The sequence below is a fragment of the Acipenser ruthenus genome, chromosome 21 (genome assembly GCF_902713425.1).
Source record: "Acipenser ruthenus chromosome 21, fAciRut3.2 maternal haplotype, whole genome shotgun sequence".
NCBI lineage: Eukaryota > Metazoa > Chordata > Actinopteri > Acipenseriformes > Acipenseridae > Acipenser > Acipenser ruthenus.
Genome location: NC_081209.1, coordinates 3,587,111 through 3,711,702, shown reverse-complemented (window position 1 = coordinate 3,711,702; position 124,592 = coordinate 3,587,111). Strand labels below are relative to the sequence as shown.

The 124,592-nt window shown below is 38.7% G+C and overlaps 5 protein-coding genes across 16 annotated transcripts; 3 read left to right on the top strand and 2 right to left on the bottom strand.

Moving 5' to 3' along the window:
• Window positions 1–2,949: 2,949 nt before the first annotated feature.
• Window positions 2,950–20,041, top strand: LOC117427811 (apoptosis-inducing factor 3-like). 5 transcript variants are annotated; one of them, XM_034046126.3, is made up of 23 exons: window positions 2,950–3,469; window positions 4,306–4,346; window positions 6,511–6,634; window positions 6,776–6,959; window positions 9,904–10,114; window positions 10,625–10,734; window positions 11,206–11,315; window positions 11,499–11,543; window positions 11,883–11,979; window positions 12,471–12,583; window positions 12,738–12,824; window positions 13,023–13,114; window positions 13,368–13,498; window positions 13,680–13,795; window positions 15,009–15,080; window positions 15,631–15,694; window positions 15,937–16,013; window positions 16,487–16,604; window positions 16,742–16,840; window positions 17,352–17,427; window positions 18,221–18,325; window positions 18,639–18,659; window positions 18,903–20,041. In XM_034046126.3, the coding sequence occupies exons 4-23, from the start codon at window positions 6,929–6,931 to the stop codon at window positions 18,949–18,951; spliced, it is 1,824 nt and encodes a 607-aa protein (XP_033902017.2). In that variant the 5' UTR covers window positions 2,950–3,469; window positions 4,306–4,346; window positions 6,511–6,634; window positions 6,776–6,928; the 3' UTR covers window positions 18,952–20,041. The 5 variants fall into 5 exon arrangements, with proteins under 5 accessions (XP_033902017.2, XP_033902018.2, XP_033902019.2 ...); XM_034046127.3 differs by lacking the exon at window positions 4,306–4,346; XM_034046128.3 differs by lacking the exon at window positions 6,511–6,634.
• Window positions 20,042–20,672: 631 nt separating this feature from the next.
• Window positions 20,673–35,718, bottom strand: LOC131699027 (uncharacterized). 6 transcript variants are annotated; one of them, XM_058994356.1, is made up of 13 exons: window positions 35,560–35,702; window positions 32,914–33,025; window positions 31,698–31,791; window positions 30,652–30,701; window positions 30,049–30,103; window positions 25,747–25,887; window positions 25,061–25,221; window positions 24,850–24,948; window positions 23,995–24,140; window positions 23,256–23,427; window positions 22,629–22,741; window positions 22,407–22,494; window positions 20,673–22,156 (listed from the first exon to the last, which is right to left on the bottom strand). In XM_058994356.1, exons 1-13 carry the CDS (start codon window positions 35,589–35,591, stop codon window positions 22,100–22,102), a joined length of 1,320 nt encoding a protein of 439 aa, XP_058850339.1. In that variant the 5' UTR covers window positions 35,592–35,702; the 3' UTR covers window positions 20,673–22,099. The 6 variants fall into 6 exon arrangements, with proteins under 6 accessions (XP_058850339.1, XP_058850335.1, XP_058850336.1 ...); XM_058994352.1 differs by lacking the exon at window positions 35,560–35,702 and adding an exon at window positions 33,681–34,839; XM_058994353.1 differs by lacking the exon at window positions 35,560–35,702 and adding an exon at window positions 33,681–34,839 and having other exon boundaries at window positions 30,652–30,698.
• A 1,184-nt stretch (window positions 35,719–36,902) lies between these two features.
• Window positions 36,903–40,000, top strand: LOC131699026 (glutathione S-transferase theta-1-like). Its single transcript, XM_058994351.1, has 5 exons — window positions 36,903–37,101; window positions 37,860–37,947; window positions 38,283–38,433; window positions 38,661–38,837; window positions 39,255–40,000. Exons 1-5 carry the CDS (start codon window positions 36,975–36,977, stop codon window positions 39,393–39,395), a joined length of 684 nt encoding a protein of 227 aa, XP_058850334.1. The 5' UTR covers window positions 36,903–36,974; the 3' UTR covers window positions 39,396–40,000.
• On the bottom strand, window positions 39,977–47,438 carry LOC117428486 (serine/threonine-protein kinase Chk2-like). The gene is made up of 15 exons (XM_034047554.3): window positions 47,303–47,438; window positions 46,189–46,465; window positions 45,716–45,822; window positions 44,649–44,781; window positions 44,268–44,358; window positions 44,037–44,133; window positions 43,846–43,899; window positions 43,534–43,598; window positions 43,158–43,257; window positions 42,777–42,863; window positions 42,485–42,648; window positions 42,131–42,246; window positions 41,614–41,699; window positions 41,410–41,499; window positions 39,977–41,330 (listed from the first exon to the last, which is right to left on the bottom strand). The coding sequence occupies exons 2-15, from the start codon at window positions 46,448–46,450 to the stop codon at window positions 41,247–41,249; spliced, it is 1,536 nt and encodes a 511-aa protein (XP_033903445.3). The 5' UTR covers window positions 46,451–46,465; window positions 47,303–47,438; the 3' UTR covers window positions 39,977–41,246.
• Window positions 47,439–47,471: 33 nt separating this feature from the next.
• LOC117426421 (iron-sulfur cluster co-chaperone protein HscB-like) lies at window positions 47,472–94,601 on the top strand. 3 transcript variants are annotated; one of them, XM_058994349.1, is made up of 6 exons: window positions 47,472–48,225; window positions 49,018–49,114; window positions 49,670–49,759; window positions 49,908–50,052; window positions 50,398–50,445; window positions 94,426–94,601. In XM_058994349.1, the coding sequence occupies exons 1-6, from the start codon at window positions 47,804–47,806 to the stop codon at window positions 94,584–94,586; spliced, it is 963 nt and encodes a 320-aa protein (XP_058850332.1). In that variant the 5' UTR covers window positions 47,472–47,803; the 3' UTR covers window positions 94,587–94,601. The 3 variants fall into 3 exon arrangements, with proteins under 3 accessions (XP_058850332.1, XP_058850333.1, XP_033899847.3); XM_058994350.1 differs by lacking the exon at window positions 94,426–94,601 and adding an exon at window positions 59,572–60,279; XM_034043956.3 differs by lacking the exon at window positions 94,426–94,601 and adding an exon at window positions 51,243–52,153 and having other exon boundaries at window positions 47,478–48,225.
• Window positions 94,602–124,592: the final 29,991 nt, after the last annotated feature.

Below are 124,592 nucleotides of genomic sequence, written 5' to 3'. Positions count from 1 at the left end.
TTTTTTCTAAATTAGGAGTTACTGTAGCCAGAAGGAGTCTGCAGATCACTTTGCACACAAAGGTTGTTTTTTTGTTTTTTAATGAGAAAAAGAAAGATGGCGGCTGCATGCCCCACCACCTTCCCTGGTTGTGCTTGCTTAGAAGGACAGTCGTTTAATCTGTTTTCTTAAGGACATGTGTTGTTCTACAAGTATACAGTACAAGGGCAGGATCAGATTGTTGCAGATGCACATTAACTGTACCATTGTAAAACCCAATTGTAAAAGTAGTAAATGCTTGGTGTTCTGTTCTGTGTATTACTTTTCCCATACAGAAGAGCTGTAGTCAATACCATAAGGAAACCATTATAATACCAGCATTTGACACTGAAGAAATCCTATTAGAACTTGTAGATCACAGCATTACCAGCAATGGCAACACAATGGATAGCACACTGATAAGGTGCAATAGTACACTGATAAACTATCATGGATCTGCAATAGATTGCCAATGTGTATTGGTTTATACTATTGCAGTATCATTGGTATGTCTAAATACAGAAATGATACTGTAGCAGGGTCTCCAAAGGTGCTTGCTCGTGGAGAGCAGGGTGTCACACAATCAGGAGTTCGCTGGGTCGAATTCTGAGTTTGCCTAAACAGCAGAGTAGGCTTGTTCCCAGCATTTCCATGGAAAATGGCATGCTTACACTATCATACCTTAATCTTTGCCCTTACCCTGACTGACATCACTGACATTGTAAAATGTCAACCATTTACTTGATAACACTCCACTTCTTCAGATTGATCATTATAAGCTCTATGCATTGCAAAATAATTAAGTTCGGAAGATAAAGAAGGTTTAATGTTCAACTGGAAAAGATAAGAGGTGAGAGTTTGCACAGCTCTTTTGAGCAGATACCATTGCACAAGGGCTAGCAGATCATGCACGGTATTTAACAAAATAGACAACGCATGACAAAGGGGGGTGGGGGGATACTGAGTAAAGGAACACCATTTATCTAAGATATTCATTAGACATGCACTTCCAGTATGATCAATACAAACCAGTTCTCCCACTTCAGAGGGTTATTCCACATTCCTTTTGTCATCCAATATTCAGACTCACATAACCAGCTTCACAAAAACAATCCAAGTGATTTTAACCAGCCCCTGAACTCTAAAAAGCTGAACCTGCAAGTGCCGCTATATTAACTATATCTACATGATGTAATCTATCATGGATTTCTTAAAACTGTATCATGGGAAAAGATAAAGAACCAGAGTGTCTCAACTTTTCCTATTTATGTGTAAGTAGGCCATGACTAGATATTTGATTTTGCTTATGTTCTGTAGTAAATAAGATGCAATGCAGCACCAGCTATATTTAATGAAATAATTCTGTGATGTAATTACATTAAGGGTTAATAGGAAATCACCACCTGCATTAGTAAGCTTTGCAATGCCTCTGATGAGTTTTTGAACACACACACACACACACACACACAAGAAAAGTCCGTGCAAGCCTATTTCTGTCTTCTAGGGCACATGGTAGAGTTTCAGAGTCTCACCTCATGAAATGTTAAAAAATAATATTATTGTGTGTTTCAAAGAGCAATGTCCAGGAGAACAAATGTTCTCTCCTGTATTGTAAACAAGCGTGGAGATACTTATATCATGCTTCTTAATTCCCTCCAAGTCTGCTATGTAAGCTTCTCATTATAGAATATCCTGCAAGAATGTTTCAGGAGAAACAGTTTATTTTCAATTTGGAAATCATTAGGGGGGAAAACAAAATCCAGCCTCTTCAGAACTCCACAAACACAGTTTATCCTTCAACTCTTGCTGCTTGAAGACATGGAAGACATGTATCATTAGATACATTTTATGAGATATGTATTTGGCTGAATCTTGAATTTTTTTGGTTAAATCTAGGAAAAAATACGCGATTTACGTTAAATCCGAGAAAAAGAACACCAGCTTTTTTTTTTTACACGTGACGCCCCATGGAAGCCGCCATTTCGGCTCTGTTCACTGCAGTTTCACTGACACTAGCCACTCACATAATTTCTCCGGTCCTAGAGTGATCTCCAACGGCTCATTTGAAAGGTAAGAATTTGCACTAATTAGCTGTCAATTATTTATTTATTGAGTTGTCAATGATTTCCTATAATGGAGCAGTTGAGTAGTCTGCTTGTCCACAGCTCTACCACACCTTGCACCTACCCTGCAGCAGTATCTCCTCACTGGTCAACACCAGAGGGCTTTAATCCCATTGTTCAGTTTTACATATAGAACATAGCTTAGGGCTGCACTGAGATTGCATAAATTCAGCAAAACCAAAATAGCCTCATGGTGATAAGATCAATCTGTATCTGTATGTAAATTCCAGCTCGTTCTCATTTATAAACGGTTTGCTTACAGGAACAGCTGTTGGCTTATGCCATGTATCTTTACATTTTAAATGTGTTGTGTGCAATGTGTAATGTGCTGCTGCTCATGTGATCTCTAGGACACCTGTGTAATTTAAAAGCTATGCATGCTTAATTAGCTGCTTTTACATCGGTACTATTGGGGAAACCCTCTTATTTTAAAAAAAAGTAGCCATTAACACTAATATACCTTTTAATTAGGGCAGCTATATTATTTTTATACTATATTCCATATTTTCATATAGGATCCTAAAGATAATGTGGAGTAGACCATGAAAATAATCAATTTTTGTTACCCCTGATCAACAGAATAATAAGATCCAGACTTCATTAGATTTCAGTAGTGTTTATTTGGTTTGTACTTTGCTTCTGTGAATCCTTATCCAGTATGCAGAAGGAACTGTTGTGACCCACATTCCATTGTTTCTGTGATCCCTTGCGTTCACCTCCCAAGATCTGTGCTGTTTGGCAATCACTAGGCAGGTTCTGCTGCATTTTCATTCTGCAGCCCTCGACGATGTAAACCCCTTTAAGTGGCTCTACAATAAAGATTAGCTCCTGACCTGTGCTTTCTGTCTTCCACTGCAGAGCACTCCAGAGGAGTGCAATAAAACTCTTTACACTAGAGCAGGCACTCAGGCAGGCAGGCAGGCAGGGACATAGGCAATGTAACCACTGAATGTGTCTTTAAGGTGCTTAACTGACGAGTCAGCCTTTTGGTAGAGCTGGGCCTGACAGGAACTGAAAGGGGTGTTTTGTAAATTCTTGCTGTGTTTGCATCCTGAGCGACTTCATCAATACTGCATGCAGCTTAGAGCTGGCAAGGTTTCCTGCTGCAATCCTTGGGACTGAGCAGCCTGTGTGTGTGCGTGTGTGTGTGTGTGTGTGTGTGTGTGTGTGAGTGAGTGTGTGATCTACTGCTGCAACAAAGAAGGGGGGACACCTTGCAATAAACAAATAATTCCCAGGGAGGGCAGCATGTGTGCCTCTCCACCAGGACAAAACAAGCGCTGGAGAGATTAAGTGGATCCTGCAGCACCTTCTCTGTATTCGCCTAGGTAAGCAGTTTCTTATTTCTGTTCTACAGAGCATTCTCTCAATGAGCTGTTGAAATGATTCCTGAGTGGGGCTCTCTAGTCATGCCAGGTGAAGTGCAAAGGGCATGCTATTCAGCTGGTCAGATAGAATGACATGTATAGGGCTTTTATACTATAGCTTTCATACTGTATCACAGTTGCTTAGCTGTTTTTTTTTCTGCAAAATACATTGAGTTGGGTATTGAGTGTCTGTCCAGGGACCATATCTCCTGTCAGTAATGTATCAATACAGACATTAATGAATTAAAGTTATCGTATTTCAGTTCTTCCTATTATATTTATCTTTGACTATCACAGCAGCTACCAAGAGCTCTATACAGTTTAGAAGTCTGGTAGGAGGTCATGTTACTGATGCTGTAAAACGTTTTTTATAGTAAAAGCTTGGGGCAGTAACAAGGCTGCACCAATTGAATAGGTAATTTACTTGTAACCTACTTGTACAGTCAGACAGTTGTTTGTCTTGAGTAGATCTGGCTGGTCTGTTTAGGTCACTGAGATAGTCACAATCTTGGTTGCAATTGATAACATTCACACCAAGTTCTGCAGGGGGCTTTTTGTGACACAGATTTCAGTGTTTGGATACCGGACACAATGCCTTTGATACATTTAGATCTTAAATGGGGATGTCATTCATGTGAACTGCTTTATATAACATCTTGGGACGATTTCCAGGAGTTTAGTTTCACATAGTTAAGAATCCAGTGCTGGCAATCTGATGTAGGGATATTAAGTATATTAATTAAGCAGAAGAAGGATTGAGATTTTATCATACTTTTCTTCATCGTTTTTCTCAATAGTTCTAGCATAGCAGCATGCTGGACTGAGTACCAAAAGTCAGGTAGGAAATAAACTTTTGAAGCTTTCTGAATGTATTTATGCTTACTTATACTGGAGGGTAAGACTTTAAATTGGGCAAGGGCAGGTAGAGTTAATAAGTTACAATGGCAATGCAATGTGATAATGATATATACTTGTATGAACTATTAGTGTTACCATATGAAATATAAACTAATACTCATGGTAACCCATTGCAGAAGTTGTTCCAAATCCATTGTGTTGCCATCTGCTAATGGTTCTGCTAAGGTTTCTTTGGGAAATGCTAACAGTAATCCTAAGGTATTTTTCAGACTTGTCTGTAAGGCTGTCATCTGGTAACTTTATCTAGGAGTCAGCTTGTTCTTTATTACTCCTACCTGGATGCGATCCAAGCTTAAATGAGGTTGGAGGTTGACTAACTGTTGAAATGACACCAAGTGAGATGACACAAGTTCATCCATTAGTGTTGGGATTATCTGGGGCTTTCTAAAACATTTTAACGTGGCGAGATTGTGCAGGCCACAGTGCAGTATTCTACCATTTTTACCAAAGTGCTGTAGCTTTGTTCTGGGAGAAAGTTCCTAGGTGGAATTTATGAGGGCTTGGGTATGGAAGACTAGTGAACACACTACGACTGAAACCTGTATATCCTGCATCTACAGAAGCAGAAGTCTTTCTTGTTTCAACTTTACAAATGCCTTGCATCCTCTCTCTGGGCTACCCCTCCCCTGGAAAACCTAACTTATTTTCTTTTTGTTCTGCTGTCTGTGTGGTGAAGTACTGTAGTGTGGTAGAATTATCAACAAGTTTACAAAGGGTATGCTGGAAAAAAAAGACCAAACACTTTTTAAATTTCTAATGAAATAATCTCACTCTTCAACCTACCTGGGATGCTGAGTTTATTAATAACTGTAGTTTTACTATTTTGAACGGCTAACAAGGCATTCTAAATGCATGTGTTTTTCCTAGCTGTTTAATAGGAACAGGTTACTGACTGAAACTGTGTCTCAGCAAAGATTACTGAAATAGCATGGGCTCCGGACCATAGTTCCAAGCTGAGATTTGCGTCATACGTTGCTGTGTACCAAATCTGCTTAACCTACTTTAGAATAACAGCTATTCCAGCTAGCTAGAGCTCCTATAAGGCTGTTTATGTGGTCTCTTGTTAATTAAAAATGACCTCTACTGAACAAGCACAGGCTCAATACAATTTTGCCCATGAAATGATACTAAAAATAAGGATTCATTTGGAGCAATATCAGAATTTTAATATTTTTTTTTCAAACCTTCATTTGAAGGATAGAAAACCATTTAGTTGACTTTTGTATCCTTCATTTGAAGGATACAAAACCATTTAGGTGACTTAAGATCACTGACCATTCCTTGGCCTGTTAAATACTGTCAGCATTGTGTTACAGATTGGTTAATGCGTGTGTTCTGAATGTTGAGTACTTGCTAGAGGTTTCTTTTAGTTAAGTACATTGAGTACTATGGTCGAAGTTACAATTTGGACCAATTTACTTCTCTATCATTTCAGTTCTTAATCTTGTATCATAAGCTACTGTGTGACACCTTTTATTTGATCAACGCAGCTTTTAAACCTTCTCGGGTTTCTTCGACAGGAGCTGCCAGATTTAATCAATTGTGCAGGATACTTCTGGCAACTCTACAGGACACTGAATCAGTGCTTTTTGAAAAACCGGGACATTGTAGATTTGCTGTGTCACTGTGTGCAGACAGATTCCTGTCTCCAGTAAGGGTCAGTACAACAAGTAAAACACATTCAACTTTTGATCTGCTGTTGAAAAGTTTTAAAGACAGTATGCAACAATTTAGCAAAACATGTTTTATTTACTTTTAGTTCATCTGTCTGATAAAATAGTTACTTTGGGAATCTTGTTTGGCGTGAGCTTGTGTGACATTCTGCAGTAGGTGCAGTGGGGTGTCAGGTGATGTCCGGAGGGGTTTGGTTATATTAGGTTTCATCACACTTGTGTCAACACACTTTGTCATTTCAACACCTCCAACCTCATATAAGCTTGGCTGGCTTCAAGGTAGGAGGGTTCAGATCTTTGCTGTCAAAATATGAAGGTTTTTTGGTTCACCCTTCGGCAACCTACATAAGCTTTTCTTTCTTTCTTTCTTTCTTTCTTTCTTTCTTTCTTTCTTTCTTTCTTTCTTTCTAGAGGACCTTAAGCTTGCTGCCAGTGGTTAATATTGTTTGATTGGTTTTGAAAAACAATCATTTGGTTGGAGCCTGAGCACATGAGTGAGAAAGGAACAAGAGGGACCCATGACTTGAACCCCCTGGTAGTAACAAAAGCTATTAAACGAAACTGTTTCATTAGTTATGCATTTTTTATAAATGCATTTCCTTATTTTCTTAGGTCAATCCATAAACTTCTGCAGATACTATTCTTACCAGATATCTTTGTTTTTGTCTAATTGCAGGTAGAGCTGATGACCACGATGACAATCCCCGATCTACAGTTTTCAAGAAGAACCTGCAAGCATTGTGACTTTCCCTAACACCTGCTGCCCCACAATGAGTCTTTAGGGTCCTTGAGTCAATTGGCAGTTTCCTTGCATTACCCTTTTCCCATCATGGGAGGATGTTTCTCCAAACCCAAACCAGGTGACTAGTTCAAATCCTGAAATCCCTTGTTCCTTTGAAGTACAGGGCTGACATAAAGTCGCTTAGTGTTTATACACGTCACCACATGGCTTATCCAGCCGATGTACAGTGCTGGATTTTGGGACTTGCACAGAAGCCACAAGGAAACACAGTTGCTGTTGAAGCTCATATCATGTGGCAAATGAACTATTACATCACCCACTGTCAAACACGCAGCTTTATAGCTGCTCACAGTAATGCGCTATGTGATTTACACAAATGGGCTTTAACAGCACCCTATACGGGCAATGCTGTTCATTGCATCAATGTGTTTCCCATGGCTGCAGCACTCCCTGTCTGCTAGAGAAACCACAACATGTGTGGAGGCTGTGTGGTCAAGTGGTTAAAGAAAAGGGGCTTGTAACCAGGAGGTCCCCGGTTCAAATCCCACTGACTCACTGTGTGACCCTGAGCAGGTCACTTAACCTCCTTGTGCTCTGTATTTTGGGTGAGATGTTGTTGTAAGTGACTCTGTAGCTGATGAATAGTTCACACACCCTAGTCTCTGTAAGTCACCTTGAATAAAGGTGTCTGCTAAATAAACTAATACTATTCCACAAGTCAAACAAGCCACGTATTTGTTGCTGTGTTTTTTAGGGTAGCCGCTCTCTCATGAGGAATTTTAATTCTCTGAGTTGTACAATTCCAATAGGATTATACAGAAATATGAGTTTAGTTTAACAGCGCACAATGCATTACCTTTGTGTTGCCGCACACTGCAGGCTAATAACAGTGTATGGAACATACAGTGCCGTATACTAGAGTGAAGCTAAACAACAGTAATCTGTGTCAGAGCAATGAGAAGGGGAATGACCAGGCAGCCCTGCTGATAACCTGACTCAGTGTGGGAGTGTGGGCCTTTTACAGCGTTTCATTTTGAAAAGCAAATAGTTGCAAATTACATTTTTAGCGTTTCTTTTTTTTTTGTTTGTTTTTGGATTTTCATGGCTACCAGTAGCTACTAAAGTATTTTTTACAGCCCTTTTAAATGTTGATGCTACATAATATAATTAAAGTAATTAGGCTGTCACGTGACCCAATAATATGGCGATGTAGAGAGGCTTGTGAGATTCCGGTTCACCGGATCTCTAAACCCTGTGAAATAATCAATCTGGAAGCGAGGAAAGAACATACTGTGTTTAAGAACAACATGCCTCTGCTCTGTGTTGCTGTCTCTTTGTACTATGTGTTGTATCACATTTCTCCTCTTTATTCATGTCCTGGGTAATTGTGAGAAGCTTCATTCCCAAACTACTCGTATTGTTACTGGAAATCTCTAGTTTCCCTTCCAAGCGTCATGGCCTGAATAAAATTGTCTAAATGAAAAAAAACAAAAAAACATGGCTGAAAGAGATTTTTACGCTTCACTTCGACTTGTTTTTTTTTTTTTTTTTTAAATACATTTCAGGATGAATTACTAAAAAAAAAAAAAAAAAAATCCATCTGATTTATTTTATTGAAGATGCTACTTCTAGTCTTATCCACGGCTACACGTCAGACTGTTGTTTTTTTTTTTCATAATTAAGTTTGGAATTTAAAAGTATAAAGGGCCCACAGATGTAGTCTTAAATCATTAAGATCAAAAAACCCTGAACTCATAAACTCTCTGAAGGATTATTCTAAAGGTTTCCAAAGCTAGGAATTATTATTTAACAGCTTTAGTTTTGTTATAAGGAGGCTTTATTATTTCACACCACACAAGCGTTATTAAAAGATGCTTGCCAGCCCTTTGAAATACTTTCATTAGCATGACTAAAATGTTTACCGTAAGAGCACAGGAATAACTCATTCATTCCCACTGTGTCCTGACAGAGAAGGGCATAACATATCATTTTCTGGAATCAAAGCCTATTCTTGGCCCTAGGAACCTTATCCATCTGAGTTAAACATTTCCAAAGGTACTAGTAATAGTTTCATTTTGAAAAAAACTTAATTTAATTTATAGCAACAGTAAGCACCGATACTGATTTTGCGCTGCTCAAATCTGCTCAGGGGTGATGGCGCAGTGTAAGTTTTGTGGATGTTGACACTTGTATGGTATATCAGTGCAAGGTGCCTTCCACCTTCACATGTACTGTCTTAATGAAGACAAGCTCCTGGACCTACTAACTGGAGCGGTTCTTATTCAATTGAAGTAATGCTACAGGGCCAGCTATCTATCAGTGTCTCCATATCTTTAGCCCATGCGCTATATAGATCGCTTTGCAGCCGGTATAGAAAGAGCCTATAGAAAGTGCTCCAGAGCAACGGTGTCTAAGTTAAAAGGAAAAAGACAAAGCTGTTGCTTTTGAATGTACCATGTAACGGTTTCCATTGATTCCAATTAATTAAAGGATTGCGCAGCAGGCAGGAATTCCAGGCAGCTTGAGATTTGTTTGGTGGTCAGCACATTTTCCCAAGCGAGTAGATAAAGCTGGCTCTGAATAATGACTTGTAATAGATCAAAGAAATTAATTACGAACCCCCGTGTTTTAAACAAGATTACTGTGTCTCTTTAGAGTTCACAAAAAAAAAATCTATAGCTGTGCTTAAGATAGCATCCACTGACCACATTATATGTAATGCACCGTCCTTTAAAGTCCTAATTGATTAAATGTGATTTTAATGTAGTTTCTGATTACAAGGTTAGCAAATAAGGTGATTTGACACTGTGGTGTTATACTACAGTAGCTGGATTACAAATGTTGCTTGTAATAATTCAGACCATAACATGCTTAAAGAAAGGTAATAGATTCAATAACAAATGTCTTCAATGTTGAAATTAATTTGAATTCATATACTTGCACTGGATGATGTGGACTCCAGCTGTCCCCAGCTGTGTTTAATAGTTATGGATGGAAGACAATAATATGCAACGAGTCAACTCACTAAACCTGTGGTCCAACTTTCCTGTGGTCTTTCGCAGTTGAGGTGAAAATTGAAGTAGTGGTTCCTGAGAAAGAAAAGGAACGAGGCAAAATGTCACCCAATGGCATGGCGAGTCCCGTAGCGAACTGCAAGCCGAACGGGACCACGAAACACCTGTGCGATGAGTCCCTCACCCTGAGCGCCTATCAGAACCCCAGGGACTTCGTGGAGGCGGCTGTATGCCACGTGAGGGATCTGGAGAACGGACAGTAAGGGCAAAGTTTTAATACCTAAAAAGACAGCGCTGAACATACAACATATGTCAGTTTTAATTGGTTTTATCTGACAATTTTTAAAAGTCGCTACAAAATGTATTCCTGCGGTTAATCCTCAGTGGGGGTCTTGTCGTTATGGACTTCTAGTCCTGGTGTTGCCTATTTCATTTCTAGCAGGGACCAGTTTGTAAGCTTTATGTCTGCCTTGATTAAACAGGTCTGGGTCTGAAGCCTTTCCCACTAAGTCTAAGGGGGCCCATCATTAAGCTATTTAGTTAGTGTCTAGTTTGTACAATAAACCAAGTCTTGGCATTTCAGATTGTCCTGAGGTGTTAGTTTAGGCATGTAGTTAAATATAATAAAAAGATCCAAATGCGCCACAGCTTCATCTTAGCCGTAGCCTACCATTAAACGCCTCAAGGAAATAAATAATGGTAGCTGCCCGTCTGATTCCCAGGCTCAAATGAATCGTGTCGTTTTCTTTGTGTTTTTATTCACTTCAAGGATGCGGGAGGTGGAGGTGGGTGGAGGAAAGGCTCTCTTGATAAAGGAACATGGAGAGTATAGCGCCATCAGTCACAAGTGCCCCCACTATGGAGCACCACTAGTGAAAGGTGAGTGGAATTGAATGCTGTTGCACTGAATGGGTAATGTAGATATTTCAAAACTGAATTCATCTATCAGATGCTAATCACTAATATACTATAACAAACTGCAAAGAAATTGAATGCACATACATGATTTCAAGAGAGCTTGTGCTGCAATACATTATGTGTAGCTGGACTGATCTACAATCTGGTACACAGAATGGCCTCTAGTTCCAGACATCTAATAACATTTCTCATCACTACAAAATGTGGGCATTACAGGGTTATGTATATATACCCTTCTGAAAAATGATTATACAATCCTACAAGATTCCTAAAATAATGCGTAGTAATATACTGCAGTTTATAATTTGTATGATACTGTTCATATTAAGATTTTACATTTCCTATAATATAGCAAGATTAGGATTCCTAGGTTTGCACTAGGAATGATGCGGTCTGGGTTTCTGTAAGAGACAATGTTACCTCTGTTCTCAGGCGTGCTGTCAGGGGGGCGGGTTCGATGCCCCTGGCACGGGGCCTGCTTCAGCATTGCCACCGGAGATATAGAAGACTTTCCTGGTCTGGACAGTTTGGAAAAGTTTCAGGTGATGCTTGCTTTGCCACTGTCATAAACAATAGAAGTGAATTCACCGGTTCTTTCTCCTGTTGCCCACAAGTACCATTCTGAAGTTTTGATGTTTGGGCTTATAGTTGATGTTAATTGGGTGATGAGAGAGTGTACTCACAATCTGGACTATATTAATAGGTGTGTATTTGCTTCCTTTTAGGTTAGAGTAGAAAAAGACAAGGTGATCATCCGGGCAAACAAACAGGTAAAGTATACAGATTATACAATTGCAACGGTTTGATTGATGTACTTCTGTGAGAGCAATCTGCTTAGGTCTAGATCTAGGGCAAACTCACAACCCCCTTGCACTCCAGTCTTATATTCCATGTCTAATTCCAGGACCGTGCTGCCTACCACAGCTATACCTGGGGAGTAGGACTTGACCTCCAGGCTTCATTACACCTCTGCTGTATAAGCTGATGGTTAACTGCTGAAACCTTGCTCTTGTGTTAGCATTAGCGCAGGACAATTCATGCGTGAGGGACCATTTTTGTTAGTGTCATCTGAGAGTAATGTCACTAATCAGCCCTCTCCAATGTTTTAGGCCCTGCAGACACAAAAGAGGACGAGGATGATGTCGAAATGCACAGGGCTGAGCAACTACAGCGCTGGAGTCACCAGCGTGCTCATCATTGGTGCAGGTGAATCATTACCGTTGTCTCTCTGGGGTCACAAACTATGTTAGAAAGCACATTCCTTAGAGGTCTGAATTAGGTGCCATTATGGTTTTATTGCATACGCAGAATGAGGATTTTTATCTCTGTCTGATTTGCAGATGAGGTTTAAATCTATTTGCACAGCATGCGTCACAGCTGTCTCATTCTTAATTAACTAAGTCCCAGTCAAATCTGTCATAGCATGAAATTCTGTGGTGAGCAGCTTTATTCATAAAGAAACTTCAATCCAATGACAAACTAGGTATTTTCCCTTGGAAAAGGGAAAATATCTTCTACCCAGAAACTAATGGTTTGATTCAATATCTGTGGTGCAAAATTTGTTTAAATAGAATATAATAAACTCCTAATGTACCTACATGTCTTTATAGTTTCAAACCCCGTTCTCGCTGTTTTATTTGAATGATTTCATTGTCATTCACATGCTTTGCTGAGCTGTCATCATATTCCCTCGCTAGGTCCTGCTGGGCTGGTCTGTGCAGAGACTCTAAGACAGGAAGGTTTTGGCGACAGGATTGTAATGTGCACTGTGGACAAACACCAGCCGTACGACAGGCCTAAACTGAGTAAGGTTTGTACATGAACCCCGAAACAATGACCCAGACCTCTGGCACTGACAGGAAATGGACTCCCACTCTACCAGGTCATTCAATTGAGAACACTGTTGTTCTGGCAGGCTGCTCGTCCCTGATACACACAGTAATGCAGTATTTCCCTTTTTTCAGTCACTGGAGTCTACAGCAGAACAGATAACACTGCGCTCGAAAGAATTCTTCCAAAAGTACGATATAGAGCTTCTGAAAGAGAAAGAGGTGAGCGCCCTTAAGACTCACCCTGGGTTTGTCACAATTAATTTTGCATGCATTCCCTTGCATGCACTTTGCTTTAAAAGAAGCATGTAATAGATGCATGTGTATTTTTACCACGTCTTACTATATTGTGATTTACCGTTCACAATGGCTTTTCAGTGCTTTAGAACACTTTAAAACACACAAACATATTTGTTTTAGGTAGTGACTGTGGACATAAAGACAAAGACAGCAATCTTTAGAGATGGATTGAAGATGGTCTACAAAAATCTTCTTATTGCCACTGGAAGCAGGTCAGTTTTATTTTTTAATGTAAGTACCTAATTAAACAGACACACAGACTTGATGGAAATCACAAAATTGTCATTTCGAAGAGCCAAAACATCTACACATATTTCTTTTCAGCACTGCTAGTACTTCCATAGTAAAAGTAAAAGCCACTTTACCATGATTAACAGAAGGCCGAGGAAGTTAAGATTGACGTCAACCTGGCAGAACACTTTCATATATTCTGGACCGCTTACAACATGTTGTTTGATTTTGCAGTCCAAAGCTACTAAATTGCAAAGGAACAGATGTGGAAAATGTGTTTTACCTGAGAACACCAGAAGACGCCAACTGCATAGCCAAACTCGCCAACAACAAGAATGCGATTGTAGTGGGGGCGTCTTATGTAGGTGAGAATCGCTATCACCTTATGGGTATTATAGGGATGTTTTGCTTATTACCTTTCTTGGGTATCGTTTTCACTACCCATGTTGACATGCTCCATTGTCGTTCTTGTGCACATGGTGATTGAATTGGTTTTAAAAGGGTGGGATTTCAAACAGCCCCTCACTGTTACTGTTTGTTTCCCAGGCATGGAGGTCGCTGCCTACCTGGCTGAAAAGGCCCACTCTGTGTCAGTCGTGAGCCAGGAGGACATTCCCTTCCGCAAAGCCTTGGGAGAGAAAGTTGGAAGGGCCATCATGAAGGTAACTTTCACCTTCGTCACTCGCTCCTCAGGCAAGCACCTGTGAGCAGATGCTTCATATGTGGAGGTCCTCAGGGTTATCCCAAGTACAACTTTCTGAAGAACTAGTATTGAGATTACATTGCTTGCGTCAACTTAATATCAGGTTATATAATTTGCCCATTACTGATGTCGACCGTGCAAAATGCCCTTCCGTTAAAGGTTAGAAAAGCAGTCCATTTTTGTAGAACTTCTTATATTTCTTTATTGTATTTATAGCTGTTCTCTGTTGCCCCCTAGTGTTTTACCAGGCCAGCCCATGTGCTGAAGTGATTTTTCTTTAAGTCATATGTGGATTGGTATACTTCACTTTGGCATAAAGGTATCCAAAGATATTATTGCTGCCTTGTGACACACAACAGTATTGGATTCTTTCTGGGGTTGAGATATAATGTTGCATTGTCTTTAGGTGCAGAGTTCAGAGAATAGCTGATACAATCTCAAAGTTCATTAACCATAAATAGAATTGTCTTGAAATGCATGCATGTCATGTATGACTAGCTTTAAGGCTCTATTACCTGCTTACCTACAATCCACGGCTTGTCATCTGAATTACCGCTGAGTCATATTCAGTTACAATGGCAGCCATTCTCTAAACAGCTAGGAATCTGTGTTCATTTAGTGGTCCCCGTGTCATAGTGTCAACAGAGTGGGTGATGATGGGACTCTGCATTGGGCAATTGTTTCAATCCAGCCAGGGAGCAGACAGGTGGAGCCAGTCCTGGTGCACTAAGCCCAGCTCGGAAGGGTTTTGGTCTCTATTACAAAAAACACCATTCCAGTACAAAGCAAGTCCACTAGACCTCTCCCGTGCGTGGGGTGATTCTGAGTCTGTACTGGCTGTCACGTGTGCCTGTTATAGTGCACAGCGTACATGGGGGTTGGGAGATCCAAAGAGCCCGTTTGCAATCCTTGAACTTGGCAGTGACATAATCAATAAGTCTAATGCATCCTGTTTCCACTTACCAGACCGTGACAGCCTAGGTCCTCTCTATTTTCTAGCTCTAGTCTGGACCAGCGTTGGATAATTGGATACAAAAAAAAAACTAAACTGAAAATAGACTAAAGAGGGATGGAGATTTGTTCTTGTTGAAAAACAAAACCGGATTGTGAAATTATCCGTGGCTAGGGAAATCAAAAGTTGCTGACAAACTTGGCGTTTTTTCCCCCTCTAGATGTTTGACAACAACAGAATTAAGTTCTACATGCTGAATGAAGTATCGGAGTTTCGAGGCCAACAAGGAAAGGTACTGATTTGAGGAACGATGGAAACAGCTGGTGCATGGTTTTCACTACCACCCTTTTTAATTGCACAGATATCAAGACAGGGAAGCCCTTTGTGTGTTTGTGCTCCACTCCGATAATGGGATGAAAAAGATAAGCATCTCGCTGGAGTTTGGCCAGAGCACTGGGGTCAGCAGTCTCCATTCTTTTTATTAACAAGACCCACAGGATCATTACCATTTACAAAGCAGGCTGGACTTGGTGCTGTGCATTCCACAAAAGCAATGGGTTTGTTGGTGACCACTAGTAATAGTTGGGAATAGGCATCAGATTACAAGTAATGAATACATCTACTTTGACCAGTGTCTTGCTAGATGTAAGTGTATTTCTGGATGGGTTATTGCAATTACATTCACAAAAGCTTTGAACCAGGTTGATTAAAATGAGTTTAACGTTTCTATAACTCTACTGTACCGTTGATTGAGATATTAATAAAGGCAATGCTCTGTGTTCATTAGCACATCATTGCATATTAATAAACGTGTGCTTGTTTCTTGTTTCCCATCCTTACAGCTTAAAGAAGTCGTGTTGAACAGTGGAAAGGTTCTCAGGGCTGATGTCTGCATTATTGGCACAGGTAAGGGAACCTTAACAAGCGTGGGTGTGAGGAGACATGCAATTCAAATTACAGGTACACGGGGTTACATTGTTGTTGCCTTTATTACATGACAATTTGGGGATTGGGAATATGATAGTCAAGTTATGGAATTAGATACAGTATCATTCATTTACTGCATTTGAGTGTAGCTGAAAGCCTACAGTTTATTTAATGTATTTGTATTCTTCCAGGTTTACTAACCCATTTTTCAATTGTCGTAGGAGTAAGCCCGGCGACTTCCTTCTTAAAACACAGCGGCATTAACATGGATTCCAAAGGCTTCATCCCTGTGAGCAAGGTAAGGCTGTGCTTTCAGTTCAGAGACCCAGCACTGTGGAAAGCTAAGTAAGGGGTCAACTTCTGGAAACTATCACAAAAGGAGCAGCTCCCTACGAGTCTCATGTATGGGTTCATACTACATATTCTCCTTAATACAACAGCATAGTGCTATGCTCAAGAGGTAACTTCTTTCCCATGTAACAGATAGTGCTATGTGAGGTTCTATACTTCTCGATCCAGACTGCATTTAGGAAGAATGCTGACACTATGGGTGAGTCGAGGTAATGAAACAGAAGCAGCATTATCAGCTACCCATGCAATCGCAGAGGCAGTGGGGACTCTGAGGTAGCTGGTCGAGGTCCAGTCTCCCCAGCTAACACTTAGTTACAGAAACATTGGATATGTACAGTCGCATGCCTGCACGCCACCCCTGTTTTGCCTAAGAGCCCACGCTACAGTAGATGTATTAATTACCTGTAATCTGATTCCTAGACAATGCAGACCAATGTTCCTGGAGTGTTTGCTGCAGGAGACGTGGTCACTTTCCCTCTGGCCCTGCGCAGCAATAAGAAAGTGAATGTGCCTCATTGGCAGATGGCACACATGCACGGTGAGATCCTCTTACATGTGATACTCTTGTGGATCAGTTTGTACTTGATGCATTTCAGAGCTATCTACAATGACATTATTATTATTATTATTATTATTATTATTATTATTATTATTATTATTTTTTTTTTTTTTAAGGTCGGATAGCTGCTCTTAATATGCTTGGCCAGGCAACTGAAATAAATACTGTTCCTTATTTCTGGACTGCGATGTTTGGGAAAAGTATTCGATATGCAGGTATACCTTTCATTTCACATGATCGCACTCCGTGTACATATTTACTGCACCTCAGTGCCAGACTGCAGTAAATCATGATATCATTTTATAATACCGGTACAGCTTTACCTTTGGATAAATACATTACTGGGAATTGCTGTATTATTCAGTATATCCATGATTCAGCATTAACCTTCATAGGATTCTTGTATGGTAATGTTGAAATCTCATAACACTAAATTACTATGAAGGAGACCACAGGACAGATTTATTAAGGTCTTTGTGCCGGAGTGAAATTTTCACCGTTTGTGTGACAGGGTAATAAAACAGCTTGGAAAACAGGATTATTGCACAGGAAAAAAAAGCTTTTACTGCCATCTAGCTGAAAAACAGCAAAATAATACTAATGAAATATGGGAGAATGTGGGAGAGCGGTTCTCTACATTGGTGACAAACTGCCAGACAAGCTGGAGTGATCATTTATCTTATTGATTATCAATGACCTAATTATTATTTCCATGTATTCTCGCAGGTCACGGAGAAGGATTTGATTCTGTAATCATCCAAGGAGATTTAGACGAACTGAAGTTTGTAGCCTTCTACACAAAGTAAGTACATCTCTAGTGAGCAGTCATGTGTGCTAGTTCTTTGTATGCTATGCTCCTACGTGTGATTTAGAGTGTTTCTGCTACTCCCTTGATCACTGTGAAGTTTAAGTGTTATCTAGAAGTAGCAAATGCAGTTCTTACGCTGATAAAGGGTTTGCATTTTAAAATGTAAACATAGCAGTCACTGTACATCAAGGGAAGATCAGCTTTAGACTCAGCAGAGAGCAAATTCTTCATGGTGGGACAGTCGTGCATGCCTTGGTAGATGTGTTGCAGGGCTGTAACGCTTCATTACCCCTAGCAATTCCTGTTTTAATGAAAGCATTGCAAACACATTTGGTAGCTTTTTAGACATCGCCTTGAGCAGAAACTGCATGCAGCATGAGATAAGAATGTGCCTCCCCTCAGTGGAGTCTCTGAAGTACTTTCCGTTAGCTGATGTATGGGTAAGGTGACCATATGGCTCCGTGTTCAGCGGGACAGTTCAGGCTTTTCAACTCACAACCCAATGCATTCTGGTACGTTTTACCTGTCTCAGGTAACATTCTTCCCTTTAAGAGGAGCAGGACTACGCTCACCAGAATGCATTGGGTTGCGAGTTGAAAAGCCTGAACTGTCCCGCTGAACACGGAGCCATATGGTCACCTTACGTATGGGTATCTGATTTTGATTATGGAGAAAGCGTCCTATCAACATGAGCACATTTTAAAAGTGCTTGTATGTTACTGCACGTGATTTAATATAGCCGTGCTGAGCTGTGGTAACTTTTTCTGTCCTCTTGTTGATGTGGTAGGAGCGAGGAGGTGATTGCTGTTGCAAGTATGAACTACGACCCCATTGTGTCCAAGGTCGCGGAGGTTTTTGGATCTGGGAGGACGATTAGGAAGAGGGATGTTGAGTAAGTCGCCTTAAAAGAAGTTATGTTTACTGGAGCACAAACAAATAAATGCATTAGATATTAAATACTGTGTATTTTCCTTGAAGTTACTTGCGCTCAAGTAACAGAACAAGTAAGACACGCAATAATAACAGCTATTGAAAGAGGACAGGGCTTTTATTTATTAATTTAGGCAAACTCAATGGTCACGTGTGTTGACACCTGTGTGGTGCCATTGGTCTATTGCTGTTCTTTTTGTCTTACATTATTAATAAATTAAGTTTTTTCTCTAAATTCTTCTTGTTTTGTTTCCTGCTTTGCATTGGCAAAAAAGGATGTTTGTACGACATGGCAAGTATGTAAAACATATACCAGTTTTTTTTTCATCATCATAATAAATACGATATACTCTGATAAAGTAGATTTTGACTGTAGAAATTATGCAATGCTGTAATAAGTATAATTATTTTCTTATTTTGCAAGATTAATTCTTATTACAATTGAAAATGTTACTCGCTTCTGTTTCGATGACGCAAGCATGTGGAATTTGAATTTATTTTAAAGTGTCAGTCGTGAATCTTGGGCTGTGTTTCTATAGAACTGGGGACATGTCGTGGTTAATTGGAAAAGGCACGCAGCAGCTGTGAACCTCGAAGCACCCCGACATACGTGAAGACCTTCGAGGAGAGGAGGCAGCTCTCAGTCCACAAGGAAACTCCTCTGTAAGACGACACCCACTGTATGAGTTCTGTGAGACTGTGGCACTCTTAATCCAGGACATGTGTCTTGATGTGATCTTCAATCCCTCTTCCTAAACCCTGGGGCACTTCTGCCCTTCACCAGAAAAAAAGGTTGCTTTTTTTCACTTGAGAGGTCTGTCTGCAGCTAAATGTGCTGTACATACTGTATAAAGTGGTGTAAATTAACCAAAACTGGGCAGCTGCATGTGATTTAGCGGATCAGGGTTGTATTTGCACTGTTGAGTCTAAAAACAGTAGTGGATGCAATCACAGTGCTTGTGCATGCTGAATCTGTACGTTGTCTATAGGGGTCTTTTTAATATATCATATTGTACATATGTTTTATCTGCGCCGTCCTCACATTTAATTGTAAAAGTAATGAAGAATACAATATTGCCTGATAACCTACAGTTGCAGCTAAGCATTAATGGAGACAGGTGCTACAGGATAGCTTAGTTACTGTAACTAAACCAAAATGTTGAGCTATTCTTTACTGTGTTATGTTTTTCCTTGTATGTTCTTATTTGAGGCGCTTCAATTATAATTTCCCTTGGCCAAATTAACTGTACGTTATATTCGTAACATTACACTCATGGAAATCACTGTAATTCAGATCTGAACCACTGGAAAATGACTGTTGAAAAATGCTGCAAACGCATATGAACTTTTTTCATTATTATTATGTCAGAGCATGGATACTTGGGTGAAAAACCATTACATTGCCTGTTGTTCGGTTATACGTGCAAAGATATTGCACCCTTTGAATGAACACTAATAATGTTTGGAATCGACTCCAGCTGTAGACTTGCTAGTAGCAGGTTTGCCCTGGGCAGTTTCATTAACTATGATACTATTATTGCTGGGGTAAAAAAAAAAAAAAAAAAAAAAAAATTGGTAGGTTTGATTTCTCGAGGAAACTCTTTGTTACTAACTCAGGGAGCAGAAGGTTGAAGAGCCAAGTTATCATTGCAAAAATAAATGTGTTGGTTTTATTTTCCTACCAAAACATGTTTTTCTTATTTACATGTATACGTACACTTTGAAGTAAGAATATGAAGAAAAACACACACACACATTAAAGAATATCATAGCATATATATGGCTGCTTATTAACCTTTGGCCAGTAAAACTGGGTGCTATATGAATATGTGCGGACAGTCGAGACAGGACGCAATATCGAACATAAGCTGTTTACTAGAAACACAATCTTTGCAGAGCTTTACAGTAACATACATGTATAACCTCCTACTGCTGCAAGGGGAAAGCAGTCACAGCTGCCTTTGGGTATAACCTCCTACTGCTGCAAGGGGAAAGCAGTCACAGCTGCCTTTGTGTATAACCTCCTACTGCTGCAAGGGGAAAGCAGTCACAGCTGCCTTTGTGTATAACCTCCTACTGCTGCAAGGGGAAAGCAGTGACAGCTGCCTTTGTGTATAACCTCCTACTGCTGCAAGGGGAAAGCAGTCGCAGCTGCCACGGGGTATAACCTCCTACTGCTGCAAGGGGAAAGCAGTCACAGCTGCCTTTGGGTTAATAGAAAACAACCTGGCCTGCTTTCTGACTACAGAGAGGAAGCAGACAGCTAAATTAAGGACAGATTATGTAAAATAATCTTCAGAAACACCGAATTAAACAAAAAGGTTTATTAGTAAAGTCACATTGCTGAGATAATATAAAATCACACACTGACACGCGTTAGAGACATCTACCATTAAAACAGCCACTCTGATGCTTACTTTGCAAAGGCAGGAATGTTTTGTAATACAGACAAGTATCGGACACTAAGGGAAAATATTCAAATACAAAAAAAAAACATTTCATAAATAAGAGTTTAAATGCAAGGCTTAAAATGAGTTGCATTTTTTTGGATTCAAATATATAAAAATATGTACTGGTCAGAACATTCCTAGAATGACAAGTGCCACTGTGTACATATCATTATCACATCATAGCTTATTTAGTTTCATTAAGCAACAGGAACAAAATGTCATATAAAAAATATTATATATATATATATATACATAAGGTATTTTACTGGCACAGAAATTAAACACAGAAAAAAACTGAAAGGTATACATACAAAAATAATTTAAAATAATGTAACCCATCATCTGGTTTTAGATATGTGTTTCCTTATAGCTGGTTTATCTTTCAGAGAGTTGATCTTTGCGCTCTCCCAAAGTCAATCTAAACACATCATTAAAAAATCGTATCTTATATCTGCAAGTTTCATTTCCATGCAGAAGGGCCTTCTCTACCACACAATGGTAAGACTAAGGATGGCTGCTGCTGTGAAAAATCCAAACTGCAATAAAAGCAGCCCGGTGAATCCTACGGTATTTTTACCTTACTTTTCCCATGGTTACACTGGCATTTACCTTTACCCTGGTTTGCCATGTGTCTTACTGTGCTTTACTGCACCTCGCTGGTCTTTACAATGCTTACCTATGCTTTCACTATGCTTTACTATGGTAAACATTTATAAGACGAGACACAGGTGAATGGCAAACAAAAGCCTAAGATGATTTTTCATGTTCAGATCCCTGTTGGTCCCTTTATGAAAAAACAACTCACATTATAATGGCTTTACTCTTTGAAAAATAATTTCAGTAGCTAAAACACAATTCACTTAAGTAGCACCTATCAAAGTCAGTTATGTTATTGCTGTGAAGCTTGCAAGCTTTAACTTCAGTGTTATCAAAAAAAAAAATATTTCGCAGCTTGTCAATAAAAGAAAGATATTCGTGAAGCTGACAGCTGTCTTTAACAAATATCAAACTGAATTTATTCATAGAAAAGCATTCTTTAAAATTATTCACTACACTTGTCTGAACCTGCAGTCTTAATGCTCAGAGTTGTTGGCAGCATTTTAAAATCAATGTCCATACGGCTCATTACCTTATATTAGACAGCCACTGCACTGACCCCCTTAATAGAAGTAGAACCCCAACTGCACATGAGTTACTGCTTGTACAGTATGGGGCTATTGCTGGTTTACAGACGTTACATATCTCAAAGGAGAATTCCCATGGCTTTGGGTGTGACATTTATTTTTCTAGCCCAGATCGTACTCTGCTGCACACTGATGCAGATACTCTTCGTACAGCAGCTTCTGCAATAAAAAATAACACAGCAATATGTTTGTTACAACATGCCCCCTTTACAGTTTTAGTGTGTTTCTGGTAAGCAATTTTATTTTTATTTTTTCTAACAATGCATTTATTTCCTGTGCAAAATGTATGACAAGCAATATAAGTTATGGCAGTAGGTCAGTTGAGCTCCCAGTAATCGAGGCAGAAATTCCTTTGCAATGGTGCCATTACAAACAGTACAGCGGTGACATATAGAGCTCCTTACTGTACCTTCTTGTGTTTCACGGCATCCTGAATATAATCTTGGTATTGTGCAAGGCATCGCTTTTCCCTCTTTGTAAGGGTCTGGTAAGTCTTACTGTAGACAAGAGAAGAAAACAAAACAAAATCTAAGCTTGAGTGACGTGTTGATTGCAAGCAAAACACGTTTCTTTGTGTGTTTCCCGAAGCTGGGAATAATCTGTTCATGGTGGGGACCGGGTAGAGCCTTACCTTGCATGGTATTTTGCCAAAGATAAAAACAGGTAACAGGTGGCACCCAGAATAAGCAGGAGCCAGATCTGCCCGTCTTCTGGTATCCAGTCCCACAAAATCATTGTTAGACTCTGCCAGCAAAGAAACAAGCTTCTTAGTGCAGCTTACAACTCCCTGCTGTCCAAAAACATAACACCTATAATAGTTCTAGGGGTTAAACAGCATTACTATCATACTATATACTTTACAAAGATCCGAAATGTGTTTAAAACAGTTTTTGTTTAGCGTGCAAAGCCATTGTTTTAGGCAGGCAGATTTATAAATAAACATAATAAAAACGCAGGGGGTCGGTATTTGGTGCTAATAGAGTTTTGTTTAACGATAAACAGATGCTGTTGAGTGTTAATTAAAACCCCTGTCTGAATGGGCTGGCCAGGTATTTTGCAGTTAATTAAAACCCCTGTCTGAATGGGGCGGCCAGGTTTTTTGCAGTTAATTAAAACCCCTGTCTGAATGGGCTGGCCAGGTGTTTTGCAGTTAATTAAAACCCCTATCTGAATGGGACGGCCAGGTGTTTTGCATACCACCAGGATACAGTTACTGAAGTGTTACAGTGGAATTGCATATCCTTATATGTACACGTACAGTGCTCAAGTGCAGAAGGCTTGCCAGGCTCTTTCCCACAGCTCCCTCTACCTCGTCCCTGGAGAAACTGTTCAGCAGGAGACTAATCACGAGCAGCACAGGCAGCAGGATCCCCAGAGTGCCAAACAGGAGGAATTGCAAGTAAGAGCTTTTATTGCAGCCCACATACTCCCTGAGAGAAAGAGAGAAGCGCGACGGTCAACTGACATCCAGCACGAAAATGAATTTGAAACTCATGCGATGAACAGAGCGGATGTGAAGTTATGCAAGTATTTCTTCTGGATTGAGCTGACGCATCGTTGCTGTGTCCTGGTTGTGTTCCAAGTCTTCCCTCCGAGGGAGCCGCACAAGCAAGGATGCTCCTTAGAGCGGACACCCTCTTATTAGATGAAGCCCAGCTAGTAACCCCATGAAGGATACCCCTTGTGGGGCTGCAGAGGCTTACAGTACTGGAGTTGTAATTAAAAGCTCTGAATCATTCAAATTCCTTTGGAGTTAAACGTGCTGCCAATTATTTCCATAGCAACCACAGCAAAAGACTGGGATGGCTGCAGGGGAAACCTTTAAGAACATGAATCGCTCAACTGAAGTTACTTACAGTTTAAAAATACAAACATGCATCCCTGCCATCATTGCAACACTTTTCCTGCTCATTCTTTAATAACAACTGCAAGATGCTGAAAAAGACTGGGTTAACTCACTCCTGATGTGCAGTGTTCAAGGTTAAAGCCAGCAGTACCTGTCAAGTGTAATCTGATCGCTGATGGTTCTGCAGATCAGGTCGCAGTCCTTGTCCAGCTGGTTGAGTGTTTTCTGCACAGCCTGGCTAATGGTCTTCTCGATCGTCTTGCAAACCCCATCAATCTGGTTCACACACCGGCTGGGCTGAGGGGCAAACGTTATTCACAGCTGAGCAAAACTCACAGCACCTTTCCCAGCTGAAGCCATGCTGCGTAACTACATGTCGTCTCAAGCTATCAAACTCTTTAAAGTATAAAAGCCATCCCAGCTGCTGGGGTTAGTCTGAGCAAAAGCTGCTAAACTCATTGCGATCCCAGCATGTCAGAAACTTTTAAAATTAATAAAGATTAATTACAGGAGAAGAGTCCTAACTAAAGCCCTTTACCTAACAATGCTACTGGCTCACATTCCTTTATCACAAGTGGAAGATCAGGCCTAGTGGAATGAAATCTGCTGAATAATGCTACCTTAACATATTGAATTACATACCGCTTGGTAGTTTTCCATATACTTATCGAAAAACTGACAAAAATTGAATACATTTGGCATTTCGAAATCTAACATGAAATACTGTACTACTATTATGGCTTCCGATAGACACTTGCAGTATGATTTTGTAGTTTATGATTCTATGATGTTAAATAAAAGATCTAAATTATATACATATAGATTTTTTTTTTTTAAATGATGTCTCAAATTATGAATTATAGGTGCTGCAAAACATTTGGCCAGGGCTGTAGATATATTATTGATGGGACTCCTGTTGAAGATCTTGCTTGTTTTTACTCACTATCAATGTGTTTAGAACACACTGTAACCAAATACAATCACAGCCAGCTAGCCAGATACTTACCTTCTGTGGGTTGGGTATGTAGATCGTAGGCATCTCAAAACCACATTTGTTCAGGCCGGGTCTTCGACAAAGCTCTTGAACTATCTGCATCATTACTCTCTGAAATAATAAGAATAACAAACACAATTACAGCACAGCATAATGAAGTGTGCCCAAGGAGATTGTGACCGTCTCATTTAGAAGCAGCGAAGTCAGGTGACCGCGGTGCTACCTGTCTGTCAGTCTCCCGGCCCGCCTCGTCAGCCTTGCTGAGGTAGAAGAGGAGTCTGTCTCCACACGTCTCACTGAGCCGCTCCACAATGTCCAGAGTGCGCTTACATAGAGCCTGACCCATGGGGTCAAAGAAAACCAAGATGAGGTCAGCTTGCTCACCTGCACAAACAAACACAGGAGATCACTGGTCTATGAGAGCACCTGTCTGCGCACTGCTTCCATGAAGCAAAGTGTATCTTGAAGAGGTTCAATTCAATACCTACCTGTTCCTCAGATTTTACTTATACAGCAGCTATACAGGCTATCTATCTATCAGTCTATCTATCTATCTACTGCAGTTTTGACACACTGGTCACAGTTTATGTCATTGATTTTCACTTTGTGTGTTTTTTTTTAATATTGTTTTTGTGTATTCTATTTAATTGTTAACAATGCTTTTTCAAAAAGTAAAAGTATCTATCTATGGATATATGTTTTAATGGCATGATTTAATTTGTCGTCTTCTATTTCTGAGCCATTCTGGGCGAGTTTGAGTTGTATCCAGAATCACCTCTGCTTGCACTCATTAGCAGTCAAGGCTGTGTTGCACATCTGTGTATGTGTGTTACCAAGGCTGCCAGGGGACCGCCCTACTAATATTACCACACTAGTGCTTCTTTCTGAAAGAATATTAGTGAATCTTACCAAGCCAAGCTAAGGCACTGTTCACATCGAAGGGGTACTTCATATCACCGTCCACCAGCCCTGGGGTATCTATGAACGTCACCAGGCTGAACTTCTTCTGTCTGGAGGTGGAGATCTCAGTAGAGAGGTAGTCTGATACACCTACAAAATATATATGTGCTGCATGTATATATAAAACAGCTACAAACTGGGAAGGCTTGGAGAAGGAGTGAGGAGGGGTTTTGAATTTCTGAATCCACTCTGGTCATTTAAATATGTTTTTATAGTGTTGACCCTCTTCCCTGTCAAACTACCTGAATTTGCTAATGCATTGCCCTTTGTGACATTAACAAGAGGGGGGATCAACGGACACTGATGCTGTATCTCACAGTTCAATCAGGTTACCCTTATAAAGGTTTACCACTGTGATATTGCAGCTGTCCCCCATGCTTTTCCCATTGTTATACTATGCAGTCACCACAGTTTACCCTGGTTTGCCTTGTTTTTTAATATGCTTTACCATGCCTCTCTGGGCTTTACAAAGCTCACTGCACCTATGCTTTACCATGCTTTCACTGTGGGTTATTACTAGCTGTCATGCTTTTACTATGGGACACTTTTCTAAGGGTTATTTTACCATGGCTTGTTTTTTTAATATTCTTCAGCATACCTCTCTGGGCTTTACAATGCTTACCTGAGCTATCACTGAGCTTTATTAGTCATGTTTTTACTGTGGGACACATTTTTATAAGGGTAATCGGGTTCATATCCAGAAGAGGTTGCAATTGAAGTTGTGTGGTTTAAATAACAACAACAACGAAATACAGTCACAGTCAGCCTCGGCTCCTAAAACTATAGAAGCGAATGAACACTGTGGTCATGGTCACCCACAACAGCTCTTCAACTGGCAGCTTTACATGAGTAAAATAATAAAGATAGCCAGTGAAGAACGACTGTGGAGTAACTCTCCGTCATCTACACACACAGCCAGTTCTGCTCCAATTCAACCAAACTCTGGAAGCTTAAAATAATAGATAGCCAGTGAAGAAGGACTGTGGAGTAACTCTCCGTCATCTACACACACAGCCAGTTCTGCTCCAATTCAACCAAACTCTGGAAATTTCACACTGCAAAAACCAAAAGTGGTTTTTTGATCTGCTTTTATGCGAGACCTGGTACTGACAAGCTACATTTATTCCCAGGTTCATCTAAGTCAAGGGAGAAGACTCACAGGTGACACGAAGGAGTGCATTTAAATAAGTAGCATTATATAATGATTCTAATAATAACTAATGCGCCTGTCAGCTGAGACAAAATGGTTTAGTTTTAATCTGCAGATTTAGGGCAAGTGATGGAAATAATGAAACCAAGCCCAGTAACGTGCAAATGAAATGCGCCCTCAATAAAACTACTACACTCCTAAACTGAGGGACCTGATTCCATGTACCATAAGAGACAGAGCACATGTCAGTACTGCTTAAATAAATGAATTCAACTTTCTCGAAAAACATCCAGCTTCCAGGGATGAATTACATAAACATGTACGTACACACATACAGAAACACTGCTGCACTACTGTCTTTGAAAAGCTACTGAGATTTCAACGAGGTAACCTAGCAACACACATCACCTAACAGTGCAGCAAAGGCACCTATGTAGGTCAGGGCAGATTAATGGCATTCAAGTTGAACGTTTATTACTGCTTAACAGTCGAATACAAAGTTCACATTACCGTGTATTGTTCACTCACTGATTTGCAAGTCTTCCTGTTCAGCATTACACGACATGGATAGCAGTTATAAATACCGCCCAGTGTCGGAGCTGGCAATACAGGACCGGTTTTTCGAACTGGTGCAATACAATATGGAGGGTTGTTTGAATACACTCTTTAGGTAACACAATAGACTGATAAAACTATAAAAACAGAACTAGGATTAGGATTCGCAGGCAGTGAGGCTCACTTCAAGGTCAGCCCAAAATCATCCACAGAGACTTACAGCAATAACAGATTACAGGAAAACAATCAACTCATTGCCAACCAGCCCAAAAATATGGATGACGTCGATAACCAATTTAAACTGTGACCAATTCAATCACAGTACTCCCACTCTGAGGCTGATGCAAACACGAGTGTTATACAAGACTGTGAGGCAGTTTGAATTGGAGACTGTAGTGTACGTCTCTAGCCTTACACAGGGACCTGTGACAGATACCTGGGCTGGGACTCAATCAAATAAACTAGGTATAACCCTGTTTGCCTTTAAATAGCACGCACATGCAGGGCATAAAGTTTTGACAATGGTATTTCTCCGTCAGGGAATCAATGAGGTAAAACTCACCTCAAAATGCATTCACTGATAATGCATTTGGGAAAGTATGTTGCCTCACAATTATATACGCATTAGTGTAATGTTGTTGATTGAAGGTGGTGATGAAACACTGACACAGGACAAGGGACTTGTAAAAAAACAACAAAAAAAAAGATTTTCCACAGTTTTGAAAACCACAGACCGGATTATCGGCCCTCCTGCTCCCTATTGCAAAGCTGTCCCAGAGCAGACGTTATGTATGTTGTATCTCCAAGTGTGACATCAAGCACATGTCCAAACCTTGCCTTCATTAACGTGGACAGACACTATGTCAGTGTGGAGCTGAAGTCAACCAGGGCTCGGCGTCTGAGAAAGAGACACTGCGACCAAAACCACTGCATCGCGTTGGGAGACTTCCAGGACAGGATGACAGCAATGACTTAACCAAAGCCTTCAATATGGCATTGGCCATTGTCCACTGCTCTAGACACAATCAATGATTAATCTGCTGCATGCATCATAAACACAAAGGCCATGCATTAGAGTACATAACATATTGATCTGTTACAACAATATCTGGGGAACAAAGTTATTGCAAGATTCATCCACTGGGTTGATAGTTTTATCTCCTTGTTTTTTCAAGGCGTGATTTTATTGTACAGGACATTACAAAAAAGATTTCAGATGCACATTACAGTACATTCTCAGATAAAATCTTCTCATCGTAACTAATTACAAGTATTCCTATTTAAATAGAAAGCAATATGGGTCCTTGCTCCAATTTGTGTTTAAGTTACTGGTACAATTTCAGAGTGGGGTGAGGTAGGTGGGGTTTTCAATGAACTTCTATTGACTGCCACACATACTGCACTGGAGCTGTGTCAAAACCCATTAGTTCTCTTGAAACCTCATAACTAATACTACCTGACGTCAATCGCAGTCCACTGCTGTCAGTTCGCACTGAAAACTGAACTTGCAGAAAGGTTTAGGTTCTATTATAAGTATTTCTAAATGGCATGATGTCTTATTTTAAATGGAAACTTTTACAGGGAGAGCTGTGCACTTAATTCCTCTTTGCGCTCTTCTAATATTACCTGGGTCTGTCTCACTCCTGCAAAGAAGGATCCTTGACAACTTAAACATCCTAAAATAGAAACTGCTTTGTCATGGGAAAAAGGATGGATAGCTGGATAATCATTACAAACTTAGAAGCTGATTGTAGATACAGCATACAGGTTACGCTAATTATAAGAACAAATCAAGAGCAGGCACTGACATTACCGGTGACACACAAAAAAAAATGATTTAGGATGAATAGCATTAATTCTTGATTTAAAATGCAAAGAAACATAAACATTAACAATATACATCTGGTACTGATTACAAGGAAATCGAGTCTGTGGTATACATCACAAACCATCGTTTCACAGAATCCAAACCTTTTGCTCAGTAAGTAGGCAAGCAAAGTTGAATTAAAATGTTCACCATATTGAGGGATGTAAGCTGAGGGAACACTGTAGAAACCCAGTACGGGACACACCCATTATCGACATGCCCTTACTGGCCAACGCAAAATATATGAATCCACTTCTAACACGCCCTTTAAAACTAAAACACAGAATAAAAATGGGAATGAAATGTTCTGCTTTTAAAACAATCCTGGGAAAGAAAAAAAAGCAACACTGGTAAACCTTTTTTATACAAATTCAATTCAAATCATTTGAATGGCACCCATTTGCTAAACTCTTTTTGTTGTAAAAATGACAGCAGTTTTAAAAAATCATTAAGTGTGCTGAACACGAATGCTCATACAACTTTGAATATGCTATTGATAAAGTTGCTGTGTAAATGTTTTTTTTTTTAATGGAATAAAAGAATATATTAATGACATATTCCCAATATACATTTTGGAATTGAAAGATTTGGCAGCACGTATAATTTATTCATAAAGGCGTGCAAATTAAAAACATCTTATTCTTCGTTTTTATTTACAAATAAAAAAGAACGTTCCTACCTTCAAACTCCTGAAGTGTTCGGAAATGTGGGTACAGGTGGAGGGTTGCATTGCCCTATAAAAAAATAGGTGATTTTTCATTTGAACGGACCAGCAAGAGATCGTAGGCAGTCTGCTACAGACTGGGACTTCTCTCTGCTCCTTCGCATGACAGACCTGCCTCAGATCAACGTCGGGATTTTTAACAGTGGAGCTGAACTGAGCCGGCCAGTTAAGCAGTTCCTGTATATAGACGATAATCCTCCAGCACTGGTCATCTCTGTAATTACATGATTCATCTTCGTCTCCTTAACTGCTGTCTGAACACACTGCCTGATCTGCAGCACACAGCAGCCAACGCCTTATTCGTAGCTATACAGCTCCTCTAAAATATGATGCAAGCTAGCAACAGCCACTCAGAGAGTGTGCCATTATAATAGTTACAGTATATCACTCTTAGATGCAATAAATTTAAGTGTAGTTGGCAGAGCTGCTGGCTGCTGGGAAAGAAGCCTAAAGACAGCATACAATGACGAGGTTCACTTGGTATCAGAAGGTACCCAGGTTCCAGTAAATGATTAATTATATCTATTTATAAGCATGCCTCATGCTTTTTATTCTTACCGTAATCTGTCTCAACAGTCCCCCTAAGGCTAATTCACAGGAATGGACTGCTGCAAAAAAACACAGTTTTTGTATCTACTGTAGACAGAATCTATCAAGAAACATTAATATTATTTCCTGTGACTGAATGATGATACACTATTTTAAAAAAAGGTTTAGATGGAACCGTATCTCAGGTTAAAATGTTACCATCCATACTAATACTAATACTAATAATTACTACATTTCTGCATTTCAAACACCCATCAAAATTCAGGAATCAAGAAAACATTTAACAAATAGGAATCACCAAAATCCCCCCCCCCCATGTGTGTAAGAGAACTAGGTACACAGATGCTAGGCCAGTGATCAGGTTAACCCCGTTTCACTGTCAGATGAAGTCATTCAGCAGGGTTTAATCTAATGGCAAGGGTGTTGCAAGCAGAATGATTTAGTTTGGATTCTGAAGCGAGCAGAAAACACAGGGAGAGCTGCTGTAAAAGCATCACATGCTAAATGAAAACATGCAGATTTCAAAACCAATAACCCATGTCAGCTTTAAACTAACATATACGAGAACATTGTATATGCAAAGACGCGTATTTAAACACTGTAGAGTGTTGGGATGCACGGCAGAGCAACACATTTTGTTGCGATTATGAATAGGAGTATTGGATTTGAAGTAGGACATGTGTATTAATAACAGTACAGCACCGTTATCATTTGAGGACCTATATGATTTTGACAGTACTATAGAATACTGTGATAGCATTATATCTGTTCACTTTTAAGGTCTTATGTGTTTGTAACGCATGTCTTGAAAGAAGCCTTTGCTCCCAGATATGGGCCACAAAGTTTACATGATGTATCAGGGATGGAAAAAAAGACTCCTATTGCATAGCAATAACACCCATTCCAGGTTTTACTACAAGCTTAATTAGCCACAGTGTATAGGTAACAGGCTTGTGTGTCTCTCATTAAACTCATAGTAAAACCAGGAATGGATCAAACTGCTGTGCACTGGGAGTCTTATTTCCATCCCTGAGTCTATTGAAATAACTGCTTACTGTGAGTGATTCTCTTTTGCGTCCGCTTGTGATAAACGTGAATCCCTGAGTCTCGATCGCAACCCCTGTCTTCTGAATGTGCTCCTCCACATACCTGCAAAAACAATCACAGGAACAGCTGTGATGAGCACCACGTCCCCACTGGAACTTATTAGCAGAAACTACGCTTAGAATATCACTGAGAGAACAGCTCTCACGCTCCGAACGTCAATGACAAAGCATTCGAAAGGTTTAAACTGTATAGAAACATATTTAGCATGTTAATTGTTTGTCTGTTTTTTTTATTATTTTGATTTAATGACTTGTATTATGTTTAGAAGTGTTAGGTAGCTACCTCTAATCAAGCTGAGAGTTTACATTCTCTTGCAAAGAGTGTGCAATACGCCCACTGTGTGACTGCTGCAGTCCAAGGTCTTAAAGAGCAGGCGCTGATACAAGTCGCACCCAGCTCTGTGAGACGCAGTCCTCCACTACCGGAGTCAGCACTCTTCAACTGTGATAAACAACCAGGAGCTCAGGTTTCAGAGCCTGACTAACAATTACAGCAAAGCACTCCAAAAACACCTCAGGCTGTCCTACTGAATTAAACTGAGCTCTTTTCATCAAACCAGTTTTCTACCAGTTTTTTTGTGTATACATGTACTGCATTTAATGAAGTAGCACAAGTATAAGGTTCTGTATAATAATAATAATAATAATAATAATAATAATAATAATAATAGCACCCGCCTTCATCGTTAGTGGCATGGGTATGGTCTGCAAGATATTATTATGGGGTATCACAGACCATGTGTTCTATCCAAAGCCCCAAACATATTGTCCAGAGTCTAGATGAGTAAGTCTAGTTGAAGCAGTTTGGCTAGCAGTGACCCTGATACCAGGGATGGACTCCTAATACATAGCAGTTTCACCCATTCCAGGTTTTACTAGGAGCTTGATTAGCCACAGTGTACAGGTAACAATCCCAGGTGAGTCTTATTAAACTCACAGTAAAACCCAGAAATGGATCAAACTGCTATGCAATGGGAGTCTTATTTCTATGCCTGTGACACTGACATGGCAGAGAATGGCATGTCTCAATATGGGACTCACTGTCCATTCTTGCAAGATAAGATAAACACAATAGGAGTGAAGCTAAAATGTTGCAAATGCACAAGGAATTTAAAACAGGACACGACTTGCACAACAGAAAAGCAGCTGTAAGGGTTCTGGTTACCAGTTGATGAAGGAGCTCTTCCCTGCTGAATGGTTTCCCATTATCATCACGATGACCTTCTTGCGTGGAGGGACTAACCGAAGACCAAGGCTGCTTGCTATCTTTATCAGCCCTGGAAAATAAAGAAGATAAGATGCACGGGGGAGGGGGGTGACGAAGTTACAAAAATCACCAGGAAAGACTTCAATGTAAACTGACATAAATATGCAAGTGAAGGAAAAGCTGTGTTGAACTGTTTCTGACCCACAGCAAAGCTACTACTTAAAAGCAGATATAACAGCTTGGCAGGGCCTATGATTCCACCCACCCATTCCTTACATATCTGTCTTTGACGTTGATAAATGGCCTTGATGCACCTGCAGCTTATTTTGCTCCCTGGCACTGAATACAACTGCAGCTGATGAAGAATCAATGATACAGCTTTTCAGCCTCCACTAAAGTAGTGCAAAGACCAATATGCTTCACAAATGCTGCAAGGCTAAAACAGATATTTAATTGAAATGCCTTCAGTTAATGAAGCTCCTTGAAATGTCTTCACTTTGTCAGATCTCCGGTGTGGATTTCAAGTACAGATTTGGCAGAATCCAGCAGCACACCCCAACAGTTTACTCTGTGATGCATTTCAAACGCTCGTGCCTTCATCAGGGGCGTTCGTGGTCTTGTCTAACTCAGCTGGCACTCTGGGAGAACGTCATGATCTGTTATATTATGATCAGGCGCCGCACCGCTTTCTAAATCGCAATGAAATCCAGATTATTGAGCATTACCTTGTGTGCTGGGAGAAGGGGTCTGCTCTTACCTGAAAATGAGAAGCCGCTGATAAGCAGGGTTTATAAAAATGGTACTCAGCATTAACACTGATCACTTTGGCCATGAACCAGGTCCCAGAGATCATTTCTTCTGCTTCACCAAGGCTTTGAATATAAAATGAATTCACACACCAGCCTAAACAAATATAAAAGATCATCTCACCTCCTTGTATTCACTCTCAGGTGACGGAACGCCATTTCTGTTTATGCAGGAACCTTTCCACTTGTATTTCCTTCGCAAGTGTAATATCAGATTAGCGAGTCATTCGTGCACAAGGTGCATCACAGGGTTTAAGTCAATTAGGATCGATCTACAATTAACTAGAAATAACAAGGCAATCTGTGCCAATGTCGTGCTCTTTAATTCTCTCCCTGCTTTTTCTGCTGTCAAGCTTGAACAGTCTTAACCTGCTGGAGCACTTTACACCCTGAGGGTTTAACGATGTGCATGTTTTCTATAAATGCTCATTAAGAGAGACGCCTTGTTAAAAGCTAAACTCTTTAGATTCTAGAACGATCGCGGTACCACCACCTGCTCTACACAGTAACATATAAGACTCAGAGAGTGTTTCAAATAAAAAGACGCGCACTCTCAAAGTTAGTTAGCCTGGTGAAAAAAAAAAAAAAGTTTCAGTATTTGCTTCCTCTTGCAAAAATATAAAAAAGAAATAACATGCAGAAGGTCTGCAAACAGTGAAAACAACCCAAAGGGTTAATAAGTCGACAGTACCTGCACATGGGATTCATTTTTACACTTGCCTAAAATATATCTATTTCATGGTAACACTGTACATGAGTGGAGCTTATCATTTTCAACACAACATAATTCACTGCTCATCTCGATGTACGTACTGATGCAGTAAGATACCTTGTGTGTATCACTAAAACAAAGCCTTAACCCTGGGGTTGTAGTAACAGCGAGGGCAGAGTGATTCTGTGTCACAGCTCTCACCCAAGCAAGCGCGCCCCATCATTTACACAGGTTCATGTCATTTAATAGGACAGGCATTAGACATCACAGGAGGCAATGCAGTGCTGTTACAGTGGAAATGCAGTGGTGCTGTACTAAGGGGCAATGGCAGCCCAAAGGCATATGGCACCACAATAGTCATTTTTGGACAATTCTATGAATACCAATTAATTGCAGTGCAGTTAACATACATACCGGTTCACATTGTTCAGAATTAATCATGTTAATTTTTTGCATGCTACTAGTGTAGAAATACATTTAATGGCATGCATAACTGGTTAATGATACAGCGGATACATCAGAGCACCTACGTACAGTGTAACAGAGATAACAGACTACGGGATACTGCAGCAATATGCTGCACGTACAACACTGAATATCTAAATTGTGAATGAATGCAATGTTACAAATACCGATGTTTGCTGCTGTTGTTTTTTTTTAACTTGTAGATTCGTGTTAAAATGTATTACACCCGTTTGTTGTCAGAAACGTACAGTTACAACATCCTCTCTCTAAACTGGGTATTGGCTCTGAACGAAGCAGATACTTTAAAACTGCTATGAGGCTGAACCGAAAGTTCTGGAAGCTCGGGCTGGGACACAGTGTATTGCATTGCACCTGTCACCCGCAGGTTACACCAGTTATCCAGCCTTTCTATTTTGTCAGTATTTATACTATGGCTTGCGTTGTTTTACGCGATACTTCAGAGGACTGACCGTTTTCGGGTTACATGGTACACAAACTTCGCATCACAGTGGTGTATGTCTTTCCTGGACGTCATTAACTGCATTTGCACTCCGGTCCTCCTTCTTGGATTAGCCGTGGGAATGAATATCAATCCAGTTTGATATGTCATATAATATTTACCGTTCTCCGGGTCGGTGTAGAAGGCGTGACATTCTCTGAGGATCCGCTCGCTGGGCGAGGTGACAGCCGAATCTACTGAGTTAGTGACTGACCTGGGCTTCACTCTGCCGCCGGACATGATGCGAGGAAAAACGTGAAAGACAACGGCGTCACAGGGCAAGGGGACTGATAGGAAGTTACACAATAGCGCTAATCTTTGAAACGGTTTCGTTTCAGACAGTTAGAGTGACGGAGCTTGAGCGCCCCTCAGAGGGAAGCGCCTTACAATGTGTACTTGTAGAATTTTGAAATGCTGTATTGTACCGAGATGTCATTTTTCATTCGTCTTGCTTGTGAGATTTTTACTGCATGAACATTTTACATTACTTTTTTTTCTTCAGCAATAGACTAATAAAAAGCTTGGGTCTTAGTCATTTTGATTTTAGTCTATTTGGTGAAACACGTCACTGCTTGTCCTTGTTTTTGTTTATTGCACTAGGCTTACATCATGAGAGTTAATAAATATTTTCATCCAGATTTCTTGTAAAGCTGCTTGAAGCTGATAGTCTCCTGACTTGAGAACAGTGGGAATATTATTCAAGTTATAACGCACACGCACACACACACACACACTCACGCACACACAGATGCATTTAGTTTCAGACCAGTTCTGGATATTATTTCAATCAAATAAATAATAGCACACAATTGACATACAACTCAACACATTTTCTTAGGGTTTTAGATCAAGCAAATTAGCTCATGTATTTTATTTCAGACCAACTTCCTAAACCCGACAAGCTTATTATTGCCTTTAACGCGACATTAGCAGTAAAACATAGAACAGTTGTCTGACCTGAGTCAGTTATGTTACAAATGACATGTAAAAAAAAGGCAGGATACAGTCACGGTTAAAATCTAAATAACCTTTCATTGTATCTGAATTTATTAGTAATATGTTTAGGACTTGTTTACTACAGCAGTTTCAAATCCCCAATCATTTCCCAGTGGTAAGAATGCAAGCCTGTTGATCTGATTCCTTGCACTGTTATTTAGATTTACTAAACAGAACTGTTAAGCCTGCCAACCAGGTCCAAACCCCCCATCGCAGCAAAAAGGTGGAGTTAAAATGTAGGAACAGCGGAACAATGCAATATTGCTACAACACCAACATACACACACACACAACTTAAAATGAATAGTGAAGCAGGTTTGGATACATCTGATAGTGGTGGCGGGCAAGCAAAGAAACAGGTAAATTCAATTTTAAATGTTATTATTAAACTTCAGGTTAAGGCACCTGTGCTCGAGAAAAGGGGGCGGGGTCACAGTGTCCTGTAATACCATCGTGATCTCTGGTTTTGATTACGCGCACTGCAAGAAAGCAGGTCGAGCTGACAGCGTTTCTCAACACAATAAAAACTCGGGTTTAAATCATGGCTGCACGTAGAGAGCCCGTGGAGGTGTATTTAGATTTGCTCTCACAGCCTTGCAGAGCAGTTCACATTTTTTTGAAACAGAACAAAATCCCTTACACCTTGAAACCCGTGGCGATACGAAAAGGTGAGAGTGCGCATTACAACCAGACAGCAAGTGTCTGTAAACTATTACACTGTATGTGTTTGCGATGTATTCTATATATATATATATATATATATATATATATATATATATATATATATATATATAATCTCAAAATGTAACGGCACGAATTGTAGTTTAATTGGCAAGCTTTTAAGTTTACATACCAGAAAAGTGGCAATGTATCTGCTAGGTTATAGGAACCGACCGATCTCCTGTTTAACTGTTTTTGTTGTTGTTGTTTTAACCGTGTATATTTAAACAGAAGTTGAAAAAGTGTGATAAGAAAACAGACTCGGAATGAAAGTTGAACTTTACCATGCACACACAGTAATACAGTCAGAACACGCCTACTTCCAATTCCGATTGGATTGTTTTCAAAAACGTTTAAATTGACAGAATATACATTTCGATGTGTTGTGTTAATCGTGCAGTTCACTGTTTTCCGCAGATACTGAGCTGTCATAGGCCAGTCTGCGTAACTTACTCGTTTTATTATACATCCATGCTGTTCGTCAAACGCAGCCAGTTACATATTAACCTTTGTCCCCAATGACGCGGTGTCGAAACATAACCAGCAGACCAGTTCATAATATTGCATTATGAGTAGTACTAGCTTCACCACCTTGACATTTGCTTTGCTTATGCAGATGCTCTAAACAAGCTGAATATCAGATGACTTTGAGTTGTTTAATACAAATGTTAAATCTGCCTCTTGTGTCACACTATGTCCTATTCAGGTGATCAGAGGAGTCCAGAGTTTACCAAACTTAATCCCATGCAAAAGGTTCCAGTAATAGTAGACAATGGGTTTGTTCTAACTGAGAGGTAAGTGCTGTAAATGCATGTTATTTTTCAACCGGGTTCAAATAAAATTAGTTTTACATTTTTGTTGAATGCAGCAGTTTGATCCAATCCTGGTTTTACTGTGAGTTTAATAAGACACACCTGAGCTTAATACTTATATTCTCTGGCTAATCGAGCTTGTAGTAAAACCTGGAATGAGTAGAACTGCTATGCAATAGGAGTCTTATTTCCAGCTCTGATGTGTATTGTATTTTCAAGAAAAAAAAAAGTTGTTACGATAAGAATTTTGATCATTGTAAAAAAATGTTTCTCGGAATAGGGACTGCACGAATTGTAATGTAAAATTGTGATTGCAGTGATGCCATATTAAAATATTTGGCCACCAAATACAAAGTTCAGCAGCACTGGTACCCCCGTGAGCCTGAGCGACGAGCCCGGGTGGACGAGTACACAGCCTGGCACCACACGAACACGCGCCCACACGCAGCCAAGGTTTTCATCCTGGAGGTGAGTACATGCAGCCTGATCACTGAACAAGAGCGGGCATGGGAAAACATTTTGAAAACCTCACTTACATCTGTAAGACCAGCTGCTTTTTCAGTGCACTCCCATGGGCTTGCATCACCAGCCTTTGCATAGCACAGCGGGCTAGAATGGGTAAGGAGACTGGTGCATATTAAGGCAGGATCGAAGCTTTTAAAATTTGCTTTTCATTTTGCAATGCTTTATTTCAGGTTGTGATTCCCCGAATGACAGGCCAGGCCACGGAAGCAGTGAAGGTGGAGAGAGCGGTAACAGAACTAAACGGGACTTTGGACAAGTTGGAGTCGATGTTTTTAAAATCACAGCCCTTTCTGTGCGGAGATGACATCAGCCTGGCTGACCTGCTGGCTATATGTGAACTCATGCAGGTACACACTCGGACTCACGCTGACAGTTAGTGTTATTGAACATGGTCCTAGTTTTGCATTCAAATCAGTTCATTGCTCCCAAACCATGTGCTTTGTTTCCATCTGCCACTTGGAAGCGATTTGATTTCGGTCCTGTGCGTTTCCATTCACAGCACAGCGGTATCAGCGTGGTTTGTTGGCATATGGACTGAAGGCTTTTCGGACAGGCTGCCACGTGATACATGACGAGACATAAAAGGCTATACCTTGGGGACCAGTTGTCTGATATGCTGTTCAAAGCAATCTGAATGTAGACACATGTATTATGCTGTTTTTGCCTTGCTCTGGATGTGTCAAATCTTAAGCATTTCACAACTTTGTTCTAATACGTTTTTGCAGGTGTATTAAATGTGTTTTTTTCCCCTTTCCTGTATCCAGCCTCTTGCTGGAGGCCGCGATGTGCTGCAGGATCGTCCGAAGCTTCTTGCCTGGAGGAGTCGAGTGCAGTCGGCTCTGCAGGACTCGTTTGATGAAGCTCATGTGGTCCTTTACCGTCTCAGAGACAAAGCCAAACTGTGAATGCCTTGAATCTACAGAGTAGAAGGGGTGTTCCTACAATACATGTGACTGGCAATATCCCTCCTACAAACCCCAGCACCTTAAAATAGTTTCAATACTAGTGTATAATATGGACAAAAACACAAGGTCTGTCGCAAGACATTGTTTTTTGCACAGGAGGAAAAGCAGCAAGTCTTTCTTGGCTTAAAACAAACACATGCAAGCTACAGATCCTGTGTGCTTGCAGAGGGGACAGCCTACTGACCTTAGAAACATTGCACATCTTTTAATATTGTTTTATATAAAGAATACACATTACCCAGCACCCGATTGCAAGCTGTTTTTAACAACCAGTATTGTAGGGATGCAAAGGTAGATAGCTGTAACACCCCCCCCCCCCCCCCCAAGCACTACAGAAATGTATATGGAATTGTATTGTATAATTGTTATAAAACATCTCACAAAACTGTTAATTATTCAGTAAAAGTATTTCAAATCGATTTTGTGCTTTTTTCATTTATAATGAAAGCATGTCTTTTTATATTTGTTTCAGACTATCCATCTGTTGTATGCTTGCCCAGGAAATGATTATACAGAACACATTTTTCACCACCAAATACTTTATTTTAAAACCTTATATACAGTTTATTATCATTACAACAATCATGATCCAGACAAACATATACAGAACATCCCAACTGCTTGGGCTACTGGGGCAAACCAGTTTACAGAACCATAATTTGACATTTACAGAATTATTTTAGAAATCCATCAAATGTTTATGAATATAATTAGTGAAGTAATCATGTTTCTGAACTACCAATCTTAAATCTAGGAGTACTCTCATTGCAGTTAAAACATGAAGGTTATAGCGAGACCAGTTTGGCTGGTGACAGACAGCACTTAAAACACATGTTCTGGGATTTTTGTTTGAAAAAAAAACATCTTTAAAAAATCTCAAAACAAAACACCACTTTGCTAGTGAGATTACTGAATTTGCAGACCCGTTGACTGAAAATAAAAATAAAGTCTCTAATTGACAGCCTTTCAGTGTAGTGTGGTTTCTTTTCTCAATCCAGTTTTAGATGATGCTGTAACCCTGTCCGGATAATTAGAAACACTGCACAGGTTGCAAGCTAAATGTCCAACAAAGTCTCCCTTCTTCACATAAGATTTGAATTGTATTCCCTCCTATTACAATCATTTATTAACATGGATTCGTCCTCAGCCTGTACCAACCACAGAACTGGATTGTTTTATAATCTGACAGTAGGTCTGAGAGACGAGGGTAGTTTAGCACAGTAAATTAAACACATCCCAGGTTAATACTTGATTAACACAACCCCTTTTAAAAGATTCCTCAGATTGCTTTGGGAGTTCTAAGCAAACGGCTAGCGGTGCTTGATATTCACATAAACGTTCTTCAGCTGCTGAAGGGCAGGGGTAAATGTAAAGCAAATCAAACAGTTTTGGTAATCTAGATAATCACAGTCAAGTCGCATCCTCTTTAATTCCTTAAGGGAAATTGGAAAGGGCAAAGAAAGCCTGATCTCCAGGATGGCCTACACAACATCACTGTGCAGTTTTGATACAGAGGCCCCTGCCAGCAGTCTGCCTACCACCAGCCCTCTATCAGACCGGCTGTCTTGCCCATTGTAACTGAAACTGACAAGAGATGCAGGTTTTATATAGATTTGCATTCACATGTATGGGACGCATGTGATAACACATTGCGTTATCGGTGACCCTTGAAGAATTCTGTGTGTGCAAAAGGTCAAAATCACGAGGTCAGCAGCGTGACCTGGAATGGCTCTTCGTGTTATGGAAAGGGGGGGGGGCTTATTTCCATCCCATGATAAACAGTTTTAAAACTCAAGACGATTCACTCAGCTTCTGCTTGGCTTGCTGCCCATCGTCATCGTCATCGTCCCTTGGCCTCTTTCTGCTCGTAGAAGCCTTTTAAAAAAAGGAAAAAAATACATTAGGCTGTGCAGATTCGGAACAATGAACAGGATAAAAATGCAACAGTCCTTACTCCAGGCTGCGGCTGCTCCACTGCAGTTGGTGGCGGCATTAACGTCTCTGGATACATGAGAGTCTCGGCAGTCTCTCTCATCAGCTCATCCTAAACATATCGAGAAGGAACGGGATTCAACGTCAATGGGAGATTACTGGCTGCAAGACCCTGCCTAACCCAAACACACACTACCAAGGAAGGGGCATTGTTCAGAACTCTTACCTGCAGCCATGGGTGCTGCAAGGCCTGTTCGATCGTAAGTCTTTCCTTCGGATTCACAACAAGCAGTTTCTTTATAACATCCTTGGCTTATAACAAGAAAAGGAAAGTGTCAGAGTCACTGTCTTAAACTTTATATTTTGAATTACATTTTATCTGTTAGCATACACGTAATGATCTGTACTACCCACTGTATGAATAAACTTTAATATTGATGCACTGGGCATCAGCGGCAGATAACTGCCTGTGTAATACAGAGGCAATGCAGAGCTGGAAATAATACTCCTAAGGTATAGCAGTTTAACCCATTCCAGGTTTTAATACAAGCTTGACTAGCCCGAGTGTACTGGTATCAAGCTCAGGTGTGTTATTACATTAAAAATAAAACCAGGAATGGATCAAACCGCTATGCAATGGGTCCAATTTCTATCCCTGCAGTGGTCCACATACAGCAAGATCACGGTTTCTATAACGCATATAATGGCTACTGAACGCTGACCACTATCTTTGCTAGCCTTACCCAGGTCAGAAACATCCATCCAGGCTGAAGGAAGGAATTTGTAGTAGCCCCTGGTGATCTGATCCCGAATCGGTATCTTAGTGTCCTGAGAGTGGAATGGAGGATAGCCGCCTAGGCTAAAACAGAAAACGCTGCTTAATGCCTCTCCAGCCCGAGTTTATTCTTAGAACGAGGTGAACTTCAAAAACATCTGAGGTGTCAACAGAAAACAAAATGCCTGCAAAGACGACACGCATTGTGCCAGAGCGAGTCTCCACTGAAAGCAAGGGCTTAAATAAGCTCTCCTCAATATATAGTACATTTGACTAAAGTAATGAGATATTTACTTTAACTACATACACCAACCGGACTTACCAAACAAAAAGCAGGACCCCCAGACTCCAGCAGTCCACCGCCCGGCTGTAACCCACTGTCGTAGCGTCTGTGAAGACCTCAGGTGCGAGGTATGTAGGTGTGCCACACAACGACCTCATCAGAGAGCTTTCTTCTAAAATCTTGGACTGATTAAAATCCGTGATCTAAGGATTTAAGAAAGAATTTTGAAATAAAGCCGTCATTTATGATTATTATTTTGTTTTGTTGTTCAGACAAATAGTTAACCCATAAAATAAATAAATAATATATATAGTCTGTGTACCACACTTACCTTTATAAGGCAGCATTCTTCACTGGATGCTAGCAGTATATTTTCTGGTTTAAGATCTCTATGGATTATATCATTTTCATGGAGATACTAGATATAAAAAATTTAAAAAAAAAAGTTATAATAAATCAAGCACTTCTGTGTAAATAAAGCAACTACAACCAAACTAGTTTTTTTTTTTTTGATAGTGTGTCGGCAGACTTGAAAAATGAACGCCAAACAAGAAAGCCACAGTCTGCAGTATGAAGTTGCCATCTGAACGTGGTTTACGAGTTATGAGCAGTTGAAAAAGCAGCGTTGGTGGCAGAATTACAAACACATACAGGCTCTCCGCACAGGGATGCCTACATGAAAAGTGAGTTACATTGTTCTATTTGTATCTACCTGGACCGCAAGAAGCATCTGGTAGAAAAACAGCTTGGCTGTAGATTCTTTCAATTTTTTTGACTGGCGGACTCTGTCAAACAGCTCACCACCTTCCATTCTGCAAGAACAGCCTCAAATTAGCTGGGGTTAAGTGAGACATGGCATTAGAGGTCTACACTTCTTTATTCAAGTGTGATCCATGTATTACGATTCACTCATGAAGACACACTGCCTGACTATCCCAGGGCTGAACCGATGTGGTACTGCTGCCATTGTCTACCTGTCATTAGGTTTTGTGCCATGTATGCCTATCCTCTTGCATTTACAGTACAATATATTCTTTCTACATGCAACTCACATTTCAGCCACAAAAAGACCAAAAAATGATACTTACAATTCTAAGACAATACAATACATTTCTTCAGACTGGAAAAAATCTTCAGTCTTTATTAAGCAGGGCTAGAAGCATAAAAAAGGAATTTATTTATTTTTTTGAGTATGAATGTCCTACACAATTAAATAAGTATTCAATTACACTTTGTTTAAATAAACCCCTATGTTGTCAAGACAAACATAAAAGCACATCTGAAAAAGGACGGACACATTGTACAGTGTTATCAATTATTCCTAATCTGAAATGTACACTTATTTTTCTTTTTTAAACATTATGCTTTGCATGCAGGTCCAAAACAGAATTTCAACTTACGTGATCTATTTTCTTTAAAATTTCTATTTCCCTTTCAGCATTTGAAGACAAGTTCTGAAAAAAAACCCCATTAAGAATGAACATGAATTAGAAAGCTAACATGCTCAGGTTTCTAAGGCACATGCACAGCAGGGCTAAACTGCAGAAACCTGTATTGAACACAGTGGACAGATTAACCAGGCCATACTCACCATGGTTGACAGGAAATCTTTTTTGCTGATAATTTTCACTGCGACTTTCTTGCAAGTCGACCTTTTGAATGCCAATTTCACCTCTCCACATACACCCCTAAAAAAAATAACAACGTTGCAGAGTTAAACAATACAGTTTCAAAGTGAAACCAGTGGCAACAGCATGTAAAAAGGTAGGAAGCTTTAGTTTGCGTTTAACACGTGAACTGCAGTATAAAACGCTCTACTTACGATCCGATTTTTCTGGATATCATGTATTTTTCTATGAATTCTTTAGGGAGGTTGGATTGTTCATCGACAGTGAGGTCAGAAAACACAAAAACTAGGGAGATGAATAAAGATGGGAAAAAACAATGCTTTAAAATCCACTTTCTTAACATTTCTACCTGTCCCACTTTTATTGTGGTTAGTAACTTTTCTTTACTATTATTTTTATTTTATTCAAAACATGCAACATTCAAGCCAAGACCCAAATGACCTTCAGAAATAGGAAAGAGGTGGCACTGATAACATTGCTAGTGCTAAAAAAAAAAGGCAGAACATACATTTTAAAAGCTTGGTTAGCACTCCTTTGACTCACTGGTGTTACAGTTTATAAGTAAGTAATCTCACCTTTGTCGTGAGGAAAACAGAGAGCCAGCTCTGCATTGTTGGCCAGTGGTAACCTTTTATCTCTCCCAATTAGCAGCCCATTCATAAAGGTCCCATTGCCGCTGTGGTCCTCAATGTAAGCAATCCCCTGCTCCTATAGGATGAGGTCAGTATCCAGGAAGTGGGTCAAGAATCTTTCTTTTAGAGAAGAGATTATAAACCTGCAATAGCTCAGCGGGTTGTAGGTAACAACACCATTTCATAAACCCGCTGCACTCTTCCGTTGCTATATAGTTTTCAAATGTACAGTTTTGAAAGTTTGTTATAGCTAGGATCTGTGTTTATACATAGGAGGCTGTGTGGTCCAGTGGTTAAAGAAACGGGCTTGTAACCAGGAGGTCCCCGGTTCAAATCCCACCTCAGCCACTGACTCATTGTGTGACCCTGAGCAAGTCACTTCACCTCCTTGTGCTCCGTCTTTCGGGTGAGACGTAATTGTAAGTGACTCTGCAGCTGATGCATAGTTCACACACCCTAGCCTTGGATAAAGGTGTCTGCTAAATAAACAAATAATAATAACCTGAGGCCCTCACCCAGAGATTTGGGCTTCTTTTTTCCTAGTATTTTGTGTACAATATCAAATACCCACAGAGAAAAAACAGCCTAATATTATATTGAGAAATGTATTTTGGGCACTCAAAAAGATCAGAAAACTCCACCTAATATAGTGGGAATAGTAAACTTTCTTTTGTCAGGCGCCAGGTCGGGAAAGCAATAAGGGTGTTGGTTGTGCTATAATAACCACACACCCTAGTCTCTGTAAGTCGCCTTGGATAAAGGCGTCTGCTAAATAAACAAATATTTATTTATACAATATGCTTCATAAATACAATATGCTGATCTTACGCACAACAAAAATCATGAAACGCCACAGTCAAGCTGTTGCAAAAGTTCAACAAATATTTAGAACACACTTGAAACATTCCAACGCATCATGTTCTGTCAACAGCAACACTTCACCTGCTGACGAATCATCTTAAAGGCATGTCTTGTCCTGCTCTGTATGTGGTACCAAGTCAATTACCTACCCTGAATATTCGAAAATGTCTTTTGCTGTAAGTTACTAATTTATCTGTATTTTGGAAGGTGTAATCACATGCTCGCCTTCCAAACCAGTAGTTTTCCTTTACGCAGTCTAAAATAGAAATAGAAGCAAAAAGAATTGTTAAACAAATTTGGAAAAAAAGACAAAAAAGTTTCCCCCGAGTTCCATTGCATAGCAGTTAAGATTTATTCCTGGTTTTACTTCGAGTTTAATACGACACACCTAAGCCTGTTACCTATACACTGTGGCTAATCATTAAAATTTGGAATGGGTGAAACCGCTATGCCATATCTTATTTCCATCCTCAACTGCCTTCTGACACATACATGGAGGTGTAACAGAACATGCTTAATGAATGCCACCAACATGACATTCTGTATCAATAACAACGGGCATGTAACAAAAAAGTAAGAACACAGCAAACAGATCTACTACTGTAGTACACAACGGTCTCACCAAGATTTGTGAACCCTTCTGCTAGTGCCCAGAGGCGACCCCAGGGCTGTGGCACAGGCTCCTCGGGTTCCTCTGGGATGGAGGCCAGCTCCTGGGTCGGCACGGTGTCCACGGAGCTGTGAGTCCCTGAGCTGCTGGACGACTGGCTTGAGGGTTGAGTACTACTGGAGGAGGAACTGGAGCTGCCCTGGGACTGCGGCTGGGACTGGGATTGTGACTGGGACTGCGACTGCGACTCACTGGTGCCAGGCTCTTTAGACATGGCTCTTGGAATTCTCTATGAATATATAACATACCACCATTACTATCGTTCTCCCATGCAGCAGAAAGGAACATCCACTAGAAACTGTCCTCAGGGTATCAGGGCATTCTAGGGCATCAACCCACACTGACCCTAACACAACCCTAACCCTAACCCTAACCTTTAGAATCACCTGATGCCCTGATGATAGTTTCTATCTAGTGGATATTGCTTTGTGCTGCTTCCCCCACACCCCCCTCCTCCTAACCCTACTGTATTTTGCACAAAGCAGTTTACTGAGGTGTGTCTTTTGGCAAACTTCCATGTGGACTTCCTTGCTGGAAGCTATAATAATTTGATATTCAATACAAATGCTCCCAAGCTGTGTTGCACTAAAAATTGACGCCCTTGTTAGTTTTATGGTACTCTCTACAGAAAGCAAGAGAGTGCGTGGACCAGTAATCACAGGCAAGTCACTGGACTCAAACCTACTACACTGAGCAAAGGCAGAATTGTGATTGGGGTTAAGGGTTATGGTTCTGGCCAGCTTTAGTGCAATTCAAAACACCAGTGTAAATTAAATATAGGCATGTTATTTTTATATATTAACTTCAGTATTTCATTAATTCAATCAATCCATCAATACACTTTCTTGTAGCTGTACGTAGAAGGCCCACTCAGAAAAACAGAAGATAACTAAAAAAAAGAATACAGCCGATACCGAAAAAGCCTCTTTCGCTTTACTATATAAGAGTTATGTACAGCATTTATCGATATCCATATATTAAAAATATAACACAAAAGCAATACGCTAATAAAAACTCTAATCGCAGTATTACTAATACAATTTTTTTTTTTTTTTTGGTCACTCACCGTAGCCTTACACACTGCAGGACAGTCCTAATTAGTGAAATGCTGTATTTATTAACCGCCTTATTAAAGAAGCATGCAAGCAAGCATGTACAGACAGGCACCTAACCTCGGTGTTTCCTCAATCACAGACACGGTGACGTTATACAAAATCAACCAACCACAAGCATCAACCAATCACAACTCTGTGCGGAGCATGGGAAATGTAGTTCACTAGACAACAGCTCGGCTTCCAAACATTTGAGCTAAACTACAATCAAGCGGCTGTAAAGCTTTCTATACTGTGGGACACACATTACGCTTTAAAGAAATTAAACAGTCAGCTACAGCGTGAGTTATGATATTTTTGTCGTCTGAATTTATTTTCTTATAAATTAACCCGGAACTGGTTTTGGTAGTATTTCCTCTTTTTCTTTTTAAGGAGAGTTATTCTACACAGAAGCATGTGTGTGTTTTCATCTGTCATTGAGGAAGCAAACAGCGTAGAATATTATTAGATAAGAGATGTTGGTTCTAAATAGATTACGGCCAGCTGCCTCTTCTCAAGCTCAGAGTATATGCTTGGTGAATACGAGGCATTCGCTTTCAAAATCGCTGAAATCGACAACAACAACGTGCTCCGATTTCGAACCAGCTTTCTTAAATGAAAATGACACTGACAGTCCGACAAGACACAGTCTCCCACTTCCACATTTTTGGAAATGTTTGGAAACACGGCAGCAAGCGACGGCAGCCAAGTTATTTTCAACAACCCCGTCATACTGTCAGTACGGGCTGGGTTTCAGGACTTTCTCCACCGTTTTAAAAACGCAGAACTGTTGGAATTGCGGGGAAAGTCTGCAACAAACTCACACTTACTTCTGCACGACGTGCAAAGTTCTGCAGCCGCCCGATGAGGACAGGAACTACTTTGACATAATGGACTGGTGAGGAAAGCGCGTTTTGTGTTTCAATTATAATATTAGGAAGATACTGTCAATTGAATTAATCACGCGAGTTTCTAACTAAGCAAACATCAGTCAGACCCTTTGCATGTATTTTAAATGTAATCTACCGTAGTATTTAATATGTATAGTGCTGTTGTAATTATGTTTTATTAAAAGGGTTTAAAATACAAAAAGTAAAAAAAAAAAAAAAAAGTAAAGTGATATAAAATAAGAAACGTCATGTAAAACAGATCATCTTTGCTTATTTATTATTTTTTTTTAAGAGCTTCTACTAGTGGACCCCATATTTTGAAAAAGCGGTTCAGTCTACCACACATACAGTATACTGTGAGCACCTGTTAAGCAGTAGGGCTGTGTGCGGTACTGGCATCTGCATTGGTGTCTAATTGTGTAGCAGTCTGATGCATTCCAGGTTTTGACACGTGAGCTGTAACAGTGACCTGTACAAATCTGTGCACCAAAACAAAAAACAAGAGTGGGCAGTGGTTTTAGTGTTGTGCATTTTGGTAGACCATGTTAAGTCTGACCCCGAGTGTCATTAGACACGTGTAAAAGCTGGAATGGCACACACAAAGGCATGCTAGACAAGCCTTTATTAAGAAGTTCCCATCTTGATAAAAATCCACCTTGTTCAGCTCTTGGTCGTATTTAAGTAATTTTAACATGAAAATATATATATATATATTTTTTTTAAGGTAAGGGTTTTCCAGGCCCCTTTATTCTAGCTACATGTACATATCAGTAATGTCACTTTTACAAACATTTCTCCAGTGAGAACTCATTTGCTGTGGACATTCAGAAGCTTCAGCGAACATACAGAAACCTGCAGCGTTCTCTTCACCCTGACAATTTCAGCCAGAAACAAACGGTAAGGACATCGTATTGTGTGGGATTTATTTTATTAAAACAAGCCGAAGTGTAACTACAGGCAATTCAGTTTACAAGAGCACAATGCTCTGTCCATATTCGGGAAGGATGGAAGTACCCCCATTGCATAGCAGTGTGAGTAAATCCTGTTTAGAGCTTAACTAGGCCCACCCCATAAAACCTTACATTTCACATGAAACATGTAGAACTGATTTTATTTACAACATGAGATGAAAAGATACAGGGCCATATTTTCAAAGCGTTTACTCCAGTCTTTAATTAACTCCTATATTTTTGTTTTTAACAGAGATCAATTCGTGTTAACGTTACCAAATGAGAAACAAACCACTTGAGGCTGCTTGGGTGACCTTGTATTATATTACCTAGTTGTTTGGTTTTAGCTTTGTCATATTAACTGGTGTTTTTCTCCATCCATAACAAGAGGAGTTGATTAAAGATGGGAGTAATTGAAAATAGAGCCCTCAGTATTTATTAATCATAAACTAAGCAATGCGTGGTTTTTCATTTTATTAACGGCTTCATTCTTTCTTTTCAGAAAGAGCAAGAGCTATCTGAAAAACAGTCAGCGTTGGTGAATGAGGCTTATAGGACCCTGCTTGGACCCCTGAGTCGAGGGCTTTATATGGTATGTGTTGATCTGTAAAAGTAACATACAATGCTGTAATATGAGCTAATACTAAGAGTATTTCACTTTCATTATTACTTCTTTGGTTAAATATTAACCCATTATATAACATGTATTTATTGAATGTCTCTCTGTCACATTGGTTAAGCTAAAGCTTCAAGGACTGCAGCTAGAAGAAGGCACACACTTTGTTATGGAGCCACAGTTTCTTTACGAAATCATGGAAATCAATGAGAGCCTGGCTGCAACACAAACAGAGGAGGAAGCCAGTGACATTGGACATTGTATTCAAGGTAACACACAAAACTGGATTTCCTGTGCTAGTAAGCAGTTGCCGGGTGTTAAAAGGTCAACCAACCAGTTTATCTTTATGCACAGATCGGTTGCCTACAGGAAGAACAAAACATCTTGCTCTCGGTGGCTCTGATCCTGTTTAGCTTTAGATGAAACACAGTTATTGATGATAAGTGATGGCAATATCACAACAATCGATAATTGTTTCAACCCAAACGTCTCCTCATTCTAAAAACCACTGTCTCTTTAAGTCCTGTGCTTTTGGTTCGATTTATTTATGTGATGCACAGCAAATGAGACTGTCTTGCTCAAGGAACTGTTATTTGTCTTGTTTTTTTTCACAGACAGATTGCAAGAGTTGATCAGAGACGTCAGTGAGTCGTTCAGCAAAGGTACTTTTTATATTTACAGTGTATCACAAACTGTAATCTGTTTAGGGGTCATCTATATAATTTAACTGAATCAAATCATGGTCATCAAATGAATCTGGGCATTGATTTTTTATTAGAATGAGAATATGTGGGACTTGAGAATAAGCACATCTCATTCCAGTGCTCCCTGGTTATAAAGTGGATCTTTGTACCATGGGCAAGGTTATAAGACGGTATGGTCATGGCTCATGTTGCCCCACAATGCCTTTACATTAGCACTTGCATTTTTGCAAAGGGGAACACGGTATCACCTTGCGTTGTCCTGTCAAGATTAAAAAGGTCTGTGAACAGTTGTCTCTGAAATGCTCTACACATTAAAATGAACTGCTTGGTTTGTGGTTCTGTCGTATGGATAAAGCCTGAGAGCAGATGGACGCTGCCTGCTGTATGATCCCATAGACGTGTATGCCAATACCTTACACTGTCACACAGTAAGGAAGTAGACAGACAGCTGCTGTTAACTTTGAATCTTACAGGGTGTGTTGGTAGTTTTCCTCCACAGTCTGTTCCCTGATCCTTGTGAAGAATTCTGGGAACATATTCTGTATATCCAACTCCTATTTTTTTTTTTTTTTTAAAGAAGCCTTGCTTGTCAATCTTACAGATGTAGCCACAGTACATTCAAAAGGTGGCACTGTGGGGCTGAATTGTAGCAGATACAAAGTACATACTGTATCGGACAGATAATCTATTACTGTTTTAAATGTTGTGACCTATAGGGATAATAGTGGATGACAAATGTATTGTCTATATTTCAGGAGACCTTAAAAAGGCAAAGATGCTTCTGGCTAAAATGAAATACTTTGTCAACATTGAGGACAAGGTGAAGGAAAAGCTCTCTTCATCCTGAGGGTCGATACAGCCTGGCTCAGCACTTACAAGATCTTTTTTTAATATGGATAATACTATTTAAATTAAAATTCTTTATAATACTGGAATACTTATACGATTTAAACTTAGAAATAATACAATTAAAGTGGCTTCAGTTCACTAAATATCTCTGTAGCTATTGCCTGTCGTGCAATTCTATTGACTATATAGGTCTCAAATGTGCAGTTTTGATAGAAAGATGATATAGCAAATACGTATTTTCATTTTAAAACATGGCATCTGATAGGCAAAAGAAAGTTCTCAGTTTGCTTGCCTTCCCTTCCAGGAAGTGTCTTACAGTTGCACTTCCTGGGTCGGTTCACCCCAGCATTGTCTTTGGTTATTAACAGGAAAAGTCGACCCAGAAGAGGTGGGCTCAATTTCACTCTGCAGATGAAATGACCGTGGAAGTGCAAGACAGCGAGGCCTGCAATGAGAGATTTCTTTAACCTAGTGTGTTTGCAGATATACTTTTAAAATACAAATACCTTATTGATTGCTAAGATACATAGATTGCTTTCAAAACTACACATTTGAGGTCTACTAAATAGTGAACGGATGTTAGCTTCAATCACTGTAATGCTAGAAGTACACAGCTTTACTGCAAATACTCTGTAACACAATGTGTGAAGAAGTTTTTCTCCAGTTTGCGACCAGTTTGACGTTTTTTTAATGTATTAATTTATTTTTTAAAGAACTATTTTTGTGGTCCAGATTTGGTACAAATCAAGTATTTCAATACCTGGATGTGTCATATGAAAAATGGTTTTATTAAATTACATTCTATTTAAGACCAGAAGTACGAAGACAATGGCCTGTGAATTCATCAGAACTGAAATCAGAGATTGTCATAGCTTCTTGAGAGGGAAACACTTAAAAGGATCTTTTTAAACCGCTAATTAGAACTACTGGCACACATAACAATTGTAAATCCTTTCAAAGTTTAGGGGTGAATATATTAGCGTTTGATATCATCAGAACTGTTTTATTATTCCTGCTGAAGGTCTTGCATACTAAATCAAATATGTTTCAAAGCAGGAATGCAGATTTCTAAACACAACCTGTCATTTTGAATTCCCGTCTTGCTGCTCCCCACCCCCTGCTCCCCTGGACAGCTCATGTATGCAGGTTCAGTTGTTTTCTCTCCTTCACATCTTATCTTTTCATTTCATGTCCTGCTACGAATTATATATTTTTTCCCCTGTAACCCAGGACCTCCTGTTGACTCTTTCGCCCTTGTGGCTCTTCTCACTGTCAAAGAAAAAGAACATTGAACTCGTATCTCATGTTTTGCTGTACATTTAATACATTAGAGCTTACATATATACAAGTACAGTCGATGTAATACGCAAGCAATTGTAGTCTAATAAAAATAAAAAAATACAACTTTCACTAAGACAAAAAAATGCAAACTCTAAAGTTCTGTTACTTTGTCATAATAATATTTTCTCTTTCTGTAAATGATAAATACAAGAATCCTTAGTAATAATGCATGTTTAGTACTGTAGATGAACAAGCCTCCAAATTGCCTAATTCCATCTTCTACATTTAAGAGTATGGCAAGCAGCCCAGAACTAACTTATGTTTAATAAATGTGAGGTTTGTTGTGTGGTTATGCAAATATTGTTTCAACTTAGATGAATGTTGTTTTGCTAAAAGGTTTAAGTGTATGCTTTATATTATCTGCATGTTCATAATATTTAATGTCTTACCTGTTCAATATCCAATTTTGAGTGCTTTGCGTGATTCTCTATGGCTGCTAAGCGTACTAACTATTCCAGCATCAATATGTATCAATGTGCATCCATTACACAATGCTGTGTCGAAGGCTTTCAGTTCACAGTGTACCTCTAGGCTTCTTCACAAGTGTGCTTCTTTCACAACTGAAATGTATACCTATGTCTGTCCTACTTCTGGGTGGCGGTTTGAATGAATGAATTACTTTAACTCCATACCACTTTGACCTTGACTGATCCATTTCAGCAGAAAAGGGGAGTTTTTTTTGTTCTTGTTCATCGTCTTATCCAATCAGATTCCAAGTAGAGTGGCCCTCTAAACCGGCCTTAAAACTCTAGAATCGCTTTAAAGGGCAGCTAAATTTTAAGCGGCTTAAGCGAGCCAGTCCAAAATATAACTTAAAAACAAACTACATGTCTTCGTACACAAAAAAACCATTAGTTTATAGTAGCGTTAATATCCTCTACAATGGTACCTTGGGTACCTAACTGCTGCTGCAGTCAATTATCTAGCTGGTGTTGACTGCAGTATTGGACATTAACGCTTAATTGTAGCAGCTTTTATACTTTTTTGTTTTAGACTGAATGCCCTTTTAGTAAAAATGTTTACGATAACTCAAGCTTGCCTTTAGTCTGTTAGTGGGCTGTTTTCAAAGGCTTGGCCAAAAAAAAAAAAATACTAATTGTCATGCAACGTCCATTGAACTTTTATAGGCAGTTTGGGGAAAGAGAGAGCGGGGAGCGACACAGAGCAGCCTCAGTCTTATTCATTATTCATCAGCTAATCACAAAACATCTTCCCTGCTGACTCTAAATGACTGTGAAAACATGATGGCTCAAATTACCGTTATCTATCACGACTCTGAAATGAAATACAAAAATAAACCAGGGCTGCCTGTAGATTACTCTTGGGTGGAATAGGGCTGGTAAATGAACTGCGAGGCATCGGTGTTCTGTAAGGCAATATGAACATGACACCTTTCAGGGGCAGAAGCTTTGCACCAGAATACCCAGGCATGGCTACACTGCTGACTGCACTGCCACCATTGTTTATAATCCAGTCAGTATTTCCGATGATTTGCTTGTTGTTTGTAACGAGTAGTGCAGTGATTCCCAACTCAGGCCCATGTTCCAGTCCAGGATTTTGTACCAGTCAAAGTCTGAATTAAATGAAGTGTCCCACAGCTGGTCCAGTTAACTCAGGGGTGTCCAATCCTGGTGCTGGAGGGCTGGTGTCCCTCCTGTTTTTTGTTCCAACCTGGCGGGACACCGGTCCTCCAAGACCAGGATTGGACACCCCTGAGTTAACTAATTTAGTAGCTGGTTGGAATAAATCTAGAGGTCCAGAGTTGGGAAGCATTGCAAGTGTGTTTATTAAATAATTGAGAATGTGTTCGTTCTCTTGGGAAAAATGGTTTTGCTGGGGAATTCTCCTGTGTTTTGCAAAAACCTGTAAGAAATTCTCAAACCAAAACTGCTCTTTCCCCAACCACAGAGATGTAGGGTTATTATAGAAAAATCATTTCAACACAGCATTTCTCTGTGTCAATTAATATACAGATAATAGAAACGTTGGAGCCTGACATAAGCCAGACAATAATTTATATTGCGTTTGTTAAGCATTGTCCATGCTTTGTAACTTGTTCGTTACCGTGCTTTCATTCTGTTTTCTGCTGCTTTGGCTTTACTACCTCAGTACACTTTTAAAAAGGGCTTGTGGGGGCTTATCTCATGCAGTGGAATGAGAAAGACGAAGATTCATTTGAAGATGATGTTTAATGTTTTTAAGAACCGGAAAACTAGAAGCCTAATTACTTACCAAGTATTAAAGCTTACAAAGCAGTGGGTTTTCAGATTGCATTATGGAATTGTATTAGTTTGCTGGCTTAATAAGATGATGTGTAACACAGACACTGATTGATGTTCTTTGGGAAGCTTTCCTTCAGGGGCTTTTCAATTATTTTTTTTGTCTTTTTATTAATGATACAAATTTCACCCAGCATAAATTACCACATCTAAGAACGTACAATCTTGCAAAGCGTTCGGAGAGACGGCCAGGACAGTGCATCAGTGTGGTTAGTTAAATCAAAATGAACCAGCCAGTTTTGAAGATAGAAAAACATGTCATTCAGAATTTCTCTTTCTCCCTAAAAAACGATTGGTTTCATAACCGTTGACCTTTATGAGAAGCAGCTCGCTAAAAAAGAGGATGTCATTACACTTTTATCTGTTTGTGTTTAATCTTAAGAACAGTATATTTAAATGTCCAGGTTTAGCATTTTGCTTATCTTTTTCTAAAGAGAGATTCAGAAGTCATGACCATTTCATGTATATGTGGGCGAGAACAAGTGAAAGCATTTCAATTTGCCATGCAGCAACAGAGGCATTCCAAGCTACTGAATCCTGGAGGCAAGGACCCAGCCTGAGAAACCTCCACCTGGATTCAATGACTGCCTGCCCTGTAATGGTGGCTGGAAGCTATGAGGCAAACCAGCCCCACCAGAACCTCACATGGGCGCTCCATGTGGGTGATTGGAAACTTGGCACGAGTCCTATTCAAGCCATGTCTATTTTCAACTAGAGCAAGTGTATCTACACCTAATATTTAACTGCAGTTGTGTTGGGCAGCTGCAGTTTAATTGCAGGGGTAGATACTATAATAACTACTGGGGTTTTCATAGAGCACCTGGGGGTCCTCTCATGAACCACGCATTGTGATACCCCTGCTGTAACATAATGATTATATTAATGTATTATGCATCTCTACAAGATCAACAAGAACTAGCCTTTTCCACAATCTCACAGTAGTTTCCATGCCAACAAAATCCTCGCTGCTTCTTAATTCACAATAAACACAGCCGCTGATTTTTAAATAACCACATTCGTGAAATTCCTGCTGGTAAAAAGTGTGGATTGTAAATGACCTGATACTCTTGTAAAGACACTAATAAAACCAAGGTCATGGAGATGGATGATTACAGTTGAGTTAAATAACCTTTACATCTGTCGATCATTTTTTCATAGTTAAACAACCTCTATCTGAACACTCAGCTCTTTGCATTACACACGCATTCCATAGAAACCCGACACATTGTATCTATTTGCATGTGCACAATGTAGGTGTCCAACCTGCCTGTTATGTCTGTAATGTAATTAAAAAAAAAAAAAACAGACAACTTGGTAGTGCTTTAGAGAGATACTGTTGTTTCACATTACAGCGTGGGGCTGTCAGGGCAAAGGACATGCTGTTATGAGATGTGATGAATATTAAAAGTTAACTACAAGGTAGGAAAAAAGGACCTTAAAATTAGCAAAATTTTGCAGGTGGGATGGCATTGAATTCAATACACATGAATAAAAAACCAAGAATCTTGCAAAAGACGCTATTGTACTCCAACTTGGACAGAATCAGCTTCCATAGTATTCTCATCTTACATACCTGCACGTTCGTCCAGTGGCAGATGTTGTGTGGGAGAGTCGTGTTCCGCGGAGCTCCTGTTCAGGCACGTTAACATGAATACAGCATACTGGTAATAATCATATCCTAATTAAATGTGCTGACATGTGACTTGAAGTCTTGTTTTGTTGGGTATTTGTGACAAAACCTAAGATTACATTTCAATAAATGAATTCAAAGTAATGGTGAGTTCACACTTGATTGTCAATCTTTGTAGCTGAAAACACAATTTGCAGTGTCTCTCAGAGATGGGAAATGTCACTTGGTTCAGGAAACGTGCTGGTAATCATTTTGTGACATGCTGATAATAATGCATGCTACTGCGAGGGTTTCTGAAGTGGAGCAGGAAGATTATTAAAAACGCACACACACACACACACTGCCTTGAGCGTTTTTGTCTGCATTTTAGTTGTAATTGCATTAGACAAGATTGCAACCAAATAAATCAGTGTTGTCAGCACTTCAGTAGGTCCCGATTGAGGAAACATTTTCTCATTGGCTTTCAAAGCCTTGTAGTTCACTAAGAAACATTACCTCTGAGTCTATCAGAAACCATGCTCTTTAACTTTAAAAAAAGCTACAAAAACCTTGAAGTCAGATATTCTGCATTATGTGCAACTCTAGGTTATTCACTGTTCTTAGTATTTGGCTACTTGTTTTTTCACCATGCTAACACATTAAGTAATTGAAGCACCTACTACTTCCCAAAAAAACAAGACAAACAATTATTGCTCAAAATCTATTTTCTTAAACTGCATGTAACATTCTTTCAAGTATTCGTTCCAAGTCCGTCAATGCTGTGTTAATTGTGGCATGCTGTTGTATGCAATTCATTCATTACAGCAGTACTGACATTGCACTCAAAACAGATGAGCTTCATTTATGCTTTTGTGATTGTAGTTAAAAATAAGCCATACATCTTTAGTGAGTGACTGGGCATAGTAACATTTTAATAAAAGCTAGTTGAGATTGAGTATGCTTAATCTAAAGTGTTGCCTGAATTAATTTGACACAACAGAAAGGAAAAAAAGTTTAGAAAACAACTTGGATCCAATAAAAACACCTGTCAGGAATTAAAGGCAGTTATGAATTGGTACGTTTCCTTCTGTAAGTTTATTAGCATACAGAGCCAATGGAAATTACATTAGTTGCTTTTTAGTGTTATTGCAGACACTAAACTATTTTTCAGACTCATTAAATGCAATGCTTAAAGCAGTACTTGAAACAATGGGCATTACTTTCTGTTTAATTGGTCACTGTGATACTTGATCTGAAGGCAAGCTAATGTTTGTGACGGTTTAGGGTAGTATTGCTATCAGTACACCAGTGATAATTAAGGATTTAAAAATCCTTTTCATGCTTCTTCTGGTTAGCAATTCTCTCGCAAATGCCGTATTGGTCTATTTTCTTTTCCAAGTTTTTTTACTTTGACACAGGCGATGCCTATTCATTATGCTTCATCTCTTCTCTCCTGTCACTTCCTGTGTAACACATAATACAACCCTACCACACACCACATTGTTTATGGGAGGTGGCGGGGGTCCTTTTACCTGAAAATCAGGAAGTGAACTTAGAGCTCTGTGGCAGGACAAAACAGATTCACCCGAGTCAGTCTAGTGTTGTGCTTGCTGTTCTTGCCCATGCAACACATTAACTGCCATTGTCCTCATTAGAGTTTGTAGTTTTTGGAGCATTTTTAACTGGCATCTACCTGTTATTTTACTTTTCTCTTTAACTATATTGTTATGATAACTTACTCTAATTGTATTTACCGCAAAGTCTAAATACAATGCACCAAGTTACAGAACTACAGCTTGTGTGCTGTTTTTTTCAAAGAAAATGTAATTCGGTGCTAATTCGGGGCAGCAGTGTGGAGTAGTGGTTAGGGCTCTGGACTCTTGACCGGAGGGTCGTGGGTTCAATCCCCGGTGGGGACACTGCTGCTGTACCCTTGAGCAAGGTACTTTACCTAGATTGCTCCAGTAAAAACCCAACTGTATAAATGGGTAATTGTATGTAAAAATAATGTGGTATCTTGTAACAATTGTAAGTCGCCCTGGATAAGGGCGTCAGCTAAGAAATAAATAATAATAATAAAAAATAATAATAATGGGTTAATGATTGTGGTGGCACTCAAAGGTTAACGCTCTCAGGTTTACAGTTGTACACCAATCAATTAATACATCCTGGTGTCGCACAGACATCATGAGTTGTGGGGTCAACTTGCCCTCATAAAAGGGTTACTAGCACAAGTTGATCGCCTTTCCACCATGTTGGCATATTGTACAGTGTTCAATTGCAAGGTGTGTCAGTTCTTTACTAACCTCCTCGGTAATGCACTTTGATAGAAGCACATCAAAGTTATTCCCGCTGCATCTCCTCCACTGAAGTTCACCACTTCATTTACCTAATACACTATTCAATACGTGTCAGAGAGACAGACCCATGACTCTTTGCTTGCAGTCTTTACAGCCTTTGGATCTAACAAGATGAAAGGATTTAGTGTTATTGATTGACCCTGAACGTCTTAATTAGGGGGAAATGAAGGCGTGGAAGCCCTCAGGGTGTCAGATGCATGGACTTCATTGTTCAGCCATATCAAACTTGATAAAAAAGGACATGTTCTACAATTGAAATTCTGCTACTGTGTAGGAACTATACCCTGTAAAGGGTCAATTGAAAGAACTGTTAAAAATAAAGACATTTCTCACCATTGCAAGAACTTGAAACTTAAGACAAGAACAGCGGCGATAATGCAAACAGTGAAAAAACACACATCTCACCCGATACATCTACAGGTGCAGAGAATAAAGGTGTTAACCACGACTATAAAGGTGTTCAATTAATATTTTCCATTTCCCCCAAAGAGACCCAGTTAAACTGAACGCAAGAAATGCTAACGAAAGGAAAACGAGACTGAAAACAGCAGAAAGCTATATAAGCTAACAAAAATAACTATTTGTTGCTCTTGTCATATCAAGCTTTTATGCTGTTTTGCTTCGATTAAACTGCTTTGACTTTCAGCTTCTGAGCGAAGCAAACTCTGGTACCTTCCTGACTTAACCACACGCCTCTGAGCTGCATCGACGGCTGTACAGAGACACAGGTGACAGGCTGCATGGACTGGCAACAGAACGAAGCGTGGCAGAGACCGACTGGTGAAACCCGTCTTAAATCAACTGACCTTCTTCAGCAGAACAGGTTAGAATCTACTGGAGCACGAACTGTTTTAGATCCCTCTGGGATTGAAGATTCTACGGACCAAGCACATAGTCTGTGTTACGAGATTCCTTCTGGAACTGAAGATTTCATCGTGGAAGAACAGAACAAGCAGGCTGCTTGCCCAGGCAGTAAGGGATGTTAAGTATGGTCTTTGATCAGCACCTTTACGCATGAAACCTAATTGCTTTCAGTTTATCTATGTTAAAACGAACTAATCTATTTCTGACTTTGTATGACTCCTGATCTTTTTAGTTTCTGTATTCAATAAACTGCTGCTATTCATTAAACCCTTTTGTTGTTTGATTGTATAATTCTTATTCAGTTTGAACTAATCAAATGAAAATTTGCATAAAAGTATAATTAACTTAATGTTCCTACAACTGTAGTAGCAAAATATTTTGAGTGACAGGGCAACGGCATACAGCTGAATGCTGTTGGTAGATCAGCATAGAGCGCATAGCCGCCTTCAGTGTCTTGAACTGATTCTCATGCCAGTGGCTTTCCTATATGTTGCAGTGCAAATTAATCCTTTTTGTTTTTGTTTTTTGTTTTTCAGAATGTAAATAAACTTCATGTATTTGTTTGAAGCATGTGTTGTACTCATTCATTTCAAAGCCAGAGAAAGTGATCACCTGAACCTTCTCTATTCTCTATTCGCCGAATTCAAGATTAATCTTCATCACCACTACTTTATTTTAAATTGGCATTCCGCGAAAGTAAGTAGCCCTAAGTATTCCTTTACAAAAATGAATTACGTTGCTTCTACTTGGCATGATATTAGCTACCATGGATCCATTCTTACTTTGCCTGTGCTTTAAATTACAGCACTTTGAAGAATCTTTAGAACACATACAGAAGGCTTTCCAAAGAAAATCATTTCTAGCTGCTTTTCAGTCCCCGGGCAAGTATTATACCACAAAGATTCATTAAAATGATATGGGGCAATTTTAAATAGAGGCATTACCCTTAAGCTAAATCCAGAAGGTCCATTGATTTGTGCTGACGTCTTACTGACATCTCTCATGTCACCACCAGGGGTCAGCATTATCAATACGCTTTTCCCCCACTTTGAGACATTGGTAATCAGTCGAGTCCAAGTCACAACACCAACACACCTGGCAGTGCCTGGCGCTAACTGTCTTCCTTGTAGTTGCCAGTCAAGCGTCTTTGAACAGATACTGGGTCAGCATACAGTGTGTAACAGGAGTATGTCACACGACTGGACTTGCTTTATTATAGTCACTGACAATGTCAGGGGGCAGTGGCAGAGCTGTAGTGTCCGTATTTTCATCAGGTATATTAGGCTATTGTTTCTGACTCATTCCCAGGCTCAAAGCATAAAAAGCTGCTCCCTGCCTTTTAATTAAAGTTTTGTAAAAAGAAGTTTGATTGAAGTTTTGTTATGCAGTCGGACACGTGTCTGGAGTAGCAGTCCCTGTATGGTTTAAACACACTCAGGCATGCCCTTAGTTACGCTGCAGAACAGCGATGTAATGAATGGTTAATGATCTGCATTACATTCAGTGACGAGGGTGCATAGGGACAGTTTTATCCTGTGAAGCTTGGCAGTGCTATGCAGTAGTGTCTGTCTTTTCTTTCTTCCTAGGGCTGTCTGCATACTAAACAAGCTCCTTGTGTCTGCCAGTATGCTACAGTGCTCTGGTCTGTGGGTCTGACAGATAGCAGGGTATTAATTAGGGTTCAGACCATCTGTCATTAAGGGTCAGAAACAAAATGGTTTATTTAAGACAGAAGAGCAAAACTCTTAACAGCAACAGGAAAGCCTGGCAAATGTGTCCATAACTCAGAACTTCAGTACTACCGAAGTAAACTTTATCAGGTAAACATTTTAAAGGCCATTTGGCCTTTATCTCCCTGCCATGTCATGTTGTTTTGAAGTCGACCTACCCAGTGCAAGGCTACTCAAAGTTTATTGCTCAATGTGTGGCAGGTTCCTCACCGGCCTTTATAATGCTACATTATGAAAATCATCTGAATGCTGGGGAAGTATTTAAAAGGGACTCCTTTTTGCCTGTACTATATAAAGCTTGCTGGACTATATAATGCAAGCTAGCACAGAAGGCATACAGACATGTAGCTATACCATTAAGGTTTTTTAAACTTCTGTTACCCCTCTGTTTTTTCTTTTAAACTGAAGAGGTTTCATTATTTTAACCTGTTTCCATACAGTTCAAAATGTGTCTGTATCTTCTCAGGAGCAATAAAATAATCAATTGATCTTTTAGTGAGGTAAGCAGAGCTGATAAACAGTATGCTTTTGGCTCTGCAGGCGACAGCAAGTTACATGGCTGCTGATAACGAAAGCAAGGTGCTTACAGCACGTAACCAAGCTATAAAATGGTATTTTGTAAAATAACGCAAACCAATCTAAAAGGAAAGAGAAAGCTGTTCTTCCGATATGCATGCTGCATTCCCACCTTGCACTGCCTATGTTTGTAGCCAAGTGACAGGTTTCAGCAGGCTCCATCCTTTTATCTGTTAACGGCAATTTCATGAAAGTGCACTTTGCAAAGCACAGGTGGTCCTAATATATTATTTAATTATGTAGCTCATGAATAAAAACCAAAGCAATTTCTCCTATCAGTGCATACTGGACATTCCAGTGTGAGGAATGTCACCTCCGAATAAAACCTCTACATTAACCCTGTATATGCTGCACACAGTCCTGCCTTTATTAAAAACCTCTTAGATCACAGGGCAAACGGTCTCTAAAAACTGCTTTAACATGCACTATTACTTGGATTGGCTTTCTCTTTAGATAAAATCTTAAAGATATATCGTTGTGGTCACTACAGAATGGGGGTCTTTTCAATCATATTTTAGTGAATTGTCACAGGCACATCAAACTGGCTGTTAGTGTATTAATACCACATAAACACCAACACTCTCAAGTAATCTTATGTCACATTAATCCAAGCTATCTTTCATTCAAACTGTGATTCTGCACACCTACATCTCTATGCCCTTCTTCTTCTTCTTCTTCTTCTTCTTCTTCTTCTTCTTCTTCTTCTTCTTCTTCTTTGCTGTTTGATGAATAATGTGGTCTGTGGCATTTCACACAGAATGGATCCAGAATGCAACCCTTTTTAACAAAAACTGCAGCATTTAGATCTGCCAGTGTTAAGATTATTATGTGCTGTAGCATTTGAGATTAGATCAGAATCAAATGAGTTTTTGCTGCAGTTGAAGGTGAAGACATTCAGCATCCATTTGGGTACCTCTGGCCGTGAATTAATTGAAGCAGTCATGCATCAGCAATTTAATTGGTTTATATCATTCGGATTTTGCAAAGCACTGAAATGAATAACTTATGCCGAAATGGTGTGCAATCCTGATATGGAAGATATTGAGTACAAGTATTGTAATTGAATATAAGATGTTAGCTTTATAACAGGTGTGCACTTCTGTGTTTTAAAATATATTTGCATTGCCAAACCACTTTTTATTCCGGTCGCTATCTGTCGTGGTTTTACAAACTATTTCAAATAAAATAGCAGTCATTCGTGGTTAGATGTGGCTTGCTCTGTAAAGTGCTTACATGTAAATCCCAGCGGATTTCAAACAAAGTACGAAACATCTGCAGCATAACAGAAATCACCTGTTAGTAGCTGCTGCAGTGAAGCCAGGCAGGCTGCCAGGGAGGAGCTGAAAGCACGGCTGTTTCATTAGGGTCAGAAGATTTAAGAATCAGTATGTTCAGAAATACCACGCTTCATTTCACCCTAAACCTGACACATCTATCTGCAACAAAAGGCTGCAGCAGTGCACTTAAACAGAACTATATGGAGTAAAGGAAAGATTAAACTCACTTGTTTTTTTGAAAAAAAAAAAACTGTAGGGAAAGATATTCCTAATATTAAAAAAGAAACTTTATTTCCAACATTGCACACAAGTGAATACACATTTACATACTGTACACAACTTCATGAGTGGTGTGATTATTATTATTAGTTGTTTATTTAGCAGACGCCTTTATCCAAGGCGACTTACAGAGACTAGGGTGTGTGAACTATGCATCAGCTGCAGAGGCACTTACAATTACATCTCACCCGAAAGACGGAGCACAAGGAGGTTAAGTGACTTGCTCAGGGTCACACAATGAGTCATTGGCTGAGGTGGGATTTGAACTGGGGATCTCCTGGTTACAAGGCCTTTGCTTAAACCACTGGACCACATAGCCTCCTAATGACTCTCAGAAGCTAATAAATATATAGGAGTTGGGAATTGGAAGAAATATGTAATAGCCTCATCACTAGGCAGTCAGCAGTTAAAAAAAAGACAAGGTTTACAGCAAATACTTTACATTAGGAGATTTACATTATCATAACCGATAATTTCAGAAAAGCGCGGCACAAAGCTCTGGATCTTAACATTACCGCATGATTTATTATCTCGCTGACCTTTGATGTTATATGAGGCTATGGAAGTATGAACTAAAACGCAGCATGATTTCTTGTGGCTTCTTGACAGTGAAAGATTCCTTAGATGAGAGAACTGCTCCCCAGGTTTCCATTCGAAATGAGTTGCTCCTGAACGAAAGCCTTGCTGGGGGAACTCGAATTTGAACTGAAATCAGCCAGCGCTAAGGAGAAACCAAGGACACTTCGGTTTGGCAGGGATATCCCTCTGACTGAAAACTGTTTATCAATTGAAAACTTTTCAAAATCAGACTTTCCATGCTTTATATTTGGGCTACTGTAGCAAAACGTGGTTAGCTGTCACTGTGTGACCTTTCACCCCTTCGCTTCTACGTTGTTGCTGCTCCCAGCATTCCATTGCCTGGATTCATTCCTGTCTTGAATCAGAGACAGAGGAAATGTACAATTTAAGTGGGGAGCTAGAACATTTGTCTGTGCCAGTTAGTTAGTTTAATTAGTCCTTTTAAGGACCGGAATGTTAGAACTATAAATAGAAAACTTGGCAACTCTCATTAATTCATAGAAAATAATATATGCTATGGGCTGACCAGGATAATTGAATTCTCTACCAGAATCCTTAAGATCCACCTTAACACTTCATCTGAGAACAGTTTTTACTACAAACTTTAGGAAGCTTAAAGATTAAAAAAAACCCAGCCTGGGTCCTTAATGGCGTCAAACATTTAAACAAGAATAGGACTCTTTCAAGGTGGTTTTATTTGACGACCAACTAAAATAAAATGTATGATTGTGTCAGATAATTCACATAGGCCGAGCACATTCTCACACAGAGCACCTGATTCAGTTCACAGTATGATTTCTCACTTTCTCAAGAAAGGCAAGTATAAAGTCTGATGTGTTTCTGCTCATTATCTCAGCTCCCATCTGCAGTGACTCCTGTTGCCAAAGTGAGCACTGAGAGACTGCTAGTGATCTTGATCTTGTATGCCTAGTGTGCCTATATATATATATATATATATATATATATATATATATATATATATATATATATATATATATATCTATATATATATATATCTATATATATATATCTATATATATATATATCTATATCTATATCTATATCTATATCTATCTATCTATCTATCTATCTATATATATATATATATATATAGTGCAGATCAAACAAAGTTTAAAAACAATCACCACCCATAACTACCATTAGGTGGTGCTAAAGATTCAGGGAAAAAACACATGAAATTACCAAAGCAGCCAGCAAATTAATTACTGTACTTAAATACTGTATTTCACAACATGTCTTTCATATAATTATAGGCTAAATGAACACAACTAATAGCATAAAGTTATAGCAAGATTTAGTCAGGGAAAATTAACACCTTGCCTTTTGCTGTGACATTAGCGACAATTATAGTTTTATTATATATTGGACTCTGGGCAGCAAAGGGTTAAAACATTATTGGTTGTTTTAGAGGCGATAGCTTTGTTTCGTGACAAAAACAAAAACAAACTCTGTTAGTTATATTTTGCCCTTGTAAAAATAGCTTCAGATTCAACAGAATCCACCTAGAATGTAAAACAGTTCATTTGTGCTCATTAATTGTCTTATGCGTAAGCATACAATGACAAGAAATCAGGAGAAACAGGGCTGTGCTGGTCACTCGGAGGGCTGGTGATGTACAGTATTGTCATACACAGACACAGTGCAGATGCTCCCCGAATGCACATTTAAAATAATTATTTCACACTTCAGCATTTTGACAAGCAGTAATTCAGACACAGGAAACCTTAAGAAACCTCAATAGACCTGGGATTGCTAAAAGAAGGAAGGAGGAAGGATTTACCGGTACTGTGAGCATCTCACAGAACAGAAATACATAATTAAGAATACCCTTATTAAAGTATTTTGCAGTTTCCCATACTTTTCCCATGGTTTACCCTGGTTTGCCATGCTTTTTAATATGCTTTACCATTCCTCCATATAATTTACAATGCTTGATGCTTTACCATGTTTTCACTATGCTTTATAACATTGCTATTAATACCTGAAACATGCAAACTGTACATTTGAAAAATATTGAGTCAGCATACTATATTTATAATAAAAAAAATAGATTTCTTACTCTTAAAATGTACCCGACTGAGGTTTCTAAGGGTGGGTAGACAGGCAGGATATTCATTGAAAAATGCTGAATTAAAATAGGACTATATGGGTTACACCAATCCAAGCCCTCTGTCTGAGGAATGAAAATCTGGCAATTTGTAAATAGACATCAGCTCCATTTTGCATCTTATCTCACGATCAGGGTGGCAGCACCTGGATTCATGCAAATGGAGTATTTACACAGGTAGGATTCGAATTGAGCCTTGTATTTACCCAAACCTCCAGCCGCCTAATTCTGTGCCTCAGTCTAGAAGCCGATAGAGAAGCAAGACACACTACTGTTTCACATTCACCCAGCTGCTGGGTACATTTCTGTGGCTCAGCCCCTCACTGTAGCAGGTTGTTGGCTATGCAGCCTAACGATTCTGAACGCATACAAGTCCCAGGCGTATGCTTTCTAAACTGTAATCAACTACAGTCTTGCTGCTGTGTGCCTGAGGAGGGGGGTCTATAAGAGGAAAAGAACTCTAATTGGCAACCAAGCCAAGGCAGTTTTAAAGGGCAGCTTTCATTTGTTGGTCTGTTGGCTGGACACGGTATATCTGACCGTGAATCTGTCAGGGTAATGGTTTTGACATTTCAGAGGAGTTTAATGTTTGTTTTGTCAAGATTGTTCCTTAACGGTACTGAATGGTGAAGAACCAGCACTTGTCTCACACCGCAATGCAAACAGTAGCTCTCAGCAGACAACCCAATGTTTGACCTGCCGAATCTGCTCATACTAGATGAATACTAGATCTATTGTTGCATTTTAACAGTGTCAGGATTTTACTGTCTGTCCAATAGTGCCACCTACCCCATAACCCCTTCTTTTACCTGGCATGTTGGCTCTCTCTGCAAAAACATTGTGCTTTTTATTTACATCAGTTGCTGCTGGAAAACTTTGAAATGAGTGCTTTATTTTGTTTTTCAAAGATGCACATTAAATAAAAAGAGATTCGGTAGCTTGCTTTCAAAATGATTCCTGTGTGCTTTAGTGAATGGATTAAATTGTGCCCAAGAGCAACATGTGTCCAATTTAAGAATACCCAACCTGAAATTGCAATAGAAAATGTAAGAAAAATGCACACAGCATGAAATTTATATTTCCGTGTCGCAGAAGTGTTTTTTCATGCTTGATGTAATTCTTGCATTTTCAGTAAGAACACACTTGTCCCAAAGGATTATTCACTTTTACCTTGATGTACACCAGTTGTGGTCTGAAGCCTGCTTAATTATGTCTGTTCTGAATTAAACTCTTCATGCACACGTTATCTTGTTTAATAACTCATTAACATGGGTTTAAGTAGAAGCTTAATTAGGCTATTTATAAAGGATGCCATGAGTTTGCTTTCCATCCAATTACCAAGACTCGATTGCCTGCATTCACAGGACATGTAAAATATTCAATGTCTGTAGTGAAAGAGTTAGTCACTTGGCAGGCAAGCTGTGATTGTAAATGTATTGGGAAATTCACTGTTAAAAATCAGTAATGACATCACAAACGACGTTGAAAAATATTTCTAGTTTAATTTTTTTGTATTATTGTTTTTTTAATCCGCATATCATTTGGGAATCTCATTCGTTCAAATCCATTGACAGTTTAAAATGTCTAAATTACTGTACGGTGCATTGCTCAGCAGCTGCAGACCTATGGCAATTATTTATCAGAATTCAGCTATTTAATGTAGGTTTAAACATGCTTTCCTTACCATATGTTTTACTTGTTGTATACAAAACAATTTGGGGCTTGTTGATTATTTGGCCACCCTTAGGTCTAACAACAATGTTCCTGGAGTATCCTATATGATTAATATGTAACTAATGCCATATCCTGTATGTTTCGTGTCTAATTGCAAGTTCAACCAGCCTACAGAGTGGGGACGCTTTTTTCTTTTCACACCCTTTATTCAGAGTCGGTGATGCTAGAAAGCATACTGAAAAACAATCACCAAATACAGAAGCTGATATTCTATATCTGAGACCTTTGAGGAGTTTAATTTAAAGGTCTCATTAATATGAGGTGGTTTCATTGGACCTCTGATGGGTCCAATGAAAGGGGTGGGGGATGTTCATGCTATAAGTGGAATACTAATCATGTACTGTGGGGAGGTGACACTGCTCCTGAACTACAACAAGCACCAATTTGCACAAATCTCCCAGAGAGGAACAGGACAAAAGCCACCCATATTATTTTACGCAAATATTTATTTTGAAACAACGGTATTCAAATTCTAGTAAGAGAATGTCCTAACATCGCGGCTGGGGAGTAACATGAACCAGTCTGATGACATCAGTAAAGAAAGGGTCCATGCAATGTTCAACCAAATTATTGGATTTAACCTTGCTTAGCTGGCCCACTGGCGGCACCATATTGGACAAACGCAGACTGCACTTTCAAAGAGGTAAAGTTTGTAGTCAATTGGTCAGTCCTTAGTTTTAATATTTCAGTATGGCCCGTGTGGTTTGTTCAGTAATGTTGGCGATGAGATCTATTACTAAGCTCAGGAAAAGAATGATTTTGATGGGTATACAGTAATAAAACACATAACAGCACACGCATACCATTACATTTGATTTGAAGAACTTTGTCCCTTAACCTCCTACACATGCCACGCTGTATATCTTACAGCAACACGAACTTGGCAGCATGGCTTTTCAGTCTTTCAACAGTGCCAGCCCGTTGGAGAGTCTGTGATATTGCCTATTTGCTGTGCTGTGATGGAAATGAAATCAGCACATTGGCAGAGAGCTGTGAAATGCTTGATTCAGCATCCATATCTTTGCTCTCTACAGCAATGCTTTCATTTTTATTCTTGTCAACCCGTATCTTGAAAATACACTGTAACCTTTTAGAAACGAAAGAAACTGATGCCTGACCTTTTGTTTAGGTTCAAGCTCGTGAACAGGCTGTGGGTTATTGATATTCAGCAGCACCACGTTTCACCTATATCACTTATAGACCTATGTAGAACCTAATAGAACTGCTTCACAGACGTAACCCTTTGACTTTACACAATCCCTCTCATTCATTTGAAATGGCAATGGAGGTATCGTGTCCATTGATTAGGCTGCGTATTTGTGACAGAGTGATTGGAAAATAAAATGGCATGTGACCCTTGAAAATATCCCCATCCACACTGTCGTTTGCAGTTTCCAGAATGCTGCTTGGTTATCTAAAATCAGATCATTTCATATATCTAGTTAATTAATGTTCAAGTAAACAATACTTTACTATGAAACGGCCCTTTACAATACTGAACAGTGTGTTAAGTACTGTAGTAATTAATATATTTCTCCCATGGCTGAAATCATTCTTTATTTCAGTATCTTTCACCCAACATCCCTGACAACATTCAAGTCATCCCTCTGATGTTCTTAGTTGATTTCAATATACTCTGAGTATATGATCTATATTCCTTAGTCTTAAACTTGGGGCGCTAATAACTGTAAGTAGTCAGCCATACAATACATAACTCAATTAGCTGTTATGGATGCCAGAATTGATTCAGAATTGATTTGATACGCTGTGTGATTCACAGTTGACAGCTACTACATGCTGAGAAACTGCAGTTAAACATTATGGAGATGACCCTATTTGAATCCGTAGTGAAAAATGACTGTAAGGTTCGCCGAGCAATCTTATATTTATGCACTTCTTCCACACGCTCTTGATAACGCTGTGTGGGGGGGAACTAATTGACTGCCGTTGAAATCTGAGATGTATTCTCTCTATATAAAACACTTGTGTACACTGTTCACTTCTTGGACCCCGTTCTTTGCTTTGTTCATACAAGCGTTAATAAAACCTATTTGATCTGCTTGCCAATAGAGTTAAATCGGCTTTCTCAAATGGTCCAATCAAAGCCACAAAAACCCATGCAATGGTTTTCTAGGCCACTGCATTCCAACCCTAGAATTCAATTTCAGTGTTCCAATTTGTGACACTAAATTCAGCTCCGAATCTCTCTCAGTGCACGCTAATCCAACAAACACCTGATTGCATGTTAAAGCACATGCTCAGAGATCTTCGACCCTGGCTTCATCTTAGCATCCCAGATAACCTTGCAGCTCATAGAAAGTGTTTCACACATTAGCTGTTTACATTTGTTTGCCTTTGTCTTGCAGTGTTTCCGTGAGCTTCTCGCCCAAGTGGTCTGCAGTCACAATTCCTACTTACGTGTATAACTAGCCCTCAAAACCAGCTAGTTTGCAGTTACTTACTTGTAATGCTTTGCAATCATTCTGAGTTAAGTTTGACTTCAGGAGATGCTTTTCAGTTCTAGTTCCATGCCATAGACAGCTGTAATATTGGAAAGTGTCATTTTAAGACATTTCATCTTAAACAAAAAATAATGATCTGTTACAGCAGTTCTATCCTCTCCGGAAACAAAAAAAAAAATCTTTAACGAAAAAAGAAGCTTGATGTAATAAAGATGAAATGCACTATCTAGTGCAGACACCATTCCTATTCAGTTAGCACATCGCAGGGTACCTGGAGAGATTTATAGACATGTTTGATAGACAGAGGGTAAGCTTGTACGGATAAAGTGAAATTGTGTTCTACACGGTCACCTAGCAGCATGTAAAGTTACCCAGCTCCCTGTTGCTTTACATGCATGACCAGTGGTGTCTCTCTAAATCTGTGTGGTGCTATTGGGTACACCCAGGTGGGGGCAATCAAATCCATACCCCCTGCCTATTTACCCTCAGCTAAACTAAGTGGGTTAAATCAGTCAAGTTGTGTTAAGTCTAATGTGAAAATATCATTGCCGCCTTATAAAACATGGTGTATTTTTCCCAGAGTCGTCCTAATTATTCTTAATTCAAAACTGCCCATGGGAATAGCTTCATTTTCCTTACCTTTTGGTATTTATTGTTAACGTTGTGCTCCGAAGCCTTAATATACAGACTAACCTCAGTGAGGAAGGGCAAGCATTCAGCATTCGTTTCAAATATACAGCAATAAAAACAAATTTGACAACGTGGTGTGTTCTCTTTTTAGCCCTTCAACATTAAATAAAGGGAGAGGAATACTGTGTATAATATATGGCAATTGAACTATCACACTCTGTATGAAGCTGCTACTGGACTAAGATGTCTAATAAGGAATTAGTCAACATATTGTGTTCATCTAAATACAATTATAAATATTTATTCATTCAATATATTCTATTGCATAAGAAAGACGGTTCATGACCTCTAGGGGTTACATATGTTAGAACCTGTATTATCAGTGGAAGCTTAAAAACAAATCATTACCTTTTTTGATTGGTGAAAAACAGCGCTGTAAGTGAATTTATAAAACTGACTGGAGCGTGGGTTTGTGTTTGGATCATCCCCGGCAATGCCTTGAGGTTCAGTGTATATTGCCTGTCCTCTCTTGTAATGGAAAATATTTCATGCATTATAACATCGTTTTAGACAGCCTTTACTGCAGCATACCCCCAAATTGAATTACTTCAGTGTGAATAGGGAGAATAAGAGACGTTAAATAATAATCTGTAGAGAGAGAGAGAGAGAGAGAGAGAGAGAGAGAGAGAAGAGAGAGAGAGATGGAAAACAATTATAGATGTGTGTATCAAAATCACTAGCGCAAGGAGATTCAAAATGCCAAAAACTTTTTTGGTAATTAAAAAGTCGCTAATTATAAAGTAATAAACTGTGACAACATGCATTGTTCGGCATTGCTAATCGGTCTTTGTTAATCGTCGTATCAGTGTTGATAATGTAAGGTGCATGGCATTTGTAATTACACACAGGGAAAGGTGATGTTTTGGGTAATGCAAAATCTGTTTCTACAACATGCATTTCGTTATGGAAGGGCTGGTTCAGATTACAGGACAGTTCGGATTACAGAGAGACATGCGTGAGGAATACAAGACTAGGGAAGCTATGCTATAGAGTAACACTTTACATGAAGTGTCTCAAATTACTGTGTATTGACATAGCAGTTACTTAGTAAATGCATGTGTACTTACACATAAGTACAATGTTATTATGCATAGTTACAATGTACTTAATGTGTAAATCTTTTTGTACCATATAACCCTAACCCCATCCCTAACCTTAATCCTAACTCTAAACCTAACCCTTTTCTGACACAATTGTGCACTTGTGTATCAAACTGGCAGTGGGTATCAAATTATTGTCACTCTAATTTAAATACAGCCAATTATCTAGGCACATCTCCTATTATGCGCAAAGACCAAATTCCCTATTATTCCTAAACCTACCGCTGGATAACAAACTCTAAATAACCCCAGATTTAAAATTCTACAGAACAGAATCTGAGAAGCAGTGGAAATGAAGGATAAATATACTGTACATGCAAAAGAATCACACTGCACAATATGCGTCTGATTTCAAACAGAGTATTGGAAGATAATGTATTCTTGCTTATTTATCTACACGAAGGTATATCAAGTAACTTTAATTAGGAAACACGGATGAATTTTAGAATGGCTTCTTCAAACACAGTGGCACAAATTATCCGCGGGATAAAAAATATACTTGTTAGAACAAGTCTTGCACTATACCGGGTACCCTGGAGATGCCCTCAATTGCCAGCATATCATTATCAGCACGAGCTGAATCTAGCTCACGATGACTGTACACTATGTGAGGGTTTTACATTCTTTCCATTGTCTGACAGGATGCTGCAGAACTGTTAATTATTAATGTAAAGCCTTATAGCCAACACTGCAATGTAAGCAGGGCATGCAAAGCCATGGCCAAAAGTTTTGCATCACCTAGAATTATATATATGGACATAATTTAAATATTTTATTTAACATCATGTAATCACAGAAACTACAAAATGATATTGCAGAAGTCTACCGGAAACCATAATAGTAGTATAGTATTTTATGTTAGATTTTAAAATATCAAATTTTTCAGTTTTTGTCAGTTTTTATGTTAAGTATAGAGATACATTGCCAAAGGTGAATTTACATAGTTTGGGTTAGACTTGTGCTGTTACTGCTGAATAAATGAATGGATAACTGTGGTCTGACTAGCTGAACCAACCTTGCATGTAGAAAGTTCTACTAAAAAAAGAATTGCTTTTGAATACTTAAATCAACCTCAGTGTATTCTTTATTCATTTCATAAAATACAATTCATGCAACTTTAATTCAGAGTGTTTTCTAAATTTAATCTAAGGTCAAAATAAACTCCAAATCCTCTAAAAAAAAAAAAAGCTTGATCAAAAGTTTCTTTCTCCAGGGCCCATGTAATAACAAGGATGTTCCTTCAAGTTCCCTCTATGCTGAGGGATATTGCTTCCAGTAATACATGTCTTTCTATGGCAATCCTTTATCTGAGTTACTGTCGTTGTGAGAGTGGAGGGACTGAGCAGCTGGATAGTGGAGATTAATAACCCTTCCTGAATAAGGCCTTATCAGATGAGAAACATCACACAGGATGTTAGAGGTTGTTATAAATAACGTCTGGGACGCGTGGCCCTATTCACAAAGCTTTTACTCATCACGTGGTGAATGAATGATTTTTCAGTGACTATTTTTGTGAATACAGTTAAGCTTGTTATTCATGAACTGTTACCAGACTGTGGCTAAAGAAGTTAAAAACAGGATTTTGTGAAAGTTTGTTCTAAACTTCAAATTAACATTAGAACATCAAAAGTCCTCCAGATTGAATTGATATAATGCGTACATGTATAAGGTTGCACTTTATATTAAGTGTCTCTAACTACTTTGTATTTCATAGTTGTTTAGTAAATGCATGTGTACTTACACACTATGACAATGTTATTATGCATAGTTACAAAGTATTTAATGTGTACATCTTTTTACACAATATGCAAATACACAATTCCCTCAGAAAAGGGTCTGGGTTGTATCGTGCAAAAGAGATTGAAAGAGTTACCGTATATAAAATGCATTACAGACATGCAGAGAGACCTCATAATCCCGGACTACATTCATCTATAGGATACATGTTTGTAAAGAAGTGCATAGTATGATGAGCAGCATGACCTGACAATAACAACATGTGTATTAAATCAGCCGTGGACTGGAGTAAACCTAAAATGCAATCCAAAAGCTCTGTAGGAGACCACAGTGTGATGAAACTGTTCACTGTGTAGAGTCAGACAGATGGAGAGGGTCCACATTTTGAACGAGGTCCCTGAGAAAACATACACATGAATATACTGTAGGTTGTTTTGTCATGGAGGTAAATAATCCAAGGTAAACCAGAAGAATGTGTCAAGCATTTCAGAATCTCTTTTTCAATCAGCTCTGTTCTTTTCTTCATGGCTTATGTTAGCAGCTTTCATCATGTGCTGTTTGGAGTTTTGTGAAACCACCCATCCTGAGCCACGACGTGATAATGAGGCTATTTTGAAGCAAAGGTTGGTTTAATGACAGTGCTAAGAATTGTGAGTCTGGTTAATTTGTCACACGTTACCTAGGGAACGCAGAAGCATTTTCTAACACAGTTTGGAATGTGCTGTGGCCAGGTGTTGAATAGGAAATGATGAGTGTGATCTCTCCAAGCATATCATAGACTCACACCAATGATTTATTTATTGAGTCAGAGCTTCTCAAACATCCACTAACCCAGGCTTTCCCAGTCCTTGTTCTGGGGACCAAGTGTGTCTTCTGATTTTCATTCCAACCGAGTTCTCAATTACTTAATTGAACTAATAATGTTATTAATTAGACCTTTTTAATTGCTCTCAGCTCCTAAAAAGTTGCTTATAAAATCGTATAGGTAACTTGAAATCTCCAACTGTTTTAAAGCTGAAAACAATTAAAAAAGGTCTAATTAAGCTAATGAATAGTTCAATTAAGGGTTCAATTAAGTAATTGAGATCTCAGTTGATACCTTAAAGCCTTCAATGAATGCCATTATTCATATCATTTTGGGAAGCTAAATCTAGGGTGAGAGTTTCCCGGGCCACAATAGAGCATAGAAAGGTGTCAGTTTTTATTTTGTTGAATAGATTTTAGAGAATTGAAGAAGCAAGGGTACTGGAGTCAGGGCTCTTTATTTAGTTATCTGAAACAAGATAATATAAAACATTAACATTTTGTACCTTTTAAATAATGAATAAATAATTCTGTGCCGTAGTCTTCCCAAGCCAGCTCTTAGGCGAGTTCTGTGATGCATATATTACCCTGAAGCAGATCCATTAGGATGTTCTAGCCACCAGAAAAGGAAAAGCAGCTCAAGAGAAGTTAGATCTGCGAGGCCTAACACACAGCTACAGAGCTTTTTAAAGAACAACACACTAAAACATGTTTAAGGTCCGTGGCTTTCAGACACCACACTAATTTACTGTTGTACCTAATTAGGAGTGACAGCAGCTGAAGCCCATTAAGGACATCCTCCGCGGATTAACTGGTAGTGTGTGTTTGAAAACACATTGCTAGAGTACTGTACTTTCTAAATGAATTCAAATTATCCCAGTAAGAGGGTAGATTTTTTTTAAATATATATATATATATATATATATATATATATATATATATATATATATGTATGCGTATGTGTGTGTGTGTGTGTGTTTTATAGCATCCCTTGCCAATTTGTGGGTTGCCTGTTATCAAAAACACTTCACAAAATCTTTTACTCTATAATCCAATCATTCTGAAAAAAAATATATACCTGTTAATGTTAGAAATAAACAAACTAGGAATACCTGGGCATTGAATTATATTCATCAGTGTTCATATAAAGTTGTGTAACTTCAGTGGGTGCTTTATGACATTGCGGAGTAAACCTTTTGTTGAATTTCCTCCTGGGTTTGTAATCTACATCCCTAACTGGATCTGCTGCTGGGCGTGGTTGTTGATACTGGTTGCTTGTGGACCAGTTGAAATGTTTCAGATGGTAGGGACCTTACAAAAGTGTTGTTGGTTAACTGCGGATTTTAAAAGAATTTTGCTGAACATGCTAGGCTATCTGTGAGGCTGATACTAAAAGAAGCTAGTAGAAACAAATGTTTTTACTAGAATCTTTTTCTCAATGTCTTCAGCAGTGATATTTTAGGTCATGTTCCTATACCACAGGTTTGGTGAAAAAGTGTGAAAAACACCCATTTAAATGAACATCTTGTATAAATATATTTCTATGTTAAATGTTACATTTTTAAAATGTTTTCTGTTGTTGTATCCAATACAAAATGAAATTAATTAAACCTGATTAATTTTAATTAATTAATTAAATTAAGATTTAGATTGATTGCTGTGCTTTTCACTTTGGATCTGTTTATTATTTTAAAAACTCCTGAATGATGTTCAGGTATAGGTATTTAATCTTTTTTTTTTTTATATGTTTTTAGGCTAGTATTCCGGGAACAACGTTTCATGAAATAAATACAGAAGGTGCATTAAAAACCACAATAACATCTACGATCTGTTAATAAATAAATAATTAGTACATTTCTTCCCCTAGGATAAGTGAAACAGACAATAAACTTTTACCCAGAAGTGGTTCCTCGTGTTGCTTTCAGCTATTTACAGTTCACTGCAAAAGGACCAGTGATTACAGACGCTCACTGATTCCATAGGCAGGTCTTCATAGCCAAGCCATAATAGGAAAGAAGGGTTAACTGTCCGTTTCTAGTCTTGCACAGCTCACCGTAGCCTCCTACAGTTCGTTGGTGTTCAGGTTATGGACAATGTCGTGGGGTTCCTAGCAGAGTCCCTGCGTTACTCCCTGTGCTCTTTGTTCTGTTTGATTCAGTTTGATTCATTACCTGCGTTCAGGTTATAGCCTGTATTGTCTGAAACCTTTGAGCTGGCGTCTTCCCTTATCTGTATCTCAGTAGTTTGGATAGCATCTCCTGCACTTTCCGGGACTGTCAGTGACAGGAGAAGGGCAGAATGGACTAAACAGGCTGCACTGATCATCAGCTGAATATATAAATGTTGTGTGATAGGAGAATTATAGCATACAAATACACCATAAACACAAAGGATGTTCTTGTGGGAGTCTGACAAAACGTTGACCTAACAGACAACGAGGAAAGGCCCACCTGTAACAAGCCCTGTGCTTTTGATCTTTTTATATTGACCAGTATTGGCTACATCAGCTTCAATAACAATACTGGTATGTCTCCACACTGTTCAAATGATCCACACTTACATTTACCATTCACCTAAAAACATTATCATTTCACTAAAAACTCACTGTACAGTGTTTCCTTTCTGATATAAATATGCCCTTGAAATATGCCTCCAAAGACCGTTCTTACTTTAACATGTCACCCTGTTCCCTAGCTGGCATAAAGCCGATGTATATCACAGAAGACAGGATGTGACCAGCCTACTTATTCAATATCAAGGGGTTTAGAGATTGTAAGCAATTAAAAATGCTGCTTCAGATATAGCTGGCACATTTTGGTTAAAGGACTTTGAATTCAGGTAGTGGCTGCTTAATGACATTTCCGATATCCTCGCTACACTGCACTTCATTTATAATAACTTTTAAAACCTTTCAGGAACAGTTCATCGCCGAACACGTTTCATAAAAGAACGAGTGTGGGTACAGCTTGAGTTTAATTATTTTGAAAATCCGATGGTAAAGGACCAATTAAAATGTCATTTTCATAAAAAAAAAAAAAACCTTGACCAGTGTTATCAATTAGAACGCGCACATTTTTTTTGTATTCTTGTTTTATCACTTCTCTGTGCTGAGCATGCAAAGCTTCAGTAACCCAAATGTATTAGGCCGTTTTCCATTCATACAGGCTGCAGTCCAACATGCCCTGCCCCAAACCCACATAAGGCTTTATTCACACAACATTCATAACTGTTTCAAGGGCTGTTTTTTAAAGACAGTAGAAACATTTTCTTTGGTTAAGCAGGGCTTTGAAAAAATGTGCTCTCTGAAGCAGTTGAAAAGGATTCCATGAAAAGATGATCTTATTTAATAAAAATGGGCTTCCTTAACCAAACATGCCTTTAAACAGCGTGACAGGGTTTTATGACCTTTTATTTATTATTATTACACGTGCGCCTCAGCGCTTCTCTCACAGTATTGTTGTCTGTCTAACTTCCTGGTCTGACATCACCACCAGCCATCCTGGTCACAACAGTGTTTAAAGTTTTGTTAGCAGGCCCCAGCTACTTAGCTAATCTCATAAATCAAGCTAGTCTAAACTATAAATAAACTGTTATGAGTGCGCTGTGTGCCATCTGTTGTTGCTTTTGCTTAGAATGTTGTCATGCTTGCTAGGTACTCTGTTAGTGTGTTTCATAGTGTGTATCCTTGTTTTTTTAATAGCATATCTTCAGTACCAAATGTAACTTGGCTTCCATTACTGGTAATGGGGCATACAATCTCATCAGTTTACCCCCAACTGCAAAGCAATAAATAAACACATTTCTATCTTAATGCACTGCAGTGTTTCCTTAGGGCACCATTTGAGCAGGGAATGAAAATGAAGACAAATCTTGCCAACTATGCATCTAAAACAAAAGAGTAATATTGTGGTATTCCTCTGCCCACTAGCCCTTATTTTGATCATGGTGAAGATTTTGTTTTTATCATTGCTGTCAATGTATCAAACACTTGTGGTTATAAAAAACTAACTAACTAACTAACAAATTACAGATTTTTAAAACCGAAAAATCTGAAATCAGGAAAAAATAATACAACCGATTTCATAGGGCCCTGCAACTGCTTATAAAATATGAGACATTTTTGGGTTATGCTGCACACCAAACAAAATGTAATCTGAATCCTAATAGTGTGGCACGAAGCCTTACAGAATTATATTCATGTTCGAGCTGCAGAAGATCAAATGATGATGTCAAAGGGCCGTGCCAAATAGTTTTTTTCCATATCTTGCATTCCCTGGCAAACTGTCAGGTTTTTCCAATCCGCAGACAATATCCTACCTTCTGGCTTTCAATATGTGTTGCTTAGTGCAGTAAGTGAAATGCAATGGGGGTGGGGTGTGAGGGGGCTGTGAGTGACAGACAGCTTTGAGATCTGATGGAGGACTTGGAATCTCAGTTTGATGTAGGCGGAGCTGTGTGAGCAGAGTTTTCAAAGATGCTTAGTGATAAGCAAGACCGACACGAGGAAAAGCTGATACAGTATCATTCACATTAACACCCTTTACAATGAACTATCTATAGGTCAAACAGAGGTCAAAAGCTCACTGCAATCTAATACCCCTACCAATGTGAGCACTTCATAGGCAGCAAATGCTAGCAACCATAACCAAAAGTCAAAGCAGATATTGCATCAGGGAGGCAACTCAGTTAGTAGCTTCCAAATATTTTTGAAAATTTGTCCTGAATGAAACATTGTTTTATGCTGTATGACCCACACTGGACAAATCCGAGGCATGCATCCCAATCCTGCCACATTCAGAGGGGTCCTTCCACCCTCACTAGCTAGCTCCTACATCCCACAATATGCATTTATCTCCCCTCATAGGTAACAATGATAAACACACACAGTACCTTTTCACAGACTCACAATGTAACATGACAAATTATACTGTATGTGTAGGATACATTGATTTTTTTTTTCCTGCACTAATGGATCTACTTTGTTCCATTATATGGGAACAGTAAAACAATTACTGAGGAGCAAGCGAGTTTGTCCGTATAATTGCAGCATTGAACATGGCGTGTCATTCATTTTTGACGCAGCCATTTCAGTTGACTGAAGACAGAAAGTGGAAATGCAAATCAAATATAATGGTGCAATTCACATGCACTATCTGTAGTTCCTTCTTGAAATGCATTGATAAAGTTAGTACTGTAATACACGATTGTGTCTGAAAATCGACAAAACCACTATCAACTTGTATCCTTACTACAGTGCGTGTTTCAACATGTTAAAAAACGAATGACCCGCCGTGTTCATATGAACTGCATTAAAAGTGTTATTTCAACCATCAGAATGGTTTTGATCTGTGCCATAAGACATATTGAATTGCAATTGTTATACAAGTGCCAAGGACTAATATGTGCATTGCTGTGAGTAGCCACCTGGGCTAGAGTAAGTCATTAGCACTGCAGATTTCAAATGTTCTGGATACAAAGCACAGTAGCACAGTATAGAACAGCATGATATGTATGTATAAAGCTTACTTGCACTCCTAAGTATTGCTATGTGTTATGTATGTACAGTTTAACAGGTGAAATGGGACACTAGTCAATGCAGCACTTTGTCATGTTCACAGTCAAACAGTCCTATGGCTACAAGTTTTATATCAGTCTGTCGAATGAACTCATTTTCCTTCATAAAGTCGAACGAAACCTGCTGAATAATGTTACGATAACATATTGATTACTGAGTTTTAATCTGCCAGCCCTGTTAATCATACAGCCAGACTTCTGATACCACTCATTTTACAGGATATTTGAGCGTACACCAGATTAATACATCACATTAATACACCAGATTAATACATCAGATTAATACACCAGATTGATACATCACATTAATACACCAGTTTAATACACCAGATTAATACATCAGATTAATACACCAGATTGATACACCAGATTAATACATCAGATTAATACATCAGATTTGCCGGGATTATTAAAACCCCATTTCTTGTATTTTAAATACATCAATTAATTGATCTAAACGGTGATGGAGCACGGTTAAAATATTAAAAAGGGGGACAAACCTGCAATTTTCCTTTCTTTCGAAGACAGAAGAAGAAATACAGATACAGTTGAATGATGGCGGTATTCAGACCTGTCACTGTTTAGCCCCCTCCATGTGTTTACAATACACAATCTCTACAAATCTACATGACTGAGGATTGTGCAGAGGGAGGAACTCAGACTCTGGAGAAAATTACTGGGGCGGGATGACATTTTTAGGGCAGTTGATGGAGTTATAGATGAGTTATCAAAATAAACTTGTTCCCTTTTGGAACAAAACAAACAAGCTAACACTTTTCCAAATGAAAGCAGTTACAATTGCACAGAAGCAAAGAGCCATACAAAGCTGTTTCTAGGGTTTGCTTGGTATAGCTGTCAGGAAATGACACTGGGATTGATTTGTGTGGCAGTGTGACCACTAATACTAATACTTCTAATACTACTAATACTCCCACTATAGTACTAATAATACAAATTGCAATTACAGTTATTATTATTATTATTATTATTATTATTATTATTATTATTATTATTATTATTATTAATAATAATAATAATAATAATAATAATAATAATAATAATAATAATAATAATAATAATCAATCAATCAATCAATTTTTATTTTATATAGCGCTTTTCATAGTGGACCACCATCACAAAGCGCTTTACAAGAGTAACAACAAGAAAATCCATAATACTTTAAATACAGAGAAATGCATAATACATGATATACAGTAAAAAAAAAAAAAACACTGTGCATAATACATGATAGTAATAATAATAAATCAACTAATTTAAATGCACATCCCTTACTAAATGATATTCTATGCCAATACAGTGTTGCTAAAATCCGAATGCAATGATTCTGTCCCGAAAGACAATGGTAGGAGAAAAGCAGCTTATGCTATGAACCACTGGTAGAATGGTACCACACTGTTAACAATTTCACATTATGACATTCCAAAAGGTAACAACCAATACACACCATGGCATCATATCTGTGCCAGAAAGCATGAAGAGCGATTATTGTACGACAAGTGCCAAGCCCTAAGATTGTATGCATTGCTTTGAGCATCCAGCTGGGAGTCAGAGACGGTAAAAGCCCACTGAAAGCCAATGGCAATGCATTTCCATTTTGGGTAGGTAAGTAGACCCTCAATACTACCTGGTCTTTTGTCCCCGTCATGTGCACAAATAAGATAGCATCTGCAGATGCAACTTGCAGATTCAACACTGTGGTTTTACATCAAAGCCAAAAAAGGTTCTGTGATGTTTGATCTTCAGACTTCTAAAGAATCATATTTAGCTTTCTGCTGCATGCCAAAGCTTTAGTGTTGTCATTTGAATATACTGTCGTGAGCTTTGAAAACTAGGAAGGGACTTGCTGTAGACAATACATAATTTTAAAAATATTCTCTTTTGCTAATGCCAGTGATTGCATTTAGAAAGCAATTGATCCCCATATCAAAACCATTTCAGAATAACTAGCAGCTCATAATAGGCGCCAAATCATTTACTTTACATTAGGAAATCTACCTCTTCATCCCTAAATCTCTTTTCCAGGATTAGCTGTGAATGCTCTGCAATTATCCGCAGCGCAAACCGCTTTGATCTCTGTGCAGAGCAAAACAGAACATGTGGAGGGTTGAAGGGTGCTGGGTGTATTCGATATAATTGAATTGCGATTTGAGAAAATTAGAAAGCAGTAACTAATTAACGTGGCGGCTTTTTAAATTCCCCATTGGAGTTTGAAAATCCAGCTGTGTGTCAACTAATAAAGCTGGGGTCTCTGGGGACTGCAATGGGACTCATTCACTTTTTAATACACATATGTGTGAGCCTCCAGTAACCAATGTGCAACAATAACCAGAGCAGCCTACCCCCAACCCTACCCCTACTTGGGTGTAAAACAATATATAAAGGGGTACCCAGGTACAAACACTGCCCTCTCATAATTAGGATTGCATTTCTCTGTGCGTCGATATCTGTAGATCAGTGATCTGTCATATATTGTTGTTTGTTTATAATAACACATATGAAACTCTTTTAAATCCTAAGAGAATGAATAGTTGCAATGTCTTGAAAATAATTGTACCTCCATGCTAGTGCATTTTGCACTCTTGTTTTGAGGGGGGTAATCTTTCCTAACCCTCCTCCTCTCCTCCACCTCTGACACTGGTAAGCATCCTCCCTAATGCACCAGCATGTATTAGCAATTCATTGTGTTCCAGTCATGTTCCAACATTATTCTATGTCTCTTTCCAAATTCATTTATTCATCATTTTAAAATGTGAATAAATGAGTAGTTCAGTTTGGTTACTTTTAATACTTTATACACAACAGATTATTAATAGCTAACAAATAACAAAATGTTTATTTTTAATGTTATTATTATTTTTTTAATAATATAAAATAAAGTGTGGTTGAAAAATATAATGGCAACAGAATTAGAATGGATTTCTGCTAGTTATAGATCAGATGGAGGCCATAGGAAATAATTTGGTTTTCAAGAAATTGGCTCAAACTGATCTTGGGATTTCGTTTAAGTAAACTGATTTTGTAAAACAAACAGAGGACGAAACCATTCGTTTCAGAGGCCCTGATGTAACCATGTCTGTCTGCTTTAATAAAGCATGGAGTGTAATGAAGTTAATGGCACAGATGGGATAAGCAGAAAGACAGATGCTGCGTTACGTACCAGTGGTGGGGAGGTGAGAAGCAGCAGTCGTTTTTTAAAGTCTGTTGGCAAATACTTAAGTGTGGCTTTGAATCCAAGAAAGATTTTTGTATATTTGAATCTTCACTTTATGAGTAAATCGTAATTCTCAATAAGGGAAAGCATTCAATAGTGTAGTGAGGCATCAGCCGAAAGAGTTCTCTATTTAATCTTTTAATTTTTTTTGGCTTTTTAGATATCTCTGGTCTCAGTTTCTGAATAGTTATGCATGTATCATTAAACAAGCCAGCCTAAAGCGTTCTCCTCGCCCGGTTTTGTATCCATTTTCATTGCAGCTGTTTTGCCTCATGGATTTTATTTATTCGGCTTTTCTTCTTGTTGGATCATGTGTGCCGGTGCCCCTGACAGTGTGTCACTGTGGGAGTGATGCTGGCATCTCAGTGGAGACACCTGAATAATACCATTCCAATAAGCAAACAAGCAAACAAATACTTGCTTGCGCTTGTGTGCTTTCATCAGATCTATGTCTCTCAACTGGAACAAAACGTTCTCTGTTGCATCCACCACTAACTATCACTGCATGGATCAATGCAATTTTGACATAATTTACTGTCTAGTAGAAGTAAACTACATTGGTTTCTGATAAGGTAAAGGCATGCAGATAATGTGCTAGTAGCCACTGAATAGATCATACTTATTGAGGCGAGAATATTAAAGACAAAAATACTGCCCTCAGGTCGGCTCCAAGCAACAGCCATGTGAAGACAATAATAAAACGGCATTGAGGACAACGTGACTCAGAACTACTTAAAACGATTGCATACAACTCTAAACGAAAAGAGGGCAGAAAACACACCGAACGACATTTATTCTTTACTCAATAATAACTAAATAATCAAATCCACCAGCAAAAAATCTTCACATTTCCTTCAAGCTGACACGACAAAGAGCATATTTTTGATTGATCTTAAAACCTTTCACACGGAATTATTAAGGCAACAATGACGGACTTGTATTGTGCTTTATCTTCCTTTCTATGCACCCTTTTCTCTCTGACGTCTTACTTATTGGATTTCAGCCTCAGCTACCAGTAGGAGTCCTGAATATAGAGGGCATCATTTTGTATTATTATTATTATTATTATTATTATTATTATTAGCATTACCTCATTAACAACCTAAGAGGCTAACTGCACTAGTTGCGCATTGTAATACCACAACCCCCTAATTATTGGGCAGCACATTATGGCTTTGTTCTGCCCTTAAAATTGACCACATCCTGTAACAGAAAGTCTATTGCAAGAAGAGGTGATCTAGTTTGAATGTCTTCTTTCTATCAGTCTGTCTGTCTGGAGTTGCGTGACGTCATTCTTATAGTAAAACTATAGACCCTCCACTGATACTACTGCCTGGTAAGGGTGAAGAACATGAAGATTAAACTGATTTCTGCACAACATTTGCATTGTGAAAGCTGTAAGTGAGCTGGACTTCAATATGCTGAATGTGGTTCAGAAGAAGCTTCATAAATCTCACATCAAATCACTATGTCCCCCACTATAGAACATCTATGAGAACAAACGAGTGGCCTGTGCTAACAGTTTTTTTTTTTTTCCTGAATAACATTAAGAAGTCGTGCTTTCGGATTTCATAAGGCAACGACTGCATCAACCCATTCAGCTGTCCGTTGAGCAGTTACAAAGAACTGGGGATTATTGATGTGTTTCTAGTGTATAATGAAAGCAGTAGTGACAGTTATATGGACTCCTGGGGATCCCAGACCTCCACTGTTGCAGAGCTGGAGGAGAAACCACCACGAGAGACTTGCTGCCTTCCAGCACACAAATAGGAGTGACATCAATAAACCACAGGGACAGTGAAGCACCCCTCTGTGAGGCTGCCCAACATCAGAACAAGATTGAGGTGAAAAGCCTTGGACAGATCAATGAACTGCAGGTGGCATCGACCATGCAGTTACAGCTGTGTTTCTGATGAGGATGTATGAGGTGCAGTCCTAGTAGAAATGCATTCTCATCCATAGGATTATTGCAAACAGGATTTGCTCAAGTTTTTTTTTTTTTTTTTGATTTAGCAGGTTTTAATCAGTTAAAGATTGTTTTATTATTCACACACGTTAGCTTTAATAGATTTATTTTAAGGAGACCTCTTTTTTGTTTTCTAACTTTTATTAACCCTTTAGACCGCAGAATAATTACAGAACCCTTTTGTAGATTCCTTGGAATGTTGACAAAAAACTGCGATTTTGCTTGTTTTATTCAAATAAACATAACTCAAAAGCCATGACATATTGTTTGTTTTTATTTTAAACAGGTCAAACCATTCTTTCAAATATTATTATTATTATTATTATTATTATTATTATTATTATTATTATTATTATTATTATTTATTTCTTAGCAGATGCCCTTATCCAGGGCGACTTACAATCGTAAGCAAAAACATTTCAAGCATTACAATACAAGTAATACAATAACACCAAACTTGACAGTTTTTGTAAAGTAAAACTTGTTTTACCTTTCATATACCTTTACATGCAACAACATAAAATGAGATTCAAAAACCCTGTCCTTTATGTTGCCTGGCCAGTGTTAACCAATCTGCAACAACACACTGATAACATTTGATAAAAGCGATGTAAAGGATCAGGGTCTACAGTATCTCCTGCTCCCAAAATAGCAAATAGCAATCTGGCAGCCCTTATGCTTTGTGCTCTGTGTCCCCAGAGGGGCATCCATTTAACACAATCTTATTTCACTGAGACAGAAGTGCCACATTGATGAAAATGTGTATCACTGGCTAAATCATTTATTAGAACAACAAAATTCTGCAACTTTAAGCTGCACACAGAGTAATATATAATAACAAGATATGGATTAAATGCTTCTGGTTTTCATAACACTGAGTCAAAACATAGTGACTTCTCATATACTACCTGTATTTTAGGACTGTAATGATAAATGTAGGTGCAGGCCATATTCATATAGCAGTAGTTCAAATACACAGTGCAACACACAAACAAAACCAAGATACTAATCCTTTAGGAATAAAGGCAAGCTGGATCTATTTTTGTAATTAGAGACACTTCATGCAATGTGTTACCAGATATTTTTATGCTTGTTTACAAGCCAGTCAGACAGAAGGACTAATATACGTTTGCCACTGGAAGTTGCATTATATCATCCAAACCAGAGGAGCCCAATTATAAAACATGTCACGTCATACTGTGAGTAAGTATCCACAAACCTGTGAAACTAATCATAACTTAGTTAAAAAGATAGCTAGACGGCAACTCCCACTCCAATTACTCTCCTCCCTCGGCACAACACCGACTGCACAGCAATGCATTGACATGCTAAGCTCTCAGCTCATTTGTATGTGTCTTTGTAGGCGTCCTCTCTACTGTAGGTGTGGGACAGAAGACACATTGCTTGCACTATTCAAGTCTTTGTTCTTTAATGAGAACAACAAACATGCATTTTGCTCCAGCTGAGTATTCCCTGGTGGTTTCAGAACATATATCTTTCGCTGTGCATTTGCTTGCGCTTTTCAGCTTCTCTGTATTTATTTAATCACAACAACCCGAGCCACTTGGTTGAAATGAAATTGCAGTTATGTTTTTTTCCTGGTAGCAATACCTGCACAAGGAAACACATTTTGATGTTCTGCTGGTATACAGAAAAGAAGTTGAATGGGGCTTACATAACCATGGTGACAACTGAGGAACTACCAACATTTCCAGCTCTTAAGCGGCAACTGCTGGTGGAATAAGTGTAATTACATCAGGTAATTATACAATAGTTACATAGTAAGAACAGAAACCATTGGTAAGTACCCTGTTGTTACAACATACTTGCTGTCAAACGGTGTTTATTTGTATACTGAGCAACGTTTTGTGTGCTTTTCTTTTTTCAACACAAGATGTGAAATCCAGACTTACATTTCAGAAAGGTCTGAGAATGAAGGCTGTAAAAAGCTTTACTCCAAGCAGCCTGTTTCTTCTTTCCAGCTCTCTCTAAACACACAAGCACACATCACAGAGCCGCGCTCGCTCTCTCTCCAGCAGCGAGCGGCGTTCAATTGAGATTCAAGTCAGAAAATCACACGGGTCCCATAAGAGCAGGATTCTATCACGTGGTATGGAAAGGCTATACTCCCTTTGGCTACCTCTACATTTTACACAAGAAGTGAGCTTTAATATTAACAACATCACATAGAGCACCCCACGGATCGAGTAGCAGACATGCTCTACTCCAGTGTCCATGCTGCTGCTGCATGGGGACTAGTGGATAAGTTAGACAGACCAGTTTTTGGTGGACATTTAGCAGCCAAAAAAGGCCAGTGATTTGAAGGAGATTGAGGGATGATATTTGATGTCTTTTTGAAATAGGAAGGTATTGTGCAGGGATGTTCATCACTTTGCCAAAACAGTTTAATCACAGAGTATTTACCAGCATGAACTGCGTGCATAAAAAATGTATTCCAATAAAACCCCAGCAGACTTTTAGTTAGTTAAAATTTGCCTGGGGGTAAAAAATATTTTTTTTCTGGTAAAACAGTACAGTACATCCTAGATTATTTAAGCGTCTGTTCTCAAACACCTCTGCTATCAAAGCAGCCCCTGTGCAATAGCTCTTCCGCCATGCTGTCGTGAGAACATGTGCTGCCCAGTCCTCTGTCTGTGGTATTTACAGACAGCTCAGTGCAGAGCAGTACAGCACATTGTATAATGTTTAGGTAACGGATGCATTGTACTCATTTCGAGAATTTTCTGGGTAAGGAATTTTATATTACCAATTTTTTCAATAGTATTTCAACAATCTGAATACATTGATTTTACAATTAATAAACGTCTGATACCAAGAGTAATATGGCAAAAGATGGCAAAGGTTCGAGAGGAACAGGGTACAGTCATTATAGGGTGCTTTAAAATCAGAAGGTCACGGAAAGCCATGATACATTGCTGCTAAAGAAGGACTGTCAGATCCATTTAATAAATTCCATATTTCTTAAGAACAACAACAAAAAACTGAAACTAAACTTTCAATTTGGCTTCCCTGCTGAAGCAGAAACTGTGAAGGTCTGCATCTGGGTAGGAAGCCAGAATTCCTTTTCTTTCATTCTTTTTTTTTTTTTTTTTTTTTTTTTCCATTGCATGCATTTAGTTCAAGGTGATCCTAAAGGCAGAGTGCTTTTCAACTGCGACAGAGAATGCAAATGAAGAGCAATTAGACATGTGGATATACAGTAGCTCAGGCAGTCACTTAGTATTAGCTGAACTTGCACAATGGCCCACAGGATGGCCTCGCTCTCATTCGTATGCAACCCACAGCTTGCGGGGACATTTTGATCGACTCTGGCCATTACAAAGATGTTAGCTGAAACTCTTTGGGAACCAAATACAAAGAATATAGATTGAGAAGGAGTCATCTAATTGACCCAAATTAATAATTCAAAGGAACTCACTGTAAAGCCACAATTAACTCACACCTGCACTTCATTAAACGATTAAAGTATGAAACATTATCACTTTGTCTTTGAAGTCTCACCAGAATTATTTATAATTTTTTTTAGAAGGGATTAGGACCCTTCGTGTTTTGAGAAAGAAAGGAAGTCAAGGGGGGATTTGATATTTGGCTGGGATTGGATCCACCTAAAAATATAAACCTTTAATGATAAATACTAGATTTGAATCTCGAATACAATAAACACAATCCTAAAAATGAAGAATAGTGTCTTTTAAAATGTTCACTAGTTCATATTTCATAATATTGGTGTAGAGAGGCAGAGGATCATCATGATGAGTGTGTCAGTGGATGGGTGCATCATCGTCTGCAGCATTGTTGGGCAGAATTGATCCACAGCTATGTTAAGGTATAATGGGGCATTCATTCAGCATTAAGCTGAGGCAACACAAAGCCACTTTTTCAGGACCAGTGGCTTGAACCCTGGTTCCAGGAGACCGTGAGACCTAGTTTGATGTAACTTTGCTGTATCAAACCCCAAGTCTCCCCTGGTGTGCCATGAAGTGGCCTGAAACCTACACTAGTCTCCTGAAACCAAGTGCCAAGCCAAGAAAAGAGCTTTGTGTCCCTCAGCTTTACAGAGTGACCCAGGGTATACCTGGTGAGTATGCCCAACACCAGGGCCATGTAAAATCCAGTTGGATAAACTAGTGCAAATAAAATAGCCAGGCAGTGTATTCTATAGTCATTTTCACACTACGTGCCCCATTCACCATGCATCCTTGTGCTGTAAGTTTTCACAGCGTTCACTAATGTTCTAAGTTGTTTTGCTTTTACCATGGTACACCCACAGACAAGATGCCTTTTTATAAAATCTAATTACCATTTAGATTCACAAAGTCATGTCCCCACCACAGAATGAAATTTTGCTGCAGTGGCTCTTTTTTTAATTAACGCTAATGGTGATTCTTTCATTCTTCTTTTTCTAAAACTGTCTCTCCAGTCCAAAATTCATGTTTTCCATCTGGCTGATGATTTGTTTCTCACTGTCTTCTATAAGCACCATACATTAGTTCCTGTAACGGAAGTATGTCCAACTGATGCTAAATAGCAGCAATAAAAGGCAAAACAGTAAAAGATCTGAGAGCAATCGCCATTATGGTGTGTCTCCTTTGGAAACATTAAGCTTTAGCAATCACTCCTGACTCACTAGTGTCTGCTGTCATTCTAAACATTGCCTCTTATCGATTCAATCATTAGCGGGATCTGTATATGCAACAAAAACAAATGCAAATTGCTGCCTTTTGTTGTGGGAATTATCATTAACACATTATGCAAACTGCCTGGAAGTCTGGCCCCATCTGATTTGTGTGAAATTGGATGGAGTTCAGAGCTCTCGGTTGCTTTTCAAGTCTCTCGACACTCTGCTGCAGTTTCCGTTGAGTCAACCGTCACTCAGCCGGACAGTGGGGAGAGTGGGGACTCGAGAACAGCGACAAACCTTTCTTTCCCACACAGCAGAATTGATGACTGTAAAATGTTAATTTAGGGGCTTCTACATGTACTTACTGAATAATATGGTGTATAAACGGACCGGTGTGGCTGACTGAAATTAATGTACATAGTAACATTAGATACAACAGTAACACTTCAAAATAATGGCTGCAAATTCATAATGAATTCTAACTGACCACCACAGGAATAACACTTGAATATCTTACACACTGCCTCTGAGTTCTGAAGTAATTCATTTTTAATTCAGCCCTGTTAATTCATGTGGATTTAATTACCCGTATTAATTTATTCATTCCTTGAGAAATGACAGCTGCAGCAATTAAGTGTCCAGGGCTGAAGACCAACTTTAGGTATTGAAAAGAAATTACCGCTGTGTCGGATACTAATTCTCTGATTCTTAAGTCTTCACAGCTGCTGCAGTGATTTGTGTTCCTAAAGATGATACCAAGAGAAATAGGACTTAAATTTAGGAAAGTGCAGATCGCAGTCAGGTTCACAGAGCTCAGATGCACAATTTAAATCTCAGTTATTGCATCCCAGGGTCATTCTAAAATCGCACCATGCAGCCAGGTGCTGGTTATTGTGATTGATGGTGGCTGGAGAACAAAAACATGAGAAAATGGGAAATGGGTTAATTCTGTAAGGATGCATTTCAGTATCCTCCAACTGTTTGATTGCAACGAGCCGCAGCCATACACCAACAACTGTGGATCCCAGGAGCACGCCTCATTAATCATACCGTTATTTTTATATAATGGTACACTTTTGAATGCCTGCAGCTCTGCTCTCAGTGATAATTCAATGATGGAACTTCACAGGAAGAAGAGAAGCATTGTAACACCTTTTTAATATAATCACCCTCCTCTGGAATAACTTTACTCACCCTTATGCTGCATCCATGCATCACTGAAAACATGTATAGATCTTTACAGTGTTAGACGTAAATACCGCTGCTCTTTAACTCTATAATAATCCTGCTGTTGCATCCCCCCAGGGATGATCTAGTTACAGTGCATTTTGAGTTTCATGTTGCCTTTATTAAAATCTTGTTTAATTGAATCACCCATCTGGAGGGATACATTGAGTATCCTTGATGTACTGTTTACCCAAATGAAATCAAAAGGTCAGACAGTGGAGGTGATCCAAGATCAGTGGCACCAGCTGGCAGTCATGCTTCAGCATGATGCTTTTAAAAAGAAGGTGGTTTTTATGTTACACTACTCCCTGCTAAATCAACACATTCTTTTTGAGAGAATAAGCTGCGGTCCATAAAGGAGGTAACAATACATCCATGCTGTACATCTCTGTACACGTTCTCGCTATATTTTGAAAATCAAACTCTTTATATGGAAATGGGTAGGAATAAAATGGAAATGAGTGGATCCAACCTGGAGTGGACATGCAGACACTGAAAGTTTTACACAACCCATTTCTGTCTTCAGCATACCCGTAAACCTTTGCAACCAATGTTAAAGTAGAGAAATTGAAAATAAATGATCGTCTTGTATTAACCTTCCATTGCAAAAACAACCAATAATGTATAGATCCTGTAATGATGGTATTGGTAATCCTTGTGCAGCCTATTCTTTTTAAGGATTAAGGTTTCTGTATGTTGTTCTGCAACGAATGTACAACATCCACTGTACACACTGTAACTGTGTTGGAGAAAAGAGAGATAAGGAGAGGGGCCTTGCTCATCTTGTCTGGGGAATGTGTGAGTTGTGGCACATAGAGGGAGTGTGGGGGTTGGAGGATATATCTATTGTGGTACACTGGAGACTCAGGACAGTTTGGAAAAGGGAGAAAGAGCTGACATCCAGAGATAATAACTAAGTATTAACATTACCTGTTCACCTGACATTTCTACTCTCAGGGTCTCAATAAGAAAACAGCTGGCTTTGTTTTCTTACAGTAACCTTACAGCAAAACCCACAATATTACCAATTAAATAGATCGAGCCTCTATACAGTGTATACAGCAATGGCATGCAGCAATCTGGACCCGCATACAGGTCTGCAGTGTTGAAACAGTTCAGGTAAGAGAACAACATAAGCTAACCCTTAAGAAACTAAATCAGCATAGATATCATTTGAGCAGCATAGAGTTAAGTAATGCAAAAACCACATTCATATTTACAATAACAAAAATGAAGAGAAACAAACTGTGTAAATGTCTGCAAATCAACCCCTGCTCAACTGATAAACAGCGTGAGATCCATCCCATTGCTGGGATAAATGCAAGTGCTAGTTGTGATACTCTTGAGAGGTTTGCTTGTGCTAGATTAAGTGACGATGCATCGTCATTAAGACTGCTAGAGTTTTTCATTAGGGTGTAATTAAAACACAGTTTTTTTTTTTTTATAAGATCACAAAGGGGTTTCTCAGCTGATTAAGCCCTGCAGTAAAATCTGACATCCCTACAGAGATTTGAATGATTTCTGTATCACAAACTGCATGATACCTGCTCTTTTCTTGTCATTCATACACTTAAGGAACACAAATGATTATTAACAACATCATTATTCAAACTCGTTTTTACTTATCAATATACTTTTATCAAGAACCAATTATTTTTTCTTCTCAGATTGATCCTTGTCAATTTAATGATCCTATATATATATATATATATATATATATATATATATATATATATATATATATATATATATATATATATATTAATTCTGGCCTGTGATTGGTTAAAACCTCATCATAGGAGTAAAAATAGATTGAACTATTGCCCAACACCCTTACACCACCGGGCAATAGACCCTCTGACATGTGATTGGTTCACATCACTGTCAGTCCCGCCCCTTTTCAAAGGAATGCCTTTCATCTCCACTCCTCACAAAAAGAGAAAAGGACTGAATGTGAAAAAAACTCTGAACAGCGATTCTGTAACATAAAAGTAAATACATTACAAAACATACTATGATAGAAAGATGCTCCAAACACTAAAATGGTGATCAAAACGTCACTGTCACTGTTTTTTGACTTTCTGAAATTCAAACAAATTCAACTCGACGATGCAAACATATATGACGGCCAGGATTTAAACCGTATTATACAGCAGTCAGCAAGCCAGACGGAGAGCTGGACGCCAAAAGAAACTGACAACTATGCGGTATGAACTTCAAAAACATTTTCTGTTATTTATTTATGTTATTTATGTATTTGCTTATGCTGTATCAGCTATATTTAAAGAGAATATATAAAGTCATATTTACTTCCCAACCTTGCCTCACTTATTTTGTTGACTGATTCATATATTAAATGTGTACTGCACACTCAGCTCATAGTGGAAAATTAAATGCCCCTCGGGAAGACCATTGTTACCTCCAGCCTGTGGCATATATATATATATATATATATAATAAAATACTTTTGAGAATAATTTAGGAGAAGGTCCTTGAATGTGATATTCGGAATAGCAATACAGAAAACCTTTCCACTCTTGCGCCATTTATACTAGAAGACAACCTTTGCTTCATATCAGGATTTTAATATTGAGCTATAACCTCGATGTGGTCTATTTGTTATGTTACTGTAACCTAAGGATCCATAAAGCATGCATTAGACTTGTGATAGGTGGTGTAAACCTGCCATATTATTACAATGTCCAAGGGAGATGTAAAATGGTTTGAAAGCTAATGAATGTAATGAAAATGTGTTCAAAACGAAAACAGCAAGCTCAACTATAATGCAAACTTTTATCGTCCTTGAATATATCCTCATAACATCCGAGGGGGGCTTCAGTCAGTCGGTTCTTGTGTTCAGTGGATCCTGTTTATTCCTGTTTTCTTTCGATTTTCACAGCTGAACCGTCAAATCCCTCTCCAGACTTGCTACCATACCTCAGCTCCTTGGAGTATTTCACACAGCAACTTAATGTGAGCAGTCGCATGAAGAGAGGGAAAACAAAAAAAAGACAGAAGGAAAGCGGCACATCTAAGCTGTTTTGCTTTCCTTTTCATTAGTATCTGCTTTGTACTTTAATGCCTGTACTGTACTGTTTATATACAGGGGGGTATATGAAAGTAAAAATATGCACCTTAAAACAAGAGTTATGTTGTTTGTAGAAGACCAGTGAAATGCCTTCACTGATTATGTGTTTAAAGTTATGGATTTACAGTTTTCCCAGTCTGCTCTACTCTGCTCTACTCCATGTATTTATGCTCTTCCATACCACATTGGAATGTATGGTAAGACCAACCATTGTGAAACTGTGTAAGGAAGGTTTTTCTCTCCAGGTGCATGTCTGCATGAAACCCTGATTTCAACAATGAACACCTGGAACAAAAGTGCCAAGCTGACTTCTCACCTTGGCTGTCCCTGGTGCTCAAGAAACAGATATTTAAATACAAGACACAACCAAACAGGAGGAAGGGTTACTGAGGCAGAGCGTCATGCACACTGTGCCAGAAGTCTTGCTCTAACAAACGTACCCATCGGGACCAGAAGCTGAGGAAGAAATAATGAGAGCCAAAGCAGGTGACAAGAGATAATCAACATGCATGATGAAGATGGTAATACAGCGTGTGCAGAGAAACGTGTGAAACATGCTGAGATACAGGAACGTCAATTAAAGAACCTCAGGAACTTGCAGCACAAAAATAAAGCAGTCACAATTCTAGACGTATATATTACAGATGAATATATGATATATAATATTTAGCAAAAGCTGTACTTTTTATACATGTTTTATTAGCAGAATCTAGTTACTTGTTAGTAGGTCATTTTGCAGCATGTGATGCATTATTAAAAGACAGTTTTACATCTTTAATGAAATATGATTACTTCTAAAACATGCTACTATATGCAATATTATAACTGTTATTACATATTAATAGCATAACAAGACAATAAGAATGTTTGATGTATTTGACAAATGTTTGTATTTTTGTCTTTAAAAGTAAGCAAAATGACTGTATTTGACCCTATCTTAATATTTAAAACAGTGCTGGTATTTAGACCCGCTACTCTTTAGATCAACTGAACAGACCCTAATATCTTTTTTTAATGAGAAAGCGTTGAAATTATTATCAGCCTGATACTGGCAATCTCCCCTCCCATTCAAATACTTCAAAACCCTACAGTGGAAACATAAGCTCTTGCTTGACAAATAACACTTACTTAGTTTTTATTTTATGAACATAACATGGTTTGTATCAATGTCTTTCATCGCTGAGTTGAAAAATACAGAGGTTTTCACTTCACCTAATAAACACCTGAATCGCATGATAATTACAGTAAGATAAATCTACTTCACCTGGTCACCCTATCTCAGCAGCATTGCCGTTTAGAGAGCTTGTTACAAACCTTCTAGGCAATTGAAAAAAAAAAACAACATGTCACGGCTGATCCTATTTACTACACAGCTGGCAAGATGTATAAACCCAGAACTGTATTATCTAGCTACTGGGAGCTGTCAAGGTCCCCTGTGTATTTCATATTTCTTGTGAATCATATTTTACACACTCTCAATTTAAATGCAAATTTTGACTTTTATCAAACTTCAGAACACCTTTCTTTAAAAATAAAACAACGACCAAAAAAAAAAAAAAAAACGCCACAGTATGAAGGAACATTTTTAATTGAAGTCACTAATCAAAAAGCAGGTCATTTCTGTTTGCTGTTGTTTTCTCTAATATATCCTAGCTAAGGGGAGACAATATTCTTGTGGAGTCACGGTTTCTGCAGATGTGAATGAGAATGTTTTTTTCTATTATTATGCCGACCATGTCAGATGGGAGAGAGTCTGTTTTGTCGATCTTCTTTTTTGTGTTCTTCTGTTCTGATTACTGTGACTACAGGGATATCAACACTTCACATCAAATGGAAGCTCACTAGTTTGTTTTTATGATTGAGAAGACATCACTTGATGTTTACAGCTGGCCAAAAACTTTGCATCACCTTATAAAATTAATTTTGCTTCATAAAGGTGAATGAAACCTGCTGAATAATGTTACATTATTATATTGAATGACATACTGCTTTGTAGTTTTCCATATACTTAACTAAAAACTGACAACAATTGAAAAATGTGACATTTAGAAATCTAACATGAAATCCTGTACTGCTATTATGGCTTCCGATAGACTTTTGTGATATCATTTTGTAGTTTCTTTGATTACATGATGTTAAATAAAATATCTAACTTGTTCATATAGCTTTTTTTTTATTTTGTATTATGTCTGAATCCTAAAGTAGGTGATGCAAAACGTTTGGCTATAGCTGCAGAGAAAAAGCACTGGAAAATGGCCCTGGTATAGATAGATTAGGATGTCATTATAATTGCACTATATTAACCTGAAGAAACCTCAGCATACCCCTGCATTGCCGTACCACCAATGGCAACACAATGGATTTGGAACAAACATGGTTTTAAACTGGTAGCACAGCAGTACTGGTAGTACCATGGTCCTGCAGTCATTACCAGTCTGCATTGGTTTATACTATGTTGACACCTTGTGTCAAAGTGGTTAACAGTGTACAGGTGCAGAAGTGATGTGGTGCTTAATCAGGAGACAAGACAGAGATAATCCAATTAGAAAAGGCTTTAACAGTGTAATCCAGGTCTGGTGACCTCAAACAATAATCCCAGGCAATACACAGCAATGTGTATTGCAATGCTCAAAATAAAGGGTTTGCAGTCCCAAATAATAAACACAGTCCAGTTACACACACAATATACAAACACGGTCACCAGTCCTGGGTGCGTGCCATGGCAATTCAAATGCACACAGCCACTTATTAGTCCTTTGATTCCCCCCCTGGCTTCACAGACAGAGACTCTGGCACAAGGGCGGTGTTCTGCAGACACGGCAGTGAAAGAACCCTTGTCAACTCTACTCGCTTTTTTATGTGAACATGATGTGATGTGTCACCCTTGCCAGCCGTCTTGTTAGCAAAACAAAGTCGTCTTCCACATTCTCAGTTTCCCATTACTGCATGTATTGTCCTCACTTTTTATATGACAGCTCACGATGATTTCAGCCTGACACCCAACGCAGGGTCACTGTTGGTAGAATAAGGAATCTCTGCCTGAGAGGAAAACTACATTTTTAAACATGTCTATTTTAGGCAGCTGTTAAGCACTGAGAGCCTTGGAAGCAGCGTGGTGCAGATTCCACATGCCATACTTCTCTTGTAATGAGAAAGTGCTCATCAAGCATGGGAAAGAACAGGGCAAATATGATCTAATTGGCAATGTGCAAGTAGTGAAATACAGTACCCACCTAAATGAACTGCTAATAGCATTAATCCAACCCACACCCACATGTAGTTTCCATTAATTGCTTATTGTGATGTGTCAAGTGGTTTATTAATACTACATTATCACATACACTTTGATTTCCGTATTGACTATTCTTTGTCAACAAGTCTCTCAAGTTGCTAGTGCCAGCTGCAGGTAGAACAATGCCCAGACAGTTTTATTTTTCATTCTGTTTTTTATTTTACCCAATTTGAAATGCCTAATTCAAATGTCTCCTCACTGCCTACCGAGCAGGTGAAAAAATCATCAATGGGTGGCCTACAAGCCAATTGCCTCTTTCGACCTACTGTTTTCCATCTGAACACACAAAAATATTAGTTTTAGCGCAGGGTTGCAGACTTTCATTTTAATAAATAAACAAATAAACTCAATAAAAAATGCTGTCCCTTTAAGGCAGGATCTGCTGTCACAACAGCCTCCCACGCAGACAGCTCTCCCTGTGCGAGTCGAAAACAGAGCATGCAAGCGTCTGCTCTTCTGAAGTGCCCGGGTTCAAGCCATGTTACATTGCAATCGATTAACCATTTGAACCTGGCCACATTCACACATGTCTCTTTTCAGTTCCTCTCACTTCAGGTCAAACTAAAAACAGTCCAGCCACATTCTCCTCCAGCTGTCTTGCCTACTTTTGGGAGGAGAATTGAACAGAAAAAGGCAGGAATTATTTTTATTTAATTGACCTTCACAGAGCATTAATCACCACTCGTGTCTTCACAACCGAACTAGTGAGTAGAAAAGGGCTTAAAATAACTGATATATAACTCAATTCATTTTGACACACTTAATTATATGCTGTAACCTACTGTGTCTGTGGTCACAACTTATTTTTATAAATCACCAAGCTTTCAAAAGGTAGGGCTATATACATTTCCTTTTTTTTAATTATAATTCAGAACAGATTATGACGAAAAGAAGACACATAATTATTTCCGATACACTTACGCTCTTGCGGAATACATTCAACTCAAAATAGATAAGATATGCAACAGCAGTGGGTGAGGGAATTATATACATGCAACCTCCTTATATCTTTATTATTAATAATCTGAATAAAAGAGACAGTAAAAATGGAATTCACCCAGTATCGTCTGCTCCCACAGAACCCGCTTAGCACTGTGAAACTGGCCACATGAATACAGCACATGCAAATACATATTCCCGGTTGGTTTCACAGTCCCCAATTAGCACTAATCTTGGACTGCCTTATCTAAGATAACACAGAGCACGATTCATGTTAATTGGGGTCTGATAAGTAGCCAGATAAGTAGTAAGTGGACTGCTTATTTATGGCATATACTGTATAGCCACAGGAGACCAAACTATCATTTAAACTATTAAAACCACACAATTTAAGCATGCAGAGCACCTCAGACGTGGTCTGCCAGGAGCATCGAGATAACCCTACATGCTGCACGAGCTGCTGTTCATCGTATTACACTCTTTCGCAAGATACTGTATTTGCAGATTCCTATGGGGTACTGGCTCCATTCAAATGGAATACGCAAATCTATCAAAAGTTAGAAAAATATGTTTATCACAAAGTTACTATATTCCACAAGGCTTGGCAATGAGCTATAAATATAGTTTCATCTTTTTTTGTAATGATCTCTGCTGGGACATTTCTTTAAAAACAAATTACTTTTTAGGTGCTCCCTAAAATAGTAATTTATTTTTAAAAACCACAGCCTAGTTGTTCAGAAATAGTGCAAATGAAATGCTCTTTGGACCCAGTGCCGTATGTTTGGGATTGTAAAGTTGATGAGTTGAGAGGTCAAGTTGTTAAGAGGACAAGCTGGAAAACACTTCACTGTACAAAAATAACATTTGAAAGAGAACAAAGAAAGTCATGATTTAACTAAATATGCCTTGTAAGATGTTATTGAATTAACTGAATGCAAAGACAATTTTCTTACCAAGCGACTTTTATATGTCTAGACTAATCAGGTTGTTTGAAAAGTTATCCTACATATTCAAGGACGTCTTTACGTCTTTGTAAACTAACAATTAAAAGCACATTTTCCAATCCGCGCTTGACTGCTGAGGACAGATTTTGAGCATTAACCCCTCACCCCTAAACGTAAAAGTGTCTCGCAACAAACTCTGTTTTCTGTAATTACCCAGATACGTGGGACACACTTGGGCGGCTATGCTGCACAGTGTCATTGAATCATTTTCACCTCCTGTCTTTGTCAGACTGAGCGGTGATGCAATGCAGGAGGTGTAAATGTCAAAAGTGATAGAAATAGCTTGGTTGTTTGCGCAGAGCCTTTTGGATGAAAGAGAGGTTGGAATGTAGGAAAAGAAAAAAAAACATTTATTTATTATAAAATAGATAGATAGGAAACTTAGCACGGCACAGTGATGCACACAGTGACTGAATGGGATGTATTTATAGAGATAGATATATACATATAGAGCAAGGTCTCCAGCATAGTAAAACACTGCTGCTGAGGGTGCCGGATGAGTCAGGGTGAGCGAGGTTCCAATCCTGGCTGGGGAACCACAGAGAGCTCTGCATTGGCCTTTGCGTTCACGTGGGTCAGGGAAGAAAGTTGGCTGCGGATAGCTTGCTTCATCCTGCTTCAGAGACCCCTGCTGGCCAGACTCCTGATGATTCTATGCTGGTCCATGGTTCTAGGCTGGTCCATGATTCTAGGCTGGTCCTCCAGGGTCCAGGGTTCCGGTGCTTAATGTAGGTTCGGCAGGTGAAAAGAGGAGAACGTACCTGAGTGGGAACAATAGTTGTTTGACGATCTAAAATCTATGTGATTAAGAGTGATTTGCAGCTGAGAGGCAACCTTGAAGTCTGGCAGTTCAAAAAAAAGGAGGGTAAAACTGTTTTAAACAAGTATCCAGAAACAAAGCAAACAAACATAAATACATAAAGCAAAAATCCTTGCATATAGCTACTGGTACAATATTTGCAAACACTAGAGCACTACACTAATTGCTAGCTCTCACCCACACATGTAACCTACTCAGTCTTGACTTGCTGTGACCCAGATTGAGTGGAAATAATAATATGATTGACCTATAAGTGCCTCTTCAGTCATTTACGCCTAAGCTGCAAAAACAAGTCTACTCCCTGTGTTAATGCGCACTTCAGTGCTAGTTGTGATAGTGGGATAGTGGTGATATTTGTAAGTCATCCAGTATCAGTACTATACAGCCCTCCCATCTAGATCTCCCACTGGGAGACTGCCATTCCAATGAAACTAGTTTCAGAGCTCTTGTACATTCCATTGTTCTTTAACATGGATATTACTGTCCCTGTTTGGCAGCACTGTATACGAATTTAAACAAATGACAATGCCTTTCAGTGCACTACTATTTGATTACCCACACCCTGTCAGCTCATTTCTAACATCGATTTGCTGATATACTTTATTCATCATAACAAATTTAATTAAAGCAAACAGGATTCTGTGAGTCTGATTTTATTTTGTGAATGAATTACTTGGGTTTCTCTTAGCACAGCTTTTTCACATCACTCGTGCTCCCCTTTTTGCTTTGACAGTGACTCATGCACACACTTATCAAGGAATACACTTGGAGACACATCTGATACGGTACTGATAATGTATTGAGATGATAACGCATGGTTACAGTTAGGAAATAAAGACGACAATTCTTCAGAGTGCTTCAACAGACAAAACAGCGTTTGGTCATATTTACTAAACATTCTCTCTGAAGCGCAAAATATATGTTTGTTCTAGAAGGGAATAACACACGCAAACCCTAAAGTGTGCCAAGTACTATTAAAACATAATTTGTACAAACAAAATATGATTACTTGTTTTGCTCCATGAGCTACTGTATATTACGAAAACAAGACAAAGTTGTCTTTTGTTGAAGAACATGTTATGAGTGGTATTTTTACAAGAATTCATTTTGTTTAAACGATTCATATTGGGTTTATTATTGAGAGGACAATATCTGTTTTTTTTAAGAACACAATACAATACAATACAATACCAGTGCAGCCCAACAGCTCCTTTTTTGTTCCTAGTTTAAAGTAAATATTCCAGTGTACAAGCTTGAGGTTCCCCACTGAGGTATTCCAGGTTGCAGGCTATTCTGTTTGTGCTGGTTCTGAAGAGAATCATGGTGGTTTGAAACAGCATGACCCACTTTCTCATTTTCAGAATGAATTGGATTTGACGAAACTAGAGAATCGTGGTGGTTTGAAACAGCATGACCCACTTTCAGATTTTCAGAATAAATTGGATTTGACGAAACTCTACCTCTGCTTAGCTGGCAGATCACTTGTTAAACGTTCTTATCAAGCAGACAATTAGCAGCTAAGCACTGACTTAGGTCACTCAGCTTTTTGACCATTCAACCTTGTGTCAATTACTCCTTGCTTGTTTTCATCTGACTGGCGTTTGCTGTTTCTCCACATACTGCATCACGAGCAGTAAGAGCATGCTAGAAGCTGAGTCTTAGCCTGAGGGTACTTGAGAAGTCTGCAGGGCTGGTGCTGCCAGTCGGTAGAGACCGATAGGATTTACATATTTTAGTTCTGCAATTCATTACTGTGGCTGTGTGCAATTAAATGGCGATACTGCATGCAGAGCCTGTCTAGGGATATGCAAACATTCTGAATTGTGTGTCTTGCATCCCACTTTTATTTTGGGCTAAGGGTGATAATCCTACATTTTAGATGATAATTTATGGGAGCTATTTTCTAAAAGTCAAACCTAAAAAACACAGTTAAGCTCAGAAACCAATACAGCAAATAAGTTCACCACAGATTCTCAGAGCTATTTACTCCAAATCGTCATTAGCATGTAACCAACCCCGAAATAAACAACTCAGACATTTCACTGAGGGGCCTCTGGGTCGTCTAGAGCTGTTTCTGTTATTTGTTTTAGAAGTATAAACAGTGTTCCTTCAGATCAAAATTGCGCTAATGACAACTTGGATTAAATAGCTTTACGAATCCAACCCTGTTGACCATAAAATACTTGCCACGTTCCAAAACACGCGGACCCGATTACGAAGGCTGTCCTATAGCAATGATTTCTGAAAGCTGTCTTGGTCCCAGCACAGATCCTGTCTTTTTCAGACTAACCCTAAGCCTTATCTCCGTCGCTGTTGCTTCTCCAGGCTAACAAGGATTATAGGCTTTCCTGTCTGTCAGAAAACCTCGGTCCTCATGTCTGCTTATGCACGGGCTGTTGTCTACTTGTACAAACACTTCAGTTTTCCAACCAGTTCTGGGCACACCCTTTTAGTTTAGTAAAAGATCAGTTCACGCCATGAGTAATACTTGATTGGCAGTTGGGAATCTGACTGCAATGCGAGTGACTGGGTGTCCAGCTGTGTTTTCAGTTTTTAAACCTCTGATTACAACAGACGTGGCAGCTTGTTTATGGTTTAAGTGTGTGTATCACAGTCATTTCAGCAACATTAGTATGCCAAGTTTCGCGTGCTCAAGTGCAGCCGACTAAAATTCAGTGTCATTGTCAGCGGCCTTTATAATTAGTACCCTGTACGTTTGGAGTGTGTCCATGGGTTTAATTCAGTTCATTATATATTGCATGCTTTGCATGCAAAGTCACGGCTGATTGACCGAGTCATTGATAGTAACAGCTAAGGTCATGCTATTGACTGCTGACTCAATCCCTCTGTGCATTGATATTCCTGTCATTTCAACTAAGTATATGTAAGGGGCATTGCTGGATTGTCCTTATTGATTTCAGTTCTGGAGGCACTGTATAAATAGTTATCCCTAAAGTGTGAGTGGCTCTATTGTTTTGAAAGAACTTTTAAAATGAAGGAGTGGGTTTGATTTGTTTAGTTTTCAAGTTTTAATATTTGCAGCTGTTCAATCATATTTTACAAGAATTGTTCAGCTCCATACTGGGTATAGTATATACTACTGTATACAATTAAGCCATATTATTCTAGAGTAGAAATGCAAATAGGGGAAAACTGGAGTGAGTGCTGTTTGGAGTTCAACTCAGCATTCCAATTGAGACTTGGACAACGAGGACGCAATAATACGTCCATGAACTAATTCTATACCAACTGGACCAAAACGTGTTAATCCATACAGAATGCTCTCTGATGTCATAGAACCTGAGGGTGTCTAGCCTGTGCCTCTGCTGTATTCAATAAAGGGTTTGGGTGCAGAGCAGCGATTGGCCTGTGATAAGTATTGCCTTGTCACTTGATACAGTTTGAATGGATCGGGGGGCTTCACTACGCTCCTACTGCTGCTGCACTGATTTCTCTTGGAGTTGCAGACAATGTAATAGAGTTACAGTTCAGACAGAGTGGAAACACCCTTATTTATGAACTTCAATTAATGTAGGCTTGAGGACCGGACTAGAAAGTACTTCTTCACTGTCATGTAAGTGCTTACATCCAGCACGTGCATTTCTGAGGGTGAAATCTCTTCACCATCCACTACAACATTAGAAGACTGCAAAGGTCAAGTCTATTATTTAGTAGCAGTGCTGCAAGAAGGCAGATACCTGCAGTTCCATTGATTCTTAGGCTTGTCCAGCATTCTCCATATTAAATCTCTTTTTTAGCCTATTGAGTTTGTTCAGGCTTCTGGGTGTACACAAATATGGCAAAAGAATGTCCAATTATAAACTCCATAAAAAGAAAGTCTTCATCAGAATGAACACAAATGGAACAGTTACAAACAACATATAGCACCATCTAGCATGGACCTCCCTCAAATATAATTTAGAAATTGTCAACTGTTGGACAACGATAAAGGGCTAATCACACTACCGCGTTTATTTCGATGTGTTTCTTACTCCCGACGCTTCGCTGTGATTTTTGTTTTCAGACTTTAACCGTCAAACGCAAAGTTTTTCCTTGTGGCAGCTTGCACCCGATCCATGTGGCCTTCAGATTATATCCACATTTAGCAGCACAGGCTGGTGAGGCGTTTTTCGTCCAAAAATCGAACCTGTTCTGATTTATTTTTCCTCCGCGAATTTCAATTATTTTTCCCCCCGCAGTGATTACGCTCAAATATGAAAGGTAGTATTCAATTCCATAGGTTTGATTTTTTTTACCCTAGAAGACGCAGCCAATAAACGTTACAGTGCGAATAGCTCTTAGGGCAGATAGGTGACGCTGTGTACTTCTGTATGCCTGTTATATTTTAGTGAAAACAAAATGTTTCTCTTTTGGCTTAGAGCTACAATGTTCTTTTTTTTTATACCAAAATCTGTTAGGTTATCCAACAACAGTGTAAAAATAATCAACAGAAACATCTGGACACTTTACCCTGCTGCAGTGATCTGCATTCATCCTAGTTCAGATACAGTAGCTAATCACCCGCTAAGCAGTGATCTGGACCAGGCTAGGAGGTAAAGAAGTCCTGTATGTTTAAATGTATCCAAGCAGCCAATGCAACCCCAGACCTTCCTTGTAAACTGCAGGGTCATGTACCTATTGTTTCAGTAGTTACTGTTTAATGAGAACTGATGGAACACTGGCTCCCCAGAGGCAGACAAGCAATTCCCCATTATAACCCATGACTTGGCTTGCTTATCTCGGATGGCACGACAGGTTTCAAATATCACTCTCCGCTTTACAAACGGAAGAAATAACGGAGCAGACAGAATTACAAGCAGCACACTTTTCCCTCATGTCACATTTAAAACCATTCAAATGTTATCAGAACTGAGAACGAGATAGGCAGCAGAATGGCTGTCACCTCACTTTGTGTGTGTGTGAATTGGCAGGCTGTGTGGGATCATTGTATGTTAATGTTTTGTTTCCAGCTGCTGATACCTCTAAATTGCCCAGGGGCATTAGTGGTTATCTCACAGGCTACACCTGAGGTCTAGAGAAGACCGTTTTGACCGCAGGCAGTGTATTAGGGGAGCACAGGTTGTAACATGATCTGCATTTAATGAGACAGTTCTATGGAGTATTGGCAATCTGACTGAATCTAATTAGCCAGGCAGCAGTCACAGCCTATTACAGCTGACCCAGACTTGGAATCCCACTACAGTGTCTATCTGAGCAGTTCACGAGGGACAGATTGTAGACAAGGAACCTGGGAGCTGTATCCCTGTTTTGTGATGGTTTTTTAGTCCGTTTGAAGGTTGCCACAATCTTAAATCATTCTTATTTCCGCCTATTATACAACTCTTGGTCCCCGAGGGGAAGCGCTGGTTTCATTGTCATTCATTCCAAGCTCTGTTTATCAATAAGAATATAACCTGATCTTGCACTATATGGCACATTAGCCTTTTGTCAATTTTCCTTTTTTTTTCTTCTTCCTAGTCTATTGGTTACAGCCAGGGGGCCCAACAAAGGCAGACAATGAAACTGGAACCCTGCTATTTATTTACTTTGCAGAAGCCCCGGGTGTCAAGTACAGTTCAATAGCACTTAGATTAAATACATTGATTGAAAAAAAAAAAAAAAACAGCAGCAGCAACAGCAAAATCATATAATACATAGTGGTTAAGATGCTAGTTTGCGCAGTGCAGGGTTGCCGGTTCACGCCCAGTTACAGCATCGCCCCTTTACAGGATCTGTACTCTATAAAGTGACACGAGGAGCAGCCGGTAGCAGCTCCATATATTAGCTGTGCTGTTACACTTCTGTTCTCTTACAGCAGCAGCACGCCATCACATTTTCTTTAGTGATACAATCCTATGCAGAACCATCATTTAACACCTTTGCAATCATGTGTCATACAGGCAAGCATGTTATATTTACCCAATTATAACAACTCGTTTTGATTATCACGTTTCAAGGTAGATTTAAAAATTTAACACTCAAGAATTTGTCAACACAAAATATGTGTCAGTTTACAAACAGCAATCACACAATCAATGCTTCGGCACAGTTATGCCCATACATAAGGGAACATGCAAGACGAGGGATTTCATTAGAGGAAAAAATAGAAATCATGCATTTATTGTGAGGTTTCGGCTTTCTGACTCAGGACAACTTTAAGAGGAAGTCTCACAATATATATAAGTACACAACTGCATGAAAAAAGGGTTAGGGTTAGATTTAGGGTTAGGGATAGGGTTCAATTTAGGGTTAGGGTTAAGGTTAGATTTAGGGTTAGGGATATATCTTGCAAAAAAATGTACCCATTGAATACGTTGTAACTATGCATAATAACATTGTAACTATATAATAAGTAACTACTATGTAAATACACCGTAATTATAGAGACACTTAATGGAAAGTGTTAGCCATTACCATCCTAATTAATACCCAGGGCAGGTAACTCTTGCTGTGAGTTTGACATTTGATTTCCCTGTCAGCATCGTGTGTTCAATAAGGGTTTTGTACAACGAACTAAAGTGCGAAACAGAAAGGGAATAACAATTTAGCAAGACGCTTTGAACCCTGATGCGACTGACAGCTTCCAAACACTCTGTTATTTGTTTTACTTTTTTGCTAACCCTATTGATTTCCCTAAAGTGTTGAATCCATGTTTTTTAATAAGCCGAAGCTCTGATTACAATCCTGAGCAATAAAACCGGGCAGTATACATTGTGTCTATAATCATTCCGTTAATATACCGGTACTACTGTTTCTAAATATCTTAATCGGGATGCAGTACTTTAAAATCAGTGTATAAAAAAAAAAGCCTATAGGTAAAGCCTGCCCCTTGTTTATTCTGAAAAGAATAAAACTGCCATTATCACTGAAATCAATGCCCAGGAGTGGTGAGGAGAAATAATCACGTTCGTCTCCCAAACTTGAGATCGCACCAGGAATAAAACACATGTTAAAAGCAATCTCAGTTTTAGCACGGCGAGTCCAGAGGAGAAGGTTGAAAATGAGTTCTGTCACCGCAGTCTTCTAATTTTCAGCATCTGTGCATCTGCTGCTTTCATGGATAATAAATTAAACTAAGCAGCATAGTTTGTATGTTCTCTGAGCGTTCTTTACTAAGGAATCATTTTCTCTTGAATTCTCACTGGTTTCACAAGAGGAACAAGGAGAGAATGTTCCTTTTGAAGACAGTTTGCCTGATTCCTCATCCTGTGCTTGTGACTATAGGCTTAGAATATACAAAGATTATAACTCATCTGCGTGCATTTAATCTCCAGCGCTAATCTAATACTGTAATTGTACAGCTGTGCATCTTTAAGATGGCAAGTAACTTCAAAAAGAAAATGTGGTGGTTCAGAGCAGTGGTTTTCAACCCTGGTCCTGGGGACCCCCTGTGTCTGCTGGTTTTCATTTCAACTGAGCTCTCAATTACTTAACTAGACCCTTAATTGAAATGACAATTTGCTTAATTAGACCTTTTTCATTGTTTTCAGCTTAAACTTGAACTTTTCAACTGTTTAACAGCTGGAAAGCAATTAAAAAGGTCTAATTAAGCAAATTATCATTTCAATGAAGTAATCACAACTCGCCATTGAATGTATATGTTGTTACAGTTTAAGAATAGGATCTAAACAGAATAAAACATTATGAATAAAACGTTGTGGTTATGTCATCCTTCACATGTTGATTAGTTTTGTATTTCTCGCTTTGAAGCGCCTAGTATCCTCTATATTCTGTGCATTCCACAGTCACACACTAGAAACATGCACATATTCCAAATTCTTTGGAGCGTTCTCTTTTATGCTGAACAAATTGGCTCAATTTTGTGCAAGATTTCCAGAGTCAGAGTTATAGGTTCCGGGTACTCCAGAGATTAACAATCAGACCAGGGATATTTACTGTCTTCATAAATAATCTATTTTCTGGCCTCAGATTGGAGGGCAAATGTAATATGGTTTTGCAGTTTTGTATGCCTTAGGCAGCTCTGTCTCTGGGGCAGCCAGGCAATTGTCTTGGCAATCTGGCTAAAAGCATGAAAAAAACAAAGAAAATAAATGTAGGGGGGAAAAAAGTAATAAATCATCTCCCTAGGAACAAAAAAGGAAAATAATTGTGTGTTAACTGCTGATGAATTAAAGGTTTTCAATGAAACCAGAGATTGGATTGTCCTGTTAGAAAACCATTCAGCAATTAAACATTGTAGAAATTAAATTAGGGCTCTCTGAGCATTTGGTAATTCAAGATAAGCAATCCGTGTACCATTTCTAACAAATACAATTATCTAAAGCTGAAATAATTCCCTTCACAGCTACTTTTACCTGTTTTCTGTCAACTCTGTTAAACTGGTTACATTCGGTATGCGATTATCCCATCATCCATCGCTTGACAGTTATTCTTTAATTGCATCAAGGCCTTTGCATTGCAAAACATAAAACAATGCAATACATTGAAATGAAGTACAGCTAATTCATACAAACCACAGAAAGTACAGCGACATCACATTGCAAATTCATGTTGTCCTCATGCTAGGGTGGCAGTGTATGTCAGATAACTCATTGGAATAAGGAAAATTGTTCCCATCTTTGAGTTTTAGTCATTCAAAATAACCCAGTATTTCTCTTTCCTGTTTTTCGGGAATATTCGCTGACATGGAAGTTTCTGACAGCCGTTGCATCCAAAGCTCTTGAATTATCCTCTAGCATTTCCCAAAAAAAAGAGCAATTCTTAAACTGGAGCTAATACCAAAAACATGAATTATGCAAACAAAAACATATTAGTATTTTAAAACTGTGCCCTGAGTAACCAGTCTCTGAGTTTGAATACCAGCAGTGGATGCATGTGCCGTTTCTGGCTGCATGGCAATTATTTTGGCTTATTTCAAGTTTTCTCATGATTTGATTTTGATGTAAAAGCGACGGTTTAATCTGGTTATTCCATAAGGCATAATTTATCATAAACACTTCCATAATGAATATAATTATTGCCTTTGTTGTGTGACAATTTGTTCATTTCCATTTTGGTGTTATTATTGTCATTTTTTAATTCAATGTCGTGTTTACTTGCATAACCCCCCTCTGAGGAAAAGCTGTGTTGAATCATTCAGTCTACAGCTATCTGAAAAGAACAGTCAAAAGACTAACTCTTATTGCTGTCAAATCACAAATGCACCTTCTGAATCAAATCTTGTCTATCTTGTGATTGGTCCACAGGGATTCCACAATAAATGACAACACTAACAATGCGACATAAAATGACTTGGAGACAATGAAGTATGATATTCCCAGCTGTACAGAATGACATGCTAATAGGATGCTACCCATTGCTTTCAATGCCCTTTGCACTTTCTTATCTGCATAACCAGATTTATGACATCCATACATCCAAATAATTATCTTCAGCTTAAAACCTATAATCAAATGGCACCTTTAAAAGTCCAAAACAAACCCATTTTAAATGAGAACACACATCTGTGTTTGTAACAGCAGAATGCAACAATGTCAAGCAATGCTAATGCTGTGTGAAGACCTTCGATTGTACCTTACATCTATAATACAGAGAGAGCGGTGCTGCAAAAAATATTCAGCCCATCATTTATTTATGCAATGTGACTCTAATTGTGAAGCATTCCCTGCTGCATAATGAAACTCTGGATGCGAATGCAGGGAAAGCTGAGGGCATGGCAGGCATACCTGTTGACATTGGGGAGTGTGCTTGTCTTGGCATTGAATGTACTTATCACTATTGTACGATTTATACACGTGATGTCTGTTTGTAAATACGAATGTGATGTCTATTAAAGTAGCTTTAATATGCTATTTTTATTTCTTTTATCTTTGTCTTTTCTGATGTTTGCATGTCAAGTGGTTCTGGGTTTTGTTGATCCAATATTTCATTATTATCCTTGTTGCCTAGGACTGATCATACTTCCTCTGTCCATTCAAATCACCTGACAACATGGCCTTTCAACTTGACTGTTCACAACTTTTTCACCTTCTCTGTATATGTAGATTGGGCAAAAAATAAAATGTGGTGTGGAATTTTCGTGACTGATTTCTTGGGAATCAACAATACTCAACATTCCAATTCTTTATTTAGCAGAAGCAGTCATACAAGTGCAGCACAAATGAGGATGCTATGTTTGGTATAAAGAGATACAAAATAAGCTAATGAAACAAAAATGTGATACAAAATAAATGTGATACAAAAAAAAAAAGTACAACGTTGGGTTACAAAAATAAAGATAGCCATGCATCTCTAATAGCAGGACCCTCTTCATATCGCTGTTGTACAATTCTTGCTGGATGCTGAGATAGCTGTTCCTCTGCTTGCCTGAACATCTCCTTATGGTTCTTGTGCAGGATACAGTAATTTAGGGAACAAAATCATGGTCACTTCAGTACGCTTCGGTAGTATCCGCCACCTCCCTTGCAATAGCCCTACCACTTGGATTTGGCCCAGTTTATTATTAATAAAGATATGGATTATTTCTTGTGAAACTGCTCTCTGCTAGTGTAAACAGTATTTTAGGCACTTTCATGGTTAACAGCATGAGAATCTAAGGAAATGAGAGGCTTTACATGCAAACACAAAAAGACACCATGTCCACGTTTATTTCACGAGACACAAATGTCTCGAGAAATGTCAAACACTCATGTAATGGTTTGAAAATGAGGAAGTTGGGTTCAGTGTCAGGCAGTTAGAATTCTCCAGACAAGCTCAAAGCAAGTTCAAAGCCGGTTAAAGACAGATATAGAGAACAATGATAATAACTCAGCTACTCTCACTGATTGCAATGGACAAATGAATACAAGGGCAGCTACTTTGCAGCTACTTGCTCTTGAAGTGTTTTGGATCTTACTATGCTCTTTGAAGCTGTGACTGATATGTGAATAATAGTGATTCATTTTATTCCTGGTCTCATTAAATAAAGCTCAGGCTTAAGGGGCTTATGCAAACAGTTCAATCTGCACGGCCTGGTCTTTAAGTGGCAGCATCTCTATGTTTTCTTTCTCCTGCTCTGTTTCTTATTCTTCTCCCTATGACTCCATATTGTCCTGGGGATTTGGTTGCTGGCCCAGTATTGCACTTTCTGTTTAATAGCTCTGTGGTGGGGTGCCCCACCTCTGTGAGTATTTTATGTTTTATGTGGTGTGTTATTGTTGGTGTGTATGCATTGGTGCACAGAGTATAAGGTGGGCTATGTAGCACAAGTGATTTAAAATGTGTATGTGTATTTAGGCACAAGGATTGCACAATCACTTCACATACAGATACGATGTGTAGTAGTATGTGGGCACAAATGAGTTCACGTGCCGGGGTTCAAGTGAATGATTAATTAGCAATTGAATCCCAGCACAGCTGTATATATAGAGGCACGAATCACTCAATCGAGGAGAGGAAATCAAAAGCTATCAACAATTGCTGCGCGTGCTGAAAGAGCTCAGCACAATACGTTTGTTTCATGTTCGCTGTGGTTTGTCCATTTTGGCCGTCGTGCCGTTTATTTTGAGTGTTTGTTTTGTCTAAATATTTGTTTTACAATAAACCGGCGCACCAGCGCATTCACTCCCCATTCTGTGTCCTGCATGTCCTGGCCTGACATCACCACACGAGCCATCATGTCACAACCTTCTATTGAAGATCTGGTTTTCGACAGATTAACAGTTCTACTCGCCCTGCTGAATTTCCTTAGAGTGGTTCCTCTAACAACTTTTCTTCAGTAAAAGATTAATCAGGTAAAGCATGTTGAATTGTACTTTTATGACTCGCATAACCCTCAGCATCTCTCCCTTCTGCACTTACTGCACTAAAGAATGACTAATTCATCACCTGGCTACTTTAGTAGGGATTCCCACTATTGTGTTTAAACACTCACACGCAGATACACACACAAATGTTGAAAAATCATTTGCCTTTAAAATATCAATATGAATCTGACCCACTTCAAAACTTTTGCCTGCTTTTCAGAGCCCATTATCTGGGAGGCATCTTCCATGATCCTCATAGTCTCTGTATCAGCTGGACAGCTTGTCTGGTGCCTGTGCCTGTTTGCATTTCTAACTATTGTTTAAAAATGCGGTTTTACCGCACCTAGATGCTAACAATATAAGAAGTCTTAGATTTATGCAGGCTTGTTTGTGTTGATGTCCCAGTATCACTGTGATGCATTTCCTTTATTCTGACTAATTCAATTATTCAAAAGGACTTTTCTCAGGTAAGCTGTTAAGTTCTTTTTGCTTTCCCATCATTTTTTTTTATAGCTTTGTGCAGCTGACATGAATTCTGCTCTCCACTGAGGTCTAAAAGATGACTAGCGCATTTACTCAATAACGTTTTAAAGTCACATTTACCTTGTAGAAGAAAGCATTTACTCGTCTGTGCTTTAACTAAAAAGAAACCTAGACGTTTCTCCAGGGTTACAACAATCACACCTCTGTTGCTGGGTTTTGTATTGGCAACCACAGAGGAATCCTTCAAGAGTTTGTCAGTGTTTTTGTATTGGAAAGCATTTCTCACAGTTTATTATATATTGTAGGTTTAGCCTAAGCAGGGTATGCAATTGAAAAGCAACTGAGAGATTGGTTGAAACGAAAACCAGCAGCCACAGTAGCTCTCCAGGACCAGGGTTGGAGACCCCTGCTGTAGAGAATATGACTTACATTTAAACACACGTCTCATTTTGAGTAAATCACAACACAACTTCTGTGTCTTAAGAAATACGGGACGCATAGAGGTACTCCATTGAGAACACACAAATACTTCAGCTGTACCAAAGACAGGAGCTTGATATTACTATTAGTGTGGAAACTGCAGTATACAGATAAGAGAGGACAGAAGACTGCTTTGAAACAAACACAAGAATAATGATGCCATTTCAAAAAGACACAGCATGGAAGATTAGCTGTTTTTTTTTAAATTAGGAACTTCAATTGGTGCCTGGATCCTAATTGCAACTGGCCATGTGTGAACTCAGCTTTCAAAATCAGCAATAGATCCCATGCTTTAGAAGCACAGCACTCACAAAGTAAGTGCTAGAGGCACCCTGCCTCGCTTGGTTACAGGACAGTGCTAGAATATTCAGCAGTAGGCGTTGTCATTAAAGATATCTCACTGGAGATAATTAGTACATTCCTATTAGGCAATGCGCTTTACTCTAGTCTCAGCTGGAATTACATTTTAATTGACACTTTCTTAATTGGCAGGCTGAACTTAGAGTCAAATAAACTGCATTATGCAGAAACATGCTGTGTGAATTCAATATACCATCAATTGGACCAAGGATCGAACTCTTGAATAGACTGATGTGATTGCATAAAAGAAGTCAGGGATAGAAAGTATATTTAGCTTGGGTCTGATTTCTGGTTCATTAGAGCCAGATAATTGTACACGTCTTAGGGGACACTGTGATTGCAAATTCCAAATGCAGCTGGAAGCAAGAAGCCAATGCTGTGTTTCCCACAAGAAAAACCATATGGAACAAGCGGAGGTTAGATGCAGTCATTTCATTTTCCCAAGCGAGTGTATTCACACAAGACTGATCTGCTGGGAGAAAGACTCTGGTCAAGTAACAGGTGAAGGCTTGGTGGAAACTCATGCTTAACCACTGAAAAAAAGGATTTATCCCCCTACAAATATAACAGATGGCAAATAATGAGGTCTGCCTTATACTCAAAGATCAAACTACACTGGTAATATGATATGATGTCGAGGCACAGCTTGCAGTGATGCATTAATCAACAACAAGTATTGCAATACAATATTCTTGTACAGAAATAACAAAGCAGATAAATGACTTCATCCTTTTAATGTGTCTTACTTGTTTAAATCTATACTGTTGGGATAGAGAAGCACAGTGTTTCTGCAGATCAGTTATAATTCTCTGCTGGTTATAATTAATGGCATGTGTGGTATGATTCCTTTATACTCCTTTAATGACCTGTTTGCTTTTTGTGGAATCGATATTCAGTATTTTTCCTTCAATTAGTAGAGACAGGATCAAACATCTGAAGCTAAACGCACACGCCAGTCCTTATTTGTAAAGTTAAATAAATGGCCTTGCAATGAATTCCAGACTGCAAATGGACTTGCAGGTGAATTTATTAAAGGTAGCTAAGAACTAAACAATACAAGATAAGACTGCTCGGTTTAGTTTGTCAGCTGACTTTTTCCCAAGGGTTATCAAAGAATGATCCAGAGATTATGTCGTTTTTTTTTAACCCAACAGAGAATGTAGATGCACCTCAAGAAAATAAGAGTTTAAATTTGAATACACCTGCACATTAAAAATATATTTAAAAAAAAAAGAATAGGGTTTTTAAGTATGTAAACAATACAAAATATTTAAAGTTTCTTGGAACAATACACGTTTTAATAATAATAATAATAATAATAATAATAATAATAATAATAGTTCACCCATAAATTAGGTGCTTACGTTTTCAATTTGCATTATTTTCATTTAATTTCTATTCATCAGGATTCCTTCTTTGGCCTCTCATCGCTACCCGTACGCGCTCTTCAGCTACATGCATTCACAAGAAAGATGTGTTACCCAGTGGCAGCTGACAAATGCCTGTGTGATGCCAAAACGTAAAGGCTGGAAAATCTAACTCTGCCAGATGCATCACAAAAGCCCCTTGATAACACAAGGAACACATTGGGCTCATCGGGGTCCCATGGGTGATAATGTTGTTGAAATAATGACTGCAAATATTCGAGTGCCTCATTTCCGGTGGGGTTTTGACAATGTGAATGCCACACAGTTCCATAGACCATATCTATCTAAACAAACCTGATATTTACCCATTACTGTGAATTGACAGAATATACAACATGAAGTCCATTCCTAATAAACTAAAACAACTGCAATAAATACTTCCTCAATCTCATGCATTTTTGCCTTTATTTTAACCATTTCAGAACATAAATAATGGCACAGGTTGTTACATAGTAATTACATAACCACATGAGTAAATATAGCATTATTACAAATGTCATTGGTAACTGCCTATGTGTAATTACAGGCATATTCAAGAGACTGAAGAATCCTGGCCATGTTGCAGGCTCCAATTACCAATTTGTAGGATGCCCTTTACCTTTCTGGTTACAAGAAACATGCAACCAACTTTATTCTGGGAAAGAGACAGATTGTTAGCACCTTTTGTCCCTCCCTGTTGAGTGTTAAAGAATTCAATCTGCATTCATAATGAATTCAAATACCAGGAACAGGAATCTGTTCCCAGGTACCTGTTTCAAGACTCTAATATTGCATGGCTTGCAATCCAATATATTTCAATTGGGCAATGCAGTATCGAGGTGTTGTATGTAAAGCAAATATTACATAACAGGGGGTTCAAATAATATGATCTATGTAGGTGCCTCAGACAGACCCTGGGATCTGTTACAATGGTTACATATATGAAACATGCAATTATACATATCAATATATATGTATTCCAAAAGTGCATTAACATGTTTAGATTGTATATAAACAACTGGATCCCTAAGTGAAAGTGTTTTTAAACACTGTAAAATAAATGAAAGGACTATGAAGGAGTCCCTCACAAACAACAGCAGGTGTCGTTACAGTGTTGTTAATTACCAAACACTTAAAAGTAAATCCCAAAAAACAAGTGCATTTGGCACCGGTGTCAAATGAAAAAAAAAAAGACACACGTTCAAAATTTGGCATTTTAAAATAAAATAAAAGACATTCACTTTAGCTTTAATGCACATGTATTATGAATCTATTTCCTTATACTTATTAGACACATTTAAATGTACAATGATTGTGTTATACATATGTTTCCAACCATTCCCTTTTATTAAAGATTTGTACTTTGATTTATCCCATTCCACAGCTTCAGAAGCTACGTCTGACCCCATGTTGATTTCTTGCAAGAAATTCATTGATTAATTAAATGAAGAGATATGTAAGAGAATGGTCCATGCTAATACTACAGAATGCCTATAGATTAGTACTGATCATAAAACAAATCTAGATGTTACTAATTTGCTGGATGATAAACCACCATATATTTCTATAATTAGGATGTGGATATCCAGCATTCTTTCTGAAGTCTAAAAGGCAGTGTATGCTGCATAATCAAGCATTCCTTGATGGATCCCAATAGACTAAAAGTGGACAGACTTTTTCCCGCAGTGGCTTCAGGACAAGAGAGTGTTCTGGTCTAGCAGTCAGACTGGCACACACATGTCAGAGAGGACTGGTACACAGACATTTAAAATATTCAGCTGGACTGACTTGAGCAAAAACAACATTACTTTTACATTTACTGTTATTAAAATCTGAATAAAATGAAATAAATGTAGCCTCTTACCGGCTAAGAGTGGGGATTATTTCTGAAAACAATGACTGTATACATTATTTTTTTTTTGCACAATTGCTGCAACCCCTGTGTAAACTATGCCTCGTGCGATTTCCTGAGATATGAATTCACAAGTCTTCCTAACACTCGAGTCCTGCACATCTCTAAATTTGACAGCGCCTGTAAAAGACTGGTTCCAACGCCAGCTTGTCAGTTCTCAGGGCATGTTGATGTTTGCGAGGTTGTTCAAGCTAATTATCTTGCATCAATGTTCATTTAATACGTTTTATAATACAAAGGAATTAATCATGTTTGGTTACTTGAATGGAAATGGTCCACTTTGAATCCAAATGTATTTTCAGTGCTTCTTGCAAAAGACTGGTAAAGTTGTATGTGTTGTCCCTCTAAAGAACTCCATTATAGAATGCCATGTAAGCGTTTGTTTAAATTATTTTTTTTTCTGTTTTCACATGCAGTATTTTGTTCTTTATTTTTGCTGTTTGGGGTCATGCCAGCAGAGGTTTAAACCAGCTCTCTATAATTGGATACTAGATGTGATCTGGTCAAAATCCAAGTTGTTGTCACAGACTCCCTCTAATTGTGACCAAAATCCAACTTCTGTCTCTGGGATATTTGTCAGCAACAGATCTGGAAAAAACAAGCTTTGTGGTTTTATAATCCGCGTGCTGTCCTATGGTCCCAAATGTACATTGTATAGCACAGAAAACAAAACATCAATGTCACACTTCCAGGCAAAACAGTTTTTTTTACCCCTCTGACGTGCCCCGTATTGAATTAACACTTAGCTGAGTTCCTTCAGCTGGTGGGGAGGTGGTCCCTGCAGGCATATTGCTGAAGCCGTGTGTGTTCGCTGGGCCAGCTGTTATTCACATGCCCTGTGGACAAATAGAGGGCTTCAGTCACTCACATCTTACAAGCTGCACATTTATCACCACAGTTGTAAATTAAAAAATAAACACAGTATTTGTGTTACCTTGTTATGAAATTTGCGTTACTATGCCACCATCACATCCGTCTGGCCCCTGAAGAGAGATCGAAAAAAAAAAGAGTTGAAAATGACAAAGCTGCCAGATTAAATGATTCCAGCTAAGTAACTGATATATTCCTACAATGAATGACCTGAATGAATACATTAAATAGAAATATCTGCTGTATGTAGCATACCTTTTCATGTAGAAATGCAAAGGGGAATACAAAAAATATAACTGCAAATAATAATATGATGATGTAAGAAAACAAAGCCAGCTGTTTCCTTAATATCTATTGAGACCCTGCGAGCAGAAGCACCAGGCACGACAAGCAATTTCAAATCACAGTAATCAGGTTTTATTATTACCATACAGGTACAATTATACAGAGAAATTCACTACTGCTAGAGGATATGAACCAGCCCTAATACAGATTAACAGACAATGTTAATATTTTCCCATATAATAGGCAATACTTCCTATTTCCTGTTAGCTCTGGACAGTTGCCGATGCCGGCTCTCTTCTCCCTTTTCCAACTGTGCTGAGTGACCAGTATATCACAATAGATATACTACACCCCCCCCCCCCCCCCACCCTCTACCTGCAACAACTCATACATTCCCCAGATAAGAACAGAGAGGCCCTCTCCTTAGCAGTTCCCCATTGCAACCATACACTCCTAACCAACTGCCCAAAAGAGACAATATTTCCTACAGCCTATGAATTCCTTCAATGGTGTTTTAGAACAGAACTGTATCATGCATGCTGCTGTAGTATTGAACTGGCTCTGAAACTGAAACTGTAATCTATTCATCATCATAGAACACCCAGTGTGTGTACAATCCTGTGCTACACTGTGGATTCCACAGCTTTCAGAGTTCAGTGGTTCTCCGTTCTCCCTCCCAGTTCTTCACCTCTTTATGTAAATGGTATTTGTTACACTAAGGGCACAGCTGACCTCGCTTTTACTCAATGCAGCCCTCTGTAAGTTTAATGCACTTTATTGGTCCACTGCTTCCAACTCGCTCTAATTGCCTGCTGGCAACATACTGTGTTTAAATCCAGAGATTCTTTGTTGTGTCTACAGTACAGTCAATACTTACTGGATGTAAGGTGTGGAGAAAATTGGCATGCTGAAAAAAGGCAAGCCTCCAGGGTACCTGCTCCTCCAGAGTCAAATCTTCCAGTGTGAATATTAATGGTCACTCCTAATTCTCCCTGGGTATTCATAGCACATCAGCAGAAGGGTAAATGAAATGAAGGTACATGCTTTTACTGGAAATAATGCAAAGAGGTTTCAGAACCCAACAGATTTAATGACAGTTTATTGTGTTACATGCCAGTTCTGTTGAACTGATTCAGCTAAACTAATTAAAGATCACCAATGCACACAGAATGTAATCTATTCACCATCCGATGACTCACACAATAATTCTATAATTCTATATTACATTCTGGACTCCCCATTGTATCCAGCTTTGCAAGTCTTCCTTCAACACATTGTTGTTCCCTTGTCATTTATCTCTGGAACTGCCAGATACTAGCTGTACTTGTGTAATTGTCAGTAACATTCTTGCTCCTGGAACATTGTTAAAAAAATTGGCATGACCTCTTGGAGAATATGTTTAATGCTGCTGAGTTGGAAGTGGTATATATCAATAAGTTATAGACCCATTTTGAAAGTGTAAATGTGAATGCAAACACCTCTGCACAAAATACCTTTCAAAATGTTATTATATTTTGAAAGGTAATTCCTGCACAAGTGTTTGCCTGCCTTGTACTGCAGCTGTGGTCGTGCTATTCTGTATTCTTGTACACCTTTGGATTTTGTGCTGTAATTAAATCCATTTCTTTTATCAAAACATGTTTTTTCACTTTCAACAACCTTCACACAAAGTTGAGCTGTTTGCTAACATACAGAGAAAGAGAAATCAATTCAAACAGCTTGAAAAACAATTGGCTAGTTTCACAGCCTCTGATTAGCACCAATCTCTGACTACTTATGTAATGTAAACGTATATAAAATAGCTTGCCTTGAAATTGAGGTTTACCAGTTCATCTCCATGTAGAAAACTCTAGAAACTGTTTTGTGGTGACTAACAGTAATTAGCAACTGGGACACACATTTGCTAGTTTAATGCAGGTTAAGGAGCTTGTAAAAAAGGAACATGGTTGAATCAGGTCAGTGCTGGGGGTGGGAAGCTTTTTAATGGAACACAACAGGAAGTAGTTTTATTGACGTTGCCAGAACTCAACTGCACTATTTTGAAGAAGGTGTTAACACACAGCCTGGTTTAATTCTCGTTAAACCATGTTTGTTTTGCACAGAGGCCTTCTGCACTTTATGTTGGCAAACAAAAAAGGAATTAATGTATCAGAGTGCATGTTCATTAAAACTCTTGATCAAATTAGAAGAAAACCACATATTCTTAAAGACCCTTACCAAACTGAAAACTGTGCTGCTCTACAAAATATAACGCGTTGGGTTACAATTAGGTCATGTGCTCATGTCTTCAGTGAATTTACTGCTACAGGTATATTAGTGTTTATAATATACTGCATTAGGTGATAATATTTATAATAACTCACCTCCTCCCAATCACAGGAAAGCAATCCAATAATCCAAGCATTTAAACTATTATTGCTGAGCAATTACCCCTTCAATTCAACTCCCTCTAAAAAATGTAAGATACACCTCACTTGAGATGTTGTGCTCCTGTATCCAATTAAAAAGCAATAAAACAACACGCAAAACCCAGGATCTCATCACCAGTTTGAAATATATTAATTGCATCCCAATAAATTATGGAATTGGTAGAAGAGGAGGCCATGTGTTTTACTACACTGTATAAGTGCATTTCACAGATTTACTGTTTTCAGTATTTCACAGTTTAGTCAGCTCATGATATAACAAGAGAACACTGTAATTCCGAACAAATAAGTAGCTTCAAATTACAATGTCTTTTTTAAACTTTTCTTTTTATTAATGATTTTTTTGCACTCATTATCAGCGGTTCTTATAGCAGTTAATAATTGTTTTAAAATCTATACCAGGGTGCTTTGTCTATGAGTTTCTTTTAGAATTTCCTAACTTTCCACATTGTATTGGAACAGGAATAGAAAAAGGACCTCGAAATCTTGCTCACAAAACTAGGGATATTTTCAAGCATGTTGACCAATAATGACATTCATTTAGCCCCTTTTAAAACTGAAACTAAACTAAAATCTTGAAAACTGAAAAGCTTTGGCCAAGATAGGAAGCCTGCAGAACTAATTAAATATTTCCAAAAACTTACCCAAATCACACTGCTACAGTATTATTAACCTTATTGTCTACTTATTTTCTTATGGTTGTCTCTGCTGATTTGCTATGGAGGATCTTTCAGCCAATCAGAGCAACAGTTTGAGTGCATTATAACACAACTCTACCAATGCTGGTATGGCTGATGTCACCTGCTTATAAGATCATATCTGAGGCATTGCTAGGAAAACCCTTGAACTACAAAGCCAATTCAAAACGTGGACATTACAGCCGGCAATGTATCTCAGAAGAATTCTCCTCTTTCAAACAAAATTACAATGGACAAAACAAAAGGTTGGTTATGAATAGAATAATACAGCAGTATACAATACAGCAGGGTTATAGACTGGCAGGCGTCTGTGTATATATCTACACAAGTAGAAATGGCGGTTTTTAAGTTTGCTTGCTACAAGTGCCAATAAGCATCGCGCACTGCTTTATAGAATCATTTTATTTCTATTAAAAAGGCCTCAGCAGACCAGTACGATGTTAACATGCAATGTTCATTTCAGTCAGGGGAATATGAGCAGGTAAGGCATTTTATAAACTAATTCAAAATTAAGTTTATTATAATGTATTCATTTCTGTATTTTTGTAGATATAAAACATAATGAAGGGAGAGGTAGGTGTATAAACTGCCTATCAAGCACAAAAACTAATTACTAATTACTGTTTGAATTGAATCCAAACCAATAGGGTGCCAAAGCAAGCTTTTACATTATCGTGGGGCTACACAAACATCACAGTGAACAGCTTGTAGATATAAAAACACAACACGGTAGCTAGAAAATAGATAAAGTACAGCAACCAGCCTGTAACTCTGTCTTTAGTGATGACATTTCTGAAAGACATTTCAATCTAAAAATTCCAATAATACAAAAATGAAAAGGGTAACATATCCTGCATCACCTGAAAACATAAAGCAATCTATATGTGTGTGTGTTAGCAATCCGCTCCCATCTCATGAGTAGCCTGCTCTTTAGATGTTATAACCCAACCACCACTGATTTTTTATTCTCTTAAAAACTTTTTTTTAATGTATTTTTGTGTTTTGCATTTTAGATGTCCCCCCTCTTAGACTTTTTATTTCTCTTTATTAAAATGTTTTTACAAATAATAAACACTGCAGCACAAACCCCCCCTTTGCAATTCCTTTGCTTTGTTTGGAATGTGTGAAAGGCCAACGCTATGCCTGACAGCCAATTAAGAACCAATGCTGTTTCTGGAAACTGCCGGTGTATGCACATATCTGCCAGTTTCTTTATGCTTGCTATCATACACCAGGGAACTGGTAGCATTTAAAACAGAAAGCTGCTTGTGTCAAGAGGAAGCTTAGCAATAGAGCTCTGTATTGATTATATTTTTCACTTTGCTTAGACCCACCATCTTGGAAAAGCTGTTGATGATTTTCAGCTGAAGCCATTTATTAAAATAAGACAAATGAGCTCAAGCTTTTTATTGTCTATAGCTTCCTATAATTTTTTTTTAATGCTTTGTGTCAGACATATTAAAACATTCAGCAATGTGCTTTGAAAGATTTAAACATTTGCTGTAAGCAAATTGATTCGGGGAGCTTTCTCATTCATCAAAAATTCATATTGCATTCTCCATATGTGGAACAACCATTTTGCACTGGGGGGTGATATTAACACTCATCTAATTAAAGATATCAGAGACATTTTTTTTAGTTTTCCATTTGGTAGCTTTTACAGACCTCCTTTATTTTTCAGAGAATACCGTAATAAATCACTCGGCTTTTAGAGAACGTAGTTGACTGTCGGTTCTTCATTGGAACACTGTGACATCTGTTAATCACAGGTGCTGCCCCTTTCATTTTATGAGTGATTTCTGACCATGTGAGCTGACAACATGCTGTGATTGAGAAGGGCGGAGATACTGCTATCCAACGTCAATGACAGGAAGGCGTCAAGTGTGATTGACACCTGTTTCATTCCTTGTGGCCGCATTTGGTCACCTGCTGATCAGAAGAAAATAATAAATAAAAAATTGGCCTGTTATGATGTTTCAATCGAAAATCCGAATTGAGAACAAAATACTAGGTGAATGATTTATTATTGTAATTTCTGGGCCCCAGAAATTAACATTGAAAAGGAGCAAGTCAAAAAGAACCATCTGATTTACCTTGGTCCAAGGAGACAGAAAATACACTGCTCATATGCTGCCAGAGTGCTGCCTACATAGGACACCACCTGCTGTGTACCACAGGGCCACAAGAAGTATGGGGCTTGTGAAAAGAGTCTTCAAGAGTCCTGGAAAGGCGTAGTGGAGAGACTCTTATGTGAAGACTGTTTTGAGAGGCATGTTTCTTTAAATTGGCAGCTCTGGAGACTGAACCATATTTATCATCAGAGTTCAGGCCGTTGCACAACGGATCCATCTCATGATTCTCTATTCCTCATCTGGAAATGTTGTGTAGAAGCTGATAGTACACCAGAGGCGTTATCGTAAACTGAAGCCTGCTTTAAACAACCCTGCTATCCAGGCAACGTACAGGGTGATCAAGACCCTGAAATTCACCTAGGACTCCAAAGAGAGTCTATTCGATTACTAACAGCACTGCCAAACCATGTTAAAATGTACTGTTTTTAAACACATTCTAATTATTGTATCTATTTCTTATGGGGTCATTGTAATTTGATCTTCATGCACATTTCAGTTTTTCTGCAAGGTTTTAGAGGTAGGCATTTTTTTCTAGTAACCATGTTCATTTTACTCTCCCTGACAAGTTCCTAAACTAAATTTTTCACTGTCAAGCTTTATGAATCAGAAAATCTTTATACAGCTATAATGTCTGCTGTAGCAGGCCTCGTTATTAAACAGCCTGCAAAGCTTGAAGATTTTTGCAGCAGCTAACAGGAACAAGTAAGAAAGGCTTGTGTCTTTAAAGTGTGACAGATAAGAGAGGGTTTTTATGTGCTGCGCTGGAAAGAAAGAAAAAAAAAACCTTTAGACTTTCAAGCAGAAGTGAGCTTGGTATGGCTGCAGTCCAGGAATTCAGAAACGTTTCCCAGAAGAGCATCAAAGCTTCACTCCCAACCTTTTTCCTGAGAAAACAATGCTTAGGAGCCCATACTGAGCAATAATGTTTACTTCAAAGCTTCGCAATTACAAGGTTTGAAATCATATGTATCACAACATACTGTCATTTTTTGTTGTGATGTAGAGGTTTTTTTTTTTTTTTTTAATAATTTAATCTTCCATTGAAAACAATTCCCCCTAGCCTAAAATTCCCTGCTTTAATTGCAGCAGGCTTTTCTATTCAAGCACTTTAAATAAACCAGACCATT

Coding starts and splice junctions, on each gene's coding strand:
- LOC117427811 (XM_034046130.3), top strand. CDS start 6,929: ATGGGAGGATGTTTCTCCAAACCCAAACCAG. Junction 16,014..16,486: donor GCTTCATCCCTGTGAGCAAG/GTAAGGCTGTGC, acceptor TCTGATTCCTAG/ACAATGCAGACCAATGTTCC. Junction 16,605..16,741: donor GCAGATGGCACACATGCACG/GTGAGATCCTCT, acceptor TTTTTTTTTAAG/GTCGGATAGCTGCTCTTAAT.
- LOC131699027 (XM_058994352.1), bottom strand. CDS start 33,880: ATGATCTTTTATATTTGTTTAGGCTGGTGTGTGAATTCATTTTATATT. Junction 30,702..31,697: donor GCAAAAGAGAATCACTCACA/GTAAGCAGTTAT, acceptor GTTTTTTTGCAG/CAGTCCATTCCTGTGAATTA. Junction 22,157..22,406: donor ATGCCGTGAAACACAAGAAG/GTACAGTAAGGA, acceptor TTTTTATTGCAG/AAGCTGCTGTACGAAGAGTA.
- LOC131699026 (XM_058994351.1), top strand. CDS start 36,975: ATGGCTGCACGTAGAGAGCCCGTGGAGGTGTATTTAGATTTGCTCTCA. Junction 38,434..38,660: donor CCAAGGTTTTCATCCTGGAG/GTGAGTACATGC, acceptor GCTTTATTTCAG/GTTGTGATTCCCCGAATGAC. Junction 38,838..39,254: donor CTATATGTGAACTCATGCAG/GTACACACTCGG, acceptor TCCTGTATCCAG/CCTCTTGCTGGAGGCCGCGA.
- LOC117428486 (XM_034047554.3), bottom strand. CDS start 46,450: ATGTCTAAAGAGCCTGGCACCAGTGAGTCGCAGTCGCAGTCCCAGTCA. Junction 44,359..44,648: donor CTGTTTTCCTCACGACAAAG/GTGAGATTACTT, acceptor TCATCTCCCTAG/TTTTTGTGTTTTCTGACCTC. Junction 43,599..43,845: donor TTTTAAAGAAAATAGATCAC/GTAAGTTGAAAT, acceptor TTATGCTTCTAG/CCCTGCTTAATAAAGACTGA.
- LOC117426421 (XM_058994349.1), top strand. CDS start 47,804: ATGTTGGTTCTAAATAGATTACGGCCAGCTGCCTCTTCTCAAGCTCAG. Junction 49,760..49,907: donor TGAGTCGAGGGCTTTATATG/GTATGTGTTGAT, acceptor ACATTGGTTAAG/CTAAAGCTTCAAGGACTGCA. Junction 50,446..94,425: donor CAGTGAGTCGTTCAGCAAAG/GTACTTTTTATA, acceptor CGATTTTCACAG/CTGAACCGTCAAATCCCTCT.